At 52.8% G+C, this 129527-nt stretch overlaps 1 protein-coding gene and 1 non-coding gene across 12 annotated transcripts; both read left to right on the top strand.

Annotated features, from left to right (window-relative positions):
• The first annotated feature begins 13467 nt into the window (after positions 1-13467).
• Positions 13468-98698, top strand: PUM1 (pumilio RNA binding family member 1). Of its 11 annotated transcripts, none has more exons than XM_062509257.1 (24): positions 13468-13559; positions 17544-17917; positions 32843-32911; positions 42003-42111; positions 43360-43538; positions 45443-45609; positions 48554-48824; positions 57779-57872; positions 59003-59107; positions 64827-64978; positions 68881-69019; positions 70446-70589; positions 72020-72316; positions 76193-76429; positions 83650-83917; positions 85418-85547; positions 86434-86568; positions 87898-88035; positions 89803-89928; positions 90782-90903; positions 91152-91384; positions 91622-91689; positions 91798-91983; positions 92843-92957. In XM_062509257.1, exons 2-23 carry the CDS (start codon positions 17555-17557, stop codon positions 91948-91950), a joined length of 3699 nt encoding a protein of 1232 aa, XP_062365241.1. In that variant the 5' UTR covers positions 13468-13559; positions 17544-17554; the 3' UTR covers positions 91951-91983; positions 92843-92957. The 11 variants fall into 11 exon arrangements, 10 of the variants coding, with proteins under 10 accessions (XP_062365241.1, XP_062365243.1, XP_062365242.1 ...); XM_062509259.1 differs by lacking the exon at positions 13468-13559 and adding an exon at positions 13772-13803; XM_062509258.1 differs by lacking the exon at positions 13468-13559 and adding an exon at positions 15034-16390.
• Positions 62762-62846, top strand: LOC134053961 (small nucleolar RNA SNORD103/SNORD85). The gene has a single exon (XR_009933990.1). It is a non-coding gene; the product is annotated as a small nucleolar RNA SNORD103/SNORD85 (small nucleolar RNA).
• Positions 98699-129527: the final 30829 nt, after the last annotated feature.

Here is a 129527-nt window from a genome sequence, read left to right as displayed (position 1 = left end):
CGTGAGGGGAAGGAATTTTTGGGGGGTGTGAGGTGGGTTGGGCTGGGATTGCTTTGCAGAAGGAAGATCAGCTGGGAAGGAAAAGCCTTGGAAGAAACCAGAAGTAAAAAATAAGTGTCCCAGCTCCCTGCAACCTCCTCGGTTTCCTCTGTGGGATGTGGTCCTCCAGGATCCCAGATCTGGCATGGAGCCCACCCTGCACCCCTGGGAGCTGGGAATTTCGGATGGATTTCACCTCCCAGGTGTTTTTCCTCCAGTGCCAGGGGAATTTTGTACACAGCAGGGAGCTGTGGAAGTGCCGCTGCCCAGAGCTGGCTGAACCCACCCTGCCCCCCAACACCTCCAGCCAAGCTGTGAACTCTACAGGCAATAATTTTCCACCCTTTCCTCCTCTTTTTTTCCAAGGGAAATCGGGGGGGGGGGGGGGGGGGGGGGTGTTTTTTTTTTTTTTTTCAGGCAGTGATACCCCTCATCCCCAGAACATATCCCCATCCCCAAGACCTGGGGCCAGCAGCATCTTTGGGGTTTATTTTCCTCTCCAGGACCAAGGATGCTCCGCTGACCTGCTCTGGGACAGGATGGATGGGCAGACGCTCCCTTGCGCCCAACCCTTCCCAAACCCAGCAGGAAGAGCTGGCTGGCATTAAAACTCTTGGGAAGGAGCCTCCTTCCCCTGGGCTCCACAGGAGCTGGGCATGGCACTCCGGGACCTTGGGTGTTTCTGTTCCGTTGGCTTAGTTTTCTATGAGCCTGTCTTTGTAACGTGAACCGAGGATTTCTTTTCTATTCTGTAATTATAAAAGTCAAAGGAAAGTTTCAGCTGGTGCTGTTCTGCTTCAGGGCACTTCCCTCCCCTGGGCAGTTCAAGTGATTAAAGGTGGGGCTAGCTCTTTAATTTTTTCTTTTTTTTAAATTGTTGCTCTTTTGCCCTTCCTTAATGCTGCCATATCTCTCTGCAGGGCTCTGAATCCCCCAGGTTTGCCCATCTTATGTCATGGGACGGTTTGGATTGAGAAGGGACCTTAAATCCCATCCCACCCCCTGGCATGGCAGGGACACCTCCCACTGTCCCAGGCTGCTCCAGCCCCAGTGTTCAGCCTGGCCTTGGGCACTGCCAGGGATCCAGGGGCAGCCACAGCTGCTCTGGGAATTCCATCCCACCACCCTCACAGAGAGAAAATCCTCCCCAGTGTTCCATCTAAACCCATTCCCCATCAGCTTAAAGAGCATTCCCTGTGTCCTGTCCCTCCATGCCTTGTCCCCAGTCCCTGTCCAGCTCTCCTGGAGCCCCTTCAGGCCCTGCCAGGGACTCTGAGCTCTCCCTGGAGCCTTCTCCTCTCCAGGTGAGCACCCCCAGCTCTCCCAGCCTGGCTCCAGAGGGCTCCAGCCCTGCAGCAGCTCCCTGGATTCCTCTGAGCTCTCTGCAGTGGCTCCACATCCTTGATTTTGGAAGCTCCAGAGCTGGGGCAGCTCTGCAGCTGCGTCCATTTCATGACCACAGCGCTCCAGCATCCCATGGACCCTCTCCTCTCCAGCCCGTTCCCCTGCCCTCAGCACGGAGCTGCCTCTCCCCGAACACCCTCCCGCTGCCCGGCCCGGCCCGGCCCAGCTCTGCACACCGGGAAATCCTCCAGCGGTGCCTGAGCTGCAGCTTTGGACTCGCCGTGCCCGTGCTCTGCCTCCCGTGTCCCGGTAAGGGCGGGAGAGCATCAAACTGGAGGCTGGAATGGGCTCCTTAAAGTGGTTTTCCATTAAAACCTTTAATTCTGGGAGACAACTTGGCGTTTATAATCACAGGTTTGGTTTTAGAGCCAGAATCATCTTTTGAGAGCAGCAGGGGGAATTATTCGAAATAAACACGGGGCAAAAGCTGTCCTAGGTGTCACCTGTGGCGTGTGATGTCCCCACCCAGCTCCCACCCCAGCCTGAAGCCGGGACACGGGAGCAGCGTCCCAAGATACCATCGGGAGAGCCTAAATTTAAAATTCAGCGAGTGTGGGCATTGTGTTGATACTCACAGACGGGGGGAGTCTGGGGGAGGCACGCTCTGCACCCCTCCCAGCCAGCCCCCCTCCCCCACGGCCCCCGTCCCCTCCCCACGCCCCCTGTCCCCTTCCCTGTCCCCTTCCCCGTCCCCTCCCTGCCGGGGCTGAGCTGTCATTACCGAGTCCGAGCAGCGCCCGGGCTCCAGTGAGGAGCCCCCAGCGTGGCTGTAAACAGGAAGGGCAGGAACAAAAACGAGCTGATTTTCTTCCATCCCAAGCCCGGCAAAGAAACGGCGGAGAAACAACAAAGGATTAATTTTCCCTCCCGCAGCCGCCGGACCCCGGCGAGTCCCAGATGCTAAGGAGTAAAAAAGCCGCTTTCACATCCTCCCACAAAGGCATAGAGACGCTTTTCAGGGCTCAGGGATGTGCGGACCCAGCTGGGGCGCTGCAAGGTGTGCCGAGATCCAGGGCCATGGGGGCAGAGCGGAGCGGGGCTGCTGCAGGGGGAGCGGAGCCGTCAAGTGTTTGAAGCGCTCGCCTTTGCTGCTGAACCATCAAGGGACACATTCGGGGCTTGAATCCTCCCTGTGGCTGCTGAGCAAGGAGGGGTGGCTCTGCAGGGGTCCCAGCCAGTGGAGGTGTGACAACCCCAAGGACACCTAAAACCACATCACCCGTGACATGATGTGGGTGGGATGTCCCCAAAATCCTCAGCCCTTCGTCTCTAGAGAAATGGTCTTTTCAGTGGAGACCCTGGCAGGGCCTGAAGGGGCTCCAGGAGAGCTGGACAGGGACTGGGGACAAGGCATGGAGGGACAGGACACAGGGAATGGCTTCCACTGCCACAGGGCAGGGCTGGGTGGGATCTTGGGAAGGAATTGTTCCCTGGCAGGGTGGGCAGGGCTGGGATGGAATTCCCAGAGCAGCTGTGGTTGCTCCTGGATCCCTGGCAGTGCCCAAGGCCAGGTTGGACATTGGGGCTGGGAGCAGCCTGGGACAGTGGGAGGTGTCCCTGTGTCAGTGCTCCCATCACCTCTGCTCCCATCTGGAAGGTGACACGTGGAGGGGTGTTCACCCAGATGGGCACTGGATTGAAGTGACATCTGCCTTGGGGACAGCTCTGGGGCCTTATCTGCTGGCCCAGGGGCACCCACAGGCATGGGCACAGTTTTTCACTCCATACATCTCTATCTCTCTTTTATCTATATAAAAATATTTTATATGTTTATATATTTCATGAAAATATAAATATAGATATAAATATAAATAATATAAACTGTGGCCCACTGGTCCCATCACTCCTCAGGATGAGCAGCCAGGCTGCCCTCGCTGGAGCACAGCAATGTCCTGCTCTGCTCCTGCCTTAGATCCAGCTCCAAATCAGCCAGGTTTAGCCCCAGAACCCTGGGAAGAGGCTGAGGACAGGATGGAGGCAGCCTGGGAACGTGCTGGAGCTGGAGCATGGTGTGGGCAGTGAGGGTGGAGTTTGGCAGGGATCTGGTATCCGTAGCAAGTGGTCCCAGTGCCACAGTGGGCAGGGCAGGGGACAGTGCTGGGGAAGGTGGCAGCTGCCATGGATGGGCAGGAGAAACTCCACGTTACTCCTGCACCATTCACTGCCCTTTGCCATGGCATTCCCTGTGCTGTTCCTGGCTCCAGGAGATTTGGTGCCTCCTCTGGGCTCTCCAGGTTTCCCAAACTCACCCTGCAGACCCCATTCACCCCTGTGGGCTCTGCCCTGGCCCTGCTGCACAGCAGCAAGGGGGGTTTGCAGCTGAGGGAGATGGGGAGGCAGCAAGCAGGGAAAGGGATGGGAAAGGCCTCAAGACAGGCAGGAGGATTCACATCCTTTTACCACTCTGAGCAAAAGGGCTGGGGTGTGATCTGACTAAATCTCTGTGGTTACAGCCTGGATGGGTGCAAGAACAGGGGAAAACGGGCAAATTCCCACCTGGGACTGGCTGAACAAACCCTCCCAGCCTGGCTCTGAGGTCCCTGCAGTCTGCTGTCTCTCTGTGTGAGCACAGCTTGGCTCCTGCTGACACCCACTGTAAAAATGATCCGCAAGGGGAACTCACAGAAGGTGCCACTACCACCCCAAAGCATCACCTGGGGTCACCTCCTGGCTGCTGCTCCCTGCCCTCCTCCCTCTCCACCCGCACAGGAGGGGCAGGGCAGCTCCAGAGGCTGGATCAGCCCTGCTTAGCACGGATTTGCTGCCTCCAAGTGACACCGAGGTCATCTGGCTCCTAAGCCAGGTGTGCCGGAACCTCCCATCCGTGCGGGGACCTCCCACCTGGAGCGCTGCGAGGAGCTGGGAGCTCGCAGGGCGCTGCTCCTGGAAGCGCAGGGAGGATGAGGGAGCTGGGGGATGCTCGGGCAGGGCAGGAGCAGGGTGGGATAAATCATTCCTGGCCCCAGGGAGCTGCAGCTCCCCCTGCTCTCTGCCGGGAGATTTTCCCGGCGAAGCCACCGAGCTCCAGCTGCTCCCCAGGTAGCTCCTTTGGGCTGGGAGGCTCGTGGAGCTCCTGGCAGGGAGTGCCAGGAGGTGTCGGGCTCCCGGGTTGTGCCCCTGGGCTGGGCTGCAGCAGGAAGGACAAGCTCCAGGCAGAGCCGTAGGAGCTGGGGGCAAGGAAAGGTGGAATAAAGCCCTGACACAGCCCCGTGCCCAACCCCGAGGGGTGCGTGGGCAGAGGGATGGCAGGAGCTGAGGAGGAGGCAGCAGGGAGCCCTGGGCAGCACAGGAGGTGGTGGGGAGGGGGCCCGGGGGGACCCTGGTGGCAGTGGAGGTTGGATTTGGGAGCAGGGAGGCTCAGCCTTCACCCCGTATTGCTCAGCAAACCCTCCCGGATTTCGGCAGAATTGCTCAGAGAGAAGAAAAGCAAAAACATTTCAAGCATCAAACTTCTGCCCTTCAAGCTCCTTTCAGCTTGGCCAGGAGAGGACGTGGGGGTCCCCACATCCCCCTCCGTCCTGGGACAGAGCCAGCCTTGCCTGGGCCAGGGGTGTCATGCAAAAGCCCCTCATTTGTGAGCCTGTAATTAAGGACTGCACAGCCGGAGGGGGCAAATTAAAATACACAGGCAAACATAAAAATGCTGCTCCTGAATGTGAGCCCAGGACTGTGCAGCAGTCAGCAGGCAGGGTGATGGCCTTAGGAACAGTTCAGAGGCTGTTTTGCCTTTGCTGGGAACACAACAGGAACCACGACTGGAAGGTGCAGGGAGCAGATAGCTGTGCCCTGGGGACGGTCCTGGGGCCACCCCTGCAGCAGCACCTCCTTGTCACCCTTTCCAGAGTGACAAGGATGAGAGCAATTTGGAGAAATTAAACACCAATAAATAAAGTCTGGGGAGCTGGAAGCAAGGAGTGAGGTTGGGGACTAGGGAATCCTTCCAGCTGCTAGACCAGTATTGCAAAATCAGAGTCACAGAATATCCTGAGCTGAAGGGACCCCCAGGGATCATCCAACCCCTGTCCCTGCCCAGACCCCCAACAATCCCCCTGTCCATCCCTGGAGCGCTGTCCAAACGCTCCTGGAGCTCTGGCAGCCTCGGGGCCGTGCCCATTCCCTGGGGAGCCTGGGCAGTGCCCAGCACTCTCATGAGTCCCTGCTCACCCCTTGCTCCTGTCTGAGCTTTGTTTTTCTGTGACTGTGCTCCAGTAATGGCAAATATTTCCCAATATATACAGCTATTCCAGGGGAATATCTGCAGGGGAAGGATCCTCTGGTCTTAATGTCATGCTCTAGCCCAGCTTGGTTCTGGAGATGTTGATAAAAAAGAGGAGGAAGAGCAACTTTTTGCAAAGGAGAGTGGAACAACAAAGGGAAATGGTTTTAAACTGAGAGAGATTTAGATTGGATATTAGGAGGAAATTCTTCCTCAGGAGGCTGGGGAGGCCCTGGGCACAGGTTCCCAGAGCAGCTGTGGCTGCCCCTGGATCCCTGGCAGTGCCCAAGGCCAGGTTGGACACTGGGGCTGGAGCAGCCTGGGACAGTGGGAGGTGTCCCTGCCATGGCAGGGGGTGGCACTGGATGGCCTTGAGGTTCCTTCCAACCCAAACCATTCTGGGATTCCATGATCCTATCAGAGCAGCGGGAGGAAGTCAGAACATCCCTCTCCCATCTTCCAGCCCCAGGAAGGGCTGATGCAATGCAAATGAGAAGCAGGGAGCTGGCAGAGGGAAATCACTCCCCAGAAATGCAATCAGGCCGTGGGGCTGTGAGGAGAAGTCATGCGGACAGGAGGGCAGGAGGCTTCCAGAGGGCTGAGTCATGTAATTGCCTATTGAGAAAATCCAGCCTCCATGTCTTTAATGATAACAAACAGGCTGGAAATCTTAATCAGCCTCCTGCTTTGGAGCATTAATGATAGAATTTGGGACAAGGAACAGGGTGGGGGGTGATCCCCAAAGAAGGGAGTCTCACCAGTCCCTTCCAGGAGGTGCCTGCTCCTACCAACAGCAGCATTTAGGGACAAGGTGGCACCAGTGGGTGGGAAATGTCCCCAAACAGCATTTGTCTCCCTCACAGATGGGGCATCAGCAGCAGAGGGGCCCCTGTGTCCCACCCACCCCTCCTGGGGCCCACTGAGCAGCTGGGTGGGTGGAAGGGTCCAGCTGGGAACTTGGGGTGACCTAGCAAGACCTCACACAGGGACAGCCCTGTGTTTGGAGGGACAGCCTGGGAGGGACAGGTGCTGCAGGTGAGATGCCCTGAGCAGGGACAAGGCTCCACCAGGCCCTGGGAGCGCTGGCCATGGATCCTGCAGCTCCTTCCAGCTGGATCTCAACCACGGGGTCAGCAGCGTCACCCAGTGGGGACACCACAGCCACCTCCCCTAATCCTGGGATGAAGGTGCCATCACCTGAACTCTCCTGCCTGGAGTTGCTTTGGGAAGCCAAGGGATTTTCCAGATCCCAGCATCTCCCAGGTCTGTGCTCCATCCTGCTGCTGTGCCCACAGTTCAACCCATACCTGTCTGCAGGGAAGCAGCACTGGCAGCCCAGCTGCTCACCTTTTAACCCTTCAACATCTTTCCCAGCTCCTGTTTTCTCTCTCCATGATCCCTGCAGGGTTTGGCAGTCATTTCAAAGGGCTCCTGGAAAGGTGGGAATGTGAGCAGAGCTATGACACGTCTTGGCAGCAAGGACCGGGGGGAAAACCCAGGTGGTTTTTAAACCAAACACGAATTTCCTTTTTCCTGGTTTCAAGCACTGTTGGGTGTTTGTGTGGCTGCAGGTTTCTCAACTTCATTCTCAATCTTAGTGTGGCAGGGGGGTGGCAGAGGGGCACGGGGGGATCCCTTCCAATGGCACTTGACCCCCTGTGCCTGCCAAAACCAAAAAACCTTTGTCTGCCAAACATTTTCCTGACCAAAACATTCCTCGCTGCCTGGGCCCTGGGGAAAACACCTTCTTGACCCCACAGAGTGAGACAAAGTCCCTTGTGCGTCTTATCCTGGATTTAACCTATTATGGATCACATAAATCTATCCTGGGTTTATCTCCACTTCTCCAGGACATTTCTCTCTGCCAGCCTCTCTTTGTCTTCTCCTGCAGGGCTCCGGGAGCTGTGGCAAACAGAGGAGGGACAGCAGAGGATCACAGAAGCATGGAATGGTTTGGGTGGGAAGGGACCTGAAAGATCATCTAGATCCAACCCCCTGCCATGGCAGGAACACCTCCCACTGTCTCAGGCTGCTCCAAAATCTTCATTACAACCCAGTCTTGACACTGCCAGGGAACAATTCCTTCCCAAGATCCCACCCAGCCCTGCCCTCTGGCAGTGGAAGCCATTCCCTGTGTCCTGTCCCTCCAAGCCCTCATTAATAATCTCTCTCCACTATTCTTGTAGCTCCTTCAAGCACTGGAAGGTCACAATTTGGTCACCTCAGTGCTTCTCTTCCAGGCTGAACAATCCCAGCTTTCCCAGCCTTTCCTCCCAGCAGAACTGCTTCACCCCTCTGTCCATCCTGGTGTCCTGCACTGGACTCTCTCCAGCAGCTCCCTACCCATCCTGTGCAGGAAGCCCATTCGCCTGGGAAGCAGAGGCAGGCACTGGCACGGTTCTTTCCAAACTATGGGATGTAGCATGGCTTTGCCAGCAGCTTCCCTGAACACAGAGAGGAAACAGTGGGATTTGAGCACCCTCAGGGCATCCCCCAGAGAAGCTTTGTCCTTGCACCGGGGACTGGGGACTCCATGCATGGCTCAGCACAGCCTTAAGCCCAGCTGGTAGGTGGGAGCTGCTTAAAAACTTTAATTTTGGGGGGACTCTATTTTCATAAGAAAAAGCAGCTCTACGGCCAGCTCTCAGACCCCGCTGCTGCCAGGTGGGTCCGCAGCCAGAATTCCCTGCAGCTTCCCATAACCACAACATTTCAGCAGCCGCTTTCAGACACTTGGCTGGGACTCCTGAAAAAAAAAAAAACAAACATCTGCTCTGGGTGTCTCAACATGAGCAAGGAAAGAAGCCTGTGGGTGGAAAGCAGGGGTTTATCTGATGGCTCGGAGTTGCTGCAGAACCCAGGGACCTTCCCCAGCTGCTGCTGACAACAGGACCAGATCAGGAAGCATTTCCATGAAGGTGACACTGGGAAGGTCCCTGGTTTCAGGTGTTTGGAGCAGCTGGTGGAGTGGTGGATGTGCTCAGGAGCAGCACTGGAGCTGCCCAGCTCAGGGCTGGTCATTGTTTTGTGTCTCAAGGCACTAGGGTTTGACAAAATGCTGCCCCAGTGATGCAAACCAGTGATGCACTTGGCTGTTCAAGGACTTTTTGGTCAAGCCAGCACACTCTGAAAGTATTCTGCATAAAGACCACAGCAGTTTTTGGCTTGCTTTGAGAAAAATTGAGTCAGTTAGTGGATTTTTAATTTTTTTTTTTCTGGTGGCCAAAGAAATATTGGTGCCCTACACAGAGGGAAATCCTCTTTCCTTCAATTTAGCTTTTAATTGCAGGCATCAAATAGTCATTGAAATATAAGTGTTGGATGTCTCAAGAATGGGGACAGCCAGGCCTCCCTGGGGCATCACTGAAGCCACTTTTAGGAGCCCCCCCAGTCTGTTTTTTTTCCCAAAGGTGAGCCCTTTGTCCCATGCAGGTGTCTCCCTTGTGGAGCTGTGGGAAGCTCTGCTCCCAGGAGGATGAATCACGGCAGCAGAGCTGGGTTTGCTTGCTCTTAGACTCCTTCAAAGAGAAGATTCTGTGGTGCTGGGCATTGTGCCACCAGGAGCAGCGTCTGGGCAGAGCAGGGAGGGAGAGTCTGGATTTGGGCATTTGGTTGTGATGTGGAATTTTGATGCTCTGTGAAGAGCACTGTGGATTGAAGCTCCTTCTGTGGGGAACAGAGGGAGAAAGGCCCTTCTAGGCAGCCATTGGGAAGTGGGAGGACATCAGTCACCTCCTGGAGGTCCCTTTTTCCCTTTGCAGATGAAGATGCATCCCAGGATAACTTTTGTCACGACTGGTATGGGGTCAGCCAGGGCCAGGCAGCTGGGGCAGCTCTTGCTGACCAATAGTGCAAGGAGGATCAGAAGGACATTTCCACCCCCAGAAGGTTTTTCCTGTGGAGGTGGAACTATTTCACTGCCTGTTCCTCTCACTCTGGCTCTGAAGATTTTGGAGCAGCATGTTCTCCCAGTGGGAGACATTTCCATGGATGGCAACAAGCTAGGAGCTCGGGCAAGGTCTGAGGCAGAAGAGAGGATGGCAGTGGTGGGAGGCAGGAGAGGCTGTGGGAGGGATGGAAGCGCTGGAGATGAGACTCAAACTCCCCCTCAGCCTCACAGCCGCAGGACTGAGTGTCCCCACTCGCCACTTCTTAAATCCAGCAAAATTCACTGGCAAATGAGGGTTTGAACAACTCACACTTCATCCCCAGCAGGACTCCTTCCCTCCCCCTCTCATTACACCAGCATAACTGTAATTATCCCAGGTACAATTAACAGAAAGCACGTTTTCAGTGTCAGCAAGCAGCCTGGGTGTGTGCTGAGCCCACCTGGCAGAGCTCTTATCTCTGTCTCACAGCACTGCCTGGACCTCCGGGCCAACGCCAGCAGGACAGCTCAGGGACATCCAGCTGGGGTGCTGAGGGTGGCAGCTTGCAGGCACAGCACCCCAAAAGTGGCCAGAAGAAGTGCAGGGACACCCCAGCCCCCTGTTCCCAGTGAGGGACATTATGGTGTGGGAAAGAGCTCCTGACCTCTCAGGCTTTGCAGCCCAAATCTTTGTCACCCAGAAGCCATCACTGGTGCCTTGTCTCAACCCAGGGTGCCCAGGACATGGGTGGAACCAGAGGACAAGGCTGTGCAGACAGATTTAGCTGGTCCGGTGCCCAGATGACACAGCTCCACCATTCACATTTCCACCACAGTGAGAAGCTGGCCTTGCCCATACCGTCGGCAATCTGGGGACACTGTGTGGGCCCCCACAGAATCATGGAATTACGTAGGTTGGAAAAGACCTCTAAGATCATACAGTCCAACCATTAACTCAGCAGTGCCATGTTCACCACTAAACCACATCCTTAAACGCCACATTCCCACATTTTTTAGAACACTTTCAGGGGTCAATGCCCGATATCTAAATTTTCCCTGACATCCAAGTCAAACCTCCCTTGGCACAACCTCAGTCTATTTCCTCTCATGTTTTTCCCTGGGAGAAACAGAGCAGAGCCTGACCCCTCTGGCTGTCCCCTCCTGTCAGGGAGTCGTGCAGAGCCACAAGGGCCCCCTGATCCCTCTCTTCTCCAGGCTGAGCCCCTTTCCAGCTCCTTCAGCCCCTCCTCACAGGACTCCCTCTCCAGCCCCTTTGCTTCTCCAGGGAATTCAAGACACAGGAGCCACAGGAATGACCCAGAAGAGCTGTGTCCACCTGTCAGCCACTCGTGGATCAATGCCCAGTGTCACAGCAGAGCTGAGCCCAACATAACCGAGTTTTTCCCAGCAGGGCTTGGCTGGGTCACACCAGCCAGGCTGCTGCTGGTCAGAGACACCTCTGCGTGTCTGTACGAGGCTGGGCTCCAAACTCACCCTCAGCAGGGAAAACCCTTGCTCACTGTTTATCTTGACCGTCCAGTGTCACACACCCAGCCTGGGGCACTCTGCACCTTCAGGCCATGTTTCCCCAGGTTTTTGGGGGTCGGGGTGAGGTCCTGCTGCCCCACAAGTAAATGCACGCTTAGAAGCAGCAATGAGGCGGTGGAAACACTCATCAATCACCCCGGCAGCCCATCGAGCAGAAAATGGATACAAGGCAGGGCTGGATCCAGCTTTGCACGTGTTTTAGTGACTGAGAACCCGGGCTTGAAGTGACTTCTTGTACCCTCATAACCCACAAAAGCTGCGGCTGCGGGGACCCGTCCGTGCTGCGGGCTCCGTGTCCCATGGCCGGAGCCCTTGGAAAGAGCTGCTGGCTCTCTGTTCGCGCAAGTGAGTGCACGTCCCGAGCTCTCCCCAGCGCCGGCACTTCCCTCCTGTTCCCTGCCAAGACTGAGAGAAAATACTCCAATACTTGGTTGAGCACCAAGTGCTCAACCTCCCCCAAAGGCCGCGGGAGCGCAGCACGGGGGACACGAGGGCAGCACGGGGGACACGAGGGCAGCACGGGGAGCACGAGGGCACAAAAGCGCTGCCCGGGGGTGCCCCTTTAACATGGAGGAGCCGGGGCAGAACTACCGCTCCCGGCGTCCAGCGCCGCTCCCTGCCCGGGCTCCGCGCCCAGCGCCGCACGCCGGGGGCTGTAGTTCCCTTCAGCTCCGGCTCTGTGGGCAGGGGGCATGGCAAAGGGGGGGGGGGGGCACGAAGGGAGAACCACCCCAAAATTGGGTTTGGCTGTTGGTGGAGGGTGAGAGGAGGCGCCGCTCTGCAGCCGGCGCTCGGTGCCCGCGGTGCGGTTCTGGGCAGGAGGGGGATCCGTGCTGCTGTGGGCTCGGGGGGACCAGGCTGGGGGTGCCAAGGCTGGGGGGACTCCGGGAGCACAGGTTGTGGGGGACTCGGACGGGGAGCACTCGGGGTGCCCAGGCTTTGGGGGCTCAGGGTGCACAAGCTGGGAGGCTTGGGGTGTCCCGGCTTAGAGGGGCTCGGTGTGCACAGGCTGGGAGTGCCAGGGCTGGGGCCCGTCCAGGCAGCGTTGAGGATGCACGGACTAGGGGGGAAATCAGGGTGCCCAGGCTGGGGGGAGAGGGGGGCTCAGCCACATCCCGCCAGCTCAGCGAGCGCCGGTGACTGTGCCAGCGGCAGCGCGGGGCTGAACGCGGGGCTGTGCCCGCAACTCCGGCCTGGACGGGGCCACGCTGGCAGGGCTGACCCCAGCCTCGGCACTGTAGCAGGGTCGGGCTAGCCCGGGCACGTCCCAGACGGTTCACCCCATCCCGGGACATCCCGTCCCGTCCCGTCCCGTCCCATCCCATCCCATCCCGATCTTTCCCGGTCCATCGCATCCCATCCCGATCTCGATCCCGATCCCTCCCGGTCTATCCCGATCCATCCCACCCCGATCCCTCCCAGTCTGTCCCGATCCATCCCATCCCGATCCCTCCCGGTCTATCCCGATCCATCCCATCCCATCCCGATCCCTCCCGGTCTATCCCGATCCATCCCATCCCGATCCCTCCCGGTCTATCCCGATCCATCCCATCCCATCCCGATCCCTCCCGGTCTGTCCCGATCCATCCCACCCCGATCCCTCCCAGTCTGTCCCGATCCATCCCATCCCGATCCCTCCCGGTCTATCCCGATCCATCCCATCCCATCCCGATCCCTCCCGGTCTATCCCGATCCATCCCATCCCATCCCGATCCCTCCCGGTCTATCCCGATCCATCCCATCCCATCCCGATCCCTCCCGGTCTATCCCGATCCATCCCATCCCATCCCGATCCCTCCCGGTCTATCCCGATCCATCCCATCCCATCCCGATCCCTCCCGGTCTATCCCGATCCATCCCATCCCATCCCGATCCCTCCCGGTCTATCCCGATCCATCCCATCCCATCCCGATCCCTCCCGGTCTGTCCCGATCCATCCCATCCCATCCCATCCCGATCCCTCCCGGTCTATCCCGATCCATCCCATCCCATCCCGATCCCTCCCGGTCTATCCCGATCCATCCCATCCCGATCCCTCCCGGTCTATCCTGATCCATCCCATCCCATCCCGATCCCTCCCGGTCTATCCCGATCCATCCCATCCCATCCCGATCCCTCCCGGTCTATCCCGATCCATCCCATCCCATCCCGATCCCTCCCGGTCTATCCCGATCCATCCCATCCCGATCCCTCCCGGTCTATCCCGATCCATCCCATCCCATCCCGATCCCTCCCGGTCTATCCCGATCCATCCCATCCCATCCCGATCCCTCCCGGTCTATCCCGATCCATCCCATCCCATCCCGATCCCTCCCGGTCTATCCCGCCCCGTCCCGGCGGCGCTGGAGCGGCCTCGCCTTCCCGTGGTGCAGCGCGGCCGCGGCCCCGCCGCGCCGCCATGTTGTCGGAGTGAGCGGCCGGGGAGAGGCAGCGGCGAGCGGCCGGGGGGGGCCCGGCATCCGTCTGCATCCGAGCGCTCCGCCCGTGAGTACCGGCCCGGGGCCGGCCCCGCCGCGCCGCGGACCCCCGCGGACCCGCCCGTGGGCGCATATTGGCGGGGGGCGCGGGAGGAGAGGCCCCAGGCCGCCCCGAAGGCGAGCGGCGGCGGGGGCGCTGCGCCGGCGCTCCCGCCCGGCTCCGTGTCGGGGCCGCGGCCTGGGCCCATTGTTAGCGGGGAGGGGGCGCGGGGTGGCCCCCGGGCCCCGAGCTCCGGCCCGCGGGCGCTCCGGTAACGGGGACGGGGGTTATTGTTGGGGGGGGGGCGCGGGGGAGCAGCCCTCACAGCCCTCGCCCGCCTTGCCCCGGGCCCAGCCCGCCGGGGGCTCCCTCTTGGTCTGGGGGGCTCCCCCCTTTCCTGGGGAGGGTCTCCCCTTTCTCCCGGGAGGGTTTCGTCCCCGGGGGGCTCCCCCTTCTCCCGGGGGCTCAATCCCGGGGCGCTCTGTCGCTCCGGCCGAGGCCCCGCTTTGTTGCCCCTAGGGCTGCGGGGGGTGGTTGGGTTCCTTCCCCCCGGTTTTGGGGGGGTTTCGGCGGCTCTGGGGGTCCCTGGAAGAGGAGGAGGTCGGGGCGGATAGGGGGAGGGAGGAAAAAAAGCAAACAATCCTTTCAGATGTTCTGGGTGACCCTGGGGGTTTTGTGTTCGTGTGGGGTTTTTCCCCCCTTGTTTTTATCTCGTGCTCACGTAACAACAGCCTCGGCCCTTGTGACCTGCAAACTTGGAATTTTAAGAGCCTCTCGCCCTAACCTGAGAAATGCTCTGATTTGTTGTTGTTGTTGTTGTTGTTTGCTTTGGTCAATGTTTAATAACTTTGTTCGGAGCAGAGATTTTATTAGGCAGATCATGAGTAAGGAATTTTCTTTATTAAGAGGGATGGAGGGGTAAGGAGGGCCGTGGGTCCTGTTGGGTTTTAATGCTGGTTTTGGGAATCCGATGGGTCAGGAATTCAGTTCTGCGTCTCCCTAGGTTTTCAGGAAAACCCAGGGATAACGTTAAAAGTTCTGCTAGGCCACACAGCTCTCAAACAATGGCTCTGCTTTCATTTCCAGTGGAACTTCCCAAAAAAAGCCCACCCAACTCAAACGCCTCTGCTTTGGGGTTGAACTTTTTTAAAACGGGCGTTTTACACCGCATTAATATTGTAATAATCTGCGATTTTTGAGGGGAATACGGAATCAGAGCTGTGAGGATATGACTGCAGAGCCGGGCTCTGTGTGGATTAAAGCTCTTTTATTCAGTGTTGTCACCACCGGTGCTTCAAACTTGCAGGGAGATTCCTCCGAAGTTTTTTGTTGTTTGTGGAATGTCCCATAATCTGAAGTATTCTGCCTGCAGAATTGTGGAGCAGTTCATTTCCACGCCGTGTTTTCGTGCAGGGCAAAGCAGAACCGCCTGCCCTGAGCGCGGTGTAGCAGCGTGGAAGCCTTTGTTTGCAAATCCGGGGTTCTGCCTAGCGAACGCTTTCACCTGGGAAAAGCCGATCCTCTGTTTTTAGGGAAGAGTTGGGGAATGAAAGAGGCTCTGGAGGCCCTGAGCAGCTGCGCGTTTGCCCGTGCCTGTGTAGGTGACTGCACTATTCCCGGGGCTCCGGGAGTTTGAATGACAGGATTCAGCTGTCCCGCTGCCTCGAACGCGGCATTCCCATAAAAACACGGCCTGGAACTAAACTTGAACTACCCACAATGCTCCCTTCCCCTTTGCTCCCTTTCAAAATGTCGCCTTTGCCAAGTTTTCTGCTCGTGTTTGGAGCAGCCCGAAGAGGAAGTGGCTGGGAGCAGCCTCTCCTTAATCCATTGACTGAGATTTTCTGGACCCTCCTGACTTTTACAATAACACCTTTATGAACCCTGAAATTGATTCGCGTCTGTGGAGGACAGACCTGCAGCCTTTTGAAGGAGCAAAGGCTGTGGCAGTGCAACTTTGTACCTTGTTTCTCACTGGAAATGGGCTTGTCACAATCTATAGATACTGGATTTTTTTTTTTTTTTGTGGGGATTCATAGTATCTTCCTTTGTTTGGCTTTTTTTACAGTCTGCCCTGAGATAACTTGTAACTTCCTTTCCAGGGGCTGCTCAGATTTCATTGCTGCAGTTAATACACACCTCCGTTTGATGATAAATTAATTTCTTACCATTAATTACTTAATTTTTTTTTGTTCTGTTTGCATAAAGGAGCTTGAGTGCTCAATGTGATGTTACTGAAGCATTTTGATATTGTTTGTTAAAGGGAAATTAAGAGGAAAATGCCATTAAACTAAATTGTAGTCTTAAAGTCGGTCAAGATTTAGTCATATCGTGTTTTCAGTGTTTTTTCAAGTGTGTGGGGAAGGTGATTTCCAGACTCTTTGAAAGCTGGAGGAGTGAGTCCTGTTGGATGTCCCTGGTATTTGAGTTGTGAGTGTATAAAAGGCCCTGCAGAGTGGCCCTGGGGGCTCTGTGTGTGCAGCACCAAATTATGTTGGAGGTGCAATTAAAACAGCCTGATCTCTGCAGTTTTTAGAGTAATTTTCCTCTGAATATTAACCCCACGCTCGACTCGTGGGGCAAACCTGACAAAGTTTGATCAAAGATAGAGCTCGGATTTCCCCACTGTCAGTAAATTGTTCTTGGAAGTTTTTTGTAGTACTTGAGTGTTGTTCAGGGCTACTACGAGGAGCAGGGAGGGAACAGAACTGCCTTTCAGGAGCTGCTGGCAGCAGCAGGGCCAAGCTCTGCAGCCACCAAGGTGCAACAGTGAAACATCCTGGGGCTGCTCTGCTGGACTTCTCAGGCCTCCACCACCCCAGTTTCATCCTCAGAACCCTCTGTGGGGCTGCATTTAGGTACCTCAAGTAATAAATTATTTTTAATAAAAATTAATTCAGACTATCCTATGCCTCTAAAAATGAATTTGGCTTGTTGTGTGAGTGTTACATAACGGGGGAGAACACTTTGCTCTTCACACCTGGAGTGTCTTTATTGCTCTGATAGTCCTGCCTTAAAACAACAAACTTCTGTGGTTCTGTGCCGCTGGAATGTTACCAAAATATTTGGGGAATAGGAAGTTATTGAGTTGTCAGCTTAATCCACAGGTTTTCCTCCTGCTCACAGATCGTTTGGATGTATGCAAAGCACATGGAGTTTTAATTTATTGGTGTATTTTATTGGGGTGTTCAGTGCTCTGGGTACTGAAAACGTGTTGTCCAGTTTCCCCTGGGTGCCATCAACAGCAGGACCAGCAGTACTGGCTGTGTCTGCTCTGGAAAGTTCTGCTGAGATTCCAGGTTTGCTGCTCTTTCTCCAGGGAATCCCATAAAGCATGTCTGTAGGTTTAATGCCTTCTGAGCACAACAGCTGAGTTAGCAGGGAGAGTGCACGCTGTGTTTGGGGCTCCATGAATTGTGCGAGCAGAAATCCAGGATTTGAAGTTTGCATTGAACCCCCCCCCCAAAAAAAAACCAAAACAACAACAACAAAACCAAAAAAAAAAAAAAAAAAAAAAAAATAAAAAAACCACCCCACAACAACACAACACAAACCAACCGAAACTGCTGCTTTGCATGACAGAGGGAATACTTTGGGATACAGGGGGCCTCCAGAGTTTGTATGGGTGGGGACCAGGCCTCTTTTGCCTGGTGTAAATGGGCACAGCAGGTTCTGGTGTCACTGCCTTCCATGGGTTTGTTGGGGGCTTTTTCCCAGCAGTTTTCCAGTCAGTGTGTTGCCTCTCAAAGAAATTGCCGTTCTGTTAGTGCTTCATGAGCATCTTGTGCATGCTGCTGATCCCGTGCAGCACAGAACGTGGGATTTCTGTGCAGTTTCAGGGCTGGCGGAGCTGCTGCGTTCACGGAGCGAGTGAGTGTTGGAGGAGTCACATTTGCCACAGCGATGTTCCCCTGCCAGTCACGAGATGGGTGTGTTATTTAACACTCAGAGCTGCAGCTGGGAGGATTTAACATCTCTTTCCCCTCTCTTTCCCCCATGTCCCCCCTGCAGGTGTTGGTGGAATGAGCGTAGCGTGCGTGTTGAAGAGAAAAGCAGTTCTGTGGCAGGACTCGTTCAGCCCCCACCTGAAGCAGCACGCTCAAGACACAGCCAACCCCACCATGCCTGTGGTACTGACATCTGGCACAGGCTCGCAGGCTCAGCCACAGCCAGCTGCAAACCAGGCCCTTGCAGCAGGGACACACTCCAGCCCCGTGCCGGGATCCATAGGAGTGGCGGGGCGCTCCCAGGACGACGCCATGGTGGATTATTTCTTCCAGAGGCAGCACGGGGAGCAGCTCGGGGGAGGAGGCAGCGGCGGCGGCGGCTACAACAACAGCAAACACCGCTGGCCCACCGGGGACAGCATCCACGCAGAGCACCAGGTAGAGAACCGCTGCCAGCTTTCCCATCTCTGCCCTGCAGGCTTCTCAGAGGTGCTTTTCGTGGTGCTCTTCTAAAGCTGGAGCTGGTTCTGGTGGAGTTGGAGTGGCAACAGTGGTGCTGTTTGTTTCCTCTTTTCAGGGTGGTGGTGCCCTGGTAGCTCTGAGCTGAGAGGTTTCTGCTCTTGAGGATGTTGAAATCCCAAATCCCAGTCCACTCCCTGTGACGGTCGAATGCATGTTTACAAAATTCATCGCTCCCTTTATTGATTTTTTTTTTCTGATGTGTGAACCAGCACAGCCGTGACTGCTGCTGCTTTTCAAATCTGTTGCTGTAGTTAAATAATTCTTATGTAATGGTATTACAAAACTGCCAATGCATGTCGGTTGGGCTTTTACCATTCCCAATACTGGACAACACAGGAGTGGAAGTTGATGGTATGTTTGACTGGGTTTCTTTGCTTTGGGGTTGGGTTTTTATGGTTACCATTTAGAAGGGAAAGTGGTGATAATGTGGTGATGTAGCTGAACTAAGAAGAGCAGCCTTAAGAGTGTCACCAACCAGTGGTTTTAGGAACTTCTTAGAGCCACTCAAAGTCTCTAGAGGGGTGGTGGGCCAGGCTGTGTGCTAGTGGTGTTTACTAGAAGTCTTTTCAGCAGTTGCATTGTCACTTGTGCTGCAGTTAAATGAGTGGCTGACTCACTCCACTCTGTCTGTGACCTGTAGCTCAATCATCAAAGACACACGAGTGCTTCCTCTCTTCTCCGAGGCAGCAGAACCCAAGTGTAAGCAGATTTTAAAGCAGAATGATCCCCACAAATATTGCCAGGGCAGCAGACACAAAGCTTTTGCAACCTTTATGAACATCTCCTGCCTCCAGTTTCTGGAGTCCAAAGTGGCCAAGCCCTCACTCCTCTGCTGTGCCTCCCCAGGGGATGTGTTGCCAACCAGACCATTTAAAAGCAAACATTGCAGGGAATTTTGCAGCCTCACCGAAGGCAGTGTGTACATCAACAAAGAAATAAACCCAAGTGCCCTTTTAATTTGTTCTGGAAGGAAAATCACATAAAATACTGCAATATGAGCTAAGGAGCTAGGAAAATATTATTCTTCTTCCCTTATGGAGAAACGTAGTATTTAGGTATCGCTTCAGAAGAAATAACTTCATTTAACAGATGTAACTTTTCTGTTTATTATCCAAGTTTTCAGTCACAAACTGTAAAACTAGCTTCAAGAGACATCAGTGCCAGAGATCTTAATGTTTTATGTTGTGAAAGAAACAATAAGCAAGAATTTCTTTCTGGAGATTTGTAGGTTTTTCAAATCAAAGCAGCCACAGAGTCTTGGGGTGGAGATGCCTGGGCAGGGCTTGCTATTATTTGGGCATTTTGTGGCAAGATGACTTAATGAATTAAAATGATGTCGTAAATTCTCAATCTTTTCCCCCAGCTCACACTTTCATCCTCCTTTCACTGCAAACCCCTGAAAGCAAAGACAACAAAACTCACTGAAGATAAGGGGGGTGGGGACAGGGCGCTTCAAGCTTGCAATCATTAAGAACTCTGCTGGTATTTGAACTTCTATTTATTTAATAATGGAAAGACTTAAACTTTCACTCAAACAATAGAATCCTGCCTGTTTCAGGGACTTACCCTGTTGTTAGCAGAAGTGTTGCTCAGCTTGATTTTCTTCAGTAACTTCTGGAATGAAATGATCCTAATAAATAAAAACCACTTAATGAAAGGAAAGCTCATTGACTTATGCTAGTTTAAATGAACTTTTCAAATCCAGTTGCTGTATTGTCTGGCAACAGGACAGTGGTGAGAAGGTGTGTGGACAGATCACACCTGCAGGATTGAGCTCACAGGGATGATTTTGTGTGATGCTGTCTCAGTTTTCCCTGTGAGTTGTGTGAGCTGAGGCTCAGGAAATACAGAATTAACAGGGGTTTTTAGGCCAGAATGAACAAGGATTTTTATCTGTTCTGCTTCCTGCTGGCTTTTACACTGTGATAAATGTGCTACAGCCATAGTTCCACTGTTTTTGCGTTCAGTACTCATCTCTGAACCAGTCTTTGTGTCTGATTTCTCCCAAGTCAGCTCAGAAATGGGGCACTAACCCTGTTCTCTGTCTCTGATACTGGGTGCCCCAGTGATGGATGGGCACTTCTATCAGAGTTTGGTGCTCCATCCTTCTTTTCCCATGGTTCTCTGCTTGCCTTGGGGTTTTACTCCTGGGAAGCAGAGTGCAGGATATGTGTAATCCTTACACTGCCATTCCTTTTGACTTCTTGGCCACCTCCACATCTGCTTCTTAAATTATAAATTCCTTGGAGCAAGGACTAATCTTACACATGCAAAATGATTTAATTCAGTTTGGGTTTAGCTGGGGTAGAATTGAATTTGGTCTGCAAGAACAGAAGTGGAAGGAAGTGCTGGGACATGCAGGGAGTTAGGGAATCATTAGGCTTGTCTCCTGACTCTCAGATTCTTATGGATGCACTTTTATTACTGTACTTTTCGTTTTAGACTTTCAAAGATGGTTCAGCCTTGAAGACTGGCTAGGAAACTCAGTAGCTAAAAGATAATGGGAAGTCAGAAAAAAATAATTATAGGCTAATATAGGTTAATGTCTGCCTAGAGCTTGGGAGGTCGTAATTAAAGGTGGAGGGATTTTAATTGTTGAATCCCAGATTCTTTTTGTTGCGTGTGTAGCCAGCCGTGTGTCTGTTGGTGATAACACTGCAGTGACTTTTACCAAATGGTGCCATTTCATGGTGGCATTAAACAGCCAGGAGTGCTGTGAGTCACAGCTGAGCTGCAGTAGCCTCATTTTCCATGGGTTTCATTGTGCTCTTCCTCCTGGTCACTTTTCCTCCTGGCAGCTGTGGGAATTGAGCTGAGAGGGGCTTTAGCAAGTGTGGCTAAAGGAGAAGTTTCTCCCAAGGAAGGGAGGAAAGAAGCTCCTGCCTGGTGGTGTCCTCTCATTGTGTGCAGCAGGAAAATGCTCTGTGTTTTGCTTAGAAACTTTCTTTTCTTCTTGTATTTTCCCCTTGTCCTCTGGAAGCTGTGTGTGGGGCTGGGTTTTTATATGAAATGAAGCAATTAAAGATGCCCCTGTCATTTCACAATTTTGGGTATCAAAGCTTCACCATCCACAAAAAAACTTGTCCTATAAGGTCTTCTTTGTCCCTGCAGAACATTGAAGTGGTGCTGGAATCAGATTTTTGATTTCCTAATTTGGTCTCTCAGATCTCCTGAGCAAAATCCCAGCTGTTTGCAGCTCCAAATCTTTAATCACCAAACTTCCATGGAAGACGCTTAACTGCAATTTTTTCTCTTTTTATCTACAAAAAGCTGCAGGATGAGGTTGAGTGTCAGAGTTCCCAGTAATTTTAATATCTGAGTGAGCAGGTTTAGGCTGTCTGATGCCTGATTGCTGTTGGGCAGTGTTACCCTGGCTCCACTGGAGTGTTTGTGTGCTGGTTATCCAGCAAAAACACGGACAGGGATCAGGACATCACGTAGGGAGGTCACGGGATTGTCCCAGGTGAGGAATGGCCTGGGTTGGATCTGCCTTGGTTATGAAATGTTACACAGATCTCACAAACCCAGACAGCCTCTGCTGCTCCTGGGGAGTGTGAAAAGACACTCGGGATATTCAGCTGGGACAAGTGACCCACACTGAGCAGGTTCTGAGGAGAACTGGCCGGGTTTTCTTGGCTGCGCTGTCGTGTGGCTCGTGCGTGTGTGTGCTTGAGCTGCAGTGAAGGGAGAGTTCTGTGGTGGTGCTCCCTCTGGAATTGCAGTCACTGGATAAACTTAGGCTGTCGGAGTTGTACTTGGGTAGTGTGGGAGTTGCTTGGTAGAAGCAAATGATTTTAGGCATTTGCTTTCTCTCAGAGCATGTTTAATTAATAATTGGAGACAATAGAACTCTGCAGCGATGGTCTTGTTGAATGTGGGGAATTTTTCACATGGTGTTAGTGAAGAATAGTGAGCACAACAGGGCTGGGACTGGGGTTTCTGCTCAGTTTTGCCTTTTGGCAGTTGTGACCATGCAGGTTCTTCACTGGGAGCTGGGGTTTGAGCAGAGGTAATTCTGGCAGCACAGCTCGTCCAGCCAGGCTGCTTCCTGCCTTGGGAGCAGCTGGATCTGAGTACATTGCACAATACTGGGTGCTGCTGGTAGACACCATGGCCAGAGCTTGCCTGAAAGTTGTGGCAAGATACTCTAAAAAGGTCCTGGAAGCAAAGGCAGCCCTGGTGTTCGTTCTTCCAAAGAGAAATCCTGTTAAATGAGGCTAAACTCCTTAGGACAGGGATTTTGCCCCTGGATCCCTGGAAGTGTCCAAGGCCAGGTTGGACAAGGCTTGGAGCAAGCTGTGACAGTGGAAGGTATTCCTACCCATGGCAGGGGTGGGATGAGCTGGTATTTGGGGTCTTTTCAAACCCAAATCATTCCGTGATTTCTGATGTGCCTGTGGAAATGTGCTCCAGATAATTGGATGTGTTGTCTGTGCTGGGGTTGAAGGCATGGAGTCACACAGACCATGTGACAGCACCTGTGGCTCAGCTCTTGAAGGTGGTTCCTGACCCCTCTTTCATGAAACCTGTTGAGTTTTCATGGGGACTTCCTTGTGTCCCAGTGAGCTGCTCAGGGCTTTCCTTTCCCTGACACTGAAAGGGCTGTGCTAATTTGATACCCAGATAATTAGAAACATAATTCCTTGCTGAAATGGAATGTCTGGTTTGGCTGATCTGTTTCACAGAGATTTCTGCATAGCAGAGGGGTGGCTTGGGAGGGGATCTGGAACATAAAATTTGGTTTTCTGCTTTGTGCTGCCCCCTGAAAATTTCTCCTGAGGTAGAAGGAGCAGGAGTAGATTGGCTTAGTTGGAGATTTCAGGTTGGAAAATCCTTGTAATATACAGGGGAGAGAAAACACCCTGAAATATTCAGAAAGTTGCTTTGAGACTCTGTTTGCTCCAGTCTGTGGATTTTACTGTTCCTGATGGGCAGCTGCAGATAAGGTTGTCCAGTTGGGATTGCGCAGGTGACCTGGTGTGGTGGTGTTGGGATTTACTGTGGTTGTTGCTGATCTGCTCTGCTTCCTTGTCATGGTGCTCACTCAGGAGGAGCAAAAACACTTTAACATTACTGAATTTACAAATTTCAGTGCTTCCAGAAGACTTTTTTGTAGGTATTTCAGTGGATATCTTGTAGGAGTGTGCTTTGAAAAGAGGTTTATTACAGGACTCGTCCTGCTTGTTTTCTCTTGTTTTCTCCTCCCCTCTCCCCAACTTTGCTTTCCCCTTAGTAGCTTGTTTGTGGTTTGCTGAGTTGCTGTGACCTCCCTGTGCTTCTGCAGAGCAGGTTGTGATCCTGGGAGCATTTTTGTTAGTGGGTGAAGCTTTAAAGTGTATCTGAGCCTCTCCATCCCTCCCCAGCCTCCCAGTCCATCCCAGTCCCCTATTCCTCACCAACTGCCACAAATTTCAGCTACTGATCAGAAATCTCCTAAAGAGCTGTTGCAGGGCATTGTCTCTGGCTTGCCTGGCTCTGAGAACTCCCTCTTAGGTGTACCAGGGACGATTCCCAGGCTGTTTTCCCTGAGTGCCGATGTCAGGCTGAACAAACGCTCCTTTGTGCGCCTGCCATGTGATGCTGCTCCCTCCCGGCAAGGAGCTGCTCTCAGCTCTCCTGTTACTCCTGCCTTTGTTAGGGATATCTTCTGTTCCAGGGCAGTTGCTCTTATTGGGAACATCTGGCTGTGGTTCTTGCCCTGTTCACACTTTGATTCTGGGGTGAAACTCGATTGTTGCTTAACCCTCACTGAGTCGTGGTCAGTGTGGCACGAGGCCACTCTCACTTGTTCTGACAGAGGTGCCTTGGCACCTTAAACATTATTGCATCCCTTTTCCACATCTTCTTCCTTCTGGATTTAAGCCTGGGAAGGTCAGAGTAGTGCTGGGAGTGAAAGGAAAACCCCCCAAGGTCAGATAGTGTGGTCCCAAGCTCTTGTGCAACCCCAGGGCTCCAGGGTTGGAGCTCCACACACCTGGAGCCCTGCAGAAGATGGCTTGCCCAAAGTAGTGCCAGCTCTAGCAGGACAAAATTAAGCTTGTTTCTTCCCTAATCCAGTATTTTTGAATCCTGCACCCTAATATGTGCCTGAGACATGGCGGGGTAACCTAAATTCCACACTAATGAAGCACCTCCTTGGGTGGATGAAATGGGAGGAAAAACAGAATTAGCTAAGGAAGGAGAGCACCTCTGCAAGGCTGCCTTCACTGCAGTTATTTCTGTCCCCTGAATCATTAATCAGCCTGGCCCCATGCCAGGGAAGGCATTAGCCAATCTGCAAATTCAATGGCTTTTTGCTTCCAGTGCTAATGGTAGTAGCAATTCTAACCATGAATCCTTTACTACAAAAATAGTAGTTAAACCACCTAATCCTGTCTAATACTTGTGACTTGACATTCTTTCTTTACCCACAATTGTTATGGGAGAAGACTAAAAATAGTGCAGTAATCAGTTGATAGAATACCATATTTTAACCCTGGCTCTGGTTGTCAGTGGCAAACCTGTCGTGGAGTGTGATGCTCTCCTTGCTGTCAGCTGGGGAATGCATTTCCCCTCTCCTGGATGCTGTAAATGTGTCTGGATGCCCTCAGATCTGAGATGTTTTTGAAATAACCTCCTGTGTGAGCTGTTCAAACAAGACAACCTCAAGCAGCCTCCCTCAGCTGCAGGAGGATTTGTTTCCATCTGGAGTTTGTAAACCTTTAGTTCATTTAAAGACCTTTAACAATTGTGAGTATATAAATCAAGGTATTCAGCTCTAGGTTTTGGTTTTCTCCTCTGCATTCTAAGGATGTTTCTTGGTTTTGCTGATTTTGGTTCTTTCTGTCTCAGTTCTGGTGTTCTTGTAGTAATGCTGACCGTTTTTTGAGGTATGTTTTACTAGAGGAGTGTTTGAAGTTTTTTGTTGTTATTTTTTTTAATTGCAAATTGAGCAAGACTTAAAATATGGAGGCCAAATGGATGGAAATGTCGCATTCACATTTGCAGAGTGTACAGGAATTAAAAATAAATATCCAAGGAATAATCACACTCGGGAGGTGCTCTGGGTAATCACCTGGAATGTACAGACAGGGAGAACTTGGAGTCTCTCATCTTGTTTTCTCACAAATGAAAAAAATGCTGTTGGATCTTCCAGGCCAGATAGGAAAGAGATTGGAGTGACCTAGGACAGTGGAAGGAGTCCCTTCCCATGGCAGGGGGTGGGATGAGATGGGCTTCAAGGTCCTTTCCACCCCAAATCAGTCTGGAATTCTGGGATCTTAGAGCTGAGAAACCAGGACATGTGTCTCTCTGGAGAAACACAGCAATAATACTTCACATTTCTCTGCAGCAGTGCAGGAGCAAAACAGAAGAGATCCCCCAGCAGGACTGAGATCCTGGCAGGCTCTTCCAGGCCCTCCAAGAGCTGAGCCTGCAGCAGGAACGAGCCCTTCCATGGATTTGTGGTCCCTGTGCCCATCCCTTGCCGTGCTCTTGTTTGCCAGGATGGCAGAGAGGAGCTCAGAATTCCTTTTGGAAGTGTCTGTGGGATTCTGTGGAGTTGGTGTGTGAGGCTGAGGGTGGCACTGGGCCTTGTCATTTACTGCAGATCAAAGGAGTATTGAAATTATCCATTTGCATGGATATTCCTGGCTTCGCAGGGCCCATCTTGCCTCGGTGGGAGCAGACCCCTCCTGGCCAGGAGGGGAATTGGGGGGGAACAAATGCTCCAATCTGAGGGAGGGGAGGTGGATCCTGGGGTGAGGAACGGCTGGAAAGGGAAAGGCAGCTTTGGGAATGGGAATGGGAACCTGCAGAGCTGGGGCTGGCACAGGTTTGCTTTGGTTGCCCTCTAATTGGCTAAATAGAAACAGATAATTTAAACCTCTTCTGTCACTGTTATCCCCAGTAAATGCAGGTTTTGGGTCTATTTAGCGTTCAAGGTAAAAAAATTAAAAAATCATAAATCTGGCTTCATGGTGCACTTTTAGAGACAGTTTTGATCATCACTAGAATATTTCTTACCTCAAATATTTATTAGGAAGTATTTTTTAGATTTGTTTTCTCCAAAGAAATTTCTAATTAACTTCCTATTTATTTCCTCCTGTATGCCTGGTTGTTTTATTTCTTTGTTTAATTCCACTTGCCTTTTGCTTCCTGGGAAACATCTCTTGTATAAGGAGGAAGAAAAAGAATCCTTTGGGGTTGAGAGTGAAATTTAGCCTTGGATAGTTTGGCTGCCTGTCTGCCCAGGTGAATGTAAATTCTACATAAATGAGGATTCCTTAATATACAGAAAACTGGTGTGTAGTCACCTGGGATACCTGAAATGTGATACAGCCCTGCACTTGGAATTTACATTATATGTAAAGGTCATTTTAGCCACCATATTTGCTTAATATAAGGTGTAGTATTAGCACAGATTGTTGACATTAATATTTACATGAAATTACAATTCACCTGCTTTGCTGGTCGCTCTCAGGGCATGAAAAGCTCCCTTGGATTATTCTAGAATAAAAAATACCAGCCTGGAAATGTGCAAGGTAAATTCCCTGTTGTTTTCATGCTAATTTGTTGGGTCTTCAGCTCCCTGTTTAGTAATCAGAAGGACAGTTTGGGGCCCTGGCTGCTGTTAATTGACCTGAGTGCAGAATCCCTTTTGACAAGTGCCATTCCCCCCGGGCCTGGCTTTGCTGGGATCACATGAACCAGAGTTTGCAGCACCAGCAGGGACCTGGCTCCTGTCAGGAGCTGAGCTTTGGGGCTGCTGTGGGTTTGGGGAGTCCTGGAGCTCTGGTTTTGTGGAATCTCAGGTGGTTTGGTTGGGAAGGAACCTCAAAGGTAATCCAGTGCCATCCCTGCCATGGCAGGGACACCTCCCACTGTCCCAGGCTGCTCCAGCCCCAATGTCCAACCTGGACTTGGGCACTGCCAGGGATCCAGGGGCAGCCACAGCTGCTCTGGGAATTCCATCCCAGCCCTGCCCACCCTGCCAGGGAACAATTCCTTCCCAAGATCCCACCCAGCCCTGCCCTGTGGCAGTGGAAGCCATTCCCTGTGTCCTGTCCCTCCATGCCTTGTCCCCAGTCCCTGTCCAGCTCTCCTGGAGCCCCTTCAGGCCCTGCCAGGGGCTCTGAGCTCTCCCTGGAGCCTTCTCCTCTCCAGGTGAGCACCCCCAGTTCTCCCAGCCTGGCTCCAGAGGGGCTCCAGCCCTGGAGGCATCTTGATGACCCCATTGCTGTGTGGCAGTTTCTTACCCTAGGGGACACCAGGGCCTGGTGTGGGGTACTATGTTAGAGCTGGAGCAGGAGGGGTTCAGTCCCAGTCTCTGAGTGTGGGTTGTTTCTCCGCTCTCCAGGGTGACCCAGACCTGTGGATCTTTGATGTCTGCGATGAGCATGTGAATCTTTGCTCCTGTGCATGAGATAACTTGGAGAACTTAAATCTGTGACAGGGTGTGGTTGAGGGCTTGGAGACAGGGAAGAGGGTCTTTGCCTAGGTTTGTGGGGTGATGGGTGAGCAGCAGGTGCCAGCACACATAACATCCTCACTTGAGAGAGTTGTCTTTTGTCCCTTTCTGGTGCAGCTCCATCCCTTCAAAAGTGTTCCAGACATGGACAGGGGCTGGTGTCTGGGTAGCTTTGGAACAAGGAAAGGATTTGCTTCTGAATTGTCACTGAGTTTTGCAATGCTGAGGCTCTCCAATCTTATTTAAAAGGAAAGAAAGTGCAGTTGTCCTGTGTGAGGTGGCTGCCTGACACAAACAAGCAGCTCGAGGGGCTGGAAAATCCCCAGGAGTGTCTTTGGTTCCGAGCTGCTGAGAGGCTTCTCTGCAGTGTGTGAGGTCTGAAGTGGCCATTAACCATGGGAGAAATGGGTTTGGGTTGTTGCAGTCTGCAGTGGGGGAGTGCTGAAAGCATTCCATGCTTTTTGTCCTCCTGGATTAGGATTGGGTGTCTGCTGTTGGAACTGAGAAAGGTCCTTGGACCCCCAGTGCGAGGCCAGGGGGGTTGGGAGGATCAGTGGGGTCAAATGCAGGGTCCTGCCCAAGAGTCACCACAACCCCCAGCAGCTCCAGGCTGGGGCAGAGCCTGGAAAGCTGGGAGAGGCCCTGGGGGTGCTGGAGACAGTCTGGACATGAGCCCAGATGTGCCAGAGGCTGCTGCCACCTGGGCTGCGTCAGCAACTGTGTGACCAACAGGAGCAGGGCAGTGACTGTCCCTGTGCTGGCACTGCCGGGCACCTCAAGACAGGAGAGACACTGAGGGGCTGGAACATGTCCAGGGCAGGGAACAGAGCTGGGGAAGGGGCTGGAGCCCCAGGAGAGGCTGAGGGAGCTGGAAAGGGGCTCAGATGGAGAAAAGGAGGCTCAGGGGGGCCCTTGTGGCTCTGTACAACTCCCTGACAGGAGGGGACAGCCAGGGGGGATTTGGGATCTGCTCCAGGGAACAGGGACAGGAGCAGAGGGAACGGCCTCAGGCTGGGCCAGGGGAGCTCAGGGTGGACAGCAGCAGGAATTTCCTCATGGAAAGGGTGCTCAGGGACTGGAACTGCCCAGGGGGGTTTGGAGTCCCCATCCCTGGAGGTGTCCAAGGAAGGACTCTGGCACTCAGAGCTCTGGGCTGGGGACAAGGTGGGGACCAGGCACAGCTTGGACTCGACTGTCTCAGACATCTTTTCTAGCCTCAGGGATTCCATGGTTTGGGAGAACAAATGAGATTTTGGAGGTCTGACAGAAAGGAATGTGCAGTGGGACCCCATCTGTGTCTGTAGGTGTGCAGTGAAATCCAGCTGTGTCTTGCTTTATCCCGTGTTTTGCAGGACAGAGATGAGAACTGGTGCAGAACAGAGCCTGGATTCTCCCCACCCTTGGGAAGCTCAGTGATCTAATGGTTTTGCTCCAGTTCTCTCAGCATGGTTGGAAGTGAATCCCACTTCGGGATGTGTGCTCCCACCGGGCAGGCAAGGAATGATTTCTTAGTTAGTGGAGTGGCTGGAGCTAGAGTGTGTTACAGTGACACACATTCTTGTATTAGTGTGTGGAAATTGCTCTTCTTGAATGAGATTTACATAATTCCTGAGTGCATGCACACATTCCATGATGAGGGGAGGGATGTTCTTGTGCAAAGAACCTGCTCTGGAACTCGTTCTGGAGCGTGGTGCTCGTGTCCAGAGCCCTCGTGTTGTGAAAAGTGGGGTTCCAGAGTGAGTGTGGGCAGAAGGGAGGAGTTCTTCCATCCTCAGAAAGGCAGCAGTGGCTCCTGTGGGGATGTGCACTCCACATCCCTTTCCAGAGGCGCAGCCTACCTGCCGTGGCCTGGCACACGGGGCAGCCCAAGGGTGCTGCTGGCTGAGAGCAGCAGGAGCCAGGCTTGGTTGGGTCCCTGGGACTCCAGCTTCCCTCTCAGTGTGTGATTCCTGATTGCTGCAGTTTGTGGAGCTCACCTGTCCCTCCCAGCAGCCAGGGTGTCACATCACATGCGGATGTCAGGGCATCGCTCCCTCGTGCAGCCGATCGAGCCTGGCGTTGTCTTCTGGATTTCTTTCAAATCTCTGCTTCAGTGCTGAACTACATTTTCTGGTAATCAAATCTCATTGGCGTCAGTGCTCATCTGGGAAGAAGTTCTGTCTCTGTGGACCTCCTTGTTTCTCATGTTTACACCATCCTGGATCTGCTGTGGGCTCCTCAGAGCTCAGGGGTCGTTAAGAAGAACAGATTCTGATGAGGTGGAAGATCACCTCTACTGTTTAATTGCCATTCCAGAGGAATTCCTGGCTTCTGGAATGCAATGGCTTTGGCTTTGTGTTCTGCTGTTTCATATTTGTGTGCAACGAGGTGAAAATGTGTTGATACTTAAAATTGCAGCCACTGAGAAACGGAAAAGGATCTTTTGGGTGCAGTCTTTGAAAATCAAATAAATAGATCCAATGATCAATGAAAGTAAAGGAACTGAGTGACTGAGAGAAAGAGCCTGAGAATTGCTGTTTATGGACATTGAGCACAAAGTGGCCAAAATCGGGCACAAAGGCCTGATTTAGAAAATGCTTTTACTTATATTTGTTAGGATTCTTGAAAGAGAGATGATAAGGGATGTGAAGTACTTGTCAATGAATAATTTCTTCATTTCCTCACCTCTTATAGTTGGTAGAGAAGGCAGTTTTTATTTTTTGCTTTTTATCATGGCTAGGGTAAAGGATATTTGGGAAGGGGAAGGAGGCAGCCTGTTCCTCCTGTGTGACATTGTCCTGGGGGAGCTTTTCCAGAGGAGCTACCAAGTGTTCTTCAGGGCTGCAGCACCTCTGCTGTGAGGAAAGGCTGAGAGAATTGGGATTTCCCAGGAATTCAGCCTGGAAAAGAGGTGGCTTTGGGGTCATCTCACTGTGGCCTTCCAGTGCCTGCAGGGAAAGATGGAGAGGGACTATTGACAGGAGCTGGGATGACAGGAGGAGATGGGTTCAAACTGACAGAGAATAGGATTAAATTAGATACATGGGAGAAATTATTCCCTGGCAGGGTGGGCAGGGCTGGGATGGAATTCCCAGAGCAGCTGTGGCTGCCCCTGGATCCCTGGCAGTGCCCAAGGCCAGGTTGGACACTGGGGCTGGAGCAGCCTGGGACAGTGGGAGGTGTCCCTGCCATGGCAGGGGTTGCAGTGGAGGAGCTTTAATGTCCCTTCCCACTCGATCCATTCTATGTTGATCAAATCAACCACAAATGTCACTTAATGTCCTTTTGGATTTTGCTGGGAATGCAGTGAATGGATCCTCACAGCGGCTTTGGTTTGAGTTTCCCACAGCTCAGCACCCACCCTTGGGAGATGATTTGTTTTGTGGAAGCTGCTGGACACACTGGGAGCAGCCTGTGTGGTGGCTTTTGTGGTATGCTGGGACATCACTTCAGCAGTAATGAGTTCATGTCACCTTCTGAATCTCTCTGTACAACTTCTCCATTCTTCTGGTGTCTGATGGAAATAACCATTTGCTCTCTGCCAACTTCTGTTGTTTGGCACATCTGGGGGTTGCAGCACTTCCCATGAGTTCAGCTCAAAGTGCTCCATGAAGGATTTGGTCCCAGTGACGTTTGTGTGGCACCAGGCAGCTGAGCTGTGTCAGCTGCAGAGCAGGGATGGAGCTGGCAGGGGGGGAGAGTCTGTGGGGCTGCAGGTTTGGGAAGGACTTTCACTCTGTGGCCTGTGACACGTGTCACTGCAAAAGGTGTCAGGGCTGAGGCAGAACTGAAAATCACTGAGCTGAGATACAGTAGCAAGAGATACCTGATTTTTAAACTGGGATTCTAAGTGACTGACCCCTGAGGATTTCCAAATTATGTAAATCTCTATTAAGTAATTCAGTAATATACCACTAGTCTTTTGCAAAGTATGATGGCCACAGAATAGAAGACTTTAGACTGGAGGGAATTTCTGGAGGTTAATGTGGTGCTTTCTTCCATCCAATTCTTGGTTGAGATCTCAAGAATATTGTTTTAGAAGAGAAAACATAATTCCAAGGTCTTGGTCCTGGTGGCATTGGTGCTGCAGTGTCAGAAGTCAGGGATGAGGTGGTGGTGTAACATTTACAGCACTGGTCACTGGTGGGCCATGAGCATCTTAGCAGTTTTTTGGGTTTTTTTGTCCTGTGCTCACCCACCAGGTATTGCCGAGCTCCTTCCTCTGCCACAGGACTAAACCCTGTGTGTAAACCTGCAGCATCCTGCAAGGAGCCTGGATCAGTGGGGGCATTACTCATTTAAAAGTGCTTTATACACTCCTCAGTGCTCAGCAGAGAGGTGCCTCTGCCCTGCTGGGCTGCAGGGAGTGTGCAAACACTGAGTAGGAGGGGAGTAGTTCCTGCTTGTGTGGGGTGTTTGTGGCTGCTGGGGCACAGCAGTGGGGCTGGGGAGGGCAGTCCCAGCATGTGGCTCAGCTGGTGGGCTTTGGCCTTGAGTCCAGAGTTGGGGTTTCTTAGTTCATTTGCTTCCTCATGTGTGCTCAGCAGCTGAGATTTGGGAATCAGAAGCAGAGCAGTTTTCCTGCATTTACAGCCTGTACAGTCCATGTCAGGGGCTGATCTCTGCTCCCTGGGACAGGGACAGCACCAGGGAACGGCTGGAGCTGGGCCAGGGCAGGCTCAGGCTGGAGAGCAGGGAAAGGTTCTTCCCTCAGCCAGAGGGTGCTGGGCACTGCCCAGGCTCCCCAGGGAATGGGCACGGCCCCGAGGCTGCCAGAGCTCCAGGAGCGTTTGGACAGCGCTCCAGGGATGGACAGGGGGATTGTTGGGGGGTCTGGACTTGGATCATCCCTATGCATCTGTTCAACTCAGCACATTCTATGGTTCTAGCAACTTATTTATCCAGTAGTTTCAAGTTTATTCTTTTATTTTTCTGCTCTAAATAACTCAGTTTTCACTAAATCAAGCTGTTGTTGTATTCTCCTTCATATCAGTGTAACCTGAAGGTAAATTTGCCAGGTTTATACAGGACATTTTCCTATTGCTGGCTTCTCATGCCTTAACTCCCTCACCTGAAACCACTGTGAAATAGGAGCAGAGACAGTTGTGTTAGGCTTCGTGTATCTTAAAAGTAGATGCTGATTGTTCCTTCCTTGTGCGTGTGTAAGTTTAGCACACATAAATCTGTGTGTAATAATACATGTGTATATTTAGTAATGAAATACATAAATGTTGTAACTGCTGGGAGTGTTAAAGGTAAGTCATCCTCTGGAGCTCCATAACCTTGTTATGGGCTCTCCTGTGGAATGTAGCTCTCAGTCTGGTGCAGAAAAGTGGCTATAAACTCTGACTATATAAAAATAACAGCAAATAAAAGCATTTCCTCATGGCCTTTTCTCCTCCATCTATGAATAGGTGCGTTCCATGGATGAACTGAATCACGATTTCCAAGCGCTGGCTCTCGAGGGACGGGCTATGGGAGAGGTAAGTGAGAGGCCTGGAGAAAAAAAAAAAAGTCTGTATTTTGGAAGGGGGAGGAAATGAAATAGCAGGTTTTTTGAGGCTGCTGGGATGATTGTGGTGCTGAGGGTTCTCCATCCTGCCTGTGAGGTGTGTCTGTGTGTGTGTGTGTTCCTGTGTCTGTGTGTGGTTGATCCAACCCCAAACCTGCCAGGCTGGAATCCATCTTGGAGGGAGGAACAGCTAAACCTGCACCTGCTGGCTCATCCAGCAGGAGAGAGTGGCTGGACAACAACAGCTTGAAATCTGTCAGGGAACAGGTGTCCCAATCCTTGGAGCAGGTTTATTTTGGGATTCACTGAGGTCACACCCTGTTGTGCTGCGGGGCATTGTCTGCTGCCCTGTTCCCAGTGCTGGCCACCTTTTTTTCTGGCAGAAAGGCCAGAGCTGTGTTTAAGATTTGGAGTTACTGGGCAGCATGAGGCAGGGCTGCAGGAGGGATAAGGGCAGGGCAGAGATAATGGGTCTGCAGCTGGAACTTCACAGAACCCAGCCAGAGTTAGTTTAATCTCTCACAGCAGCGAGGAGGTGGCAGATTTGGGGGGAAATGCCCACTGGTTTTATTGAAAAATAGAATTTATCTGTTTTTAGGGTGGCCTGAAAGAATAGCGTGTTCCTTTAGGTTCCTGAAGTTGGATGGAAGGGCTTCTTTGCCTTGCCTGGTTCCTTTTGCCTTTAGTGAGTTCCTTGTGGAAGGACAGAAGAGAAAATCTTGTCTGGTAGGAGGATGTTCATGTATGGCAGTTCAGCTCGATGCAAGTCTCATGCTCCTCTCAAGTTCAGACCAGTTTATTTCCCCCACATTTAGTCCATCCTGTCTGTTACCCTGTGCATGACCCAGGTGTAAGAAATCAAAGTCCCTGGAACCTCTTAAGTTTCTGTTTTCAGGAAAAGAGCAGACCATGGCTGTGGTGTGGTGGGATATACAGAAAGGTGCCCTCTCTCAGGTCAAAAACCGCTTCCCTTCCCTGCTTCCCTTCCCTGCTTCCCTTCCCTGCTTCCCTTCCCTGCTTCCCTTCCCTGCTTCCCTTCCCTGCTTCCCTTCCCTGCTTCCCTTCCCTGCTTCCCTTCCCTGCTTCCCTTCCCTGCTTCCCTTCCCTGCTTCCCTTCCCTGCTTCCCTTCCCTGCTTCCCTTCCCTGCTTCCCTTCCCTGCTTCCCTTCCCTGCTTCCCTTCCCTGCTTCCCTTCCCTGCTTCCCTTCCCTGCTTCCCTTCCCTGCTTCCCTTCCCTGCTTCCCTTCCCTGCTTCCCTTCCCTGCTTCCCTTCCCTGCTTCCCTTCCCTGCTTCCCTTCCCTGCTTCCCTTCCCTGCTTCCCTTCCCTGCTTCCCTTCCCTGCTTCCCTTCCCTTCCTTCTCCCCCCCTTCCTTCTGTGGAAAACCATAATCCAGGGTTGGATTTTGATTTGACTTGAGAGGAAAATCTATTTCTCTAGGCTGGATTAATTTACCTCAAGACTATTGACTAAGAGGAGGTGAAAATGATTTTCAAAGGAGCAAACCTGACATTAAAAACTTTTCTGAAGCTGCTGCACAGCAGCTGCTGTGCTCCATGTGCAGCTTGCCTGTGGAATGCTGGGGGTGGAAATGTTCCAAGGAGCTGATTTTGTGACACCTCATTTGGGCAGGAGGTTCATTCTCAGAGAGAGAGAGCCCAGGCTGGCTGGGAGCTGGTTCACAGCACAGTGAGCACAGCACTCAGCTTTGCTTAGCATGTCACAAGGTCACAGAGCTGGAATGCCTGAAGGAATTCCTAAAAATGCTGACTTCTCCAAGCTTTTGGTTTATTTAGGCATTCCTAACTCCTGAGAGGAGTTAGTTTGGGTTTGTATTTTGGAGCTTTGCCTTCCAGTGATGACTCATTTTTTTTCCCCCTTCTTGTAACTGTGATGCAGAAAGTTTTGGCAGTGGCATCCTCTTGTCACTGGGCTTTTCCACCTGCTGGAATGAGCAGGTTTTCCAGCAAAGGTGACATTCTTCTCTTTCAGCTAAACCACTATTTCTTGTTTCTCTTGGGGATTTTTCTCCCTCAGTTTCACGGTTTCCATTCTTTATCCATTGAGTTTTCTCTGTCCCTCCAAGGCTGATTTCAAGGATCCCACAGGATCTGTGGTGACTTTCAGAACCATGTTCCTCACCTGTTTTTTTTGCAGTTTAGATGCCTTAACAAGGCACTGGTGGATTGGTGTTTCCACCTCTTCTTCTGCTCCTGGAATGAGAAGGAAACTTGAGGAGGAAGTCAGAAAGTCTGAAATAAATGACAGTGAAATAAATAGATAGTGAAAAACCTGGAGGTGAAAGAACGAGGAGGAGCATTTCTGCCTTTAGTGTTAGATTTCTTTTATCTTCTTGTTTTCTTGCTCCTTGTTTTAAGCACCATCATAATTTCAGTGATTGAAGGAATTTGTGAAGACATCAGAGCACTTTTTTAAAGGGCATTGTCAAACAGTTAAATCTTTTATCTATCCTGCTCTCAGAATGTAGATAATGTTTGGAGATCAACAGATACTCTTATCTGGGAACATTAAGAATACTTAAAAAACGCCCACAGCTTTCATATCTCTTGGGGCTGTTTCCATCCTCAGACTCCCAGCCTCATATTCCCGAATTTCCAGCGAGTGGAAGTGCAATATTTTCTCAAGCAGGGATTGAAAAGAGCCCCAGAGCCTCTTTTTCTCCACTTCAGACTGTGAAAGCTTTGTGCTGTAGTGTGACCATGGTCAGGAGTGCTGAAAGCAGCTCTGGGGGCAGGGAATGTTGTCCTCCTGTTCCAGCACCTTATCCAGGCTGTTCTCTGGGGTGAAGGAACTCACCTTGGAGCTTTGTCCAGCAGTTCCATGTGGGATTTTGGTGCTGTGGCTCAGGCCAGCACATGTGGCCTTCAAGGCCTTGATCCCACAGCCCTGACCCTTATCTTTGGCTTAACACAAGCCCTACAAGTGCCCTTTCTCCCCCAGCCTCAGGATGGGGAGCTGCATGTCTGCTTTTTCTTGCTGAAATCCCTTGGATCTGTAGCTTTGCAGCAGGGGGTGTTGGTGCAGTGTCTCTGGGAATAGTGGGCAGCACTGAGGTGCTGTGAGGTGCAGTTGGGTTTGTCCCCAACCCTTTACAGGTGTTTGGATTTGGAGTAGGTTGTGCAAAGTCTGTGTCTGGAGACAAGAAGCAGCTGGGTGAGTTGCTGGTGAAGCTTAATCCTGAGGGTGGGAGGAGGATGGGGACACAGAGCCATGAGGCAACTGGAGGTTCTTAACTTCCAGCCTGGAGTATTGGGGGTAGCAGGGAATTGCACCCTGCGCTTGGACAGAAATGCTGGTAAGAAATATTATGCATTTCACTGGAGGTGTTCAGTTATTGCTGGGCTGCTGCCCTTGCAGGTGGCAGTGCTGGCATCACGGAGTGTGGGCAGTGAAATTCCTGCAGCCCCTGGGGATCGGTGGAGGGGAACTCTGGGACAGAACCTGGAGAGACAGCTCTGATCTCTGCTCCCTGGGACAGGGACAGCACCAGGGAACGGCTGGAGCTGGGCCAGGGCAGGCTCAGGCTGGAGAGCAGGGAAAGGTTCTTCCCTCAGCCAGAGGGTGCTGGGCACTGCCCAGGCTCCCCAGGGAATGGGCACGGCCCCGAGGCTGCCAGAGCTCCAGGAGCGTTTGGACAGCGCTCCAGGGATGGACAGGGGGATTGTTGGGGGTCTGGGCAGGGACAGGGCTGGAATCCATGATCCCTAAGGATATTCTAACTCAGGATATTCCATAATTCTATCCATGTCCATGGTTAATGCCCTGTTGGTGCAGCTGGGCAGGTCCTGGAGAGGGACACAGTCACAGTGGTTGTGACACTGGGGCTGGACCCTTCTGTACCTAGTTTAAAGAAAACAACCACAAACCAAACAAAAACGAAAATAAAACCACCCCATACTAAACCCCTGTGCCTCTGCTTTCCATGCTACTGAGGCCTGTGCTGTGTTCCCAGAAATTTATGATTCATTGGCCCCATGAATTTATGATTAACCGGCAGCTGGGCAGTACTGGCTGTTTGGAATAATGTTTGGGTTGAGTTTTTCAGTTTCCCCAGCGCAGGCAGCATTGGAGAGGGGAGGGGCCGGGATGGAGAGGGGAGCAGTGGGGCCAGGATGGTGATGGTGCTGCAGCAGCTTCCCTGGCACTTCAGGAGAGCTCAGGGCAGGGCTGGGAGCAGACCTGAACAAGAGCACAGGGAAGGGTCAGACATTGCCAGTTCTGTGCAATTTCCTGTTCTCTCCCCAGGTGTGTGAGAGGTGTGAGTCCCAGAGCAGGCAGAGTGCTGCCTGTTCCTGTTCCAGTGCAGGGGCAGTGGCAGTGTAGTGCAGGGGCAGTGCAGTGCAGGGCTGTCCTAAGGCTGTGCAGTGCCAGGGCTGTCCTAGGGCTGTGCCAGGGCAGTGCCAGGGCTGTCCTAGGGCTGTGCCAGGGCAGTGCCAGGGCTGTGCAGGGCAGTGCAGTGCCAGGGCTGTCCTAGGGCAGTGCCAGGGCTGTGCAGGGCAGTGCAGTGCCAGGGCTGTCCTAGGGCAGTGCCAGGGCTGTCCTAGGGCAGTGCCAGGGCTGTGCAGGGCAGTGCAGTGCCAGGGCTGTCCTAGGGCAGTGCCAGGGCTGTCCTAGGGCAGTGCCAGGGCTGTGCAGTGCAGGGCAGTGCCAGGGCTGTCCTAGGGCAGTGCCAGGGCTGTCCTAGGGCAGTGCCAGGGCTGTGCAGGGCAGTGCAGTGCCAGGGCTGTCCTAGGGCAGTGCCAGGGCTGTCCTAGGGCAGTGCCAGGGCTGTGCAGGGCAGTGCAGTGCCAGGGCTGTCCTAGGGCAGTGCCAGGGCTGTCCTAGGGCAGTGCCAGGGCTGTGCAGGGCAGTGCAGTGCCAGGGCTGTCCTAGGGCAGTGCCAGGGCTGTGCAGGGCTGTGCAGGGCAGTGCAGTGCCAGGGCTGTGCAGGGCAGTGCCAGGGCTGTCCTAGGGCTGTGCCAGGGCTGTCCTAGGGCTGTGCAGGGCAGTGCAGTGCCAGGGCTGGGCAGGGCAGTGCCAGGGCTGTCCTAGGGCTGTGCCAGGGCTGTCCTAGGGCTGTGCCAGGGCTGTCCTAGGGCTGTGCAGGGCAGTGCAGTGCCAGGGCTGGGCAGGGCAGTGCCAGGGCTGTCCTAGGGCTGTGCCAGGGCTGTCCTAGGGCTGTGCCAGGGCTGTCCTAGGGCTGTGCAGGGCAGTGCAGTGCCAGGGCTGTGCAGGGCAGTGCCAGGGCTGTGCAGGGCAGTGCCAGGGCTGTCCTAGGGCTGTGCAGGGCAGTGCAGTGCCAGGGCTGTGCAGGGCAGTGCCAGGGCTGTGCAGGGCAGTGCCAGGGCTGTCCTAGGGCAGTGCCAGGGCTGTCCTAGGGCTGTGCAGGGCAGTGCAGGGTGCTCCCCACCGTGCCGAGCTGGCTGCAGCTGGGGACGGCTGATAACGTCTCCGGCTTTGTAAAGCGGAGCAGGACCTGTAAATACCCGTAAATATCTCTCTGCCTTCCCTACCTGTTGCTGCTGATAAACCCAGTTCTCTGCTGCACAGATGGTTGCTTTTATCTTAATATTTGCCTTGTCTGAGGGGGATCAGTTTTCTTAATTTGTCTAATTCATAATCCCATCTCAGTGGGATCTCTGTGCCCTGGCTGCTGGAAGAATTGCTTTTGTTGATGATGGGCAAGTCCTCCCCTCCTCCCTGCTCTGCTAAATTGAATATTGGTCTAACTCCTAAGTCCTTTGTAAGAGGGCTTAGCAGGATTATTTTCATACTGGATAGGGTCAATTTTAATAAAAAACAGGGAATGAATAAATGACTCTCGTTCTAAACCACTGCTTGTTCTTTTTAAAATTCCAACCTGCAGAACTGCATGAGAGTCACTTAAAATACCTTTTTTTTCCTTCCATTGCAACTGACAGCCTTCCCTGAGGAAAAATTCATTGTCTTGGCAGCCTGTTGCATAATTCAGTGCAGATGATTGCTGCTTGCTAAGCCGTGTGTTGGTTGGTGAAGCACTTGACAGAACAAAGCCCCCCGTTAGCATCTGTTAATATTGGCTTTTGGGTTTCCCTGATATCTGTAAATAGATCTGGAATCTCCGTGTGAGGTAAACATCTCTCTTCTCTTTGTTTCTGCTGATGGTACAGAACTCCCAGTTGGAAATGTGGTGCTTTTGCTGGGGAAAGATCAAACTGGAGGGGACAGAGCTGGGGTTGTTTGTGCCGGAGCTGGGGGTGTGCAGGAGATAGTGAGAATTTAAATGTTTTGTGACTCTTGTGTGTGATACACTGCAAAATCCAAAAGGTTTTGGGGTGCAGTTCCCCAGGACTGTGTTGGTGAAGGTTTTGTTTTCCTTAGGAAAGGGGTAGAGGAGAACAGGGAGGGAGACAGGGAGGGGCTGGATGAGCTCAGATCCTTGGAGCAGGGAAATGTTGTTACAGACCCAGGTGTGCTGGAGCTGCTGCAGGTGTGAGAGAATCCCAGAGTGGTTTGGGTGGAAAGGGATCTCAAAGCCCATCCAGGGACACCTTCCACTGTCCCTGGCTGCTCCCAGCCCCAGTGTCCAACCTGGCCTTGGGCACTGCCAGGGATCCAGGGACAGCCACAGGGCTGGGAACTCCATCCCAGCCCTGCCCACCCTCCCAGACAGGAATTTCTTCCCAAGTAGAAATAAAGGATGGGCGAAGTATGGCCTTGCAAAACAGAGGCAAGAAAGAATGAGCAGAACAGAGTAATTCCCAGCCTTAGCAATTCCATGATTTTCTTTTCAAGGATACAGGAGATAGATTTCTACAAGGTGTGGAAGGACAGGACACAGGGAATGGCTTCCACTGCCAGAGGGCAGGGCTGGGTGGGATCTTGGGAAGGAATTGTTCCCTGGCAGGGTGGGCAGGGCTGGGATGGAATTCCCAGAGCAGCTGTGGCTGCCCCTGGATCCCTGGCAGTGCCCAAGGCCAGGCTGGAGCAGCCTGGGACAGTGGGAGGTGTCCCTGGGTTGGCACTGGGTGGGATTTAAGGTCCCTTCCAATCCAAACCATTCCATGATGCCATGATTGGAGCTGTGGCTGCAGAACATTTTGTGTCCTGCACTGTGTGGTGTTGTCTTGGGAAATGGGAAGTGCTTAATTTCAGCTAAAATTCAGTTTAATCAGTTTGTGCTACTTTCTGTTCAAAATTCCTTGCAATGGCATGAGGTGAGTTGCTATTTCTGCACTGTGGCAAGAGCAGGAGAAAAAAAAAGCTGCATTTGAAGAAATACGGGAATGATAGAAGCTTAAAAAAATTGCAAGAGACCTGATGTTTGTTGATGTTTATAAATACTGGAGAGCAGTGGCTTGGCTTTCACCCCCTGCCCGGTGCAGATGGAGGAACAGGTTCATCTGTGTTTGGGAATGATTGTTGCTCATGGGAGTTATTTTGGGATTGCAGCAAGGGGAGTATGGGACAAGGTCCTTGCTTTTATCCTCGAGCAGCCTACGCTGTGTGCAGGGTGTGAGGAGAAATCCTGTCAAAATGAACCTGAAAAAGGATTCGTTTTGTAAACAAACAGGTCTTTGTTGAGTTGAGGAGGAAATGGAGAGCGTAGCTTTGTGCTTGTGCTTCAAAGCAGCACACCAGAGCTGTGAAATCACTTACTGCTGCTTCCTCTGCAGCCAGCTGATCTACTCATCTACTCCTCAAGTTCAGCCTTACATCTGCTGCTGGAGCTGATATCAGTCAGGATATCGAATTTGATACCAGAATTGATACATTGAAATACTTGGTACCAGGGCATTGAATTTGGTGTCAAATCGAGGTATTGAAGTGGTTATCAGGATATTTTATTTGATATCAAGGTATTGAAGTGGTTATCAGGATATTTCATTTGATATCAAGGTATTGAATTTGATATCAAATCAAAGTATTGAAGTGGTTATCAGGATATTTCATTTTATATCAAGGTATTGAATTTGATATCAAATCAAGGTATTGAAGTGGATATCAGGATATTTCATTTGATATCAAGGTATTGAATTTGATATCAAATCAAAGTATTGAAGTGGTTATCAGGATATTTCATTTTATATCAAGGTATTGAATTTGATATCAAATCAAGGTATTGAAATGGTTATCAGGATATTTCATTTGATACCAGTCAAGGTATTGAAACAGATTCCAATCAGGATTTGTCACCACTGATATAGAGGAGAGATGCCCATGTCTGATGGTTCTTGTTTGTTCAGTGATCATTTCAGGCAGATTCAGGTTCTTTTCATCTTCATTTCCTTGGGTTTTATCGCAGCCTGAGGCAAGGCTCATTTCGTGGTTAATTTGCTGTGAATATGCTGCTGTTTCCCCTGGGAGTTCCATCCATCCCATCCAGAAGATTTGCTGGGATATTGTTCTCTTGCCGAGAGAGGAGGTGATCCCTGCTGGAGCTGTTCCCAAAACCCCTAAATAATGGGAGTTCTGGAATTGTTCCCGTGCCCTCTGTGCCCTGCAGAGCTGGAGATGTGGCAGTCCCAGCCCCAGGATGGCTCTGTCCATTCCCGGGAGCTTTTCCCACCCCCTGGGCCCTCCCTGCCAGCAGTGTTCCCAAAGAACCCCTGGAGCAGAAGGGACGGGTGGGAGCTCCTGAGCTGTCCCATCCCTGTTTTCCTGTCCCTGTAGCAGCAGCTCCCACTGGGAGGCAGGAATTTATGCTGGCAACTCCCAGGTGAACTCAGGAAAATGTTTGAATCATTATATTTCCCTTCTCTTTAGTTTTTTCTTTATATTTCCCCCTCATTTGATTTTTTTCATGTGAGTGGAGAGAGTTTGGAGAGTGTCAGTGTGAGTGTCTGGTGTGTGGGGGGTTCCTGGAGTGGGAGGAAAATCAGGAATGGGGAGATGGAATTGTTTCCTCAGCTTTCACCTTGGTGATACAAATATTTGGATTATATCAGTTGTGTTTAATGTTTGATGCCTGATAGAAGGAAAATGGTTATGGTTTATGTTTGCATTTTATACTTACTTTAGTCATGCTTTGCTTTGTTTTGTTCTTTTTTTGTTTCTTGTTTTTTTTGGTTTTTTTAATTACAGCAGCTGTTGCCGGGTAAAAAGTTTTGGGAATCTGATGATTCCAGCAAAGATGGACCAAAAGGGATATTTCTGGGAGATCAGTGGAGAGACAGTGCTTGGGGAACATCAGGTAGCTCAATTATTTCCTTAATTTAGTTGGGGTTGAATACAGAAATGTGCAATTTATTTACTCAGTGTCACTGTCCAGGCTGGATGACACAGCTCTGAAGAGATTTAAAAACCCATCTGGTTTATATAATAAAAAACAAATAGAAAACCTCATATTGCTTTGTGATAAAATTAAGATGTCTGTGGATGTCAGAACATTGTCTAATGTGAATATGTGTAAATTCGAGTTCATCTGCTTAAAAATCTTTAGTTGCCCTTAGAAATTTGATTTCTGAAGTGTTTTCTGCCTCGGGATGGATCAGCTGAAATTTTGAACAAAGATATTGAAGAACAAGATGAATTAAAAAAACCCTTCATTTTTTAAATGCTAAACCAACCAACCAAAACCCACCATTCAGTTAAAAAAAAAAAAGATGTTTTGAATTAGTGTTGTTGAATCTGCCAAGGATTTTGTTCTTGTCCTTGATTTTGGATTTGAGGGGAGAGCAACATTCAGTTTAAAAACAAAAAAAAGGAGGTTTTGAATTAATATTGAATTTTATCTGCTAAGGATTTTGTTCTTGGCTCAGAGACTCTCCCTGATTTTGAACTTGGGGAGAGAATATTTAGGTCGGTTTTTGCCAGAAGAGAATTCCCTTTCCCCACTCCCTCCTGCCCAGCCAGGGATTTTTGCAGAGCCCAGAAGGATTTGGAGACTCCGAGTCTGTCCTGGTTGGATCTCAAAGCTTCAGGATCCAGGGATGGCAAAGGGCTGGGGTTGGTGCAGGGGGATGAGGAAGAACAAATGAACTCCTCAGAAACCTTTTCTTGAGGAAAGAGCAGCCAAAAAAATCTCTGATTGTGTCGTGAACACAAAAATTGATGGAATAAAGGACACAAGGCTGGTGGAGCAGCAGGACCATGATTTAAATGAAGTTCCAGAATTTGTTTTTCACTGTATAAATGCAAGAATTTTACTAAAACTAAAAATTAAAACTTTGGGTTTTTAGTTTCAAACTTTTTTTAGTCTTAAATTTCTGAAATTTTACAAATCTAGATTTTAAGCGTAGCCGTCACTTGCAGGTTGACATACTGTAGTATTTAAAAAATGAAAAAGCCATCCTGGTTTTACTAATGACCATCAGCAGAGTCCCAGAGTTGGCACTCCTTAGTGCAAATAAGCCCCTGGGGACTACATATTGAATGATTTAATTTGCCTCCTTTGAATAGCTGGATGTGCTTGTGAGAATTTCCCATGTTTTTGTCGCAGATCACTCTGTTTCCCAGCCAATTATGGTTCAGAGAAGACCTGGGCAGGGCTTCCATGTGAACAGTGAAGTCAACTCGGTGCTGTCCCCACGCTCAGAGAGCGGAGGGCTGGGAGTGAGCATGGTGGAGTATGTGCTGAGCTCATCTCCTGGAGACTCCTGCCTAAGGAAAGGAGGATTTGTAAGTGCCTCATTCCCACATTTCTGCTCTTTTCTCCCTTTGCTGCTTGATTGGTTTGGTTGTGAATCATTCTAGGACAGAGGTTTTTCTCTTTGCTCTCAGTTTAGCTCTTCCCTCAAACAGAGCAGGTTTAGTCCTTGGCTTGGGATGGGAGATGGGAAGGTGCTGCCATTCCCTGATCCTTGGGAGAGCCCCCCAGCAGAAACACCCCATCCAAGCTAATCCTTGGAAAAGCTTTCACAAACCTCCACAGCCTGTGCCTACCTTGGTCGCGCTCAGAGCAAAACTCCCTGTGATGATCCCAGAAATGGGACCCCACTCTTTACCTGATGATAACTGTCATGGCATAATGTTTATCCTTGTCCTGGATGTTTTCCTTACACTGTTTTTTGGGATAACCTCCTCCCCCCAATAAATCTATTGGTCTCACCCAGCCTTCCCTGGAATTCTTGCTTGCTGTATGGATGTTCTACAGCTGGGATTGCTGTTCCCCATGGGGAAAAGGCAGCACCCCTATGTTTTGGGGGGCGGGGAAAGAGCACAGCCTTGAATTTAAGGATGTGGGGAGAGGTGGGTGGCATCAAGCCCAGACTGTAGTGAGAAGGGCTCCAGAAATTGTGGAAAACCATCCTGTGGATGCTCTGCTTTGCAGCTTCCCTCAGCCCTCCTGGGATTGCTGGCCCTCATTAGGGGATGCCCAGGAACCTGGGAGAGCCCCGAGCTGAGCAGGGAGGATTTTTGGGATGCGAGCGTCAGGGCAAGGAGCCAGTTCATCCCAGCTGGAGTCAGGGAGGGTTTGCTCCTCAGCACAGTCAGGGTGACAGTGGTGACCCAGCTGGCACTGCTGAACACCCCCTTGTTTGGGGGAATATTGCTCCAAAGCTGCATTTACAGGGGGCATTTCCAAGTAACAGTAAGGAAACACAATTTTATTTTCTGTTAGAAGCAACACCAACAGATTTTTGCATTCAGAACAGTTTGTTTTTTTTTTTCTCCAAATACAAGGGAAAATTCCCTCCCTCCAGTCAGAGAGAGTGAGAAAAGGGTTCAGTGGACAGAGGCAGAAATGTTGTGTGCAGAGCACTTCTCCCTCCAGTCAAGTGCAAGGGTTTGGATGTCTGTAGCTGTGACAGCACCAGAGCTGCCTCTGATAAATATGTTTATATGCCCCTTGCTGGTTTTTATCATAAATTATGTTGTTTTTCCTCTCCCTTTTGTTGTTCAAAACACTGCCCTAGGCATCATCACCCTTTATTCTCCTCCCAAGTGAAATAAAATGCAGACACGCTGCAGATGTAACACCACTCATGAAATGCTCAACAGAACAGAAATCCTTTTATTTCCTCTTTTTTTCCCCCCTTTTTCTCCCAAATAAATGTGCTTCAGGATTATAGGAGCTAATGGTTGAGGCAGTGATTTATTTGAGTGTTTTTAAATGAGCTGTGCCTTGGAATTCACTGTTGATGCCCCCAAAACTGAGGTGATTTTCCAACACTTGACCAGTCAAGAGCTGTCTCTGACCCTGAGCCAGGCACTGATTCACTTTATGCCCCTGCAGCATTTGCTGGTGTTGATTTTGAAGTGCTTAAGTCCCATCTAGAAAGAGAATTCCATAAAATCATTTTGGGATGGGATTTTTAGAGCCTATAAAAGCAAATCTTGAGTTACTAAATGGAAGAAGCCTGAATAGATGAAACCCCTCTTGAAAGAATGGGAAGTAATTATCTTATTTCTTTGTTTATTATTACTGAATATTTTGTATTTTTACTTTTTTTTGGTAGGAATTAATGTTTGCAAGTGACTTCTTTCATTGTGACATGCATCTTTGATTTGTTACTGTCTGGGGGTAACAGGAAAATTGATCTGAAAACTCAGTTTATTAAAACAATGTCTCTTTTGCCCAGGGGCCAAGGGATGCAGAGAGTGATGAGAATGACAAAGGGGATAAGAAAAACAAGGGCACGTTTGATGGAGATAAATTGGGAGATCTGAAGGAGGAGGGGGATGTGATGGATAAATCCAATGGTTTGCCTGTTCAGAATGGGATCGATGCTGATGTCAAAGACTTCAGGTATGTGCACTGCTGGCTGTTAATTAATCAGTTAATAATTAATCAGTGTTGGGGTCTAATCCCAGCCATCAGCTCAGCCCCTCCAGGCTCTGGCTCCATCCTCTGCAATGCCATGGGGGGAGAATCAGAAGGGGAAAGGTGGGAACTCGTGGGCTGAGATGGAGACATTTTAATGGGGAAAGGAAAAAGTGGGCATGGAAGTGAGGCAAAGCCAGGAATTCATGCAGCACTTGCCAAGGGAGGCTGCTCAGCATTCCCATTCCCAGGAAAGCTGGCCTCCACAGGGGGGACAGGGGTGTCCCAGGGCTGCAGCATCTCCAAGGCTGAGGGAGCTCCTGGGCAGAAGCCCCAGCTGAAAGGGACCCTCAGCCCTGGGGTGTCCCTGGGTGTGTCCCCCGGTGTCCCAGGATGTCCCTGTGTGCAGTGCCAGGCTCTGCTCCGGGCCCAGCAGTGGCACCAGAGCCACGGGCAGGGGCTGAGCCCAGGAGCTGCCCCTGCACAGGAGGCAGAACTTCAGCCCTGAGCAGAGCCCAGAGAGGGGCTGGAGTCTCCTCCCTGGGACATTGCAGGGCCAGCAGGACACACTGCTGTGCCTTGAGCTCTGGGATGGCCCTGCTGGAGCAGGCGGTGGCACCAGTGACACTGGGATCCTCCCAGCATGACCCAGTCTGGGATTCTGTGACAGGCATTGGTGAAGACCATCCACCATCACTCCAAACACTCTCCCCTTCCCTCTTCCCTCAGCTCTGGGTGCTATGTGGCTTGGGATGTTGCAGAACCCCTGAATGGTTTGGATTGGAAGGGATCTTAAATCCCACCCAGTGCCACCCCTGCCATGGCAGGGACACCTCCCACTGTCCCAGGCTGCTCCAGCCCCAATGTCCAACCTGGCCTTGGGCACTGCCAGGGATCCAGGGGCAGCCACAGCTGCTCTGGGAATTCCATCCCAGCCCCTTGCCACCCTCAGTGTGAGACACTCCTTCCTTTATCTGATCCAGATGATTTTATAAATAAGTTATAAAATCTCTTCTATAAATCAACAGCTCAGTTGGGATCAGCTGTACCAGCTGTGTCCCCCCACGTCCCTGTGTTCCCCCAGTCCCTCACTGCTGGGGTGAGGAGCAGAACAGCCCCAGCCATAACGGAGGCATCCCTGTGGAATCAGCCCAGTTCCAAACCTGCACATGCACTCAGTGTTTTTGGGAAGACTTTTCTACGCTGTAGTGTCTCCAGGATGTTCTGAGTCCTCAGGGAAGCAGTGGGAGAAGCTGGGAACACCTGGGAACTCAGGGCTGTGTGTGGAACCCTGGGTTATTTTCACACCTGGTTTTAATCCCTCTATGTGGGATCCCTGTGGAAACCCCCATGGGAAGTGATGGCTCTGCTCCTGTCCTGGTCCAAATTACAGCTGGGGGTTTGGATTTGTGCCTTGCAGCTCTGCAGGGGTGAAAACTTCCTGAAATTGTGGCCCTTGATGGAACTGATTTGTGTTCCTTGCTTATTTGTGTATCTGTTGTGGTTCCTGGTGGCCTGTAGGAAAACTGGAGAAGCCAAACAAATTATTTTAAAAAATGTAAGAGCCAAACAGAGTGCTTGGAAATGTCCATCCCTGGCTCCTCCATGGATATGAAGCATTGCCATGGAGTCCAGTCCTTACTTTGGGTGATGAAGAGCCCATGGCAGCTGCCTTAGAATGTGTTAAGTGAGGTTTGGTGCCAGAGCTTCACACAGTTCAAAATCACCAAATACCTCCATCACATGTAACTGTCTGGGGAGGTTCTGGCTTGTTCTAGCTCACTCTCATTTGAGGAGAAAACAGAAACTGAATTTTTTTTGCATTTTTACCGTAACAGGTGTTTGAGGCCGGGGACTGGGAGTTATGGGTTATTTTTTATTTGTTTTTAAAATGCATTAATTTCTATGTAGAATTAACTCGGGGAATTATTTTAGACCATGTTTTTTACTTATTCCACCTTTATTACTTCTGTTACTTTTATTAACCACCTCCAGGCGGTTCTGGTGGGTTTGATGCTGGGCTGGAGCATTCCTACATTTTTACAATACATCAATTTCTATGTAGAATTAACTTAGGGAACTATTTGAGACCATCTCTTTATTTTTTCTTCTTGTCTTCTACAATGCCTCCAAGGAGTTCTGGTGGGTCTGGGGGTTTGATGTTGGGAGGGAGCATTCCTGGTTTTTTTATTTTTTATTTTTTTTATAAATAAGACTGATTTCTTAGTAGAATTAACTTTGGGAACTATTTAAATACACCAATTTCTCTCTAGAATTAACTAAGGGAACTATTTCAGACCATCTCTTTATTTTTTTCCCCCTCTTCTGCAACACCTCCAAGCAGTTGTGGTGGTCTAGGGGTGTGATGTTGGAATGGAGTGTTCCTGGTTTAATTTTTTTATTTTTTAAATACACTGGTTTCTCAATAGAATTAATTAAGGGAACTATTTCAGATCATCTCTTTATTTTTTCTTCTTGTTTTCTGCAACGCCTCCAGGGAGTTCTGGGTCTGGGGGTGTGATGTTGGGCTGGATCATTCCTGATTTTATTTTGTTTTTTGTTTTTTTTTAATAAATCAATTTCTCCATAGAGTTAACTTGGGGAACTATTCAAATACACCAGTTTCTCAGTAGAATTAACTTGGGGAGCTCTTTCAGACCATCTCTTTATTTTTTCCCCATTTTCTACTTCCAGGGAGTTCTGGTGGGCCCAGGGATGTACTGTTGCTTTGATGCTGGGCTGGAGCATTCCTGGCTTTATTTTTTGTTTATTTTTAAAAATACATCAGTTTCCCAGTAGAGCTCACTCAGAGAACTGTATCAGATCATCTCTTTATTTTCCCCCTGTCCTCCACCCCCCTGGTTCTGGAGGGTGCTGGGCAGGAGCGTTCCTGGCCTCTCTCCTGACGTGTTTTTCCCTCCCTGTGCAGCCGCACGCCCGGGAACTGCCAGAACTCGGCCAGCGAGGTGGATCTGCTGGGCCCCAACCAGAATGGCTCCGAGGGCCTGGCCCAGCTGGCCAGCACCAACGGGGCCAAGCCCGTGGAGGACTTCTCCAACATGGAATCTCAGAGCGTGCCCCTGGATGCCATGGAGCACGTGGGCATGGAGCCACTGCAGTTCGATTATTCCGGCACTCAGGTCCCTGTGGACTCGGCTGCAGCCACCGTGGGGCTCTTTGACTACAATTCCCAGCAGCAGGTATGGGGCTGGTCCTGATCCATCCCAGAAGGGGTCAGTGTGGGGTGGGATGGGCCCTGATCCATCCCAAAAGAATCCCTGATCCATCCCAGAAGGGGTCAGCGTGGGGTGGGATGGACCCTGATCCATCCCAAAAGAATCCCTGATCCATCCCAGAAGGGGTCAGCGTGGGGTGAGATGGGCCCTGATCCATCCCAAAAGAATCCCTGATCCATCCCAGAAGGGGTCAGCGTGGGGTGGGATGGACCCTGATCCATCCCAAAAGAATCCCTGATCCATCCCAGAAGGGGTCAGCGTGGGGTGGGATGGACCCTGATCCATCCCAAAAGAATCCCTGATCCATCCCAGAAGGGGTCAGCGTGGGGTGGGATGGGCCCTGATCCATCCCAAAAGAATCCCTGATCCATCCCAGAAGGGGTCAGCGTGGGGTGGGATGGACCCTGATCCATCCCAAAAGAATCCCTGATCCATCCCAGAAGGGGTCAGCGTGGGGTGGGATGGACCCTGATCCATCCCAAAAGAATCCCTGATCCATCCCAGAAGGGGTCAGTGTGGGGTGGGATGGGCCCTGATCCATCCCAAAAGAATCCCTGATCCATCCCAGAAGGGGTCAGCGTGGGGTGGGATGGACCCTGATCCATCCCAAAAGAATCCCTGATCCATCCCAGAAGGGGTCAGCGTGGGGTGGGATGGACCCTGATCCATCCCAAAAGAATCCCTGATCCATCCCAGAAGGGGTCAGCGTGGGGTGGGATGGGCTTGGGATCCTGTCCTGGGAAGAGGGATGGAGGAAGGCTGGATGAGTTCTCATCATCCTCGTGCTGTGTGTGTCCTTGGGAATGGGAGCAGGAGATCTGCTTCCCATGGCTCTGGCAGCTGGAATAAATACAATTCCCCCAGCAATTCCTCTCTGATGATCCTGGCTGTGTTGAGGAGCTGGCATTGAAAAAGAGCTTTAAAAGTAGTAAAGAGTACTAAAAAACCCCAACCAACCACCCTGGAACCCAAGAAGTGACTGAGAGCAGACACCTGGTCAGTCCAGGTGTGAGCCCTGCACTGGGCTTTGCTGAGCCCTGCGTTGGGTTTTGTTAAGCCCCACGTTGGGTTTTGTTAAGCCCCACGTTGGGCTGGGCTGAGCCCCACGTTTGGCCCTGCTTGAACCCCACACTAGGCTTTGCTGAGCCCCACGTTGGGTTTTGTTAAGCCCCACGTTGGGCTGGGCTGAGCCCCACGTTTGGCCCTGCTGAACCCCACACTCAGCTTTGCTGCCCCAGCCAGAGCAGCCTGAGGCAATTACAAGTTCAAACCTTCTAGCTGAGCCTGGTTTAAACCCTAAGGGCAGAGTCCACTACTACAAACCTTTATCTGAGCCTGGCTTAGGTTTGTTTGACCTTTCTCCCACACAAGCCCAGACTCCCTCATCCAGAGCCTCCCTTGGCTCCTGCTGAATGCTGGGCCTGGCTCCAGCAATCGACTCCTGCTCTGCTCCTGTTCCTGCTCGTTTGGGTAATGATTGTGAACTTTATTGCTCTCCCTTTGCAAGTCTGATATCCCTCAAAGAAGAAGGGAATCCTTTGTTGTAGCTGATTGCAGGGATATATAACTCTCCCTGGCTTCCCTAAAATATCTGATTTTTTTAGCTGAAGAGGCCTGGCACTCTGGAGTCAGGAAAACCATTGCCAAGTTTGTGCTGAGTTATCACAGTCTTAAAAGCAATGTAAATATCTGTGTTGGAGCTCAATTGGCTGCTCTGTTCTACAGCATCTTTGGGAGGTTAATGATGGAAAATTTAATGATTAAACAAAATAGCTGCTGTAGAGTTCAAAAAGGAAAAAAAAAAAAAAAAAACAGATAATTCCAACTCTGTCTTGCTCTGGTGTAAGGCCTGGGATGCCAGAACTACTTTTAAACCAGGCAAGTTGTGTGTTTTTTAATACATTAGGGCTCCACAAGTGAGCTGCTGCTGGAGAAGTATTAGAGATGGGAGTGGAGCAGCAGGAGTGGGAAGCCTGGAATTTAGATTTTGTCAGGGTTTTCTATTTAAGTGAAAGCTAATTTATAAGTTCGAGGAGTTTTTATTTGTTTCTTTCAGCCTTTAAAAATTAAGATTTCAAATTTGGCACATCTGGCACTTCACTAGTGGAAATAAACCCTCCCAAAGGAAGGCAGAGCAGGGAAGGTTCCCCATTTTGGGAGCGATGCAGTGCAGATTTCTGGCTGGGTTTGAGTTTTTTGTCTCATGCCAAGTGGATGGGCACTGTCCACATGGAGTGATGGCACCTCTGTGTCTGGGAATTACTGAGCCTGGAAAAGCCCTCCCAGAGCATCCACTCCAAGCTGTCCTGATTCCCGCCTTGTCCCCAGCCCAGAGCTCTGAGTGCCAGAGTCCTTCCTTGGACACCTCCAGGGATGGGGACTCCAAACCCCCCTGGGCAGTTCCAGTCCCTGAGCACCCTTTCCATGAGGAAATTCCTGCTGCTGTCCACCCTGAGCTCGCCTGGCCCAGCCTGAGGCCGTTCCCTCTGCTCCTGTCCCTGTTCCCTGGAGCAGATCCCAAATCCCCCCGGCTGTCCCCTCCTGGCAGGGAGTTGTGCAGAGCCACAAGGGCCCCCCTGAGCCTCCTTTTCTCCAGGCTGAGCCCCTTTCCAGCTCCCCCAGCTCCTGGGGCTCCAGCCCCTTCTGAACTCCATTTCTCTGTTGTGGAGCCTGAATCCCCACTTTTCTCTCCCTGATTTTGGGGGAGCAGTGGGGACACAGCTGCTGCCCCTCAGTCCCACCCAGGCCCTGCTGGGCTGTCAGACAAGATCTGTTATTTTCACTTTTCACCCTTGTTGCAGCTTCCACCTGCAGTGCAAGCAAACAACAGCCTCTTGTCAGCCCGAGGTGCTGTAGTAAAGATCAGGAATCATTCCCCAGACACATGTGCCCTCTCAGGGCAGGTCTGTGTAAATCCAGGGGTCTTGGCTCACTCCTGTGCCCATTTCCATAATTCCTGATCCCCAAAACCAGGGGTCCTTGCTGCCCACTGTCACTGTCAGCCTGGATGGAAGGAATTTGTCTTTTGCCATTCTGTTGTCAGCAGGAAATGTGTCCTGAACAGGAATCTCATCCCTAGAAGTGCCTTTGGGGCTGTGGGAAAGCATTCCATCCTTGGAAGGATTACAGGATTGGCAGCATGAGGAAGGGAAGGTTTTACCCACGTGTTCTGATTAGAGATGTCACTGTTGATGTTGCAGAACAAACTGGCCGAGGGAAATCTGACTTCCCAGAATTGCTCTAACTGTGGGGTTCTGCTTCCTTGGAATTCCCTCAGTGAGCTCCTCCACGTGCTGGAAATCATCCTTCATTTGTCTGCACATGGAAGAGCCTCACTGAAATGTTGGATGAGCTCCCTGAACTCCTCCAAAACCATGTCAGGGCTTTGTAGCTTTTCACTCCAAATGCATTTTCCAAGAGCATGAAATGCCCCAGGTGCACTTTTCTGATACCTTTGTAAATTCAGGTTAATATTCCTGTTGCAGAGGTTCCTTGCCTCTTTTCCGGTCCCTCAATCCCACCTTTGAACAGTGGTCTGTAGGTTTGGAATGTGGGGCTGTGCTGTCAGCAGATGGAGACAGCGCAGCGAGGCTCTAACAGCTCTTCCTAAATACACGGAGTTGCTGATTCCCAGAGCTCCTGTGGCTTGTCTGCCTGAGGAAAGCCTGCACTTGGGATGGTTTTTTTTTGGCTCAGCTTCCTTGGACAGGCTACAGGATGAAATCTGCAGCTGCAGAGTTGGAGCTGGGCTGAGTTTCTTCTGAGGGAGCTGAGCAAGGCTGTGAATTAAAGTGAGGAGAGGGAGAGGTCACAGAATCCTGGAGTGGTTTAAGGTGGGAAAGGACTTTAAAACTCATCCAATTCCAACCCCTGCCATGGCAGGGGCACCTTCCACTGTCCCAGGCTGCTCCAACCTGGCCTTGGGCACTTCCAGGGTTCCAGGGGCAGCCACAGCTGCTCTGGTAATTCCATCCCAGCCCTGCCCACCCTCCCAGGGAACAATTCCTTCCCAAGATCCCATCTAAATCCCTCCTCTCTCATTTTAGGGCCATCCCCCCTTGTCCTATGCTGTAAAAAGTCCTTCTCCAGCTGTCTTGCAGACTTTTTATGTCTGGTGTGGATTCCATTTTCCCAGTTCTTCAATCTCCATGTGGATCATTGAGTTGCATTTGGGAGGTGTGGAAGTCCTCACATGTGTAAAGTGATTACAAGAAGTGTTTCTAGGAAGATAAATCATTTTTGTGCCCTCAAGACAAGGAAATAATAACCCAACCATTTCCTCTCTGCTTTACTGTGATGGAATCCACATCAACAGGCTGGAAAAGCAGATCCCAGGGATGCAAAAGCCTGTGAAAACTCTAGGGTTTGGTGACATTTTTCAGCTGAAGAAAGCTGAAAAGCAAAAATTGCTGAACTAATAAGAAAGCAGACCTCAAAACTGAGGCTGTTCCAGGGGAATCCACACTTCAGGAAGCAGTTCAGGGGATTTATATGAATTTTTCCCATATTTGCTGATCAGTGAGATGTTGCTGGTCACTGCCACAGAGCCACTATCCCCGATCCCATGTTCTGCAGCTCCTGTTGTCTGTGATCTTGTTGTTTTGCACTCAGGGATGTCAGTGGAGCTTTGGCCAGCTCCTGGTGACAGGTGGCAGCTGAGCAGAGAGCTGCCAGAGCTTTGTGTGACCATGAATGGCACCTTAAAACAACAAGAACGGCAGGAAAAGCAGGTGTGCTGTGCACCCAGACTGCTCGGGGTGTTTTATGGCCCAGGGAGGCAATAAAGGAACTGTAGATCTGATAATTTCCTCCACAAGGAACATTCTGATACCCCTGGTCTGTTTGTAGGAGCCCCAACGTCCTGAGGGGTGAGCAAACAAAGCTGTTGTGAGGGTTTGGCACACAGCAGGTTAATGCTGGCTCCCCTAAATGCTGCATTTCTGCCTCATAAACCTGATGCTGATCCCTCAGATGTGTTTTTTCCATCTCAGCTTGTTAAAAGACAAAAATAAAGGTGGATTTTCTCACAATGCTTTGCTCACCCTGCTCTCAGGAGAGCCAACGCCAGTTTTTGTCTTTAAATAAAATAGCTAATAGAGTTTTCTTGATGTTTCTGGGCTTATTCTTGGTGATTGTGGGTTTCTGCCAAAAATTCAGGCAGAATTATTGCTGCTTCTGCCAGCAGTTCACTTGTCTGAAAGGAGGGCAGGATAATAGGTGTGAAAATTGTAGGCATTTGGGCATCCAAGTCTTTTCTGGGAGAGTGGAGGGAGAAAACATTTCTCACAGTGGTTTATGCTTCCCACCTCGGAAATGATTCCTGGAAGTGATGGGGGATGGACATGCTGGGTAATCTCAGAGGAGATGCTCAGCTGGTGTGTCCTTAAATTTTTTAATTAGAGCTGAAAATGGGCAAATGAAGCAGTTTCCTTTAGGGAGAGGCAAAAGAAGCTGGGAAAGAAACTTTTAGTGAGGCACCAAAGAAAGAAAAAAATCCCCAAACCCTCAGCAAAAATACCTCAGGGGAATTCTGGTTTTTTTCTTAGTGAGGAATAAATTCTCAATAACCTTGAGAACTGAGTGGAGGGGCTGCAGGTAAAGGAAGTGTTTGGTCTGGGGTTTGTGATCCTGAGGCTGTGTCCCCTCTGGTGGCTCTGAAGGTGTCTTGGATGTCTCAAACGTGGCTCTGCACCCCACTGCCTTCCCACTGCCATCCCATTGTTAACCCACTGCCTTCCCATTGTTAACCCACTGCAATCCCACTGCCTTCCCATTGTTAACCCACTGCAATCCCACTGCCTTCCCACTGCCATCCCATTGTTAACCCACTGCCTTCCCATTGTTAACCCACTGCAATCCCACTGCCTTCCCATTGTTAACCCACTGCAATCCCACTGCCATCCCATTGTTAACCCACTGCCTTCCCATTGTTAACCCACTGCAATCCCACTGCCATCCCATTGTTAACCCACTGCCTTCCCATTGTTAACCCACTGCAATCCCACTGCCTTCCCATTGTTAACCCACTGCCTTCCCATTGTTAACCCACTGCAATCCCACTGCCATCCCATTGTTAACCCACTGCCTTCCCATTGTTAACCCACTGCCTTCCCACTGCCTTCCCATTGTTAACCCACTGCAATCCCACTGCCATCCCACTGCCTTCCCATTGTTAACCCACTGCCTTCCCACTGCCATCCCATTGTTAACCCACTGCCTTCCCATTGTTAACCCACTGCCTTCCCACTGCCATCCCATTGTTAACCCACTGCCATCCCATTGTTAACCCACTGCAATCCCACTGCCTTCCCATTGTTAACCCACTGCCTTCCCACTGCCTTCCCATTGTTAACCCACTGCAATCCCACTGCCATCCCATTGTTAACCCACTGCCTTCCCACTGCCATCCCATTGTTAACCCACTGCAATCCCACTGCCTTCCCATTGTTAACCCACTGCAATCCCACTGCCTTCCCATTGTTAACCCACTGCAATCCCACTGCCTTCCCACTGCTATCCCATTGTTAACCCACTGCAATCCCACTGCCTTCCCACTGCTTTCCCATTGTTAACCCACTGCAATCCCACTGCCTTCCCATTGTTAACCCACTGCAATCCCACTGCCTTCCCATTGTTAATCCACTGCAATCCCACTGCCATCCCATTGTTAACCCACTGCAATCCCACTGCCTTCCCATTGTTAACCCACTGCAATCCCACTGCCTTCCCACTGCCATCCCATTGTTAACCCACTGCAATCCCACTGCCTTCCCATTGTTAACCCACTGCCTTCCCACTGCCATCCCATTGTTAACCCACTGCAATCCCATTGTTAACCCACTGCAATCCCATTGTTAACCCACTGCCATCCCATTGTTAACCCACTGCAATCCCACTGCCTTCCCATTGTTAACCCACTGCAATCCCACTGCCTTCCCACTGCCATCCCATTGTTAACCCACTGCAATCCCACTGCCTTCCCACTGCCATCCCATTGTTAACCCACTGCAATCCCACTGCCTTCCTACTGCCATCCCATTGTTAACCCACTGCAATCCCATTGTTAACCCACTGCCATCCCATTGTTAACCCACTGCAATCCCACTGCCTTCCCACTGCCATCCCATTGTTAACCCACTGCCATTCCATTGTTCTCCCACTGCCATCCCATTGTTAACCTACTGCCATTCCATTGTTCTCCCACTGCCATCCCATTGTTAACCCACTGCAATCCCACTGCCATTCCATTTCCCTCCCACTGCCATTCCATTGTTCTCCCACTGCCATCCCATTGCCACCCCACTGCCATCCCACTGCCATCCCATTTCCCACTTCAGCCACATTGGGAGGGTGTAGTGTTGTCCCTGGTGTCACTGCCAGCACCCGGGAGTGCTCCTGGCTGCCCCTGGTGACACCCAGGCTGCAGCTGGGATAAATCCTTCAGGATTGAGAGGGAACAGCAGAGGGAAAGGTGGGCCTGGGAGGGGCTGTGCTGCAGAAATGTGGGCTTTGTTCAGGTGGGTTTACACAGACCTTTGATCCCAAATGTGTTCAGATCCTTTTGAGATGTAGAATGGAGTATGTGAGGGGGGAAAGGAAATGAGTGAAGGGATTGCTTGAAAAGGAAGGAGGTGCAGCTTTTTGAGCCTGAATTTAGGCAGTGTTGGTGTTTGTGCCTGGTTTAAGAGTGGTTGTACATGATTTAATTGGTGTGTGTTCCCAGTTTAAGGGCTGTTTGTGCCCCATTTCAGGGGTGTCTGTGCCCTGTTTAAGGGCTGTTTGTGCCCTGTTTTAGGGCTGTTTGTGCCCCGTTTCAGGGGTGTCTGTGCCCTGTTTAAGGGTTGTCTGTGCCCTGTTTAAGGGCTGTTTGTGCCCTGTTTTAGGGCTGTTTGTGCCCCATTTCAGGGGTGTCTGTGCCCTGTTTAAGGGCTGTTTGTGCCCTGTTTAAAGGCTCTTTGTGCCCCATTTCAGGGATGTCTGTGCCCTGTTTAAGGGCTGTTTGTGCCCTGTTGTAGGGCTGTTTGTGCCCCGTTTCAGGGGTGTCTGTGCCCTGTTTAAGGGTTGTTTGTGTCCAGTTTCAGGGCTCTTTGTGCCCCATTTCAGGGGTGTCTGTGCCCTGTTTAAGGGCTGTTTGTGCCCCGTTTAAGGGCTGTTTGTGCCCCGTTTTAGGGCTGTTTGTGCCCCGTTTCAGGGGTGTCTGTGCCTTGTTTAAGGGCTGATTGTGCCCTGTTTAAAGGCTGTTTGTGCCCCATTTCAGGGATGTCTGTGCCCTGTTTAAGGGCTGTTTGTGCCCTGTTGTAGGGCTGTTTGTGCCCCGTTTTAGGGCTGTTTGTGCCCCGTTTCAGGGGTGTCTGTGCCCTGTTTAAGGGTTGTTTGTGTCCAGTTTCAGGGCTCTTTGTGCCCCATTTCAGGGGTGTCTGTGCCCTGTTTAAGGGCTGTTTGTGCCCCGTTTAAGGGCTGTTTGTGCCCCGTTTTAGGGCTGTTTGTGCCCCGTTTTAGGGCTGTCTGTGCCTTGTTTAAGGGCTGATTGTGCCCTGTTTAAAGGCTGTTTGTGCCCCATTTCAGGGATGTCTGTGCCCTGTTTAAGGGCTGTTTGTGCCCTGTTGTAGGGCTGTTTGTGCCCCGTTTTAGGGCTGTTTGTGCCCCGTTTCAGGGGTGTCTGTGCCCTGTTTAAGGGTTGTTTGTGTCCAGTTTCAGGGCTCTTTGTGCCCCATTTCAGGGGTGTCTGTGCCCTGTTTAAGGGCTGTTTGTGCCCCGTTTAAGGGCTGTTTGTGCCCCGTTTTAGGGCTGTTTGTGCCCCGTTTCAGGGGTGTCTGTGCCCTGTTTAAGGGCTGATTGTGCCCTGTTTAAAGGCTGTTTGTGCCCCATTTCAGGGGTGTCTTTGCCCTGTTTAAGGGCTGTTTGTGCTCTGCCTGCAGCTGTTCCAGAGGCCCAACGCGCTGGCGGTGCAGCAGCTGACAGCAGCCCAGCAGCAGCAGTACGCCCTGGCTGCTGCCCACCAGCCACACATCGGTGAGTGAGTCTGCCTCTCCTCCAGCCCCCTGCACTGCCCTGCTCCTGACCCTTGGGGAAGACACAGGGGGAGAAGGATTGGGAGGGGTTAAAGTGTGTTTTGCATGTGACAGTCCACGATGCAGGGGAGGTGCATCGTTAAAGATTTGCTTGTGGGTATCTCTTGCACAGTTGAGAGGCTTTTAAAGGAGTTCCCTGTCTGGCAGGACTGATGCTCTCACCCTCTTGAGAGTGCTGGTCTGTCAGGAGAGGCTTTGGAAGTCTCTGAGTTAAACATAAATCAAGGTGACAGCACAGTGAAGTGAGGGGAAATGCACAATTCAATGTCAGCTGAATGTGCTGCCTGGGGTCTTTCTAAGTAAAAATGTAATTTATGCAAATACGTGATTGATATTAATAAAAATTATTCATAAAATACATTTATTAACTGGGAATAAAACAATCGTGTAGAAACCCAGGAAGACTTCAGAAGGGCTGCTCCTGGATTATTAAAGTTAAATGTTTCTAGCACAGTAAGAAATTTTTGGTAGTTCTCTGCCCAAAACCCCAGTATAAATGTGTTAGGGCTCTCCCAGCTTTGTGCTGTGCCCTTGTGTGCTCAGTGGAGTTCAGGGATTGAAATTATTCAACTTTATAACTTCCTCCCCTTCACCTCTGCTGCACACCCCTCTCTACCCACCTGGACTTTCTCTAATGATTAAACTGTCCCTTGCAGAGGGAGGGAAGGAAGGATTCTCCCCTCCTGAGCCCTGTCCAGACTGACAATACTGTGCTGGCCATGGAGCTAGGAATGGACTGGTTTGGGTCCTGATTTACTCCCTGTAGGAAATACAGAGTAGTAACAAGATCCAGTGTCCTCAACAGGGTCTGTGTGCCCTGCAGAAACACCTGAGCTGTTGGTTATAAAGCATTTCATCGCTTAAGGAGCATTAAATCCTTGGAATGAGGGTTTTTTATGCCAGATCTCTCCTCTGCCCATCAACTCTCAGTGTTTGTTCCCTCCCTGTAGAAAACCACCCGTAAAAAGCTTAAAAACACAAACAAGAGTTCGATGTTGCCCAGGCAGCAGCAGGGGGGTTGGGTGGGGGCAGTCCTGTTGAGTTTGTTTGTACTGACAGGAATGTTTCCAGCAGGTTTAGCCCCTGCTGCCTTTGTTCCCAACCCCTACATCATCAGCGCGGCGCCTCCAGGGACGGATCCCTACGCGGCCGGACTGGCAGCAGCTGCCACGTTAGGTGAGAAATGTTTCTGTATGTTAGGTGAGAAATGTTTCTGTATGTTAGGTGAGAAATGCCAGCTCTGCCTGCATCCCCTCCATGTGTGCATCCCCTCCATCCCCTGCTCCAGAGCTGCTCTGCATCACCACTGGGAGGGAAATGTCAGCTCTGCCTGCATCCCCTCCATCCCCTCATCCCCTGCTCCACAACTGCTCTGCATCACCACTGTGGGAAGGAAACATCAGCACAGCAGCATTTTTGGGGAGGAGAGTTGATATCATGGTGTGGCTGTGAGCAAAACCAGAATTTGTCATTGGAACTGGAGGTGAAATGGAGTAGTTTTTGTTTAATGTTCTGGAGATTCAGACTTCCAGAGCAGATGGGAAGGGAGCCACTCACAGACACAAATATTGCTCCATTTTGGGGGTGTTTTGTTGACTGACAGTAGCAAGGAAAACCTCTGCAAACAGACCTATGAAAGGCTAGAAAGATGCAGGATGTGTTTCCTGCCAGGAAAGTTGTCTTTCCTTTCTGTTCAGCTCATGTGCATTCTGCAGACCAGGTCTTCCCTGAGATTCTGTTGGGAATTTCCACTTCCCAGGAGGTGAACACATCCATATCTGCTGAGGCTCATGCTGGGAATGTGCCCTTTTCCAGATGGTGGTGAAGATGGAGCCTCTGCTCTTCCTGCAGGATCTTCCTCCAGACATTTGTGTATCAGTTCCCAAATTCCTCCCAGCTGTCACAGCCAGAACTGGGGATTCTGGAGGTGACAGCTCTGTGCCACAGCTTATCAGACACTCTGGGGGACATGGTGAATGTTGGACTTCTGCTGGGGGTGCCATAAAGTTCTTTCCCGAGCACTGGAGACAAAACAGGAATGTGCTTTTAGGAGAGGATTTTAAGGAAGAATGTGCTTTTAGGAGAGGATTTTAAGGAAGACCATGCTTTTAGGAGAGGGTTTTAAGGAAGAATGTGCTTTTAGGAGAGGATTTTTAAAGTAAGAATGTGGAGGATTTTTAAAGGAAGAACATGCTTTTAGAAAAGGATTTTTAAAGAAAGAACATGCTTCTAGTGGAGGATTCTTAAAGGAAGAACGTGCTTTTAGAGGAGTATTTTTCTGACCATGTCTGGCTTTCCTTGAGCAAGGCAGAGGGAATGTTGTGTGCTGCAAATAAACACTGCTCCTTTGGAGTGGGGAAGTTTGTGGAGGCTGTCACTGCTGCCATGCTCCACTTAGAACTTGTACACTCACTTCAATGTTTTTTTTTTGGTGGCTTATCCCAAATCAAGCCTACCGACCTGGGTTGTGTGTGGAAGTGACACTCTGTGGCTTGGGACACGACTTTGGTCCAGCTCTTACATAACCCAAGCCCTGCTGAGCTTTTAAGCTTTGAGGCCGGTGGGGTCAGCTCTGAAATGGGAATTCAGCAACTGCTGCCCACTTGGATGAAGTTTTTAGTGGATCATGCACATGCGTGTAAAGAATTTGGATTGTAATTTGGGTTTTGGCCTGGGCTGCTGGGAATTTCGTGCTGGGATTGTGCAGTGCCGTGGGGAGATTGGGTGGAGACAGACAAGTGACACCGAGATTCCATGGGACAGAGCCAAGGGCAGGAGCACGAGCACATTTCTGCTGCTCCAGGAGTTGATAAACCCTCCTGTGAAGGTGAATGGAGCAGGGAATGAATGAGCTGAGCTGCTCTTGGCCAGTACCAGAGGGAAGTTCAGTCAGCACTCGGCAGGGAGGAGGTCCCAGAGCGTTGGCAGCCCCGGTTCCAGGCAGAAGAGGAGATTTGTGAATGATTCCTGTACAAGGAGGTTCCTGCACCACCTCAGGGCCTCCAGAGCTCATTTCTGGCTAACACCAGAGTGCAGAGGAGCAGCAGGTCAGCAGCTTGATTTCCTAGAAAGACCACATGGAACCGGGCCACATTTCCAGGAAGTACCAAGTGTTGGCCACGATTTTTTTGCTTTTTCTCAGCTCTACTGAAGCTGCAGCTGCCTGAGTTTTTGCAGCCTCTGACCAGGACAAAACTCCATCTAGGCTGTGCTTAACTCATGTTTTAGACATTTGAACTGGAAATAACACCCCAGGGGTACCTAAAGCATCCCAAAACTTGGCATCATGGCCTCTACTTTTAAATCTGTGACTCTTAAAAGAAATAGAACAACATGTCACGTGCTGGGTGTATTTATAGTGTTACACCACTGAGACACAGGAGTTGTTTTAACCCTCTCATCAGGCTTTGGACCCTAGAAGTAACAAGATCAACTTCATGTTGATTAAAAACTTCATGTTGATATTTTTCAGAAAAGCATCTTTTCTGTCTATAAGCCTGAGCAGTTTTGAGAACCCTTTTTTCTGTCATGACTGAGAGCAGCACTGGAGGGACATGAGACAATTTAAATGTTTATAAAAAGCCAAAAAGCCTCCTTGATGTGCCTTGTGGGAGTGTTAAATTGGGAGGACTTGGAGAAGCTTCTGAGATGGAAGTAATGAGTTTGGAGTTATTGGGAGTTTATTGCTCACAGTTACTCAGAGCAGAGAGGAAACTTTGGTGTGTTTTATGGCAGAGATAATCTGTCAATTCAAGTTCTGCCATTATGGCAGGTTTGTCATGATTGTGAGACTGGCAGCTCTGGGATAATGCTCTTCCCAACAATAGCAGCATTTTAAAGAACAAATTTAAATGCAGAGGGAAGAACTTCCTAGAAAAGATACCTCATTTAGATTTTAAACTGTGGGGAAGATATTGCTGCCTTTGAATTGCCTTCCATCGTTTGAGAAAGGTGTCACTCAAAAAACTGAAAACTTGCCTTTTTTAAGGCCAAAATTGGGAAATTATTCCCTTTGGGGTGGAGTGTTCCAGGTAGAAAAGTCTTCCTGTTCTTTGTGGAGAGGTGGATAAATGCTGGGACAACCTGGATACAGGAAAAGCAGAGGCTCCCACAGCAGGTTCTGGGATTTTCAGCCTTGGGTGGTGGGAAATGATTCTCTCTGAGGTGAAATGTTCAAAGTGAAGTCCTGTTCTTTGTGGAGAAGTGGATAAACGTTGGGATAACCTGGTTACTGGAGAAGCAGAGCCTCCCACAGCAAAGGCTGGGATTTTGTCAGCCTTGGTGAAATGATCAGGCCCTGGGTGCTGAGCTGGAGCAGGTGTGGATGTGTGCACACACCTGCCAGTACTGGGGTTTGGGAGCATCTGCAGCTGGATTTATCCCAGCCCTGCTGCATCAGGGCAGCACCTCTGAGCTCAGTTTCTCACTGCCATCCCTAAAAAGCAGCTCTGGGAATTCTGAAGAGATCACCCCACAAATCCCTGGGAATTGTTGGTTACAGCCTCTCTTGGAGCTCCCTGAGGAAGCTGGAGCTGGTGTCCCTGCTCCTTATCCCTGTTCCTAGGATGTTCCAGGGCTGTTCTGCAGGAGAGGTTGGAGTGGGCAGGCTGAGATGAAAGCACAAAGCCTGTTCTGAGCACACTTCCAGCTGGATTTGCTGATGTTCCTGGAAGGAGCAGCTGTGGGTGTCCAGGGCCTGATGTGTGAGACTCAGCATGGGGAATATTTGCTTTCAGAGGCGCTGGAATGGTTTGATTTTCCCAGGAATGCCCAGCTGTAATGAGTGCAGCATCTCCTGGAGTCAGGGAGCAGCTCTGGGTGCTGCTGGGGTCTGGCAGTGATGCCACACTTGCCCTCACTGAGAACTCTGTTCAATAATGAGCTTCTCTCCTGTGCTCGGAGCAGCTGAGCCAGACTCGCAGCCCTTTTAAGCCCAGCTGCCTGCAAACTTCAAAGCTTTTGTGTCTCCTCTGCTTTTAAACACCTAAGGCTTTGCCAGCAACCTCTGACTAGGAGGAAAAACCCATCTAGGCTGTGCCTGGTTGATAATTAGAGCTGAGACTAAACTATCCCAGAGTGATGCCCAAATTTTGCCCAAATAAAGAGCATTGCAGCAACTTCCAGCACCCTGAGGGCAAATGCAGGTTAATGAGTTGCATTAAGAAGGAGCAATTGCAGCTCTTTCCCTGTTGGGTGCAGGAGAACCCCAAGAGTTGGGGTCTGATGTGCATTTAGTGATTATAAACAGGTTAAAATCACTCTCTACTTACCTGTCTGTGCCTGCTGAGGCACCACAGGCACCACCTTCATGGCACTGATTCATTTGCTGCAATTTTTGTCTTATTTTAGCAAGCACTGTTCATGAATTCCCAGGTTGGAAGATAAGAAGTGAGTGGTTGCTGCTCCAGATCTGAGTAGGAGCAGCAGATCAGCCTCTCTGACTCTGTAAATCCAGCAAGGATGGGCTTTGGGGCAGAGCTTTGGGGTGAGATACAAATCCAGATGTTCTGCAGCTGCCTGGCATTAGCCAGCACCTCCCTGCTGTGCACAGAGCTGGGCACCTAAATCCTAAATTCAGGGAAAGCACAGTAGTTAAAACCAGAAAAATACAAGGAGAGTAACTCTTGTATGTTTGAGATCTGAATTTAATATTTGGCACAGAACATGGAATGAATATCCTGAAGTGTGGATGTGGGAGCAGGAGCTCATCCAGATCCTTGGCATTCTGCAGGAGTTCAGCTGAGCCTGTTCCTGTAAAAAAATCAAGAAGAAAGGAACAAAAGCCAGAAGGAAAAGGGATTTCCAGGATTGTCCCCCTTTATCACAGCCAGGCTAACACTGAGCACTCAGCACTGTGTTTGCACCTCCCTCATTTTCCACGGAATGACAGACTTGGGCAGAGCCCAAGTGTTGAGCATCTCCCTTGGGAAAAAAAAAAAAATCCCTGTTTTGACTTCAGCCATAACCAAGATTCTCTAAAGATTTGTTTATTCCAGTGTCACACCTGACTCTGGCTCTGCCTCATTTGTTCCTGCTGTGGGAAAGGAACCCTTGGGGTGGGGGATGTTTTTGGGAATCAAAGGGAACACTTCTGCTTTTCTGCTGCCCTTTCCTGAAGATAATCTAGCAGTCATATTAAAAAATACTATGTTCCCATCCATGTTATTTGGAGGGAAGTGCTTCTCCCTCCAGCACTGAGAGCTTCCTCAGCGTTATTCCAACTGGGATTATTTCTATATAATGGGATTATTTAAGGAGAGAGGCTGCCATTCTGCTATCTCCAAATTCCTGTGGTGTCCTGAGACGTGATAAAAACAAGAATTCTTCAAAAGGGATGCTTTTTCTGGTGCTTCCAAGATTATTATTATTATTATTGCTATTATTTTTAAGCCTCTTAAGTTTGAGGAGGGAATTTGGGAAGGGACAGAATTGTGCAGCCTCTTTTAGGGGAGATTTGCAAATGCAAAGCAGGGCTGGAAAAAGAACATTTTAACACTTGAAAGTTGATGCACTCCAGCTGTGAAGAGGGTTTGGTAATTTCTTGAGGAGCTGAAGGTGGATGGCAGTGAACTGTGAATGTCAGCTGGGATGAGAAGTTGTGCTTGAAACAAGGTTCCTCTGTTTGGCTTGGAGATTTTTGTTCCTTCCTTGTAAAAGCAGGGCACACCAGTAAAACCACGGAATCACCGCTGGCAGAGTTTGACCTCGTGCAGTGATGAAATCCCAGGTCTGACTCGAAACTTTGGGAAATGTGTGACACAAATGCCAAGTCCCTCTCTGTTTCCAGAGGGTTTCACACAGGTCACATTAAAGCAGCTGTGTTGAGCAGGTGTTTTTGGGGTGCTGGGTGCCCCGTGCCCCCCCAGGAGCTCACCCTGCCCGTGCTGTGTTGCAGGTCCAGCTGTGGTCCCTCACCAGTACTATGGAGTCACTCCCTGGGGAGTTTATCCTGCCAGCCTCTTCCAGCAGCAAGCGGCCGCCGCCGCCGCCGCCACCAACTCAGCCAACCAGCAAAGCACGCAGCAAACACAGCAGGGCCAGCAGCAGGTAAGGGACAGGACAGGGACACCTGGGACAGGGACTGCTGGGACAGGGACTGCTGGGACAGGGACACCTGGGACAGGGACACCTGGGACAGGGACTGCTGGGACAGGGACTGCTGGGACAGCAACACCTGGGACAGGGGACACCTGGGACAGGGACTGCTGGGACAGCTGGGACAGGGACACCTGGGACAGGGACTGCTGGGACAGGGACTGCTGGGACAGGGACACCTGGGACAGGGGACTGCTGGGACAGGGACACCTGGGACAGGGGACACCTGGGACAGGGACTGCTGGGACAGGGACACCTGGGACAGGGGACACCTGGGACAGGGACTGCTGGGACAGGGACACCTGGGACAGGGGACTGCTGGGACAGGGACACCTGGGACAGGGACTGCTGGGACAGGGGACACCTGGGACAGGGGACACCTGGGACAGGGACACCTGGGACAGGGACACCTGGGACAGGGACTGCTGGGACAGCTGGGACAGGGAACACCTGGGACAGGGGACTGCTGGGACAGGGACACCTGGGACAGGGGACACCTGGGACAGGGACTGCTGGGACAGTTGGGACAGGGACACCTGGGACAGGGGACACCTGGGACAGGGACTGCTGGGACAGCTGGGACAGGGAACACCTGGGACAGGGGACACCTGGGACAGGGACTGCTGGGACAGCTGGGACAGGGAACACCTGGGACAGGGGACTGCTGGGACAGGGACACCTGGGACAGGGGACACCTGGGACAGGGACTGCTGGGACAGGGGACAGCCGGGACAGGGACACCTGGGACAGGGACACCTGGGACAGGGACTGCTGGGACAGCTGGGACAGGGGACACCTGGGACAGGGGACTGCTGGGACAGGGACACCTGGGACAGGGACACCTGGGACAGGGACTGCTGGGACAGGGGACACCTGGGACAGGGGACAGCCGGGACAGGGGACAGCCGGGACAGGGATACCTGGGACAGGGGGCACGCAGCCTTTGGGTGGGGAATGTGCTGAGCTGGAGATCACCACCCGGGAACCACGGATTCCATCCCCTGGCCCTGCACAGAGCCCTCAGCAATCCCACCCTGTGCACCCCTGGCAGCACTGTCCAGACTGGCGGCCTCAGGGCCCTGCCCATTCCCGTGCCCATTCTCATGCCCATACCCATTCCCATACCTATTCCCATGCCATTCTCATGCCTATTCCTTCTGTGGGAAAACCACCGGGCAGAATTTCTTCCCAGAAAGGGTGATAGGACAGTGTCATCAGGTGCCCCTTGTCTGGGGGTGTTTAATGAAAGCCTGGATGTGTCACTTTGTCACTTGGTGCCATGGGCTGGGTGACAAGGTGGTGTCAGGTCACAGGTTGGACTTGGTGATCTCAAAGGTCTTTGACAACCCAGATGGTGCTGTGTGAAACCCAACCTAAGCCTCCCTTGACACAGCTCCAGCCATTCAAAACTCTGATTTTTCTCCATGAATGATCCTGACCTCAGCTCTGAGTAGTTATAAATGAGGAGAAAGCTCTCTGGCCGCCCCTAAAAACAAAGGGAGAAGGGCCATCTGTAATTTGTAATTTGATTTCTTCATCATGCACGTGAACAGTGGCACATGCATATGGGTGGTGGTGGATTATTGAGTGTCAGTGCTTTGGATAAAGCCAATGGATCGGGTTGGGAATGGCCTGAGCTGTGCAGCAGCAAACCTGGGGTGCTGTTGGTGTGTGAGGGGGAGTTGTCAGGAGCCAGAGCTCGGCTTCAGTCCCCTCAGCAGCTCTCCTGTCTGGACCCTGGGTGATGGAGGTGGCAGAATAAAGAGCAGCTGGCAGCTGAATTTTTCAGCTCAGAAGCTGCATACCCTTTGAAAACCAAACCCCAGGCTCAGGGGGTGTTCTGAGGCCTTTACAGATGCAGCAGGCGTAAGCTGAGAGAGCTTCTGCAAAGGCTCAGGCTATTAAAATAAAATATCTCAGTGCCAGTGGCCTTTATGGGATGTTTCATTGCTTTTATGGCTGTGGAGCAGGCATCAGTGGGGTCGGGAGCGGGGTTTGCAATGAGGGGATGCAGCAGGGAGTGTTTGCATTAAAAGTGCTGAGGCAGAGGCTTTGGGAACCTGGAGCATTGAGTGTGGACACTTGATTTGTGACCCTTGTGACATCTTCATAGTGTGTTAATCAAACCCTGCAGCATTCCAGTGCTGCAGCCTGCACCCCCTGGGATTCCTGGCTCCCAGTGCAGCACTGCAGGCTCGGGGGGCACATCCCAGTCAGGGAACCTCGGGATCCTTCCCAGCCTCTCCCTGCACAAAGTCAGATTTTCCTGTTAATGACTCCACCAGGTGATGATGCCTGGAAAGGCTGACCTGGAACAGAGACTAGACAGAGCAAAAGGAATAAAATAGTTATTTATTGAAAGGATGCACCTTGGGCAGTGCAAGAGCCTGGCTGGGGTTACGCCCAAGTCATATCCAAGATGTGGATATCCTGTGATACCGACATATATATATGGATATCCTGTGACCAGGATCCACATTTTTGTACTTTTTTTATACCTTTTTTACACGTTTTTTGTACACTTTTTATTTACACTTACAAGTTTTGGTTCATCTACATATTGGGGTAAACCATCCAACCACAGCCCCTTATGAAGTCCCAGCCCCCTGGCTGTGCCCCTTTCCCCTTTTTGGGTACTGGTTGTCCTTGATTCTCCTGCTGGGAAGGAATTGTTTTGTTTTACCACCCTGTGAAGAGAACTTACTCAGACCTAACGTGAACTTCCAGAGTTACACACCAAGCAGCAGAGAGTCTGAAAAATCTAAAAGCTAAAACCCAAGGCATCACTTGCCCCTTTTAGAGGCTTGACAAAGCCTTTACCACCATCAGTGACACCCAGGATTGTCACCTTTGTACAGGATGTGCTGGGGATATGAGGATGGCTCATTTAATGAGCTGAGCTTGCAGATTCCTGCACAGCCTCTGAGTGAGGCTCTGACAAACCAAGCCTGTCCCAGGTAATGGCAGGAAAGGCCACTCTGCCATTGTCTCTTCTGAGGGACTCCCACCACTGCAGCTCGTCCATACAAACCCCACTGTGGGATCTGTGGCCATGATTTCCTGTGATTTCAGTCTTGTGTCACCAGGTCTCTGCTCTCTATGGGGGCTGGTGGCTTGGAGACACCCAGGTCACCTTCTGTCACCCATCCCCAGCTCCTGAATTGGGCTTTGTACAGTTCCTGCTCAAGAGGGCTTTTTGTGGGGCTGTGGTGACAGAGACCAGACCTTAGCTGGGCTGGCTTGTACACACCTCTGACAGAAGATGGGTGTCGGGGCTGGGATCAGGGAATCAGAAAGGTTGGAGAAGTTCTCTAAAGATCATCAAGTCCAAACAGTAACCCAGCCCTGACCCCTGTTCCAGGCACCACATCCTGTGTGTTTCGAACACTTCAGGGATGGGGACTCCACCAGTGCTCTGGGCAGCCAGTCCCAATGCCTGACCACTCTTTCAATGAAGGAATTTTCCCTGCCGTCCACCCTGAGCTCCCCTGGCCCAGCCTGAGGCCGTTCCCTCTGCTCCTGTCCCTGTTCCCTGGAGCGGATCCCAAATCCCCCCTGGCTGTCCCCTCCTGTCAGGGAGTTGTGCAGAGCCACAAGGGCCCCCCTGAGCTTCCTTTTCTCCAGGCTGAGCCCCTTTCCAGCTCCCTCAGCCTCTCCTGGGGCTCCAGCCCCTTGCCAGCTCTGTTCCCTTCCCTGGACACACTCCAGCCCCTCCATGTCTTTTCTGAATGTGAATTGAGAGCAAAGGAGAAAAGGTTTTCCCCCCAGTGCTGCTCCTGCTACTGCTCCTGCCTGGTGACAGTGGCTCTCTCCTGGATCCCAAATAACCCAGTGGCTGTTGCTGTCCTCTCCAGGTGCTCCGTGGAGGAGCCAGCCAGCGTCCCCTGACTCCCAACCAGAACCAGCAGGGCCAGCAGACAGATCCTCTGGTGGCCGCCGCCGCCGTCAACTCCGCGCTCGCCTTCGGCCAGGGGCTGGCAGCAGGAATGCCAGGTACAGCATTGCCAGGTACAGGGAGAGCCTGGGCACTGGCATCTCCTGGGGCTGCCTTTTCCTGCCATCAGCAGGGCTTGCTTGTGTTGGTTTGGGGGCTCATGCAGGGGTTAATGCCAGGGTTGGGTGTGTCCCCACCTGGACAGCACTGAGGGGGTCACAGGTAACCTTGTGGCACAGGTGACAGGAATGTTACCTCCCTGTGGCTGCACTGGACTCCAGGAATTGATGGCTCTTGTGGGAAATCGCCTCCAGATTTTTCTGTGGATAGTTGAAGCTTATGGGATCTATATTTTTTAAACCTCAGAGGTTTCTTAGTCTTGTTCATTATCTTAGCTCTCCATCCCTGCCAGGTGCTTGACTTAACAGGGGCTTCCTTCCATAATTGCTCTTCCAAGAGGCTTAAAAACAGGGAAAGAAAAGGGATAAAAGGGAGCAGGGTTTAGTTCTCATTTCTCGCTCTTCATTGGAGGAGCTGCTCTAGGAATTCTGATCACTGAGGCTTTGGGGTAAAATGCTGCTGAAATTCAGTTATTCAGAATATTATTGTGATGGCAGAGGACAAACCTGAGCTTGTTAGAATAACCTGGAGATATGTCCGATATGTCCTGCTGGTCACGTGTAAGGATAAAAGGGATTATTTGGGTTTCAGGTCTCCTTGCTGGCAGTGTCATGTGGTTGTTAATGGGTTTTTTTAATTGTTTAAGAAGAGTGTTGCAGTATTAAATTACAAAGTGAACTGTGCAGATTTCATTTCATCTGTTATTTGAGTTGTATTTGCAAAACAAATACACACATATATACAATTACACATATATACAATTACAGATATGTGTTTGCACCTGTATTTGCAAAGCAGATATTCACAGGGAACATTCTCTTAGTGACCCCCACCTCAGAGAGTCACTGCATTTAATTTTAATGTTTTTGTTTAATGTAGAATTCCTTAATGAGTTGCCTAAAACACTATATTCTGTCAGGCTGCTGCTGTGTGTATCACCAGCATTTATGAGAGTTTATTTAGATGCTTTAAAGAATATTTTATGGTACAAACCTTCCAAAATACAGAAGTGGAAGTTCCCTGTGGGTGCACCCTGGCAGCCCCAGCCCTAAGCAATCCCAGCACACTTTGTACTTACTGTGGAGCAGAAATGGTGCTTTTGTATTTTAAACCATTGTTTAGCTGAGTTTTCACTGATGACTGTGTAATATAAACGATTCAGGAGGCAAAAAGTCCTTTCCACCTGAAATTCTTTGTATAAACTCATGGACTTTTTTTTGGGAAAAGCAAGGCTGTTCTTTTTTTTTGTGTGTGGTTTTTTTTTTTCCATTCAGATTTTCTTTTAAAAACTCTGTTCCACTGCACTCACCTGGACACGAGTGATGTGTTTGTCATCTGCCCTGTCACCTGTGTTTGCCTCTGCAGGTTACCCAGTGCTGGCTCCTGCTGCTTATTACGACCAAACCGGAGCCCTCGTGGTCAATGCCGGGGCCAGGAATGGCCTGGGGGCTCCTGTGCGCCTGGTGGCCCCTGCCCCCGTCATCATCAGCTCCTCTGCAGCCCAGGCAGGTGAGTCCTGTCCCTTCTGTCCTGTCCTCAGACAGGTGAGTCCTGTCCCTCCTGTCCCCTCATGCTCAGGCAGGTGAGTCCTGTCTCTCCTGTCCTGTCCTTAGGCAGGTGAGTCCTGTCCCTCCTGTCCCCTCCTGCTCAGACAGGTGAATCCTGTCCTTCCCTGCTCAGGCAGGTGAGTCCTGGCCCCCCCAATGCTTCACACAGGTGACTTCTGGTCCCCACCCCTCCGTGCTCCACTGGCAGTGATGACAAACTTGCCCTCACTGAGATCCATCCAGGGGTTGGTGTTGAGAATCATCCTCTGTGCTCAACTTGGGCTGAGCCACCGGAGCAGCCATGGAGGGGGGAAGGGGCAGGAACTTGAATTGTCTTGTAGAGTTTCACAGCAAGTATTTAGGTTTGTCCCCTGGCACCAGCTTTCCCACCTGCTAGAGCCTTCAGAATTCCCAGTGGCTCCAGGGAGAGCTCAGAGCCCCTGGCAGGGCCTGAAGGGGCTCCAGGAGAGCTGGACAGGGACTGGGGACAAGGCATGGAGGGACAGGACACAGGGAATGGCTTCCACTGCCACAGGGCAGGGCTGGGTGGGATCTTGGGAAGGAATTGTTCCCTGGCAGGGTGGGCAGGGCTGGGATGGAATTCCCAGAGCAGCTGTGGCTGCCCCTGGATCCCTGGCAGTGCCCAAGGCCAGCTTGGACATTGGAGCTGGAGCAGCCTGGGACAGTGGGAGGTGTCCCTGCCATGGCAGGGGTGGCACTGAATGAGTTTTGAGGTCCTTTCCAGCCCAAGCCATTTCATGATTTGTGCCTTATGATGTCACTGTGCCCAAAATAGCCTGTGCCATGAGTTGCTTTGGCATTTATTTGGGTTCCTTGGGAGTTCAAGGCTTTTAAAAGGATTTTTCAGCCAGAATCCATTGGTGTGAGCAGCCTGGCAGCACTGGGATCAGGTTATGAAATAGGTCTTTTAATTGTTTTCTCGTAGCTCTTGTTTATTTTGCTTTTTCTTTAACTTTGGAACTGGCTGAAAACCAGAAGTCCTTGGGTTTGATGTTCTTGGCACCGCAGGTTTGTGTTTCATCTGCTGAGGGATCATTTCAGTTATTTCAAAACTCGAGTTTCTTAATTGGCCCTTGGGAGTGTGATGCTGCACTGATTGGACTCATGGATCTTTGGAGAAAGAACCATTCCTGGTTTTAATCTGTGCGGCTCCAAGAGCACGAGAGCAGCAAGAACAGCTGGGCATGGCTGGAGTCTGGGAGCTGTGGGCAGCTCAGATAGAAAAGCCAGAGATTTTTGCAGAGTTTGATCCTGAAAGAAAAAAGCCCGTAGCAATTCAAAGCCACCTGCTGCGTTTTAACTTCCAGAAGTGTGACGAGAACAGATTTTTTCAGCGGCTTTTGCAATTTTTCCCATTTCTGTGTCCCGCAGCGGTGGCAGCGGCCGCGGCGTCGGCCAACGGAGCAGCGGGAGGGCTGGCGGGGACCACCAATGGCCCCTTCAGGCCCCTGGGCACGCAGCAGCCCCAGCCCCAGCCCCAGCAGCAGCCCACCAACAACCTGGCCTCCAGCTCCTTCTACGGCAACAGCTCCCTGAGCAGCAACTCTCAGAGCAGCTCGCTGTTCTCGCAGGGCTCTGCCCAGCCCGCCAACACCTCCCTGGGCTTCGGCAGCAGCAGCTCCCTGGGAGCCACGCTGGGCTCGGCGCTGGGCGGCTTCGGCACCGCAGGTGAGAGGGGGTGCAGCCCTGCCTGGGGCTCGTGGGGTAGGGCAGATCTGGGAGGAAACCTCTCACTGGAGTCCCTCTAGGAAACAGATTCAAGCAGTCCCTTCTCCAGCTGGTTCAGGGAAATACTTCCTCAGAGAGAAGTAGAAAAGAAATGTTTTAATAGGCAAAGCGCTTAATTTAACAGGCAAAGTGCTTCCCCAGCACAAAAATGAACAATACTAAGCAACGAAACCTCTCGCTGCTCTGAAGAGATGTGTCCTGGTTTAGGGCAATTGTAGGGAGAAAATCTCTCAATGGGGTCCCTCTAAGAAACTGATTCAAGCAACTTCTCCCCAACTGGTTCAGGGAAATATTTCCTCAGAGAGAGGTGGAAGAAAAACCTGTTTATTTAATAGGCCAAGCACCTCCCAGCACAAAAATAATCAATACTAAACAGCAAAACCTCTCGCCCCTCCAAAGAGATGACAAATTCAGCAGAATCCCTTCCATGGGTTGCAGCCCCTCTCACTCAGGCTGTTCTCAGTCCCTCCGGTGCTGGGAAATGTCACAGCCCAGGTGAGCCACAGGTTTGAGCTCCCGGTGCTCCTCTGGGTTTTCAGTCCAGAGCAGGTTTGAACAATTCCAAGAAAAAGGAAAAATGAAAAAAACAAAAACCAAACCGCAGTCCAGGGAGCTTCTGTGCCTCAGCTAGGCAGAAAAACTAACCAAGAGCAAAGGAGAGCTCTGAGGTACACATGGTGGTGTTCCACCTTCCTGCAATACTCACTGTGTGCAGCAGAGGAGGGTGAGAGCAGAGCCCCACATTTCAGGAATTTGTGCTTTGAGCTGAGCCCTCCTCATCCATCCCAGCCTAACTGGGAATTTTCCTGGAGGGACTGCTTCAGGCTTTTAAAGTCTGCAGCAGTTCTTGGCAAAAATGCATTTAGTAAGTGCTAATTAGCAGTAGCACAGTAATTAACTTGGTTTGTTACACTGTTATCAGTCAGCCCTTTGGTGATTTTCCCTGCATGTGGAGTACTGGGCTGGCAGGAATTGGTTCCAGAGTGTATCAGCCCCTCTTAGCTCGGGGTGAAGGCTGAGGCGCTCCCCATGACTTTAAAAAAGCTGATCTGAGGTGGTTTCTGTGCTTTATTCTGGGAATTGTTCCCTTCACACACCAGGAGAATCCCTCTCTGTGGTTGGGAGCCACCTCCCACCCATGTTTGATGTTGTTTGAAACTGCAGACCAAGGTTCCTTTGAGAATCAAACCCATCCAGAGATGTCTGTGGTTTTTCAGTTTTGTTTTTTTCTCTTAAGTTTGTGGTATTTTTGGTGAGGGGCAGGTTCCAACCTGGCTCCATCAGAACAGGCTCAGGGAGGTGCTGTCACCTCACAGAGGAGTAGTTTGCAATAAAAAGTTATTCTAAATATTTCTCTTCAACCCAGCCTGAGAATTGGAACCATCTTGATTCCAGGTAAACACAGCATTTGCTTTTCTCACCTCAGTTTATTTAACTAATTGAATTCCATGAGTGGTTTGCTTAGTGCCAAGATGCACAGAGTTGTTTTCCCTCAATCAGTGCATAAAAGTCTGATCCTGCTGCTTCTGGAGCCCATGTGCACTCATGAAAAATGATCAGTTCATTGAAGTTAACAATTTCACTATTTATTAAACAAGATTTTAATGCAAAATTGATTTTTTTCACCTCAAGTTGACAGTACATTTAAAGAGTTTGTATTTGCCTATCCAGACAGCTCTTAAAAGCCACGGGAGTTAGGAGGGAAATTGAGTTCTCATTTCCAGCTCCATAAAGCTGGGGGCAAACGGGAGCTGATTTCTGTTCTGATGGAAGGTGAGCACAGGGATTTCAGAGAAACGTGCACCAGGCTGGGCAGGCTCCTGAGCAAACACACAGAGAGAAAATCCCCTGGGGCTTTGCTTCAGCTCTGATGGCCCCGATGGAATGAACGGGAGGGGGAGTTCAGGGGTCCTCATCCCGGGAACGTGAGGGGAGCAGCTCTGGGGAGCTCAAACCTTCCTCTGAAGAGCCAGAGCAAAGGGCTGAGTGTGTCCCCAAGGGTGTGAGCCTGTCCCCAAGGGTGTGAGCCTGTCCCCAAAGGTGTGAGCATGTCCCCAAGGGTGTGAGTGTGTCCCCAAAGGACTCGGTGTGTCCCCAAGGGTGTGAGCCTGTCCCCAAGGGTGTGAGCGTGTCCCCAAAGGTGTGAGCCTGTCCCCAAAGGTGTGAGCATGTCCCCAAGGTGTGAGTGTATCCCCAAAGGTGTGAGTGTGTCCCCAAGGGTGTGAGCGTGTCCCCAAGGTGTGAGCCTGTCCCCAAGGGTGTGAGCGTGTCCCCAAGGGTGTGAGCGTGTCGCCAAGGTGTGAGCCTGTCCCCAAGGGTGTGAGTGTGTCCCCAAGGGTGTGAGTGTGTCCCCAAAGGACTCGGTGTGTCCCCAAGGGTGTGAGTGTGTCCCCAAGGGTGTGAGCGTGTCCCCAAAGGTGTGAGCGTGTCCCCAAGGTGTGAGCCTGTCCCCAAGGGTGTGAGCGTGTCCCCAAGGGTGTGAGCGTGTCCCCAAGGGTGTGAGCGTGTCCCCAAGGGTGTGAGTGTGTCCCCAAAGGACTCGGTGTGTCCCCAAGGGTGTGAGCCTGTCCCCAAGGGTGTGAGCGTGTCCCCAAAGGTGTGAGCATGTCCCCAAGGGTGTGAGTGTGTCCCCAAAGGACTCGGTGTGTCCCCAAGGGTGTGAGCCTGTCCCCAAGGGTGTGAGCCTGTCCCCAAGGGTGTGAGCGTGTCCCCAAAGGTGTGAGCATGTCCCCAAGGGTGTGAGTGTGTCCCCAAAGGACTCGGTGTGTCCCCAAGGGTGTGAGCGTGTCCCCAAGGTGTGAGCCTGTCCCCAAGGGTGTGAGCCTGTCCCCAAAGGTGTGAGCGTGTCCCCAAGGTGTGAGCCTGTCCCCAAGGGTGTGAGCGTGTCCCCAAAGGTGTGAGCGTGTCCCCAAAGGTGTGAGCATGTCCCCAAGGGTGTGAGTGTGTCCCCAAAGGACTCGGTGTGTCCCCAAGGGTGTGAGCGTGTCCCCAAGGTGGGAGCCTGTCCCCAAAGGTGTGAGCATGTCCCCAAGGGTGTGAGCGTGTCCCCAAGGTGTGAGCCTGTCCCCAAGGGTGTGAGCGTGTCCCCAAGGTGGGAGCCTGTCCCCAAAGGTGTGAGCCTGTCCCCAAGGGTGTGAGCGTGTCCCCAAGGGTGTGAGCGTGTCCCCAAGGGTGTGAGTGTATCCCCAAAGGTGTGAGCGTGTCCCCAAAGGTGTGAGTGTGTCCCCAAGGGTGTGAGCGTGTCCCCAAGGGTGTGAGCGTATCCCCAAAGGTGTGAGTGTGTCCCCAAGGGTGTGAGCGTGTCCCAAGGGTGTGAGCCTGTCCCCAAAGGTGTGAGCGTGTCCCCAAGGTGGGAGCCTGTCCCCAAAGGTGTGAGCGTGTCCCCAAAGGTGTGAGTGTATCCCCAAGGGTGTGAGCCTGTCCCCAAGGGTGTGAGTGTGTCCCCAAAGGACTCGGTGTGTCCCCAAGTGCTCAGTATGTCCCCAGAGGACTCGGTGTGTTTCCAAAGGTCTCACTCTGTCCCCAAGTGTGTCCCAAGCCAGCGTGGTCCCTTCCTTCAGAGATTTTCTCCTCTGACCTTTGTTCTGAAGGATTTTTTGAGCTGTTTCTACCCGTGCACTCTCAGAATAAATGCTCCAAATTAACGAAGGCAAAGACAGACGTTTGATCTTACAGACGTGATTGTAACGACTGGAATTAGTTTCAATGCCTGCATTTCCTCCCTTTATCAAGCACCAGCCTGGAGCAGTGGAGCTGTGGCTCTCAGGTTGGGCTGGCTGGCATCTCTGGATTTTCCCGATTTTCCTGTTTTTCCAGTGGCAAATTCCACCACGGGCAGCGGCTCTCGCCGGGACTCGCTGACGGGCAGCACTGACCTGTACAAGAGAACCTCGAGCAGCCTGACCCCCATCGGCCACAGCTTCTACAACGGCCTCGGCTTCTCCTCCTCCCCTGGCCCCGTGGGGATGCCCCTGCCCAGCCAGGGCCCCGGGCATTCGCAGACTCCTCCTCCTTCCTTGTCCTCCCACGGATCCTCCTCCAGCCTCAACCTGGGTAAGAGTCCTGTTCTGCTCCTCCTCCTACCTGTGCCTGGGTCAGAGCCCTCCTGAACCCGGGTCAGAGCTCTCCTGAACCTGGGTCAGAGCCCTCCTGAACCCGGGTCAGAGCTCTCCTGAACCCGGGTCAGAGCTCTCCTGAACCCGGGTCAGAGCTCTCCTGAACCCGGGTCAGAGCCCTCCTGAACCTGGGTCAGAGCCCTCCTGATCCCGGGTCAGAGCTCTCCTGAACCCGGGTCAGAGCTCTCCTGATCCCGGGTCAGAGCCCTCCTGAACCCGGGTCAGAGCTCTCCTGAACCCGGGTCAGAGCTCTCCTGAACCTGGGTCAGAGCTCTCCTGATCCAGGGTCAGAGCCCTCCTGATCCCGGGTCAGAGCTCTCCTGAACCCGGATCAGAGCTCTCCTGAACCTGGGTCAGAGCCCTCCTGAACCCGGGTCAGAGCTCTCCTGAACCCGGGTCAGAGCTCTCCTGATCCCGGGTCAGAGCCCTCTTGATCCCGGGTCAGAGCTCTCCTGATCCCGAGTCAGAGCTCTCCTGATCCCGGGTCAGAGCTCTCCTGAACCCGGGTCAGAGCTCTCCTGATCCCGGGTCAGAGCCCTCCTGATCCCGGGTCAGAGCTCTCCTGATCCCGAGTCAGAGCTCTCCTGAACCCGGGTCAGAGCTCTCCTGATCCCGGGTCAGAGCTCTCCTGATCCCGGGTCAGAGCTCTCCTGAACCCGGGTCAGAGCTCTCCTGATCCCGAGTCAGAGCTCTCCTGATCCCGGGTCAGAGCTCTCCTGAACCCGGGTCAGAGCTCTCCTGAACCCGGGTCAGAGCCCTCTTGATCCCGGGTCAGAGCCCTCCTGAACCCGGGTCAGAGCTCTCCTGAACCCGGGTCAGAGCCCTCCTGATCCCGGGTCAGAGCCCTCTTGATCCCGGGTCAGAGCTCTCCTGAACCCGGGTCAGAGCCCTCCTGAACCCGGGTCAGAGCCCTCCTGATCCTGGGTCAGAGCCCTCCTGAACCCGGGTCAGAGCTCTCCTGATCCAGGGTCAGAGCCCTCCTGAACCTGGGTCAGAGCCCTCCTGATCTCCCTGGAACATCCCTGCTTCCCTGAGGCAAGAGTTGGGTAGGGTCACACAACCATTTGGGTGGAAAATTCGAGTCCAGTCCTTCTGGTTTTTTTCAGCTGGGAGGAGGTTTACATCTTATCCACGTCATTTCCATCTTTCCTCCTTGTTTTTTCAGCTCAAAATTGGGGTTAATATTCCCAAGTGTTTAAAATACAGTGTTTTCTTCCATAGGTCTTGGTAACAGTAGCAGTGGTTTGTGGAATAAAATAGATAAGGAGGGTTGATCTTCAATTTAAATGGTATTAAAGGGGATGTTTTAAAATACCCATTAAATTGGGAATAATGAGCTTGGAATACAATTCCTCCTTTTAACCAATATTCCCTGGAGCGGTGCTCAGCTTTGAGCTGAGGATTTGCTGATTTTACCTTGGAAAATTCCCCATCAGTGTAGCCTTATCAAAAGCACGGGAGGAATAATTTCGGGAAGATCCATGACTTTGTGCAGCTGAATCTTCTCAAAGAGCTTCTGCCTGGCCCACAATAAAGTAAATCTTAAAAATAAATAAAGCAAATATTAAATAATAAAGCAGTGCTTATCTGAACCTCCTGAAGTGTTCATTCCCTCGTAAACAAACCAAAGAGATTATTTGTTGCACCTGCAGCAGGTAATTTAATATTTCCTCCAGAAATTCACTTAGTTTTGGTTGTGTCATGAATCTGCTGGGTTTAACAAAACTTCTGCTTCTCAGTGCAGTTTCCCCCCTCAGCAGACACTGTATTTATCATGTTTATTCCATGCATGCGTGATAAATCCACTGCTGGCTCTAGGTTAGCAGGAATAGTCATAAATATGATTTTTGGAGATCAGGTTTAGATTTACCATCGTGCCTTGTTCAGAGCTTTAATAGAACTGGAAGGATTTTAACTTGATTTATGCAGTTGTGGAGGCCTTGGCTGACAGTTAAATGGCCACAATAAATTAGTCGTGAGGAGGAAGCAGATTCCAAACCTGGCAGTAGGAAAAAGTTGTTTGCCCCTGCTGAAAAAAAAAAACAAAAAAGAAAAAAAAATCTTAAAAGTTCTTTGGAATCAAAGAATCTGAAGAATTCCTGTAGATCGGAGGAAGGTGGATCTGCTTGGGAGCAAACTATGGAAAGAACTTGGAATTAGCAGCCCCAGAACTGGATTGTGCTCCAGAGGATCAGTGTGGGGCTTCCCATCTTCCCAAAAATTCCTGTCCTTGTAGCCTTGTCCCCTGTGTGGGTGATTCCATGCTGGGTGATGCTGAAGGTCAGATCTCACCTGGGATAGCTCTGGTTCTGGGGGATTTGACCTTGAAATCCATGAAAAGTCACTTTATCAGTAGTGGAGGGCAGTCAGAAGGGCAGGTCTGGTTTCCTTTGGTTCTAAAACAATTTCTAATGGAGGGAGAAGGCTCCAGGGAGAGCTCAGAGCCCCTGGCAGGGCCTGAAGGGGCTCCAGGAGAGCTGGACAGGGACTGGGGACAAGGCATGGAGGGACAGGACACAGGGAATGGCTTCCACTGCCACAGGGCAGGGCTGGGTGGGATCTTGGGAAGGAATTGTTCCCTGGCAGGGTGGGCAGGGCTGGGATGGAATTCCCAGAGCAGCTGTGGCTGCCCCTGGATCCCTGGCAGTGCCCAAGGCCAGGTTGGACACTGGGGCTGGAGCAGCCTGGGACAGTGGGAGGTGTCCCGGGGGTGGCACTGGATGGGATTTCAGGTCCTTTCCAGCCCAAACCATTCTCTGATTTCTCTCTAGTCCCACAAGCAGGTTTTGGGAATGTTGCTGGCATGTTCCCCATGGACTGGGGCTGGATGTGCCTGGCTCTGGCTTTCCCAGTTTGGAATGGGGATCAGTGGATAAATGATTCTTTTAATTTCATTATACTCTTGCAAGAGCTGCCTGGGAGAACTTTCCCTTGCTGTGGCCAGCCTGTCCTTTACAGGGCAGGATGGGTGTGAGGGACAGGATACAGACATGTGGAAAATGGATTTTTTTGGGAGAAGTGGCTGTAGAGTTGATCAGCAGTGAGCTGGACTGGCAGGGGCACAGGTTGGGCAGTGGCTGTGCAGGGACAGCAGCAGGGGTGGCTCTGCCTGCCACAGAACCATCATTCATCTCCCAGGCTCCTGTTGTTTGGGCAGCCTTCGCAGCAGGAGCTGCTGCCTTGCAGAGCAGTTCCAGGGCCTTGTGGAAGTTCTGCTTTAGAGGAGCTTTGGTTCAGACAGTGCCTTTTGTGTTTCTTTCTCCTGTGTTTTGCCTTTGCCTCATCCTTCCATTGTCTTCCTTCTCCTGCTGGAATTAGGAATTCTCCCATCTTAGAGTCTGTCCCAGCAAGCGCTGGGATGAGTTCCCAGTTTAGAACAGGAGCTGCTCAGTTGTTGGAACTGTGGAGTGAGTCTGAGCAATGGAATAGTTTGGGATGGGAGAGACCTTAAATCCCACCCAGTGCCACCCCAGGGACACCTTCCCCTGTCCCAGGCTGCTCCAGCCCCAGTGTCCAGCCTGGCCTTGGGTACTGCCAGGGATCCAGGGGCAGCCACAGCTGCTCTGGGAATTCCATCCCACCACCCTCACAGAGAGAAAATCCTCCCCAGTATTCCATCTAAACCCATTCCCCATGAAGAGCATTCCCTGTGTCCTGTCCCTCCATGCCTTGTCCCCAGTCCCTGTCCAGCTCTCCTGGAGCCCCTCAGGCCCTGCCAGGGGCTCTGAGCTCTCCCTGGAGCCTTCTCCTCTCCAGGTGAGCACCCCCAGCTCTCCCAGCCTGGCTCCAGAGGAAGGAGCTCTTTCATTGTAGTTATTGGTAAAATCCTGCTGGTACAGAGGAGCTGGAGGCACCCGAAGATTTCAGGCCTTTGGTGGAGTTAAGAATTGTGATTTAGGAAACTTGTTCCCCGCAGGATCTCTGTGTTCCTAGGATGATGTTGAGCCTGAGCTGCAGTCAGCATTGCCATCAGGAGGGACAAGTGGGGGAAAAGTGGAGTCACTGTGAATCTCCAAGGCTGGGGCTTTCTCAGGAAACCTCTGACAGATTTTCTGTCAGAAATTGAGATTTTCTGAATGTGCTGTTAACTAGGAGATAACAGCCTGAGTGCCAAACCCTCCCCTTTCCCATCAGGATCTGTTTTCCACTTCAATCCCTGCTCTTACTTTGCTCCAGGCTTTGAAACAAGAAGCGTGAATTTTGAGAATTCCAGATGTGTGGGAAGCATGGTGCTCAGCTTGTCCCTCCTGGGTTTCCTTCACCTGGAAAGTGCTGTACTCATCCTGTGGAAATCCTGGTCCCTTCAGGAGACAGGAATATCAGGAATATCTCCTGCTGGCTTTTGGGAGTTGTTGCTCAGTGTGGGAGCTGGGGTGCAGGAGGTGATGGACACTCCATTGCAAGGCAGCACAAGGAGCTCGCAGCTCTCCTTTTCCTTGGGGGAAAAAAGGGAGGAAAAAGAGTCTTGCCTTTCTTTGGGAAAGAAGAGTTTTGGCAGCAGCTCCAGAGAAATTTGCTCAGCTCAGAGATGTAGAATCACAAAATATTCTGAGCTGGAAGTGGGCCACAGAGGTCATAATTAATAATCAGGCTTTTACCTGATCCACAATTCTCATCCAGTTTCCTGCATGGAAGCTTCCTCCTGGTGTCGATGGCTGAGGAGTGCAGCTCCCTCTGCCCTGTTTTTATGGACTATTTTAATTCCAGCCCAGCTGCCAGCGGCTGCTTGTCTGCAGCCAGCCCTGCCAAGGTTTCCTTGGAGCTCTCCCCTCCGTGGCAGAGATTCCTGCAGCTTCATTTCCCTGGGATCCCCCCCTGCCTCACCTTGGCCCTGCAGGTGCCTCTGTGATCAGGATGTGTTCCCTGGGAGGAGTTGTTCCAGCCAGGAAAATTGGTGCAGGCTCCTTCTGCACCAGCAGAGGGATCCCAAGCCCTGCAGGAAAGGCAGAAATCAAATCCTCTACCAGGTGCTGAGCTACATCCTGAAAACTTGCAGACAGGGAAGCAGCGTTGGAAGGTTTAAGTTTGTTCTTGTTAAAGCTTCTCTCTGTGGGATGAAACATCACTTGTCCCCATATTCCTGTTTTTGGGTAACACAGTTTCTCTATTAATGTGGCTGCAGATATTTCAGCCATTTGTAAGAGCACAGCAGTTTAAAATCTTAATTGGTTTTAATTTATTGTTATTTACCTGGGTTTAATAGTGATTTGTGTTTTTATCTCCACATTTTTTATATTTTTCTATCCCCCACCTCCAGCACACTTCTTTTAACTCTGTCCTTGCCAGGGCAGCAGGAGAGGTGGGAAAAACCTGAGGATGGAGGCAAAGGCAGTAGAAACAACAAAAAAGCTAAAATTTGGGAGTGTTGGGATTGCCAGTGGTCTGGTTCAGCCAGTTTGGACACAGCAGGAGGAACAGAAGTAGTTTCGCTCTATCAGAAAGTCACAGTCACAGATTTGATGTCACTGAGTAGAGGCAGAATCATAAATCATTCCATCTAAATCAAACCTGATTTAGAAGGGATCATCAGAGTTCTTTGCTGGAGTCTGTAGATGTTCCCAGCCCAATCCAGCAGTGCCACAGACACCTGGACACATCCCCGTCTGAATTCCTTGGAGGGCAGCTCACACAGCTTAGTCAGGGATCACAAAATGGGATCATTGGGGTTGGAAAAGCCCTTTGGGGTCATTGAGTCCCTGTGACTGATGAACCAGCCCAGAGTGCTGAGTGCCATGTCCAGGAATTCCTTGGACACCTCCAGGGATGGGGATTCCAAACCTCCTCGGCCGTTCCAAGGCCTGAACCTCATCACACAGATCATCAAGATTGGAGAAGCTCTCCAAGGTTTTCAGGTCCAACCTGTGACCAGTCTCCACCAGAGCACCAAGTGCCACCTGTTCATTGCTCTGACAGCTCCAGGGATGGGGACTCCAAACCTCCCTGAGCAGCTCCAATGCCTGAAAACCTTCCAGTGAGGAAATCCTGCCTAGAAATCCCAGCTAGAAATTCTTCTTACAAAACACACCTGAAAATCATGCTTAGCTGAATGTCAGGCCCCCCCCTTATGATGGAACAGAACTCAGGAATCCAGTGTCACATCCCTGTGTCCCCATGAGGCTCAACCATGCCTTGTTCCCTTAACCCATCCATGCCTCTTTCCCTTATCTCCATCCATGCCCTGTCCCTTACCCCTCCATTCCCTGTCGCCATGTCCCTTCCCCATCCATTCCATGTCCCTTCCCTCTCCATGCCCTGTCCCTTCCCCATCCGTGCCCCATCCCTTCCCCATCTATTCCTTGTCCCTTCCCCCTCCATTCCCTGTCCCCATGTCCCTTCCCCATCCATTCCCTGTCCCTTCCCCCTCCATTCCCTATCCCCATGTCCCTTCCCCATCCATTCCCTGCCCCTTCCCCATCCATTCCATGTCCCTTCCCTCTCCATGCCCTGTCCCTTCCCCATCTGTGCCCCATCCCTTCCCCATCCATTCCTTGTCCCTTCCCCATCCATTCCCTGTCCCCATGTCCCTTATGCCATCCATGCCCTGTCCCTTCCCCATCCATTCCCTGTCCCCATGTCCCTTCCCCATCCGTGCCCCATCCCTTCCCCATCCATTCCCTGTCCCCATGTCCCTTATGCCATCCATGCCCTGTCCCTTCCCCATCCATTCCCTGCCCCTTCCCCATCCATTCCATGTCCCTTCCCTCTCCATGCCCTGTCCCTTCCCCATCTGTGCCCCATCCCTTCCCCATCCATTCCTTGTCCCTTCCCCATCCATTCCCTGTCCCCATGTCCCTTATGCCATCCATGCCCTGTCCCTTCCCCATCCATTCCCTGTCCCCATGTCCCTTCCCCATCCGTGCCCCATCCCTTCCCCCTCCATTCCCTGTCCCCATGTCCCTTCCCCCTCCATTCCCTGTCCCCATGTCCTTTATGCCATCCATGCCCTGTCCCTTCCCCATCCATTCCCTGTCCCTTCCCCATCCATTCCCTGTCCCTTCCCCTTCCATGCCCTGTCCCTCCCCCCCCATTCCCTGTGCCTCATCCCCATCCGTTCCCCATCCCTCACCCCTCCATGCCCTGTCCCTCCCCCCCCATTCCCTGTGCCTCATCCCCATCCGTTCCCCATCCCTCACCCCTCCATGCCGTGTTCCCTCGCAGGGGGGCTGACGAACGGCAGCGGCCGTTACATCTCGGCGGCGCCGGGAGCGGAGGCCAAGTACCGCAGTGCCAGCAGCGCCTCGAGCCTGTTCAGCCCCAGCAGCACGCTGTTCCCGTCGTCGCGCCTGCGCTACGGCATGTCCGACGTCATGCCCTCGGGCCGCAGCCGCCTGCTCGAGGACTTCCGCAACAACCGCTACCCCAACCTGCAGCTGCGCGAGATCGCCGGCCACATCATGGAGTTCTCCCAGGACCAGCACGGCTCCAGGTGGGCTGGGGAGCCTGGGCACGGCTGCCCCTCGAGGGGGTCTCACACATCTTCTGTGGTTGTGTTCTCATTGTGTTCTGTCGTTGTGTTCTCATTGTGTTCTGTGGTTGTGTTCTCCTCTTGTGTTCTGCACTTGTGTTCTGTCGTGTTCTGTGGTTGCGTTCTCATTGTGTTCTGTCGTTGTGTTCTGTGGTTGTGTTCTCCTCTTGTGTTCTGCACTTGTGTTCTGTCGTGTTCTGTGGTTGTGTTCTGTCATTGTGTTCTGTAGTTGTGTTCTCATCGTGTTCTGTGGTTGTGTTCTCATTGTGTTCTGTAACTGTGTTCTGTGGTTGTGTTCTCATTGTGTTCTGTTGTTGTGTTCTGTCATTGTGTTCTGTGGTTGTGTTCTCTTGTGTTCTGCACTTGTGTTCTGTCGTGTTCTGTGGTTGTGTTCTGTCATTGTGTTCTGTAGTTGTGTTCTGTGGTTGTGTTCTCATCGTGTTCTGTGGTTGTGTTCTCATTGTGTTCTGTGGTTGTGTTCTGTCATTGTGTTCTGTAGTTGTGTTCTGTGGTTGTGTTCTCATCGTGTTCTGTGGCTGTGTTCTCATTGTGTTCTGTAATTGTGTTCTGTCATTGTGTTCTGTGGTTGTGTTCTGTCATTGTGTTCTGTCATTGTGTTCTCCTCTTGTGTTCTACACTTGTGTTCTGCTCTTGTGTTCTGCTCTTGGTTTCTGCACTTCTGTTCTGCCATTGTGATCTGCTCTTGTATTCTGCACTTCTGTTCTGTACTTGTGTTTTTCTGGTTGTGTTCCGCAGTTGCATTTTGTGGTTGTGTTTTGTGCTTTTGTTCTGCAGTTCTGTTTTGTAGTTCTGTTTTGTAGTTCTGTTTTGTTGGCTGCATTTTGTGGTTGTGTTTTGTATCACTTCCCAAAGCTGAGGCAGAGCAAGAAGTAAGTGGGAAGAGCCAAGCCAGTGCCGCAGTCAGGATCCCCCAGGATTTTCCAGTCCAGCTCCTGGCCCTGCCCAGATACCCCAACAATCCCACCCTGTGCATGCCTGAGAGCATTGGCCAAGGTTGAGGACAGGTGCTGGCAGCAGGAATTCCTCCTCCCAAAGGAGTTTCCCTGCTTTGTGGTTTGCTCACTCATCCCACTAGCACAGCTTAATTCACTTGAAAAGCCAGCTGGACATGAGGCCATCCACCATGACTCCATGGGGATCTGCTTTGCTTGGAATGAGGATTCCAGCATGTGGCCATAGGCCTCCTGTCCATGACCACCCCGAGCTTTCAGATGGCTGCATAAAATGTCTGTGTTGGCAAGAGCTTTGCAAGTTGTGGATCACTAAAATGTCCTCAGTTTGGAGATTTAGCTTGTAACGGGACGCTCAGGTTCATGAAAGTGCTTCATCTTCACGTAATAGGATTTTTCATGGTGGTTTCTGGAACACACGGGTGAGGCTTTGGGAAGGAGTTGAATGAACAGATGTGCCCATGGCGTCATTCCAAGGCCTGTTTTTCAGGTTTATTCAGCTGAAACTGGAGCGTGCCACCCCGGCGGAGCGTCAGCTGGTGTTCAATGAGATCCTGCAGGCAGCCTATCAGCTCATGGTGGATGTGTTTGGGAATTACGTCATCCAGAAGTTCTTTGAGGTGAGTCTGCCCTCCTCTGCAGGTCTTCTGGGGTTCCTGCTGTGCTGAGGTGTTGGATGAGCCTGGAAAACCCTGTCTTGAGGCTAAAATCCTGGGTAACTGTCAGCACTGCCACCATCTCCTTCCCACAAGCTGTTGGGTCTTTCCTGCTGGGCTGACTGAGGGGTGAGACTCAGATTTATCTGAAAACACTTGGAGAAGCAAAATGTGTTGGGGTAAACAGCAAGGAATGCAGGAGATGTACATTTCCAGTGGAAAGTGGAAGGGGGTTGGAATGAGCTGAGCCTTAAGGTCCCTTCCAGCCCAAACCACTCTGGGATTCTGCAGATACAGCAGAACTTGTCCAGGCTGCTGCTCTGAGCTCTCAGTGCTCCAGGACCTAGGGACCAGGGAGAAACTTCTGCAGTGACAGCAGCTGCTGGAAAAGTGTTGCATCCCTCCACCCCTCTCTCTTGACACTGGTCTGGTCCTTCACCAGGTATTCCTGGTACTTCTGCCCAGTAATTGAGAATCAGAATCACAGAATCTCCTGAGCTAGAAGGGATCCACAAGGATCCAATCCAACTTCTGGCCCTCGCCAGACACCCCAACAATGTCACCCTGTGCATGCCAGAGGCGTTGTCCCAGCACTCCTGGAGCTCTGGCAGCCCTGGGGCTGTGACCTGTCCAGGGTTGGTGGCCTGGCAGGTGTCACCCTGGTGGCTCCAGCCCGTTTGGGGTGTGCCAGGCAGGCACAGAACATGTCTGGCTGTGCCACTTCACCCCATTCCCATGGGGTTGATCTCTCATCCTGCTCAGTGGGCAGCTTCTGTCCCCAGGGTGGGAGGGCAGTGCCAGTGGCCAGAGGAGGGGTCTGTCCTTGCAGTGACTGTTTGTCCTGTCCCAGTTTGGCAGCCTGGAGCAGAAGCTGGCACTGGCAGAGCGCATCCGTGGGCACGTGCTGTCGCTGGCCCTGCAGATGTACGGCTGCAGGGTGATCCAGAAGGCCCTGGAGTTCATCCCCCCAGACCAGCAGGTAATTGTAAGTTTCAATTTTAACTTTCTTCTTGATGTTCCTTGTTCCTGAGCTGTCCCCAGCTGTCCCTCTTGTGCCTGGTGTTCTCTTGTTTTGTTTCCTGGCGTGTTTGTGGTGTTCCTTGTGTGTGACAAGTCTGTGCCACCGTCCTTGGTTGTCATTGTCACCTCCTTGTTCCCCTTCCCTGGCCGTGGGACTCCTTCTCTGTTAATTCCCTGGAAGCAGATCGTGTGTGTAGGGAAAACTGAGAGTGAGGGTGAATTAAAAGAGATTTTTAAATCTCTTGAAGAAAGAGTTTTGCCTTTAATATTCACTGAGCTGTTGCTATGTGGGTCAGCATCCTGCGCTCCTGCAGGGAGATGGATGAGGAGCTCCTCGTTCTGGCTTGGGGAGATGTGGCTGATAGCCCCACTCAGAGCTCATTAATAAACCCTTCCTCAAGGGTTTTAAGAACAATGAATTAAGATGAAAAATACGCTGGGCAGGCTGGCTCAGGAAGGGTTGGGAATGGTTGTAACAGGAATCTCAGTGGAGGTTATGAAATTAAAAATTTGAAAGAGGCTTTAAGAGTGGTCCTTTCCTTTAGGCTGAGCCTGAGCCAAGTGTGTCAGCAAGGCAGTGCCCAGACTCCAGCACTGTTGCTCCAAGGATTTACTGTCTCCTCCAGAGTGGCATTTTTGAGTCCTCAGTGCTCCCAAAATTCCTGGGTTTGATTCATTTATAAAACAGAACTCACCCAGATTTTGTCAGACCATTAAAATGCCCCAAAGTGTCGTTTCTGTTTGTGAGTGAGGCTTCAACCCTGTACGTGGGGTACATCAGTCATGTCTAAACTTCATTAATTCCTTAATTATCACCTCACTTGTGTAAAATCCCAGCAAGTTCTGAGCCCAGAGCTAACCCTGTTTTAGTGACACGTGACTCTGATACCCAAAGAGTTCGTGAGCTTCGTGCATTTTAGATTTGGCTCTCTTTGAGGGGAGCAGAGGAAAATGGGGTCTGCACAGGAAAGCTGTGGCTCAGTTAGGATTTCTTTAATTTGTGTTCTTGAAAGAGGATGCTCATCAAGAAGGCAGGCTTCATCTTCCTAGAATCCCCGGATGGTTTGGCCTGGAATGGAGCTCCAAGCTCCTACTCCAGGGACTCTCCCACCAGGCCAGGGATTTCAGAGTGGGATTTTCCCCGCTGGCTTCTGTCTCCAGCAAAGCCTAATCTCCTGGCCATTGGAGCACCCCTGATCCTGTGCCATTCCTGCCCAGGCCAGCTGTGCCAGCTGTGCCTCTGGGAGCTGGGGATGCTGGTGGTGCTTTCTGTTTGTGCTCTGTCCTCCTGTAGAACGAGATGGTTCGGGAGCTGGACGGGCACGTGCTCAAGTGCGTCAAGGACCAGAACGGGAACCACGTGGTGCAGAAGTGCATTGAGTGTGTGCAGCCTCAGTCCCTGCAGTTCATCATCGATGCCTTCAAGGGACAGGTGAGGCCCTGCCTACCTCCTGCTCCCTGCTTGGAACAGCCTCAGAGTGACTGGGGCTTCAGCTCCTGGGAGGTCTCAGTTTTAGCAATCATTGCTTGCAAGGTTGATGCAGCCACGTGAGAGAATCCAGAAACTCCTTGGTCACATCCCTGTTAGCATTTCTGGGCAGATCTGTCAGAGTAAAACCTCCTTGCACAAGTCTGTTCTCCTGGAATATTGAGTGGTTTTGAGTGATGAGGGGAAACAAGGCTCTTCCTAATCTATCTTCCCAGTGAAGGTGGTGAGCAGAGTTTTGTGCTGCTGAGGTACCTTAGTCATGTCTAAACTTCATTAATTCCTTAATTACCACCTCAGTTGTGTCAAATCCCAGCAAGTTCTGAGCCCAGAGCTGTTGCCCATTTAGTGACAGGTGACCCTGATAACCCAAAGAATTTGTGAACTTTGTGCATTTTAGATTTGTTTCTCTTTGAGGCAGCAGAGAGGAAAATGGGGGATGCACACGAAAGCAGAGTTTCATTACAATCCCTGCCTGTGCAGGTGGCTTAGAGGAATGCTGAATGCTGATTCCCAAGGGCCTCAGAACAGGGAAAAAGCAGGAGTGTCATCTAGAAGTGGGCAATGGTCCTTGACTCTCTTCATTTTTTGCTTTTTAATTGGTGTCCTCTCCTGAATTGATGTCCTGGGTATCAGTTGTGTTTGGCTTTACTCTGCCTGCCTCAGCTCCCAGTACACAAATTCTGCTTTTTGGGTGTTCCCAACCTCAATTTAATCTGCTTTGTGGGGGCACTTTGAAGTTTTGAGGACTTCAAAGTTCTCAAAGGACTTCATCACCCCAGGGATGTGAGGACAGCCAGGGGCTGTTCCAGCAGGAACCAGGAGCTGGGAGTCCTGGGAAAGTGGGGATTTGGTTGGTTGGTTGGTTGGGTCAAAACAAGCAGGATTCTGGCTGGAAACTTGCTCCTGGTGAGAAATTAGGCTTGGATTTTCCACTGGGAGTTTGGGAAGGCAGAAACATCTCTGGGAGCTCAGCTGATGGCACTGACATTTCCTTGACCAGTTGTCCCAGTTTTATCTGAACCTTCACATGGCAGATGAAACTTAGCACCTCCAGATGATTTTTCTGCAGTTAATTGCACTCCAAGCCCTGTCTCCCTGCAGCATTTACTCACCAGTTATTAAAAATGTGTGACTGTTGATTTAAACTTCAGTGCTTGGATTTGCTGCTGTTGTTAAATCAAAGCAACCAAATGGGACTTTGTGCTTCAGACAGAAAAGGGAGCAGCAATAACAAAGTGTGTCATGTTCTCACCCACAGATCTGCTAATCCATTAGAAATGAGAAAGATTCTTTGTTGTCACTTCTCCTAAGCACTGTTAAGGCTTTTAACCAAATCCAAACAGTTGAAGAAAATCCTTTGCTGGCCTGTTTTAAACTTTTCTTGCTCATAGTATTTCTTAAACAGCTCGAAATTTGTGCTGTTGGGCAAACAGTGTGCTGGAATGATTCGGGAAGAGTTACCAAGCTTCTAGCAATGCTTGGTTGTTCCAGGGTTTGGTTTTTTTTATGAATCAAGAGGTTTTACCTCTTGTTCTTCATGGATGGGGAAGCTGAGGTTTCCCCAGGTAGGGATGGGATGTGTCTGGGATCCCAGTGGGTGTTTCCAGCTGCAGCTGGTGCTGCCTGGAGCTGGAACGGATCCTGGCAGGTTTCTGGGATTCCCAGGGACTAAGGGAATGTTGCTGCCTGTCGTTTGTCCTTTGTCGCCAGGTGTTTGCTCTGTCCACGCACCCGTACGGCTGCCGGGTGATCCAGAGGATCCTGGAGCACTGTCTGCCCGAGCAGACCCTGCCCATCCTGGAGGAGCTCCACCAGCACACGGAGCAGCTGGTGCAGGTCAGTGGGGAAGGGACTGCAATGCCCCCAGGTCATTGCTGAGTGCTGGGACAGCTCCTGCAGAGGCCGTGTGGGAACATTCCCACCTGGAAAAAGGATGGGAATGAGCACGGCAGGCAGGAATTCCCTCAGCACCGCCTGCTTTGGCCACGGGCACAAGTCCAGGGGGTGCCAGGGCTGTTGTCCCCTCCCCTTGAGGAGGCCTCGTGTCCTGGTGCTTCGCTCCAGTGCAGGGAAGAGCAGGAGGGATGGCAAGGGCCGGTTACTGCAAAGGAAAGGAGGTGCCAAGTCACTGCAAACCCAGTCCTGGTGCAGTTCCCAAATTCCCACTCAGATCCCAAGGCACAAGCTGGGGTGAAAAATGAAGTGGTGCAGTTCCCAAGTGCTGTGTGCTCAGTGCTGGGAAATGGGAAGAGATTGGCCATGGACATGAGGCCATGCCTCTGGTACCCTGAACTGGAAAATACATAACCTGTGCTCTGAAAATTCCCAAATTCAGAACAGTGTCCCCTAGCCAGACCCATGACTCACTCTTCCGGGACATGGCATTTGGTAGGTTTGAACCTGGAGAGAGGGGAAGAACTGGGACTAAGCAGAATATTGACATTTCCTGTGCAAGAATATAATTTTGAGTTCTACGAATAATACAGTTTCTACAAAAATGCATAATTTTACCACCTGGTACCACCCTAGAATGCACATTTTTGCAGAAACAGAAAATATCAAGCTGATTTGTATAGTAAATACTTCAGTTGAACTTTAACTCTGAATGCACTTTGGGAATCAGTTTGCTAGGAATGCTACTAGTCTATTTATGCACCTTTTGTGTGCATTGCTGCTGTCTCCCACCCAGGACCAGTATGGGAATTACGTTATCCAGCACGTCCTGGAGCACGGCCGGCCCGAGGATAAGAGCAAGATCGTAGCAGAAATCAGAGGCAATGTGCTTGTGTTGAGTCAACATAAATTTGCCAGGTAGGAATTCCTTCCTTTAATGGTGTTCAGACACATCCCAGAGCTGCAGGAGACTTAGGAGTGGGTGTAGGGAGGTGAAAATGACTTTTGCTTCATAAAGAAATGTTATTTATAACAGTTATAAACTGGGCTGTGTCAGTCAGGTGAGTCTGTCATGGAGGAGGATGGAGATGTGAAAGAGTAGCTCTGATCCAAGCTCCTGAATTTAACCAGGAATTGTGTGTTTTGGTTTATCTGATTTGTTTAAGTTGTCACTACCTCTTGGATAATAAGAACATTCACTGCTCTGGGATGCCTTGTCCAGCCATGGGGGATTTAGGAAATCAGTGCAGCAACAATCCGTCCCAATTTTCCCAGAGGAATTTCCACTCACAGCATCATTCCCAGCTTTTTGCTGTGTCCCTTTTGAGTCACACCCTCCAAGGGGAGCAACAGCATTCCCAGATGCTGCAGAGCCACATGTGGGTGAAACACAGTCCAGGTATTTATGGATGTCAGGACAAAGCAATGCTTCCCACGTGTGTGAATCCCTGCTGGATGTGCTTCCAGCCCCTGGAACATGAAGGCTGAGTTCTTCAAAGGCTCAAAATTCCCCCTTCCTCTGATGAGAATTCTCATGGACACGAAGGAAGTGGAACATTAATGAGAATTAGGAGAGCGTGGTCTTCACGTTGTTATTTCAGGTTCTTCCTCACTGCTTTGCCTGGCTTTTTCCCAGTCTTCTTTCCAGCTGGAGCATTAATTAGTGGAGGGTCCCCCGAGCTGAGCAGAGCTGCTGGTGATGCTGTGAGTCAGGCAGGGCTGTGGGATGAGCCCAGCACAGCTCTCAGTCCCCTTTCATGTACCCTACTTCTGGCTCTCCAGAGAGCTCAGGCTGCTCTTTAATATATTCAGGAATTTCAGAAATCCTCTGCTTGGCTGAGATTTTTCATTCCTGAACGAGCACTTCCATGTTGTTCTAACCTTGGATGTCCATTCCCACCGTGTTCCAGTGTGGAGAAAATCAAAACAACAACTTGGCTTCTCTTTTATGAGAGTGGACACTGACCTGGACTGATCCATTCCCAAATTCCCACCGAGGTCCCAAGGCACAAATTGGGATGAAATACGAGCTGGTCCAAATCCCAAATTCCCACTGAGATCCCAAATCCTGTTTGACATTGCTGAGCTGTGCCACCACAAAACCCCTGCCCTTGTAGCAGTACATGAGATCTTCTTAGAGTTGGGAGAAAAGCTCTGAGGAGACATTCCCTGTACAGTTCCCTGCTCCATTCCCAGTTCCCTTCACAGTTCCCTGCTCCCATTCCCAGTTCCCAGTCCCACTCCCAGTTGCCATTTCCTGTTCCCATCCCATCCCATCCCATCCCATGCCATGCCATCCCATGCCATGCCATCCCATCCCATGCCATGCCATCCCATGCCATGCCATCCCATCCCATGCCATCCCATCCCATCCCATGCCATCCCATCCCATGCCATGCCATCCCATGCCATGCCATCCCATCCCATGCCATCCCATCCCATCCCATCCCATCCCATGCCATCCCATCCCATGCCATCCCATCCCATCCCATCCCATCCCATCCCATCCCATCCCATCCCATCCCATCCCATCCCATCCCATCCCATCCCATCCCATCCCATCCCATCCCATCCCATCCCATCCCATGCCATCCCATGCCATCCCATGCCATCCCATCCCATCCCATCCCATCCCATCCCATCCCATCCCATCCCATCCCATCCCATCCCATCCCATCCCATCCCATCCCATCCCATCCCATCCCATGCCATCCCATGCCATGCCATGCCATGCCATCCCATCCCATCCCATCCCATCCCATCCCATCCCATCCCATCCCATCCCATCCCATCCCATCCCATGCCATCCCATGCCATGCCATGCCATGCCATCCCTGACGGTGCCGTGCCGTTGCAGTAACGTGGTGGAGAAGTGTGTGACGCACGCGTCGCGCACGGAGCGCGCCATGCTGATAGACGAGGTGTGCACCATGAACGACGGCCCCCACAGTGCCTTATACACCATGATGAAGGACCAGTACGCCAACTACGTGGTGCAGAAGATGATCGACGTGGCAGAGCCGGCCCAGAGGAAGATTGTCATGCACAAGGTGAGGAGGGACAGCCTGGCCCTGCCACGCTGAGCCTGGAGGGAAATGGGGCTGAGGGTGGAGTGATGGCAGAGGGCTTAGAGTGTTCCAGTGGCTGGAAGATGGGAAATACAGAATGGTTTGGGTTGGAAGGGACCTCAAAACTCATCCAGTGCCACTCCAGGGACACTGTCCCAGGCTGCTCCCAGCCCCAGTGTCCAGCCAGGCCTTTGACACTGCCAGGGATCCAGGGGCAGCCACAGCTGCTCTGGGAATTCCATCCCAGCCCTGCCCACCCTGCCAGGGAACAATTCCTTCCCAAGATCCCACCCAGCCCTGCCCTGTGGCAGTGGAAGCCATTCCCTGTGTCCTGTCCCTCCATGCCTTGTCCCCAGTCCCTGTCCAGCTCTCCTGGAGCCCCTTCAGGCCCTGCCAGGGGCTCTGAGCTCTCCCTGGAGCCTTCTCCTCCCCAGGTGAGCACCCCCAGCTCTCCCAGCCTGGCTCCAGAGGGGCTCCAGCCCTGCAGCAGCTCCCTGGATTCCTCTGGGCTCTCTCCAGCAGCTCCAGGTGCTGCTGGTGTTGGGGGCCCAGGGAAGAATTCCTTCCTGGTATCCCACCTGTCCCTGCCCCCTGTCTGAGTGAAGCCATTCCCCCTTGTCACAAATCCCTCTCCAGCTTCCTGCAGGGACACAGAGCTGCCCCTGGGCTTCAGCTGCAGCTGCGTGCTGGCAGCATTGCCCGTGTCCCAGTGACCCAGTTCTGCATGGAGCAGGTGCCGCGCTCCTGCCAGCGCTGGGCTGGGCTCCTGCAGCCTGAGCCTGTGTCCCCATCCCTGTCCCTCTCTGTCCTCTTCCTGTGTCCCCATCCCTGTCCCTCTGTGTCCCCATCCCTGTCCCTCTGTGTCCTCTTTCTGTGTCCCCATCCCTGTCCCTCTGTGTCCCCTGCCTGTGTCCCCCTGGCTCTGTCCTCCTGCATCCCCCTGGCTGTGTCCCTGCAAGCTGTGTCCCTCTCTGTCCCTGTAGCTGTGTCCCTATGGGCTGTGTCCCTGCTGGTTGTGTCCCTGTGTTCCCCTGCCTGTGCCCCTTTGCCTGTGTCCCTGTGCCCGTGGCTGCCAGCCCTGCCTGTCCCTCCATGTCCCTCCCAAGACCACAGGCCTTGCCTGGTGCCTCCTCTGAGCCCGCAGCCATTGATCAGATCCTCTGTTCTTCACTTCTAAATGAGTTTTGATGGGACACCTCCCAGAATCCCAGGATCCCTGAGGCTGGAAAAGCCCTCCAAGGCCACGAGTCCAGTCTGTGCCCCATCCTCACCTTGTCCCCACCAGAGCCCTGTGTGCCACCTCCAGGAATTCCTTGGACAACCCCAGGGATGGGCACTCCAAACTTCCCTGGTTTTGACTTAAAACCCTTCCCATGAAAAAAAAATCTTCCTGATATCCTAAACTTCCATGGTTTAGCTTTGCCCTGTGGATGCCCTTGTGAATGCACAACCATCCCAGGAGTTCCTATTTATCCAAAATTAAGATGTTTGGAATGAAATCTGCTTTGCTGCCATCCCCAGGGCCCTGTACCTGCTGCTCCAAGGGCAGGGAGCTCTGGAAACATGGAATATCTTCATTTCCCTGCTTTTAAAGGTCACATTTGCAGGGTGTTAGAATGGCAGTGGATGGAGAATAACAGGCTTTAAATGGGGGGTGGGACTGAGGGGATTTTAATTTTCCTCAGTGACATTTTTTGGGGTTACTTGATGAAAAATACCAGGTATAGCCAGAAAAATGAAATCCTGACTGACCCAGGCATGGAAAAGCCAAGACTTATTTATTTTGAATAATGTCAGGTATTCAAATGCTAATGAAGCATTTTTTTATTGTATTTAAGCATCCTTGACTAAACCAGACTTGATTTTTCTGTAAGAAATGGAAATTTGTGTGAGGGAGCTGTTTTGACCTGCACACATGCATGGAATCAACACAAGCAGCTGGAATAATCCTCAGGGATGTTAATTCTTAGGTTTAGGAGCCACTCACAGTCATTCTTTTAACCCCAAATCTGTTTTAGTCCACAAGAAATGCTAAAGATAGTTAAAGATAACTGGCAAGGGATACACCCAGTTTATCTGTGGCAGAAGAGCCATGGATTTGTCAATCCATAACAGAGAGTTCTGTATTAAAAAAAAAAAAAACAAGAAAAAACCAAAAAAAACCACCCCAAATTATTGTTCCTGACATTCCTTACTTTCTTTTTCCCATGGAGCAAAGACTTTGGAAGAAAATGCAAATTAGATTATCAGTGGGGCTGTCAAAAATAGCTCAGGGTTGACAGCTAAATGGGCCTGAGTGAATGTGATTTCAGCTATGATCCCAGGCTGCAGGAAAGCCTGGAAAAATGGAGCCAGGGGCTGCAGGAATGGCTGGGGATTGTGGAAAACAGCAGGTTGGGATGGTGATAAAAATGGGATTTTATTTCCGTTTTTAAAAATTCAGTTGAAAAGTGATTTTAACAGTTGTGTCAGTAAAAGGAAAAAGTGAAAGGGATGAAGCTGGGCAGAGAAGGAATGGTTGGGATTGGAGCTTCACTGCTCCTTTTGCTGGGCACAGGCATCATTCCTGCTGGGAATGGGGAGCCTGGCTTGGATTTGTGGTTTTGGATTGTGGCTCCTCGAGTGGGACAGGAATGGGAGGAGCTGGAGGCTGAGCTGCTGAGGCAGGAGCAGTTTGGGATGGTCAGTGATGGGATGTGGCCACCCTTGGAGCAGGGAATGCTGGACATGCAGGGGCTGTTCCCACTTGGAGAGGAGAAAATGGTGACATCATGGGATCCTGGAAGGGTTTGGGTTGGAGAAGCCTTAAATCTCATCCAGTGCCACCCTGCCATGGCAGGGACACCTCCCACTGTCCCTGTATCCTGTCCCTCACACCCATCCTGCCCTGTAAAGGACAGGCTGGCCACAGCAAGGGAAAGTTCTCCCAGGCAGCTCTTGCAAGAGTATAATGAAATTAAAAGAATCATTTATCCACTGATCCCCATTCCAAACTGGGAAAGCCAGAGCCAGGCACATCCAGCCCCAGTCCATGGGGAACATGCCAGCAACATTCCCAAAACCTGCTTGTGGGACTAGAGAGAAATCAGAGAATGGTTTGGGCTGGAAAGGACCTGAAATCCCATCCAGTGCCACCCCCGGGACACCTCCCACTGTCCCAGGCTGCTCCAGCCCCAGTGTCCAACCTGGCCTTGGGCACTGCCAGGGATCCAGGGGCAGCCACAGCTGCTCTGGGAATTCCATCCCAGCCCTGCCCACCTCCCGGGGAGAATTTATCCCAAATATCTCCACCCTGATCCTCACAGGGAGGAATTTATCCCAAATATCTTCATCCTAATTCTCTAACTGATCAGAGGAGCGAGCCAGGGATTCCCTGAGGAGAGGGCCTGAGGGGATTTGGGGTGAGCAGCACAACCCAGGAGCCAAACAACCCCAAAGCCCCGTTGGAAGGGGCAGCAGGGGCTCAGCCCGGCTGGCCTTGGGCACTGCCAGGGATCCAGGGGCAGCCACATCCCAGCCCTGCCCGCCCTCCCAGGCAACAGTTCCTTCCCAAGATCCCACCCAGCCCTTGGCAGGCAGTGAGAATCCATTGAATGCGGAGCCCCCAGTGCTTGCCTCGTGCAAAATGCCGGTGGGAATTCGGGAGCGCTGCCGGCATTCGCAGGGGTCGCGATGCCAGCGAAGATGTGCGTGTGCGAGCCGAGCTGGGGGGGCGCTGTCACCCCCACCCCCGTTCCTCAATCCCATTTGTGCTGCTTTTCCCGGCAGATCCGGCCCCACATCGCCACGCTGCGCAAGTACACGTACGGCAAACACATCCTGGCCAAGCTGGAGAAATACTACATGAAAAATGGGGTGGATTTGGGGCCCATCTGCGGCCCCCCCAACGGCATCATCTGAGCAGGGGCTGCCTCCGGAGCCGCTCCAGGATCCCGGAATCCGGCCCAGGAATCCAGCCCAGAACCCGCCCGCACCTCCAGCCACGGTTGCTTAAAAAAAAATAAAATAAAATAAAATAAAATAAAATACAAACAAACAAATAAAAACCCACAAAAAACAAACAGAGCAAAGCAGAAAAAAAAAACCACAAAAAAATAGAAGCCTTTGTAAATTTCTTTAATTTTATTATGCATAACATGTACTAATTATTTTTTTTAATTAACTAATTGCCCTGCTGTTTTACTGGTGTATAGAATTCTTGTACATAGGTCTCAGATGTACATGGAAGACCACATTTTTGTTCACTGTTGTATCTATATTCCAAATGTGGAGACTTTCAGGGTGGTTGGTTTGAAGACAACAAACAAACAAAACAGGGAAAAAAACCCCTCGTTTTTAATTCATCGTTTTTTGCAAATACCTTTCTTGGGGGTTTTTTTTTCCTCCTTTTAGCCCAAAAATCAGTGCGAAGTTGGGATTTTAGTTCTGTGACACCATTGGTAGAAATACTGAAAAGAGAAAAAAATTCAACTTGCTAAAGTTTGGTTTTAAACAAAGACGCCAAAAATCCATTTTTGGGACTTTTTAATGGTTTTATTTCTATTTTATTTGAGACTCTGACATGCTGAAGGAGGGAGCTTAGCTGGCGTTTTGAGAAAAACCCAGAGATGATTTTAAAGTGGAGGATTTTTGGGATTTTTTTATGCCCACTCCTCTGTTCACCTGGAGAGACACAATTTGATTATTTAGCATGAGGAAAAACAAAAAAAATCCAACTCGGCTTTGGTCTTGCTTCTATAAATATATAGTGTATACTTGGTGTAGACTTTACATATATAAAAATTTGTAGTATTTTCTTGTTTTGATGTCTGATCTGTATCTATAATGTACCCTAGTAGTGGAACATACTTCTGACTGTACAATTGTACATTTGTAAACCTCTGTAATGTAAATGTGGAGAAGTTTGAATCGACATAAAACCCGTTTTTTGGTAAGAAAACAGGAAAAAAAAAAGAATTTAGCAAAACCTGTGCATTTCAGTGTATATTCACACCTTTTATGGTCGTAGCATATAGTGTTGTATATTGTAAATTGTAATTTCAACCAGAAGTAAATTTTTTCTTTTGAAGGAAATGTTCTCTTTATACAGCCTAGTTAATGTTTAAAAACAAAAAAGGAAGAAAAATAAACTGCTTGGTTTTATTTGTCACCTAGTTGGACGGTAGAGATCCTTTCTAGATGTTCTACAGACCTGATTCAGTTCCAAATAGTGTTTTTTTGAATCTTACAAAGTAATGTTTTGCTTCTTTTGTGACAGTAAGAAACAAAAAGTGCAAAAGTACAGCCCCCCCCTAGTTTTCCTTACAATCAGAGCCCCTTTTCACCTTGTAAAGTGTGAATCACCTCCCCCTTTTTTGTACAGAAGATGAACTGTATTTTGCATTTTGTCTACTTGTAAGTGAATGTAACATACTGTCAATTTTCCTCGTTTGAATATAGAATTGTAACACTACACGGTGTACATTTACAGAGCCTTGTGTATATTTCCAATGAACTTTTTTGCAAGCACACTTGTAACCATATGTGTATAATTAACAAACCTGTGTATGCTTCTGCCTGGGCGACTATTTTTTGTAACTCTTGTGTAGATTGTCTCTAAACAACGTGTGATCTTTATTTTGAAAAATACAGAACTTTGGAATCTGGCCCTGGGTTTCATGGAATTGTTTGTTGGAGTTTGGAGCTTCAGTCCAGGGGCAGGAGGCAGGAAAGGCTGGAGCTGTGATTTTCATGGAATGTTGAATTGGAATTTGGAGCTTCAGGCACAAGGAAGGGCTGTGCTTCTCATGGAGTGTTTAGTGAAGAAGCTGTGCTTTTCATGGAATGTTTAGTTGGAGTTTGGAGCTTCAGACACAGGGAAGGCTGGAGCTGTGCTTTTCATGGAATGTTTAGTTGGAGTTTGGAGCTTCAGACAAGGAAGGCTGGAGCTGTGCTTTTCATGGAATGTTTAGTTGGAGTTTGGAGCTTCAGACACAGGGAAGGCTGGAGCTGTGCTTTTCATTGAATGTTTAGTTGGAGTTTGGAGCTTCAGACAAGAAAGGCTGGAGCTGTGCTTTTCATGGAATGTTTAGTTGGAGTTTGGAGCTTCAGACACAGGGAAGGCTGGAGCTGTGCTTTTCATGGAATGTTTAGTTGGAGTTTGGAGCTTCAGACAAGGAAGGCTGGAGCTGTGCTTTTCATGGAATGTTTAGTTGGAGTTTGGAGTTTCCACCCAGGAGCAGGACACGGAGAAGGGGCTGGAGCTGTGCTGGAGGGCTGGAATGGAGAGCAGGGAAAAGGGATAGTTTTAATGGATTTATTTCTGATCTTTTATTTCTGATTTTCTTATTTTCTGATTTATTTCTGGTGCTGAAGGAGGGAGCTGAGCTGGCGTTTCTTTGAGGGGGAGAAAATACCCAGAGATGATTTGAAAGTGGAGGATTGGGGGCCCATCATCCTGCACAGTAAGGGGGAATTTTCCTGAGATCCGACCTACAGAGCTGCCCCAGCCCTGGAACCTCCAAAATCAAGGATTTGGAGCTGCTGGAGTGAGTCCAGAGGAGACCCCGGAGCTGCTGCAGAGCTGGAGCCCCTCTGGAGCCAGGCTGGGAGAGCTGGGGGTGCTCACCTGGAGAGGAGAAGGCTCCAGGGAGAGCTCAGAGCCCCTGGCAGGGCCTGAAGGGGCTCCAGGAGAGCTGGACAGGGACTGGGGACAAGGCATGGAGGGACAGGACACAGGGAATGGCTTCCACTGCCACAGGGCAGGGCTGGGTGGGATCTTGGGAAGGAATTGTTCCCTGGTGCTTCTCCCCCTGCCCCCATGACATCCTGTTCTCCCTTATTCCCCCAATTCCCTATTTAGGGAAGCTCTACCTCCCTGTCTTTTCCCCTCTGTGAACAGGTCCCAAAATCGACCTCTCCTTCCCACCAGTTTCCCCATTGCAGCATCCAGGACCTTCCCTACCCCTTTGCTGCATTTAAAACCCTTTTCCAGGGGACATCTGGGGAATGCTGATGAATCTGGCAATTTGTGGGTGCAGGGTCACGTGTGGCCAAGTGATGGAGGGCAAGAAAAATGCCCATTTAACAGGAAATGACTGATTTTGGTTCAGCACATGGAAAGAGTGGCCTGGACACTTCCCATGCCCCAATTCCCACTCCTCAGCAGGGCCAGCACCCCTGGGGACCCCACACTGGGATTGATCTGGAAACCCCACTTTGAGAATTGGGATTGATGTGGGACCCCACACTGGGATTGATGTGGGACCCCGCGCGGATTGATCTGTTCCCACCCTGGGATTGATCATTTCCCACCCCTGTTGGGGTTAAATTCAGCAGGAGATTTGGGTTTTGACACCGTTTCTGCCAGGGCTGGAAGCCACCCTGTGCCACCAGGGGCACTGGCACTCATCCTTCGGGGTTTTGAGCTCTTTGGGTGTCTTTGAGCTCTTCATCCCCTCATTTATCCGCTGGTGCCTGTGGAGCTCAGCCAGCTGCAGGTTTACATTGGGTGTAAATCTATTTTTTAATCTTTAATTCAGCACTGAGTGTTCGAGTCAGGCTGGAGAGGAAGGGGAGCGTACCCAGAACCTGTGCTTGTTCCCCCAGATTCCTGCGGGTCCGGGCTCAGCCCTGGGCACCCTCCCCACCCCGAGGTGGTCGGGAATGGATCGGCTCTCACCCAGAGCTCCTGGCCCTGCCGGGTGACAGAGGGGACACGGCCCGGGAAGGACACGGGTGCCCCGTGCTGGCCGTGGTGATTGCTGCTGGAGAAGAGATGTGAAGGGACCCGTCACCTCAGCCAGGATCTGCTGTGACACCCCTTGTCCCATCGCACCGCTCAGGACCCGAGGGGACCCGAGGGGACACGAGGGGACGCGAGGGGACGCGAGGGGACCGGGGCTGCTGCTGCCACCGCGGCCGCAGCGGGGACAAGGACCCGGTGGCAGCGCCCTCCGCCCCCCCCGCCCAGGCCCTCCTGTGGGCTCCAGCAAACCCCGACACCCTTCAGGGGCCACCCCTGGGTGCCATCCCTCGGCGGGGACCCGCGGGGACCCTGCGGCCCCGGCCCTGTCCCTGCAGGGGTGGCGGCGGCCGCAGCGGGGCGGTGCAGCCCCAGCAACGGGCCCGGCCCGGGCTGAGACCGGGACCCCTGCGTGGGGACATCCCCGACACCGGGACCTTCTGTATGGGGACATCCCCGACACCGGGACCCCTGCGTGGGGACATCCCCGACACCGGGACCTTCTGTATGGGGACATCCCCGACACCGGGACCCCTGCGTGGGGACATCCCCGACACCGGGACCTTCTGTATGGGGACATCCCCGACACCGGGACCCCTGCGTGGGGACATCCCCGACACCGGGACCTTCTGTATGGGGACATCCCCGACACCGGGACCCCTGCGTGGGGACATCCCCGACACCGGGACCTTCTGTATGGGGACATCCCCGACACCGGGACCCCTGCGTGGGGACATCCCCGACACCGGGACCTTCTGTATGGGGACAACAGCCCCAGGCCGAGAACCTCCCACCCTGGGGATCCCCCTCTGTTCCCGGGACCCCACTGCCCTGTGACACTCCCCGCCCCCGGTGTCCCCAGTGTCCCTGGGGATCCCCAAGCCCAAGCACCGCCCCTGCCCCAAAGCCACCTCCTGTCCCTGGACACCCCCATGGACCCCCTGTATGGGACCCCTGCTGCTCCGGGGCCACCCCACTTTCCCGGGGCTCTCCCCCCGCCCCCGTCCCGGACCCTCCCCAGTGTCCCTGGGATGTCCCCGGGTACTTCTCTTCATCCCCCACTCCACGGACGCCCCCAACCCTGGGAACCCCTCCCCACCTTTCCCTGAGCTTTGCCCCCCCCCTCCCCCCCCCCCCCACTTCTCACTCCTTTTATAAATGCACTTGAAAAAATAATTTGGATTCTGCTGACTACAGGACAACTGGAACCGAATGGAGTCACTCAGGTGGGCGCCCCCCAGAGCCCCCCGCGATGTTTTCCCACCCCCGGATGTTCCCTGAGGTTCCAATCGCAGGGGCAGTGGGAGAATCCTCAGTGGGGGATTTGTGGGGGGCCGTGTCCCTGCTCCCCCCAACCTGAGGTTCAGCTCTGGGTTTGGCTGAATTTGGCTGATTTTCCCTCCTTTGTCCCAGTAAACTCCCCTGCCTCCCCGAGCCCCTTCACGGGGTGTATTCTCAGGGTAAATGAGGGGATTTAGGAGAATCCGAATCTTTCTTTTAGCCCCTTCACAGGAGAGGAGGAATTCCACGTGTGGGAATGGCTCATTCCCATCCCATCCACCTCCTCCCAGCTCATCCACAGCCACAGCACCCCCAGGGCCCCTCGGAGTGACCAAACCCCAAAATTCAGAGCAGAGCCACTCCAGGGACACCGGGCAGATGTGCGGAAGCCACGGTCATAGCCCTCTGATCCCGCTGTTATCCCTGGATTTTGAGCGGGGAAACTGAGGCACGCTGCTGGGGCTGGTTCAGCTGCCGGCCCGGGAGTGGTTCCGGAATGCCCGAAAGGTTTCCCCTCCCATCCATCCCTGGGTACCCCCCGTGTCCCAAACACCATCTTGGGCTCCCCCCATCTAATCCTGGGTGCCCCCAGCTACACCCAGACCTTCTTATCTCCCCCTGGATCTCCCCAGTCTGCCCCAGTTCCCCCCATACATACCTCAGGCTGCTCCCAGTTTGCCCCAGTGCCCTCCTGTACCCATTCCACTGCACCCCATCTATCCCAGCCCCTTCCATCTGCTCCAGATCCTCCCCATCTGTCCCTGTTCGCTCCCCAGTCTGCCCCAGGTCCCCCCCATGTATCCCCCATGCGCTTTCCCATCTGTCCCAGGCTCCCCCAGTTTAACCCACGACCCACCTCATCTACCCCAGATCACCCCGTGCGCCCCCCAGTTCTCCCCTCACCAACCGCAGGGTCCCCCAGTCTGCCCCAGACACCTCCCGTGTGTCCGGATCGCGCCCCCCATCTACTACAGAGTCCCCTCAGCCTGCCCCAGACCCCCCATCTGTCCTCATTGTCCCCCTCATCTACCCCACATCATCCCCCATCTATCCCCGGGTCCCCCAACCTTCCCTAGCCACCCCCCCCGGCTCCTCCTCATCTACCCCAGTTTGCTCCCGATTTTCCCAGACCACCCCCCCCGCCCCCCCGCCATCTACCCCAGGATCCCCCAGCCTGGCCCGGAGCCCTCCCAAATATCCAGGTCCCCTCCCATCTACCCCAGGTCTCCCCTGGCTGTCCCAGGTCCCCCTCGTCTGTCCCCCAACCTACCCCAGCCCCCATCCCGGTCCCCCCAGGCTCCTCCCCCGTCCCCCCGGGCCCTGCCCGTGCCCGTGCGGGGCCGGGGCGGGGCGGCGGCGGCGCGGGGGGGGCGCGGCGGGGCCGGGAGGGCGGCGCGGCGGCGGCGGCCCCGCACCCAGCGCCCGCACCCACCGCCCGCCTCCCGCGGGCGGCGGCAACAAAGGCCCTTCCCCGCCCCCGCCGCCGCCTCCCGCCGCCGCCGGCAGCGTCCTTGCGGCAGGAAGATGCCCGGGGAGGTGCCGCCGCCGGCGCCCCGGGGGCTGCGGAGCCTCCCGCTGCTGCTGCTGCTGCTGCTCAGCGCCCGCGCTGCGCTGGTGAGTGCGGGGGCACCGGCCGGGGGTCGGGGGACGCCGGCACCGAGAGGGGGGCGGCGGGGACCGGCACCGAGAGAGGGGTGAGGGGAGGGATCGGCACCGGGAGGGGGCGGCGGGGATCGGCGCCGGCCCCGCGGAGGAGCTGCCGCGGGCAGGGGGGTGGGACCGGCCCCGGCATCGCGCGTGGATCGGTACCGCGGGGGGACGGGGGTGTACGGGGCGGCATCGGCGTCGTGCACGGGCCGGCCCCGGGCAGCGACCCCGGCCCGGAACCGGCCTCGGTACCGCGCGTGGAGCGGCAGCGGGGGGGCACCCGCAGCGGGCTGGGGGCGCGGGTTCGGCAGCGGTACCGGGGGGGTCCGGCAGCGGCACACCCCGGGGACCGGACCCGGCTTGCGGGGGCTCCGGCACCCGCGCCCCTCTGTGGGGTCCCCCTCCCGAGGGGCTCCGCTCCCCGCACCCTCGCCCGCGCCGGCCCCTCCGTGCCCGCAGAGCTCCCCCGAGCCCGGCGGGCGCTGCCCCCGGGGCTGTCCCCTCCCCTGAGACCCCCCGGGCGATGCCGGGTGGGGTGGCGGCCGTGGGGAGGGGGGCTGCGAGCAGCTGCCGTTTGAAGGTCGTAGGGAAACACGCCTTAAAAATCGCCCCGAGGGGCGGAGAGAGAGGAACCCCCCTGCTGCTGCTCGGGGGCAACAGGAGCTTGCCCCGTACCCTTCCCCTCTGCCTCCCCCTCCATCCCCTTCCCCTCCTGCATCCCCAGCCCCTGATGGGGCGGGGGGCGGCAGATGCAGCCCGGGCTGTGCAGGCAGCGCCCGCGTTTCGCCTTCCATGCGGCTGGAGATAAAGGGGCTGGGGGTCCTCGTGGTGCTTCCAAAACTGCTGCTCTGCCTGGGAGAAGGTCCATGGGATCCTGGGGTCCGTGGGAGCCTTCCTGCAGTGGAGTTCTGGGGGACGGGGGCGCTGCTTTTTGGGGGATGCTCTCTGAGAAGGAGTCAGAGGATGCTGTTCCCTCGCAGCCTGGGAGCAACGGGAGAACCTGATGAGGAGGAAGGCTGCTCCTCCTCCTCATCCTCCTCTCTTTAAGAGGGTAAGAAGCCCCAGGGGCTGGCTGCTGCATTGGATCACCCAGAGCTCACCCTGCTCCTCCCGGAGTCTGGTTTGGGGGTGCCCCAGGATGGCTCCCCCATTTCTGCCCGAGGGGCGTTCTCCTGGCTCTGGGCCTCTGGAAGAGACACAACTTCAGCCTCCCTGAGGGGACGTGAGACTCGTCCAACGCCTCTGGCGGATCCTCACGGCCGCTGGATCCAAGGGCACTTTATTGAGCCCAAAATACCCTCTGCCGTGGATCTGGGGGAGTCTCTTCTGCGCTGGGAGCTCCCCTCCCTGCCTGGCGGCCGCGGTGCTGAGGTGAGTGCGGCTGTGCCCGTGTCCCCAGCACACCTGGCAGTGTGGGGTCGGCTCTGGGGGTGCTCACCCTCTCCAGAGGAGCTTTTCTCCTTCCCCTTTTGGTGATTTGGAGTTGCTGGTTACTAGGTGAGGTTGTTGGTGTTTCCTGAGGGGATTTAGGCCGTTCAGGAGAGGCTGTGGGGCTGTTCAGTGCCGGGCTGGAGGTGATGGGACCGGATGGGATGTAGGACTGTCCTAAGGGCTGGAGGAGCTGCTGCCTCCACCCGGATAGGATTAATGCCTCTCCTCTCCCCCTCTCTTTCGTGGAGCTTTTCAATCCTTCCTTCTCCTTGGACAGACTCATCTCCTGCCTCGGGTCCTCGGGAGGGAAGCAGAGACTTGGCACAGCTCTGCACCTCCATAACGATGGGACAGGGATGGAACTGGGGGTTCCTGTCCCCCCAGTGCCATTTTCTGGGCCCTGCCAGGGAACCTTTCCCTGGAGCAGCGCCCGGAGCGTTCCTGCCCGCTCTGAGGAGCCCGGACGAGCGACTCCAGCCCCGCTGGCACCGCCCCGTGAGCTCCCGGGATGAGTCCTGTGCCCATCCCGGCTGTACAGAGGGACAGGGACGGGGACAGGGCCCTGGCTGGCCGGAGCCTTGCTGGCTGTGACACCTCCCCGGGACTCGATGGCTCCCTTTGATCTGCTGTCCCTGACCACTCTCGGCCGGGCCTTGGGGAAGCTGGGATGGATCCCCTTGGGATCAATCCCTGTAACCCTTTGTGTGCCAGCGTGGGAAAGCTGGGGGACAGGGGCTGCTTCTCCTGGCAGGACCCCTCCCTGGCAGAGGGGTTTTTCCAACAGCATCGTGGACGGGTTTGGGTTTGGCTGTGATTTCCCAAGGCTCAAGAGCTCGTCCCTGGTCCGCTTCATCCCTTCGGAGCTGGATACGGACACAGGGAGCGGCCCGAGGGAGAGCCAAGCTCCTGCATCAGCCGTTCCTGGGGCAGGGATGGGCTCAGCGCCGCGTGGGACAGCCGAGGTTCCCGGGACAGGCTCCGCTCTGTGCCGCTGGGAATGCTGGCTGCTCCCCACCCCCAGACCACACGCAGGCTGGGCAATCGCTGCTTCCTCCTCCTCCGGGCAGGCAGAGCGGGCTGCTGGCAGCTGAGTGGCATGCGGGGACCGCTGGGGACACCTGGGCAGAGGGGGCAGGACAGGCAGCTCTGCTCACGGTAATTAGTGGCTGATGAGCTTTAATCAAGCAGCGGGTTATGCAGGGGGTGCGCGCAGCCGGCCCTGAGTGCCACCCCCGGCTCTGGGGTCCCCAGGGTGGGGCTCAGGATGCTTTGTTGTGGTCCTGGCTGCTGTCGGAGTCCAGCTTAGGGATCAACTCATCCCCTTAATTACCGACAGCGTTGATTGCTCCTAACCTTTCGCAGGTCCCTGGAGCATTGCTGGGGCGGCCGCGTCCTGGCTTTCAGTGCAGGAGATCGGGGGGGATGCTCTGGATTCAGTCCCCGATTGTGTTTCCCTGTGGAAAGGCATCCCTTGCTCCCTGTGATCCCTCTGGGTCTTCTCTCGGCTCAGTCCAGAGGGATAATGAGGAAAGCAAAGGTTCCTCCAGGCCCTGCAGAGTTTTGGGGTGAAGCACCCCCTGCCCTGCAGGGATCTGGGGGGTTCAGGGCTCACAGCTCCGGGTCCCACCAAGGTTCGGGGTTCACAGACAACTCTCATTCCCGTGATGTTTTCCAGTGTTTTGGGCTTGGCAACTCCTTGGGTCCAGCCGGGCACCGGGGCCTTGAGGGAGGGTCTCTCCTGAGCTTTGGGGGTGCTGTGGGGTTTGGTGGAATGAGTTTGCAGGGCTCAGCCCGGCCCCAGGAGTGGATTGGAGCTCCCTGGTGTGAGCTGGGGTCACACGGGGTTCAGCCCAGCTCTCCCAGTCCAGCCGTGCTCAACCCCAGCTCCTTCTTTCATGGAGAGAAAAAAAACCAAACAAACCAACCTTCAATAAATAAAGGAATGAGTCCCCAAGGGTTGCAGGGTCCTCTGGCCACTGTCACCTCCTGCCCCGGCCTATGCACGGTGTGGCACCAGGGGCAGTGAAGTCCCCGGGTGTCCCCTGGGCTCCTTTTCCCTCGGGAGATGCGCGGCAGCCCCGGGAGACGGCAGCGGGGGCTGGGGAATGCCGGGGACGTGAGCCGGGTACCAAACCCTGCCGGGCCCGCCGGAGCTCTGGGAACAGGGAGCTCTTCTCTTCCCGAGCCCCCAGGGGCTTTAGCACAGCTCCGGCCGGTTCTGTCCCCGTGTCCCGGTCCCCTCCTGCCCGGCTCCGGGTGCGCTTTTGCCGCTGTTCTGCTCCGGGACGCCCAGCCCTGGCACTGTCGGAGCTCGGAGATGGGGAGCAGGGATTGGGAGGGAGAAGCCCCAAAGTGCGGCTGGGCCTCTCCTGGTGCCTTTGCCGGGATATGGTCCCGGCACCCTCCAGGATCTCCCTTCCCTCCTCATCCTCCCCACGCAGCCCGAGGCTCCCTTGGCTCGGGAGCTGCTGGAGGAGGATTTCTCCTGCGGAGCCCGGGATGTCCCCGAGCCCCTGGGGGGCAGGAAGAGGCAGTGGCCCGGCTTGGTGTCACCTCGGTCCCTGCCTGGCTCCGGAGCCACCGCTCGCGTGTGGAGGGAGGAGTGGAGCCTTTTCCGTGCTCAATGCCATTCCCGGTGTCCCACCCGTGCTCAGTGCCGTTCCCGGTGTCCCACCCGTGTTCTGTGCCATTCCCCGTGTCCCACCCGTGTTCTGTGCCATTCCCGGTGTCCCACCCGTGCTCAGTGCCCTTCCCGGTGTCCCACCCGTGCTCAGTGCCGTTCCCCGTGTCCCACCCGTGTTCTGTGCCATTCCCCGTGTCCCACCCGTGTTCTGTGCCATTCCCCGTGTCCCACCCGTGCTCAGTGCCCTTCCCGGTGTCCCACCCGTGTTCTGTGCCGTTCCCCGTGTCCCACCCGTGTTCTGTGCCATTCCCCGTGTCCCACCCGTGCTCTGTGCCATTCCCAGTGTCCCACCCGTGTTCTGTGCCATTCCCGGTGTCCCACCCGTGTTCTGTGCCGTTCCCCGTGTCCCACCCGTGTTCTGTGCCGTTCCCGGTGTCCCACCCGTGCTCTGTGCCATTCCCCGTGTCCCACCCGTGTTCTGTGCCGTTCCCGGTGTCCCACCCGTGTTCTGTGCCATTCCCAGTGTCCCACCCGTGTTCTGTGCCATTCCCCGTGTCCCACCCGTGTTCTGTGCCGTTCCCCGTGTCCCACCCGTGTTCTGTGCCGTTCCCCGTGTCCCACCCGTGTTCTGTGCCATTCCCGGTGTCCCACCCGTGCTCTGTGCCATTCCCCGTGTCCCACCCGTGTTCTGTGCCGTTCCCCGTGTCCCACCCGTGTTCTGTGCCGTTCCCGGTGTCCCACCCGTGCTCTGTGCCATTCCCCGTGTCCCACCCGTGTTCTGTGCCGTTCCCTGTTCCCTCCATGCCCTGGGGGGGAATATTTGCTATGGGGAGTGTCCGGTGGTCCCTCCCTGGCCCGGCCCAGCTCCGGGGGGAGCAGTGGTGGAACAGGGAGCTTTTTGTGGCCGCTCCTCTCTCTCTCCCCATTAATAAATTTGACATTTAAGCTCCCGAGCGTCTCGGTGACCTCCAGAGCAGCTCCAGGATGGGAGCTGCTGGAATTCCAGGTGGGAGAGAAGGATGTGGCTGGATCCAGGCAGAGGAGGCTCCTGAGGTGCAGCACCTGCCCCCTAAACTCTGTTTTGTGGTCAGGAAGGAATGGGATGGACCTGGCGTCCTGTGGGATGCTCCTTGTGGCCATGGGAAGGTGAAAGCATTTTTAGAGCTGTATTTTTCCAAGGATTTTGTTAAAATTGACTCCAAAAAGTGAATTCTGGGCTGGTTGAGCCAGCCTTGCACCCAAGTGTGGCTCTGCATGGAGGAGACAGCACTGATCTGGGGGAATCCAAATCTCCTCCTCCACCTCAGCATCCCAGAGCAGCGATCCCAGTCCCTGGGTTAGTCTGGGCTGGGACGTTCTCTCTGCCCTGCCCATGGGCCGGGTGTGTTTACAGCTCTGGCCACCACAAAAGCCTCTGCCTCCCTCAGCACAGCTTGGCCACGGCTCAAACACTTTCTTTCGAGATAAAAATAACAGCAGCAACCTCAGGGCTGCTGCTTCTGCCCCAGCTGGTGGAGAAACAGGGATTGTTTTAGGAAAAAAGGGGGAAAATCTCAATGTGGGGGAGGCTGGACACAAATCCCCCCTGGCTGCAGCCCCAGAGTGGGACCTGGAGTGGGGAGGAGGAGGCTGCAGCCAGGGAAAACTGGGAAAAGCTGGGAAAAACCTCATCTCTCAGGCAGCACGGAGCACAACTTGTTGGCAAAACTGTTTGTTTGCCAAAAAACTGCAGTTTTCTGGAGGAGGAGGGGAATGAGCTGCTTCAGGAGCTGCTGAGGGAAGGGGGGGGGCCTGGCCAAGGGTTTGGGGGGGTGGGGAAGGATGCTCAGGCAGCAAATGTCAAAAATCCAACGCAGGGCTGCATTTTGGGGCAAGGGAGTGGGAGTTTGGGGCCAAAGCAGGCATTTAAAAGAGGAAAAAAAAAATCTTACTCATTTCTCATTTTTGCAAGTTAAGCTGGAAGGGAACAGAAAATCGCTGTGTTTGTCCCTCCCCGAGCAGATTTCCTTTCAGAGGCAGCAGGTCTGGGAGCACACAGGGAACTTTGCTTCCCCAAACGTGATGTTAATTCACCATTCCCAGCTTTTGTAAGCCAAGTTTGGGCTCCTCAGAACTTTTCCAGGTGCTGGGAATGGCCGTTGTGTCCCTGGGGAGCTTCTCCATGCACCCAATGAAAATCAAGCATTAAAAACTGGGATAATGTAATTTTTTCCTGAATTTTAGAGTTTTTTTTTTGGGAATGGCATCAACAAGATTTTCCTTTCCTCTCACCCTCGGGCTCCACTGGCAGGTGAGGGAGATGTGGGAATCTCCTGCAGCCAGGATCAGGGTTTAGAGCTGGAGCTGGGACAGCACTGGGGTGAGCCTGGACTGCTCCAAAGCCCTGGCTCCAGCCCAGTGGAAAATCCCGGAGCTGCCAGAGATTTGTGGATGGAATGGGGGGGATTTTCAGACCCCCCTGGAAGTGGCTCCAAGGGTGAAGTTCCCTTTTGTGGTGAGACCCCTATGATTTTTGGGCTTTGGTGTCATTGCTGCCTTTGTCACCTTCTCCTCCAGAAATAATCCAGGATTTAATAATTCCAATTTCTTGCCTAGCTCCTGAGGCCTGCCCAACCTGGGCTGGGGGGGGGGGCTGATGAGCACTAATTAAGCTCTGATTAGCCCCCTGTGCTGCCTCTGTCAGAGGGTCATTGCAAACACCTTGTGCAAACCGGGGGGGATCCCTGCATTAATTACCCTGGTGTTAATTAGGGAGAGTGCTGATGGGGCCCTGGGCATCCACCAGGGACTCCAGGGCAGGGAACTGGGATGAAATGGGATCCTGGGAGGGGTTTATTGGCCAAGGAACCTCTTCATCCCCCCAGGTTCCTCTGTGATATGGGAATCCCATCCCACTGGGACACCTGGGTTCCAAAAATCCCTGATCCATGGAATTCCTTGGGTTTGTTTTCCCTGAAGCTGGGAGGAGCTGCTTCTCCTCATTTACCAGTAAAGAACTGATTTAGGTGGGAGCTGGGATGGGTTCCCCTGGATCCCGGGATTGCCCTGTGGCCCTGGGACATTTCCTGCAGCACTGGGGGCTCAGGGCTGGGTGAGACCTCTTGGATTTTGGAGGTGTTATCAATGCTGGAATTGGGGTGGCCCAGCCTGTGTCCTCCTGTCTTCAATTAGGGTTAATTAATCTCTGCTCCTCCATCTCAGAGGGCTGGGTGCTCTGCATGGCCAGGAGCTGGCAGTGTGTCCCCAGGTATTCCAAAATGTCCCTGAAGCCACCAGGGGTGGTGCCCAGGGTGGAAGGTGGGAAGATGCTGGCAGGATCTGTGGGTGGGATGCTGGAATGGGAGAAGATCCTGGATTTGGAGCATCCTGAATCCCTTAATTTTCCATGGCAAGAGCTGTTCAACACCCAGGGAGGAGGAGGAGGGAGGGAATGAATCCACTGAATGTGGCACTGCTGGGTGGACATGGATGGACATCCCTGACAGGGACATCCCTCTGTCCATAGGGACACCAGCCCCTGATCCCAGAGGAAATGGGAATTCCAGGGAAGGGAGCAGGCAGGGAGTGGATGAGGCTGCAGGGAACAGCAGCTCCAGGTCCTCTCTCCCACCCACCCCAGCAGTTTGGGGCTAAACTGACTTTTTGGGGCTGTCTGGTCAGGGAGGAGCATTCCCATGTCCTCTGACCAAGATTTGGTAAGAAACCTTTATTTTTGTGAGGGATTTGTAATTTTTTTCCAAGGAGCTTTTTGGCTGCTGCTCCCACCAGCCTGGAGTGAGGCTGAGGGTCTGGATGGGACCATCCCAGAGGCAAGGGAGCCCCAGGAACCCAAATGTGAGGATTTTCCTGCTGATTTTCCTGCTGATCCAGCTCTGACATTCCTGATTGCTCTCACCAGCTCCAGCCAAGGCTGAGTCTGCAATCCCAGTGCCGGAACCCCTGGATGAAAGTATTCCTAAGGCCAAGCCAGGCAGCTGCTGACGCTGCCAGGGATTGCAGAGCAGGAAGGAAGTGGGATTGGGATTGGGATTGGGATGCAGAGGCAGCTCCCAGCGTGTTCCCATCCCTGCATCCATCCCTGGATCGGGAAGTGGCTGCTGCCTCCCCATCCCTCTCCCCTCATTCCCTCCCTCCAGCTGGAGTTTTCCCTGCTGGACTGGGTTAAATCACAGTGTGAGGGGCAGGGGTGGGAGAGGAGCTGGGCTGGACTCTGAGGATTGGGAAGAAGGGACCATTTCATCCCTCCTGCTCCTTGGAGCTTTGGATGCTCCAAGGGGTGAATTCCCCATTCCCAGAAAATGCTTTTGAAGCAATGGGGGCCTGGAATTTTTGTGAGGAGCCACTGAGCAGCAGCTGGGCTGTCCCTGAGCCTCTCAGCCTCATCCTCTTTGCTCTGGGTTCTTCAAACCCCAAATCTGCCCCCAGCCCCTGGCACAGGTGAGATTCCCACACGTTCCTGCTGCAGTGGTCAGGGACCAGCAGGATCAGGGCTGGGGGTGTCCCCCAAAACCCCATCCCTGCTGCAGGCAGGGCCGGATCCCTCCTCGGTGCAATTCCAGCTGCTCCCAAGGTTTCAGCCTGCAGCTATAAATACCTCGGAGTGCAGCAAAGCCCCCGGAGGGTTTAGGCTCTATATTTAGGCTCCTGCAGCACGAAGCCATATTGCACGGAGGCTGGGCAGTGGGATCTCCTTCTAGGAACAGGGGGGAGGAGAGGACAGGACCAGAGGGGTGTGATGGAGTTTTTCCATGTGGAGCTGGGGCTGGGTCCTCCCCCTGCAGCTGCTGTCCCATCCCGGTGCTCCAATCCAGGCGTTTCTTCCCCCAAACCCCAGCAGAAGTTGCTGCCTGAGTATGGAGGGAAAGGGACATCAAACATTTATAGGCCTTGCGAATCATCAAGGAAATGTCTGGCTCTGTTAAAATAGCAGCAGCAATTAGAGGAGAGGAAAAAAATAAGAAGCCAAACTCAGCATCCACGGCTCACGTGTTATCCCAGCGTTTTCCCAGCGCTTCCTGTCCTCAGCCGGGGTCGCAGCTCTGGGGTTGGGCTCCCCAAGCCCATCTGGGGGATGGGAGAAGCTCTGAACCCCCCCCAAACCTGACCTCGTGGCTCTCCAAACACATCCCAACCTCAGTTCTGACCTAAAATGAGAGGGTAGTGGGAAGTTAATTGGGTTCCATCTTCTTCTTTCGGGGTTTTGCAGTGGGGTCAGTGCTTTCCTGCCCAACTCAGGTCACTCCTAATTAAGGAAACACCAAATCTGAGCTTCCCTGGTGCCTCACTGGGATTTATCCTGTGGGGACTTGTCCTTCCCCTCACCCAGGGTGAGGATGGGGTGGGAGGTGAAAGAAAACAGCCAAATCCTGAGGATCGGGGGAAATTTTGCTGCTGCTTTGTTTGACCCGGGATCTTCCAGAGGAAAAATCCACTGTTGCTCCAGCGGGCAGCAGGGCACGAGGGTCACGCTCTCCTGCTCCAGCTTTGCACTTCCCTGCATAAAAATCAGGGCTTTGGTGATATTTCATTATTTTTTTCTCTTTGGTGAAGGTTAGAACCTGAATGAGAAGCAGAGTGAGCTCTGGAGTGAGGAGGAGGTTCAGGATTCAGGACTGGGCATGGATTTGGGCTCTGCCTGCCCCAAGGTTTTGGGAACCAGGGCTTGTCTGGCACAGCTCAGAGCTGGTGTGAAAAGGAGGAAAGGAAATTCCTGGAGGGGAAGAGCAGGGCTGGGACAATCAGCTGGGGGGTGAAGCCCACAGGGACCTGGAGGGACACATTTTCTTTCCTTGCCAAGGAAGAGAAGAACTTATCTGGGGGGAATGAAGGTGGGCCTGGTTGGGTGTGAAAATGATGGCTCAGTTGTTGTTTCAGGCTCAGGGGTTAGCTTTGTTTGCTTTGGGAAAAATGCTACTTCCCAGTGGGATCACCCCAGCCATGGAACCCATTGTGAAATCTTTGGTGTTTCCTTTGGGTGATTCCTTCACCCCTGGGCTGTGAGAACTTCCATGAAAATCTTCCGTTTGTGAGATTTTCCTGCTGGCTCCAGAGCTGGAAGTGCTTTTCCAAGCACAAGGTGGATCCTGCAGCTCTTGGAGTGGAGAATTTGAGGAAAATCTGGTGTGTGCTGGGGGATGGTCACTGCAGGGAGACAATCTTCTCTGCTCCTCCTTACAGAGCCTGGAACATCTCCCTGGAGGAATCAGCTGAGGGTGGGGTGAAAGGAGCAGCTTCTCTTGCTGGTGCCTGCCAGGGAATCCTGGTGCCCTGGGCTCACATTCCCTTGGGATGGAGCTCTCCCTGCTCTCATTTTCTTCCTGCTCTGTTGGGTTGTGGGGTTTGAGGTGGTGAGGCTGGAGGCCAGGCCTGGCTGGGGGGTGTTGGTCTGGGATGCTGGGAGCCATTCCCATGTGGGAATTCTTGTTCCTGGCCCTGTGTGGGGATACTGGTACCATTCCATGGAAATGCTGGTTCCTGTCTCTGTGTGGGAATGCTGGGAGCCATTCCCATGTGGGGATGTTGGTACCTGCCCCTGGGTGGGGTTTTGGGACCCATTCCCAGCAGGGATCCTGGCACTTGTTCCTATATTGAGATGCTGGTGTCTGTGTGGGGATTTTGGGATCCATTTCTATATGGGAAGATCCTGGTGCCCATTCCCATATGGAAATCCTGCCCATCTGACATTCCCATGGAAGGATCTTGGTCTATCTGACATTCCCATCACTGGGATTCTGGTCCCTCTGCCCCCCCAGGGACCCTGCTTTGTTGGGCAGCCCCTCAGCAGAATGAGGTTTCTCCTCCTCCTTCCTCTCCCTGGACGAGCAGAACATTTCTGTCCCTCTTTTTTGTCACTTCCTGTGGTGCTTTCAACCACCTGGCACTGAACCAAACTGCTCTGCCTGGGGAAAGAGGCCTCAGGTGCAGCTAAACCCACTCATAATTTATTTGTTCCTCACCTGCTTCCAGGCTGGATCCCAGAGCTGCCTGAGTTTGGTTTGATTTCCCCTCTCCAACAATAAATTTTAATTCCCCAGCATGACCGGGAGCGTTGAACAGCTCGGGACAAGTGACACTCAGTGTGTCAGGAAGGGACATTTCCACCAGCAGCCTCAGGCTGCTGAACATCCTTGCTTGTTGTAGAAAGAGCAGGAACCTCCTTCCTGACTGGATATTTGCTGAGGGAAACAACAGGTTGGGGAATAAATATTGGCATTTCTCCCCTCGGGGACTTCCCGGTGCTGTCCCCAATGCAGCCCCGCAGGTGGATGCTGCCCGTGAGAGGGAAGACAGCAGAGGTGGGTTAGGGTTGGATCTGCTTTTCGTTGTTTTTTTTTGTTGTTGTTGTTGTATTTTTCCCCTAATGGAAAAAGCCGTGTTCACACAGAAACCAATCGGTTTGTGCGGCCCTGAAAGGCAGGAGCATCCCAGAGGCGCCGGGAAAAGCTCCTGCCTCTCCACTCGGCGTTGGAAAAAGGTTTAGAAAATTAAAAATAAAGCGTGGAGAGCGCGCTTGTGGAGCGCGGGGCTCTTTGCGGAGGAGTTGGAGGGTTCTGGAACGGCAGCGCGAGTGAATCCCCACGGATGCTCCGAGCCCAGCGCCCCGTCCCGGCGGGATGCGGCCGGGAGCAGCCGCGCATCCTCCGGGAGCTGCGGGCCGGGAGAGAGGACGCGGGGATGCTGCACGGGGCTGTCCCGGGGCTGGGTCCGGGCGGTTCCCCGGGCGGTTCCCCGGGCTGTTCCCCGGGCTGTTCCCCGGGCTGGGTCCGGGCGGTTCCCCGGGCGGTTCCCCGGGCTGTTCCCCGGGCTGGGTCCGGGCGGTTCCCCGGGCTGGGTCCGGGCTGTTCCCCGGGCTGTTCCCCGGGCTGTTCCCCGGGCTGTTCCCCGGGCTGTTCCCCGGGCTGTTCCCCGGGCTGTTCCCCGGGCTGGGTCCGGGCGGTTCCCCGGGCTGGGTCCGGGCTGTTCCCCGGGCTGTTCCCCGGGCTGTTCCCCGGGCTGGTCCCGAACTGGCCCCGCGGAGCCGCCGCAGCCCTGGGCGAGCACAGGGCCCCGCCGGGCTGCTGAAAGTAGGTCGTGGCTGTGCTGGCGTGGCCGCCCCGTCCTACATATGGAAATCGGGGCTATTTCTGGCCGCTCCTGCCGGGATCGGCCGTGTCCCCGCTCCGGCCCCTCGGCGGGGCCCCGCCCCGGCCACAGCCCCGCTCCCGGCCCTCGGGAGATGCTTTGTGATGGAGCTGCGCGGTTGCTTCCCGGGGAATCCTGCCCCTGAAACCTTTCCCCCTCTCCTGGGATGGGTGACTCCATCCTGTGGATCCCGCTCGGTTTCCCAATGCTTGAGTGGGTTAATTCTTCATGGAAAAGAGCTTTTCCAGCTGTGTGTGCAAAGCCTGGGGCTTGGCCAGGCTCCTCAGTCCATCCCACGTTGGGTGTCCCCCCCAAACCCACCCTTGGATTGCTCCCATCCCCTCCAGGCTGGACTCCAGCTCGATATTGTGGATTTGGCAGCGTCTTCATCAACCTCGCTTTCCATTTCCATGACAACCCCGAGGAAGGTGGGCAGGAATTCCTTCCTGTTGGGCACACAGAAGCTGGCAAACACCGGGTCCTGCTGCTGGGGCGAAAAAGCACCTCCCTGGATGGAATAATCCTAATTAAACACCAGGAGCAGAGGGAAAAGGGCAGCTTGAGATTTTCCCCAGTTTTGACTCCTGTCTGTGGGGAGGGGGAGCCGGTGTTGATCCGAATCTGCCTGTTAGAGTCTCGAATATATTCCTGATGAATTGTCCTTAGGGGTTTGTTAGGTGTGGCTCAGCGCCAGAACAGATCCTGGGGGGGCTCTCCAGGAATGGGACTGACACCGTTTTAAGGGCAGACAGGTGAGGGTTGGTTTTAGGGAAGTGACAGCTCTGTCCTTTGCCTGCAGCTTAAACATGGCCTGGACCTATCACCTCCCCATTCCTGGGGTTTAATGTGCTTGTGGGGAGCTGGGAAAGCCTGGACAAAAGGAGGCTCAGTGGGACCCTTGTGGCTCTGCACAACTCCCTGACAGGAGGGGACAGCCAGGGGGGGTCGGGCTCTGCTCCAGGGAGCAGCGACAGGAGCAGAGGGAATGGCCTCAGGCTGGGCCAGGGGAGGTTACGTCAGGTATTAGGAAAAATTTCCTCATGGAAAAGTTTGTTAGGCCCTGGCACAGCTGCTCAGGCAATGGTGGAGACCCCATCCCCGGAAATATTTAAAGAATGTGGCACTTGGGGACAGGGGTGAGTGGTGACCACCCAGCGCTGGGTTAATGATGGACACCGAGGTCTCGGGGGGGGGGGGGGGGGGGTGGATTTTCCAACATCCTTGTTTCCAGAATCCTGTTGATATGTGACCTGGATGGGCCTGGATGCTCCCTGCATCCCTCAAAATGAGAGAAAAACCCTTTTCCAGCTTCATGTGCAAAGCTTTTCCAGGTGAATTCAGGGTTGGGACGATGCCTCTGAGGGAACTCCAAGGAAGGAGAACTCACGGGAGGAGCCAGTGGAGATTTCCAGGCTGATCCATCCGGAGCAATTCAGGAAGAATATTCCCACCTGTGGGAATGCTGGGGTTTGCACAAAACACCCCAAAACTTGCTAGAGCAGAGGGCATCCCCAACTCTGTGGGCCCTCCCTGCAGGGACAGGATGTGGCCCCTCCGCCTGCTCCAGACCCCTTTTCCATGCTGGAAAATCCCTAAATTGTGCCAACCCCTTTGCTCCTGGAGCTTGGGGCTGGGGGAGGCCCCGGCTCCTCCCAAACTGCAGCATGGGGAGGGGCTGGGGAAACTGAGGCACGGAGAGAGGCTGGGAGGGAGAGGAGCCGTCGGGGAGGAAGTGTTTGAGGAAAGGGAAATGATTTGTAGGGCTGGAGGATGTTCCCCCTGGGAAATCTGCCCCTGGATCCCTCATCTTCTTTCCCAGCCCATCCCCGGGAGGGGCTCAGCCTTCTCCTCGCCCCCTTAATGACCACAATTAAGCCGAACCCAGCAAATGAAGTGGCTTTTTAAGGAGCCAAATAAAATGGGAAATGCCCCACGATTGCTTTCTGTGGTCGTTAAGAGGTTTTTTACTCCCGCAGCTGCCTCTCCTGCGGTGCGGGGGGAGCGTCCCCCGGCACGGCGACAGCGCCCTGGCTCTCCAAAGCCCCCCCAGCTCCCACGGGGATTCCTTTGGGAGCGATCCCGGTTGTTGCTGATTCTCCTCAGGGGGAAAAGCTGTCCCGGCGCATCCAACACCACGCAGGGTGGGACAGCTCCCTCCGGGCTGGTGTCCCCAGGGCCGGAGGTGGCATTGTGCCGCGGGAGTGACACCGTGGTGGCCCCGGGGCAGGGGGGTTCTGTCCCCTGAGTCACCGCGGCTGGCTCGCGGTCCCTGGGCTGTGTCCCGTGTCCCCAGATCCCCCCCTGGCGCCCACGCCGTCCCCGCCGGGCCTGGGGGCTGAGCCCTGGCTGCTCCCCACGGGAGCGCTCCAGGAAAAGCGGCTGGAGGAGCGTTCCCGGTGCCGGCTCCACCGGGGCGGATCTCCCTGGGGCCAGGGGCGGCTCCAGCTGAAACCTTTCCTTCTACAAACACCATGAGATCATTTTCCTCTCCCCAGCGCACAATGCGCCATTGTCCTGCCCGTTCCACTGGAAATCGAACCGGGAATGTGAGCCCAAGCGCCCTGATCCCTTTCCCGGCGCCGAAGGAGCCGGGATGGGGCTCCCCAAATACCCCAAAGCCTCTCTGGGGAGGGTTTTTCCTTCGCAGTGGCCGAGATCTGTGGGATCTGCGGATTCCTGCTGGAATCTCAGCGCCGGGATCGGATCTGCGGAGCCAGGGAGGGGTGGGAGGGCCGGGTCTGTGCCTGGCTGGCCGTAAAAAAAGGGAATTGCTCTTTTCCTCGCCTTTTCATTGTTCAGCACGAGGCTCGTGTCCGAGCAGGGAGCAGCAGCCGAGATCGGCTCTGGGGAGAGTTGGGAGCGGCAGGAATGAGGCTCAGGTCCGAGGGTTGGGGGACAAAAATCCCGTGTTTTTGTGGAGCTCTGAAATGATGGAATCATGGAATGGTTTGGGTTAGAAGGGAGATTTAGACCTCATCCAGTGCCACCCCTGCCATGGCAGGGACACTTCCCACTGTCCCAGGCTGCTCCAGCCCCAATGTCCAAGCTGGCCTTGGACCCTGCCAGGGATCCAGGGGCAGCCACAGCTGCTCTGGGAATTCCATCCCAGCCCTGCCCACCCTGCCAGGGAACAATTCCTTCCCAAGATCCCACCCAGCCCTGCCCTGTGGCAGTGGAAGCCATTCCCTGTGTCCTGTCCCTCCATGCCTTGTCCCCAGTCCCTGTCCAGCTCTCCTGGAGCCCCTTCAGGCCCTGCCAGGGGCTCTGAGCTCTCCCTGGAGCCTTCTCCTCTCCAGGTGAGCACCCCCAGCTCTCCCAGCCTGGCTCCAGAGGGGCTCCAGCCCTGCAGCAGCTCCAGGTCCTTCCTGGGCTGGGCACATCCCCAAGGTGGGAGCGGGATCTGGCCTGGATTGCTCGGGAAGGGGGAGGAGGAGGAGGTTGGAAAGAGTCTCGGGGGGCTCTGGAAGCCCAAACTCTGTTCCTAGGGTCCTGGGTCCCATCTGGGTCCTGGTGTGCAGTCCACGGTGCTGGCAGGGGTTCCCTGAGCTCCAGCCAAGGGATATTTCTGTCCTATTGGGATCTGGCTTTAGGGAGAACAATCCCCCATCCCCTTACCCACCCCCCAGCAGCACCCACAGCTCAACTGCAGCCTCGTGCGGTTCCTTCTCCTCCTCCCTCTGTTCCCAGCACATCCCGGGACACAAAACCCCTCCAAATCCCCAGCTGGGAGCATCCCCACAGAGCCAGCGCAGATGGGGATGTGCCACCAGCCCATCTGCTCCGTGTCCTGTGCTGGCCACACTTTGCCAAATCCTCCTGAGTCACCCAGGGCTCGTTTTGTGCATCCATTGCTTTGGGCTCCAGTGTTTCCCATCTCCCTCCACAGTTTTCCATGGGGCTTTTCCCCCTTTTAATTAATGGGAACCATCCAGGGTGTAATAATAGGAGCAGGTGACCTCTGTTTGGGATGAGGAGCTGGAGCATGGACACTGTGTCCAGCACAGCACACCTGGCCTGTGAGCCATCAGGGAGAGAAACCTGGGATTCATTAATCCATGAAGGGAATGTCCAGGAGGGCCCAAGTCTGGATCCAGCCCTTTTCTAGCAGCTCCATCACCTCCGTGCCTTGGGGACAGCCCTTAGCCAGGGCTGTTGTGACAGGACAAGGGAAAACGGCTTTAAATTAAAATAAAGGAGATTTAGATAAGATCTGGTAGGAAAAAGATTTGCAATTAGAGTAGTGGGACACCAGAACAAGATTCCCAGAGCAGCTGTGGCTGCCCCTGGATCCCTGGCAGTGCCCAAGGCCAGGTTGGACATTGGGGCTGGAGCAGCCTGGGACAGTGGGAGGTGTCCCTGCCATGGCAGGGGTGGCACTGGGTGGGATTTAGGTTCCCTCCAACCCAACCCATTCCATGAATCCATGATCCCCAGGTGCAGGTTGGTGGGATACACCTGGGCTGGTGGGATTTAAACCTAGACTAGACCGTGCAAAAATTTTCTGCAGCTCCTTCAGGCGTGGAGCTGCTTTTCCTTGGAGTTTCATGGCCTCAGCTCCCGGGTGTGGAGCAGCCTTGTGCCAGCAGCGCCCAACCAGTTCTGAAAATGCACCCAGGGCTGCAGCCTGGGGGTGTTCCTGTGTTTTCTGTGGATCTTTCCTTGAGTTTTCTTATGCCATTCCACAGGGAGGAAGGGATTTAACCCCCCAGGAGCATCTCAGATCTGTCTCAGCCTCCATCCTAAAGCCCATCCCCCTCAAAATCACCAGCTTTCTGTCCCCTGGTTTGGGACACTCATCTCCTGTGGCTTTCCCCCTCGCCAGCTGCTGTCCTGGAGGCTCTGGCCCCCTCCTTGCCCACACGCGAGGGATTAGGATCCCTGGAGCCATCTGGGCCCTGCAGGAGCAGCCCCTGCTCAGCCCCAGGAGCCCAGGGATCCTGCAGTGGGAGCTGAATCCATCTGGGAATGTCCCAGTGCGGGGTCCAGCCCCCAGGGAGAATCCCCCTCAGAACCTCCCCGTGTCCGCAGAGGGTCTGGCTTGGGGGACACTCCTTGTTTTGGGGTCGCTGGGGTGGCAGGGGTGGGTTGCAGCTTTAGGGGCTGAGTTTGGAGCCAGGTGCATCCATGGAAAGAGAGGGAAAATATCCCAAGGGCATTTCCCACCCGTGTTTTGGGAAGGTTGGGGCCAGCCCCACCTGTCATGGTTGGGATTAAGATGAAGGATCTGAGAATGGCTTTGGTGGGAAAGGAATTTAGGGATCATTCTGTTCCAATGCCGACACCTCCCACTGTCCCAGGCTGTCCCCAATGTCCAACCTGGCCTTGGGCACTGCCAGGGATCCAGGGGCAGCCACAGCTGCTCTGGGAATTCCATCCCAGCCCTGCCCACCCTGCCAGGGAACAATTCCTTCCCAAGATCCCATCCAGCCCTGCCCTGTGGCAGTGGAAGCCATTCCATGAGAACAGGGGAACTGCCCCTGCACTCAGCTGGGATGCCCGGGGAAGATTCTCTTGGCCGGACTCTCCTCCCTGGTGCCACCTCTGCTCCTGGTGGCTCCTGGTGGCTCTGTGTGGCTCTGTGTGGCTGCTGTCACCCGTCTGAGCAGGGCCATAATTCCCTGTAATCGCCGCAGCGGCTCCGGCCTCACCTGGAGCCGGGGCTCACCGGAGGGTCAGAGCGGGCAGCGCTGGCACCACAATCGGCTTAGGGGGATAAAGCGAGGGGACAGGAGGGACAGGGGACAGGAGGGACAGGGGACAGGGAGAGAAAGGGACAGAGGGACAGGGACAGAGGGACAGGGGAGAGTGGGACACAGGGATAGGAGACAGGGGGAGAGAGGGACAGAGAGACAGGGACAGAAGGACAGGGGGACAGAGGAACAGGAGGGACAGAGGGAGCTGCTGGCACCTGAGGGTGGGGAACTGAGCCATAGGGGGTGGCCACTGGAGGTTGGGGTGCCCTGGGTGACAGTGGTGTCACACTGGGGGACAGGCTGGCCTTTGCCCACTCGGGACATTCCTGGATTTTTGAGGCACTGATGGATTGCACTGGAGAGGTTTTGAGGTGGGGGAGTGAGTTCTGTGCACGTGAGGTGTTCAGGGCATTTCTGCCCTCTGTGAGTAAGGTCTTGAGGTCCCTGCTCCACCTCATATGCCTGGCATCCAGGGGGAAGAATTTCCTGGAGGGATTTCCTGTAGGATTTTCCTGGAGGATTTCAGGACGCTGCCCCATGGATGTTGTGCTGGGAGCATCACCCCAAGTGGGATGTGAGGGCAGTGGGGTTGTTCCCTGTTCCTACAGCCAGGTCCTGGCAGTGTTTTGGGGCCAGGGAGAGCAGAACCATCAGCCCTTTTCCAGCATTCCCACTCCAGGGTTGGGACGGGAGCCCAAATCCACATTTTGAGCACAGCCCAGTGTGTAAAACCCTTTATTTGGGACAATTGTAGGTGAATGCAGGGGACAAAAAAAGCACTTTATTTTGGGTAGTTAGAGGTGGGTGCAGGGCACAGCGTCTCCTCCACCCCAAAAAGGGGCAGTTCTGTACCCGGGGGGTTGTCCTGCCTGCTGTCCCCGTGCCTCCCCCATCCTGGCATTGATGCACCCTCTGAAACCCGGGAATGCCACCACGAGTCCCAGAGGTCCGCGATACGAGATGCTAAAAATAGGGGATTTCTCCACCAGCACGTGATTGTGCTTTTTGGGAAGTGGCAGGAGGGAGCTGGGATGAATGTGAGCTCTGGGTGCTACGGGGACGTTTTGGGGGTTTTTGGGGTGCTGATGTTTATAGGGAAGAGCAGAGATTCCCGCTCGTTCCAGAGGTGATTCCTGGAGAAGTTGGTGAAGAAGTGACGCGGCCCCGACGGGATTGGCTCCGTGCCTCAGTTTCCCCCTGGGTGACAAGGGCGGTTAGAAATTCCTGGGAAAACCAGGAATTTCTGTCCCATTGGTCAGACAGGGATTGCTCACTCCCACCAGCGGATCTCCCTCCCACCCACCCACGCATGTGCCAGTCCCAGTGGGGAATTTCAGCATTTCGGCCTCCCCAGGTTTTATTACACCCCAAAACCCCATGGAACGCAGAGCCCTGGTGTTTGCTGCGCCCTCCCCCCGATCTGCCGGGAGCCGGGCAGGGCTCTGGGTAATCCCTCCCTGGCACATCCCTGATCCTCACCCTGTCCCTCGCTGAACTGGCCACGGGAGCCTGGCAGGGCCCAAACCCCGCCGGTGATGGGTGAGGAGCGGTGCCAGCCCGGCACCAGCAGGAGAAAAATATCCTGGATTTCGAGGGGCCGGATTGCCGGAGCATCCCCTGAGCGAGAGGAAGGGCTCAGCGCCGCTGGGGTGAGAGCCCCGGGACAGCCGAGTGTCCTGCCCTGAGGAGATCCAGGAGCTGCAGGGACACAATCCCGGGGGACATCCCCGGGACGGTGACACTGGGGCACCTCCAGGTCCCTCCCAGCCCGTCCCAGGCTGTGTTTTCCGCCTGGAATGCAGGGAGAGGGCACCCAGGGAGGGCTGGGCTGTGGCACCGCAGTCCTTTCCCCATCCCAGGGTTTTGATCTCTGTCCCCAGGGAGCAACAGGCTCCCAGGGAATGGTGACATTCCCGAGGCTGCCGGAGCTCCAGGAGCTCGGACACGGCTCCAGGGATGCACAAAGAGGGATTTTAGGGTGTCTGGGCAGGGACAGGATTGGACTGGATGGGCCTTGGGGGTTCCTTCCAGCTCAGGACATTCTGTGATTCCATGAATCCCTGTCTGAGCATCCCAAAAGTGTTGCTCAGCACAGAGCAGCTTCCCTGGGTGTCCCTCTGTTCGCCCCGGCTGGAGAACGGCCAAGGTGACACGGGCACAGCCCAGCAGCCCCTTCAGCCAGCGCTGGGCTCTTCCCTTTGCTCACAAACCATATCCCACAGCTTTTCCAGGAGTATTCCTGCTGCTGGGTGGGCTCCCACCATGTGTGGGAATATTTTAGGAGAAACCACCACCAGCCCTGCAAACGACCCAAGAGAAAGAGGCAGATTTTTAAACATAAATTCTCGCTTTTTATCGATTTTCTTTTTCAAACGAAGCAGCAGCTGGGTGAGCTGGGACCTGGCTGCTCCTCTGCTGAGCAGAAATCCGTGCTGCTGGTGGATTTTCCGTGCAGAATTGTGGCAGCCGGAGGATTTGAGGAGGCTGCCAGAGGGAGGCCAAATCTTTTATTAGAGCAACTGATACGGTTGGGGAAAAAAAGCTCCAAAGCAGATCAGCTTTTGGGCTCACCAGTCCTTATTCAGGTCCTAAATAGAAACAGCTCAGTCAGATCCCCGGGTTTATTTTAATCAATTTTAGATCTAAAAACACAAAAAAAAAAAAGAAAAGAAAATCAACAGCTGAGCTGAAAGCTTTCCCTCTCCCCCCCCCCCCTTTCTCTGGTGGTTTGTTTTCCTTTTTTTTTTTTTTTTAATTTGTTTTCCTGGGAGCCTCGGACGTGGTGCTTGGCAGAGCTTCTGGCTCAGTCACAGCCCTGACACCTCCAGACACCCCAAATTTGGGCTTTTGTCACTCCTCCAGGAGAAGCTGTGTGAGTTGGAGGCCAGGACAGCTGGATCCTCTTGTGAAAAACAAGGTTCACTCTCCTGGTAAAATGTGAAAGTTTAATAAAGGACAGTAGGAGACAAAGATAACAAAGCAAGGTTTAATGACCGAGCACACTTGCTGTTTTGAAGACACACTTTGCATACCTTTTCTATTGCATTAGCCTGCTGCATATTCATAAACAATTATGCATATTTAAACTTTTCTCTAAAACTAGTTTCCACATTCCAAGAATTGTTTAGCACAGCTCCTTTTTGGGTTTGCCTTTTTGGAGCGTGCTCATTTCTTGGCTGGGGTTTTAGTCTGTTCTCATTATCACCTCCAGCTTGGGCTTTGGTCCATGCTTGCTGCAGAGGGCAGGTGCTGATAACACCAGGGCTCTATGTCAGGTGTTCGTTGGATTTAATCCAACCAAGCAGGCAGCTCAATTCCCACAAATAAAACGATATCAGCTATTCCACTGATACAGGGAACTGGGGCAGGAATGGATGGAGCTGGGGCAGAAATGGATGGAGCTGGGGCAGGAATGGATGGAACAGGAACAGGAATGGATGGAACTGGGACAGGAATGGATGGAGCTGGGGCAGAAATGGATGGAGCTGGGGCAGGAATGGATGGAGCTGGGGCAGGAATGGATGGAACTGGGACAGGAATGGATGGAGCTGGGGCAGGAATGGATGGAACAGGAACAGGAATGGATGGAACAGGAACAGGAATGGATGGAACTGGGACAGGAATGGATGGAGCTGGGGCAGGATTGGATGGAACTGGGACAGGACTGGATGGAGCTGGGGCAGAAATGGATGGAGCTGGGGCAGGAATGGATGGAACAGGGGCAGGAATGGATGGAACAGGAACAGGAATGGATGGAACTAGGACAGGACTGGATGGAGCTGGGACAGGAATGGATGAAACGGGCAGGAATGGATGGAGCTGGGTTAGGAATGGATGGAACAGGAACAGGAATGGATGGAACTGGGACAGGAATGGATGGAACTGGGGCAGGATTGGATGGAGCTGGGGCAGGAATGGATGGAACAGGAATAGGAATGGATGGAACAGGAACAGGAATGGATGGAGCTGGGACAGGAATGGATGGAACAGGAACAGGAATGGATGGATCTGGGGCAGGAATGGATGGAACAGGAACAGGAATGGATGGATCTGGGGCAGGAATGGATGGAGCTGGGGCAGGAATGGATGGATCTGGGGGAGAATATCTAATTATTATGTCTAATAAAAACTGTATCTTTAAAGCAAAAGTTACTTTTTACATTATACATATAGCATCTATTTTAATATTTGTTACAATTTGTTGTAATATATATTTATAACACTCTGAAAATGCTGTCCAGCTGGTTTTTGGGGCTCATTTTCCCCCCTGGATGTCGGGGATGCTCCCAGTCCCACATGGTTCAGATCCTGCTCCAGGACCCTCTGGGGTGCCCAGGCTCAGTTCTGTGGCCTTGAGGCATTCCCAGGCTTCATCCATCCCTGGGGAAGGAATGTCAGCCTCCCTGACCACTGCCCCCGGCCCCTGGAGATCACCTTTCCATGGGAAACATTGGGAAATTTGGAATTCTGACCCTACTGAGCGCCCTGCTGGGGCACAGCACTGCTCTGGGCTCTTGGAAAAGTGAAAGGCACAGAATTCCTTCTGCTGCCCCATCTCCAGCAGGAAACCCAAGGAATGACAGAAATGTGGAGGGAAAAGGCCTTGGACCCCATCCCCTGTGTCCATCCCACCAATTGTGCTCACGGAGCTGCAGCAAAGCAAAGACTGCCTTTGTTTCTTGGGGAAATGCTGGAATTTGTGACTGCTGGGCATTCCCTCAGTGACAAATCCTCAGTTTCCCTCTCCCTGGCCAGCACAGGGGAGGTTTTTCCCTTCCACAGGAGGAGACTTATCCCTTCCATCACCAATCCTTTGGGATGGGGTAGATGTAGGGACCCAGGAATGTGAGCAGCATTTCCCTTCCAAACCCCCCAAACACCAGCTCAGCTCCCAGCTCTGCCCTCCTGCTGCTTCACTGTATGGAATCACAGAATTCTGGGATTATTTCACTTGGAAGGACTTTAAATCCCATCCCATCCCATCCCATCCCATCCCATCCCATCCCATCCCATCCCATCCCATCCCATCCCATCCCACCCCATCCCATCCCATCCCATCCCATGGGCAGGGACACTTCCACTGTCCCAGGCTGCTCCAAGCACTTTCAGGGACACTTGGGCACTGCCAGGGATCCAGGGGCAGCCACAGCTGCTCTGGGAATTCCATCCCACCACCCTCACAGAGAGAAAATCCTCCCCAGTGTTCCATCTAAACCCATTCCCCATGAAGAGCATTCCCTGTGTCCTGTCCCTCCATGCCTTGTCCCCAGTCCCTGTCCAGCTCTCCTGGAGCCCCTCAGGCCCTGCCAGGGGCTCTGAGCTCTCCCTGGAGCCTTCTCCTCTCCAGGTGAGCACCCCCAGCTCTCCCAGCCTGCCTCCAGAATTCTGGAATCCTGGAATATTTGGGTTGGGAAGGGCCCTAAATCCCCCTCAGAACCTCCCCGTGTCCGCAGAGGGTCTGGCTTGGGGGACACTCCTTGTTTTGGGGTCGCTGGGGTGGCAGGGGTGGGTTGCAGCTTTAGGGGCTGAGTTTGGAGCCAGGTGCATCCATGGAAAGAGAGGGAAAATATCCCAAGGGCATTTCCCACCCGTGTTTTGGGAAGGTTGGGGCCAGCCCCACCTGTCATGGTTGGGATTAAGATGAAGGATCTGAGAATGGCTTTGGTGGGAAAGTGTAGGAGCGTCGGTGGGGTAGGACGGTCGGGATGGATGGAGACAAGAGCTCTCTGAAGCCAAGTCTTGGAACTTGTGGTTTATTGCAAAGGGCCTGGGTGAAAGGGCCCTGCTTGGAGCTGCCAGGCACAGCTCGGAGCAGGCCCCAAAGAGCAAGAGAGCAAGAGTGAGAGGAAGACTGCGAGAGTAAGTGTAAAGAGCTGAGAAAGGAAGAGCAATAGTAAAAGGAAGGGCAAGGGAGCAAGAGGTAAGAGAACGAGGTTCCTGTTACCATACAGTAAATCTTCTCCTGTGTTGAATATTCTAATTTTCACTAAGCAATCTATTACACAATAGAAATCCTTGGGCATTTACACACAGCCTATAAGAATCATTGCATTACCATATTGTGTTACACTTTAAACCCTAAAAGCTCCTCTTTGGACCCTTCTGCCAAGCTGGAAGGGTCTGCTCTGACCCTTGGAGCTGTCTGCAAGCAGAGGGAATTGTTCAGTCCAGAGGGGATCATTCTCAGCTGCCCACACTGTTGTTTCCAGCTGTTCAGTAACAGGTTTGGTGTCTCAAAGATTGCTTTCATTTCAATCTCACTTATAGTTTCCATATTCTCAAAATCTTTTGCCAGGCAATCATATTTATAAGGTTTTCCTGATTCATCTTCCCCAACAGGAAAGGAATTTAGGGATCAACCTGTTCCAACGCCAACACTTCCCACTGTCCCAGTGTCCAACCTGGCCTTGGGCACTGCCAGGGATCCAGGGGCAGCCACAGCTGCTCTGGGAATTCCATCCCAGCCCTGCCCTGGCAGAGCTGAGCTCCTGCTGTGCCCAGGGCAGAATTCCGTGTGCTGGGGAAGGGAAGGAGCCTTGGGGCCCTGCTGGCTGTCGGGAGCAGGGATGGATCCGATGGATCCCTGGGATGGATCAGAATGGATCCCTGTGTTTGATCCGATGGATCTCTGGGATTAATCTGATGAATCCCTGGGGTGGATCTGATGGATCCCTAGGGTGGATCTGATGGATCACTGGGGTGGATCTGATGGATCCCTGGGATGGATCAGAATGGGTCCCTGTCATGGATCAAATGGATCCCTGGGATGGATCTGATGGATCCCTGGGATGGATCACAATGGGTCCCTGGGGTTGATCAGATGGATCCCTGGGATGGATCAGAATGGATCCCTGTGTTTGATCCAATGGATCTCTGGGATGGATCTGATGGATCCCTAGGGTGGATCTGATGGATCTCTGGGATGGATCTGATGGATCCCTAGGGTGGATCTGATGGATCACTGGGGTGGATCTGATGGATCCCTGGGATGGATCAGAATGGGTCCCTGGCATGGATCAAATGGATCCCTGGGATGGATCTGATGGATCCCTGGGATGGATCACAATGGGTCCCTGGGGTTGATCAGATGGATCCCTGGGAGAGATCAGAATGGATCCCTGTGTTTGATCCAATGGATCTCTGGGATGGATCTGATGGATCCCTAGGGTGGATCTGATGGATCTCTGGGATGGATCTGATGAATCCCTGGTGTGGATCTGATGGATCCCTAGGGTGGATCCCCAAAGCTCTGGGCTCACACCTGGAGGCGTTTCCTGCTTTTCCTCTCTCTGCCACGTGTGGGATCGCCCCCATCCCGCTGTATCCATGGAATATCCATGGAATTATCCTTGGGAAGGGGGGGATGGGAGCAGTTCTTTCAGCTCCACTGCCCTGGGAGAGCTTCAGGATTGTTTTTTCGGGGTGTTTTTTGTGGTTTTGTTTAGGGGTTTTTGTGGGGTCTTGGGTATTTTTGGGTTTTATTTGTGGTTTTTTGTTGTTTCATTTTTTGGGGCCTTGTATGCTTGGTTTGTGGGGGTTTTTTTGTGTAGGGGTTGTGATATTTTTGGTTTTGGTGGGGTTTATGGTGGATTTTAGTTTTTAAAATTTTTTGGGTTTTCTGTGTTTTTTTAATTTTTGGGGTTTTTCTGTTTGGGGTTTTCTTGGTTTTTTTTGTTTTTTGTTTTTTTTCCTTTTCTTTGTTTCTATTTATTTTTATTTTGGGGTTTTATTTATTAGTTTCTATTAGTTTTGGGTTTTGTTTTGTTTTTTGTTGTTTCTTTTTTGGTGGTTTTTTTGTTTGATTGGGGGTTTTTTTGTTTTTGGTGTTTGTTTTTTTGTGGGTTCTTTTTGTTTGGTTGGGGACTTTTTTTGGTTTTGTTTTGTTTTGTTTTGTCTTTTGGTGGGTTATTTTTTCCTTTGGTTGGGTGTTTTTTTGTTTTGTTTTATCTTTGTGG

This window comes from Cinclus cinclus, chromosome 26, assembly GCF_963662255.1.
Source record: "Cinclus cinclus chromosome 26, bCinCin1.1, whole genome shotgun sequence".
NCBI classification, from domain to species: Eukaryota; Metazoa; Chordata; class Aves; order Passeriformes; family Cinclidae; genus Cinclus; species Cinclus cinclus.
The sequence above is the reverse complement of the archived record's forward strand: the minus strand, read 5'-3'. Positions and strand labels throughout refer to the sequence as shown.

Coding starts and splice junctions, on each gene's coding strand:
- PUM1 (XM_062509257.1), top strand. CDS start 17,555: ATGAGCGTAGCGTGCGTGTTGAAGAGAAAAGCAGTTCTGTGGCAGGAC. Junction 45,610..48,553: donor GCTGATGTCAAAGACTTCAG/GTATGTGCACTG, acceptor CTCCCTGTGCAG/CCGCACGCCCGGGAACTGCC. Junction 69,020..70,445: donor GCTGGCAGCAGGAATGCCAG/GTACAGCATTGC, acceptor TTGCCTCTGCAG/GTTACCCAGTGCTGGCTCCT.